Raw genomic sequence first — 116846 nt, 5'->3', positions numbered from 1 at the left:
CTGCCAAAACCAAGGCCAAGGGCTTTTACATGTCACCTTGTGCAAGGCTGAATTAACCCAGCTAATGACTTTGTCAAAAAACTAAGACGGCTGCAGACAAGATTAAGTACAAATTAAATAAATGAGCTGTGAAATGTTCAGTATTATTAACTTAAGATTTATTCAGATCATTAATTCACAATGTCTAAATCAAACAAACAATACAGGATGCTGATGAATAAACGTGCTTTGAAATGCATAATTTTCATCTTATTTTAGTATCACAAACTACTGGAAACGCAGGGTTTCAAACATGATGCCATTTTGATCATCATTAGACGATAAAAACAGTGTTTAGAATATTAATTTTCATATAAAATATATTTGCAAAAAAAAGCACAAGATTCGGATAAAGGTTACAGTACATAAAAGACATGCAGTCAGCATAAAAGGGCTAAAACTTGGTAGTACAGCACTGCTTCAAAACACAGCATCTAAATGCTGCAGCATGCCACAGATGAGAATGTTAGCAAAACCTGGTCAAATTACACTGTAACTACTACACAAAGAGAAATGAAGAACTTTAAGAATCGTTCCTTTCTTCAGCAAAAACATGAGATGAACCTTGGCTTTTAGCATTGAACTACACATCTTCCACAATGATACCATGCCATCAATTTAAAAAATATTGCTAGTGGATTAACGGTCTTATAAAAATGCATATAGTATCTAACTTTTACCACAGCCAAAGTAAGTTATTCCACTTCAAGTAAATAAAAACAACACGTCTTTGAAAAACATGTAAACGTGTATTGCTACTGTATTTGTAAAAAAAAAAAGAAACAACGAATAAAACCCTTGAACATGAGAGCAAATGATAGCCAACGAAACCAACATAAAAAAAAAAATTCCTGGTATTTGTCACTAAACACATTCTGGAAAATATCTAACATTTTGTGCAAACAGATTTCAGTATTTGTTGAACATTTTCAAGACGTTTCCTGATTGCACAAAAAATGTACATCATTGGTTCAAAATATACAACATTTAAATGTCAAACAGATTGTTCATGGATTACTAATAAGTGGTAAAACACCTTTCTTTAGACCAGTATTTTGCAAGATTTGCAGCTTTTTCTACAAGAAAGAAAATATTAATAATATAAATAAAATAAAAAGTTTTCTGCTGGAGCAAATTTATTCCATACTAGTTTCAGGCTTTCTCTCTTACAATCAGTTTAAAGTCAGCCAGTTCTTAGAGATTGAGCAAAAAAGAAACTGTAATGTTTTCAGGGTCGGTGGAGGTTTGGGATTGTATAGGGGAGGCATGTGCAGGGCATCTGCAAGGACTCTGGGACATGAAACAAGCACCTTCGGGGATTCCAAGCTCCTCAATGGGGCTACTACCAGTGCTAAGAGTAAGCCTAAAGCTTGCACCTCTGTACTGGAACACTTTGAAGCTTCAGTCTTTCCTGGGCCTCCCTGGCCCGGTTTGTAATGTACCACACTCTGCTTTGGCTCCTGGAGGCAGTCCCTCGAAACAGGGTCTTATCACCTTGCTCTTCTGGGAATTCTTTAGACCCGTGAAGCGAAATCTCCAGCAGTCAGGGGCTCCACATCAGTCAGCTTCCGTAAGTGTTCTGTAAAGTGACTGGCTGAGTTCTGTGGGCTGCCATTTGGGAATTGGTCTTTGGTTTGCCTAACAGTGAAACTGCAGATGATGCTGTGGTACTTACTATCAAAGTTGCACCATATGTCATCAGAGGTCAGATCTCCAAGGCTTTTTGGACAAAGAAGCTGTAGCTGTTGTGGATGTAGCTGGAGGTGATGAAGATTGCTTCAGTTCCTCTATGAAGATCTGGCTCCAGGTGTGGCTCCTTTGACTCACTCTGCTGGCTCACTCTACCAGTGGTTCTGCAGAAGACAGAGATTAAGCTGATCTTTGGGGCACTCATTTTGCTAAAGATTGAGGTTTGACTTGCTCTTGCATCGTTGCAGACAAACGCTGGGTGACAGCAGCTGGCCCAGGAAGCGTCACAGGTATTGCTGGCTGTAGATAGACTGTTGAGACTCTTTCTGGCCAGGTTAGAGAGATTTCAATGGCAGTGTCACTTGAACAGATACTAGAGGAGGATGATATGCTGCCGTGGTGGTTGCCTGCCTCCAGTTTCCTCCAAAAACAATCATTCACGGTAGCATCTGCACAGATCTCTGGTACTGCTGACTGAGCCAACCTAGTTGAGGTTACATCTCCTCGAGCATGGCCCTCACTTTTTGTTCTTCTTATTGGAATGTGAGATGGCACTTGGCTAAAAGAAGCTCTCCTAATCTGAGCTGGAGGGACTGCAGGAGTTCTAGCCGACACGGTTGCATGAGGAGGTAGCTCTGCTTGGTCATCAGACTTTAACTCTTGAATCACTTTTTGTTTCTGCTGTAGTGTCCTGGTTTGGTTTGATTTGTGCTCCATGTAAAAATAAGTGTTTTTGTTGGTTTTGGGGTCTTTACTGTATCCTGATAGTAACATTTTCTCAACAGGGTTTGCCAGGAAGAGGGATGTGGTTTTGGAAACTGTAGAAGGTTTCATAGCATCTCCATTCACCACAATAGGACTGTGTACCATCCCATTTGAAGGAATGGTGTGCTGTGTTGAATGTACTGATGTAAATGAGGAGCGATGTGAATATTCTTCCTGAGTGGAGGCAGGATGAACAGAACGAATGCTCTCGGTGTCTTCTGGGGTTTAGTGCAAAAAATGGAAGAGGGGCATCTGGTCTGTGTACTGTAGAACAATCTGTCGAAAAAAAGAAGGAACTCTATAAGCTTGATCACAATACTGACCTAGTGGCGATAAAACCTAATCAATTTGAAAACTGGAGATCTTTTGATCTGATGTATTTGGTATCAGCTTGGATATTGACATGCTAATGATTTGTATATTGCATAATTTAATATTGGCTAAAATAAATGCTTTTGAAATCATACATAAGTCAGTACCATGAAGCTGATGAAATAATCTGGCATGCTACTCATTTCTGAGCAGAAATGAGTAGCATGCCCTAAAGCACTAAAGTTGTCAAACAACAATAACCAGGCAGTTGTATCTTAGCTGTGTGGCACAATGGCTTATTCTCAATGTTGCCAGTAAAATGACAGAAAGCTAAAGTTACAATCTCAGTATTAGCTAACACTAGCAAGAATAATGGCGTCCCAGTGTAAGACCTGAATTTTTGCACTGTTCTTTTGCCTGCTCCCTTTACGGTTCACCACAGTGGCTCCATCTCATTATGTCACTAGCATCATCTTCTGTCAAACAAACTCTCTGCATGACATTTGCCACTACACCCATGAACCTTGTCTGAGGTCTTCTTCTTTTCCTCCCCCCTGGCAGCCTGATATACAACATAATTTGGCCAAAGTATCTGCTATCCTTCTGCTGCACATGTCCAAACCATCTCAACCTGTCCTCTCCAACTTGGTCAACCTAAGCTATCCCTTTGATGTACTCATTCTTATTCCTGATCATTCTGCTTCCTCTAGCTCTGCCTCCTGTCTTGTTGTTAGTGCTATTGCTGTGGTGGCAGGATTGGTGTATGGCTTAACTGCAGGGGAGGGGCAGTGAGGTGGGTTCAGGGGCATTGCCAGGGAAGGCTGGGAGACGCTTCTGTCAGTAGTTGCCAAACCATGTCTCTCATATTTATACAATAGTAGAGACGATGTGTGGGACTACTATGCAGTAGAAGAAATGGAACTGGCAGAAGAGGAGAGTGACCACAGCTGGCGGGCAGTGATGTAAAGCAAACAGTACAAAATAAATTGTGTGAAAATAAAAGAGAAAACACTGAACAAAGACACAGTGTGTGATGGTGCAGCTCCTGTAGCAGCAATTTGCTAAATTGGCACCCAACTTTCCCCCACGTGAAGATGTTGGACCGACAGCCCGTGCAGCTGGTGCACACATTGGTTCAGGTGGTGGTAGAACTGGCTTCAATACACCGACAGTAGGAGGCAGTGCAGCTTAAGCAGCTGGAGAACCTGCAGGTCCAGGCCAAGTGTGAAACTCAGGTTCTGGACAACCTGGTGGCTTGATATGGGTCCACCCTCACAGCTCCCCACAGCACAAGCTATCATGCTGGACAAGATGGGAGACAGATTATCTGCATTCCTGGACATCTTCAATGCCACAGCAGAATCATGTAGGTGTCTGGAGACTGATTGGCCAGTGCGGCAAACACTGGTGCGCTGAATTATTGGGCATTAAGTCTATTCAGACAAGCATCTATCATCCCAGGACTCCACAAGATGTTATTCCTTTAAACTATTTGGCAGGGAGCCAGGGGGAGTGTTGGACCTAATTAAGAAAGGGTGAGTTTCTCATTCTGAAACTCACCCTGGCATGACGATGTGTTCACTGCCCTACAAATTACCTACAAACAAAGGCAAATACTTCAGAAGGAATTGGCTGATATGCTGGAGATGGGAGTAATATAAGAGCCATACAGTGGATGGTATGACCTCTTGGTTCTTGTGGTGAAAAGAGGATTCTGTAGAGTTCTGTGTAGACTAGCACAAGGTAAATGTGGTGTCACAGTTTGATGCGTATCCCATACTCCAGGTTGACAAACTGCTCAATTTTCCACAATACTTGATTTGACCAAGCACCACTGGCAGATTCCCTTGTCTCCAGAGTCTAAGGAAAAAACAGCCTTCTCTACTCCATATGGTTGTATATGGAGCCATGGCCACATTCCAGTTCTTCTTGGCCCAGGTGATGCAGCAACACACTGCATAAGCTGCCGCCTACCTGGATGATGTTATCATTCACAGTAACATCTGTGCAGAGCATGTGCAGCAGGTGGCTGCAGTCATGTAGTCTCTGCTGAGGTGGGGGTTCGGGGTTCATGGCCAACCTGAAAATGTTTGCAGTTGTATGAGGGTTACCACCTGAGAGGCAGACAGGTGCGCCCTCAGATGGCGAGGCCAGCAGTCATTGCATCCTGTCTGTAACAAAACCAAAACGGAGGTGAGGCAGTTTTGGGGCTGGCTGGTTCGTCCCGAACTTTGGGGAGCAGACCAGTCCCTTAACAGACCTCACCCAGAAAGTTGCCCCCGATTTGGTCCTGTGGATGCAGCAATGCCAGGTGGTGTTTCATGTGAAACCCTGCTCCAGACCTAACTTCTTCCCTCCCGTTTATTCTGAGGACTGACACTTTGCACACAGGGCTGGGGGTAGTTTTGTCGCAGCAGGAAAAAGGGCTGATCACCCTGTGGTGTATTTCAGCTGAAAACTGTGAGTGTTAGACTTACTGTAGCACACCTGAAAAAGAGCGCTTGGCTCTGGGGTGGTGGTCTCTCTTTATTCCTACGTCCTGGGGTGCTCATGGACCCTTTGCTCAAATCACGCCACAATGCAGTGACTCTATTGCATTAAATATTCCAATCCCAGACCACCATTGGTATCTAGGTCTTACAGCCATATAAGTTCAACGTGATCCATAGGAGAGATATGATGATCACCTCTCCTCTTAACCTAGCTTCAATAGCACTTTCCCATAGCTTGATGTTAATGCTCATCAACTTCACTATAACCTTAAAAGCTCCAGGAAATATATAAGGACTTTCAAATATTTTAGCCACTTTTTTTTTTTAAATGATAATTACAGACCAACTTAAATTTTAATTTTTTTAAGGGTTTTTTGTACTACATCATGCAGGTCCTGTGACATTAGTTTAATGAATTGTCTTTTCCACTTGTCCACACCAAGTCTCTATTTAAACCCCTAAACACAGATGAAGCTGAATTGGTGCATTGGTGAGGTACAGTATTTTTGAGAACAGGATGAGAACAAACAACTATGGTGGGAAAGAGAAAAGTTGGTGATGGATGAATTTAAGAGGCTGCATGCATTTAACAAAGTTTACCTGACTTTGGTCATCCTCTCAATTCTGCACTAGGATGGAAAGAGAGCATGCAAAAAGGGACACAGAGGGAAAAGGGTAATTTAGACAAACTGAGAAGAGAAAGACTGTAAGCAAGGAAACAGCTTTTTGGACAGAAGAAAAAACATCCTCACAAAAACTGGTCTCCATATCAGAACAAATCTCTCTCCATGTTAGACTGAAAAGAAAGATAATAGATAACGCTGCTAGAAAGGATTTATCTGCCAGCATCATATGACTTAACAGATGTCAGCTTGTAATCAGGCCAGAAAACTTGTAATTCAGCTCCCTATACAAACTTGCTTCCCCCATAAGGTTCATCAAACAGCAATGGCAATCACATGATGAACTGCAAAGGGCTCAAGGGGAGTCAGTTTAGGTAGAACAGCTGGTGTTTATAAGGAAGTCAACTCCTCTAAAAAATGTAATGTGTGGCTCAAAGGGGGATTGTGTGGACATAACTCAGACACCAGTACCTCGTGACTCGCAGGACTCAGCGGTTGTCAATTAAGTACCTAAAATATTCTCGGTTTCAGGACTCAAGCTGAATATATGTTGATTGCTATTAAATGCAATGGTGAAGTAAAGGGTTTTATAAGATTCAATGCAAAATCCAGAATCCGAAACAAATACCCATGAAACATTCCATGGATAGTTGTTCTGGTGGCAAATTCTTTGTATTTCTATATTTTAAATAGAAGAACACATCTCTGAAGCACCAGATGTCCTTGAACAACATTTTCTAAGATGGATGTGGGCAATCCTTGCCCGATCAAAAAATTATTTCTTTCGCATCCACACAAACCATATTTTTCAGACCATAACGTGCACTGGATTATAAGGTGCATTAAATGAAACAAAACAGTCAGTTAAGTCAAACTTTACTCATCTCATTCTTCTTGCTTCCTTCACTTCCGTATCATTGATTCATTAATGTTGAATTCTCTGGCAGCTGCTCTATTCCCATGTTGTTGCAGTATATTAATCACCAACCTCGTATTGTGGATGGATTATCTCAGTTGTTCTCCTGACTGAAGTTTGGTTTATTTGGTTTATTTACAGCATCCTGCCATGCGATTGCATTTGTCCCTAACCATCAGGAACCCTCACGTTAACTTTCATCGATTGGAAAAAAGTTCACGTTCATCCTCCAGCTTCACTGTCTTTATGTTATGCTAACATAGCTGTGTCGCTAGCGATCACGTAGCACATCATTATATACCACCTAGCCCAACTTCAGTAACTCTACAAACGTCACTGCTGTTTAGTTTTCTGTCTTCATTTATGTTGGAAGTGATAACAGAGCTGTACGTTTTAATTTGTTTCAGAAATCGCTCAGTCAGAACATGCTATATCATGTTTAGGTGGAGGCTAGCGAGCTAACTTCCTGCTAACTTCTAACTCTGTTAAATTTCATAAATGTAATAAATTCTGTTTTCATGGATGCCTGGATGTTAAACTTAATTGTTACACCTGGTAAAGCAGCAACGCTGATCATTTTATTAAAGATGAAAGATTTTAGACAGTTTTTAACTATCAGTGATTGACTTTGGGACCTGAGGCTGACGGCGTTTAGGACCCAGATTACTCCGCGAGGCTGAACGACCCATTGACCCACCCATTGAACAGAATTTGGTGGTGAAAAATGTTTCTTATGTTAACCCAAGAGCTGTTAAAACTGACCGGGAACACTAAAGTAAGGGGTGGGGGTGAACGTAACCGGAGGGTTAAGCGGTGCGGCTTCGTAGCTTACCAAAGTCGAGTTTTGAGCACCGTGTAGCACATAAAATCGGTTCTAGGTCAGTAAGCACAACCAGAATTCATACATAAGGTGCACCGGATTATAAGGAGCACTGTCAATTTTTGTGAAAATTAAAGGCTTTAAAGTGCGCCTTTTAGTGCAAAAAATACAGTAGTTGAAAATCATGAAAAGTGATCTTTTTAAACTTTTATGAAGACTTTGCTAAAGCTAACCTTTCAAACATTAACCAAAGCATCCTACAGAGCAATTTTATGTAATTAATAGATCTACTACCACATTTTGCCTTATCTTTAGAAATGTTTTGAACTGAACTAAATGCTTTAATACCCCTGAATTATTCTCTAAAAACAGTTTAGGACAAGCACCTGCTTGACAAATTAAAAGAGTCTAGTTTGAGTTTTTTTGTACTTTGTTCAAATTGAATGATTACTATTGTTTCTAGACAAAAACTTACCATTTTTCTCATCTGTCAAGCATGTGGGTAAAGTAAGAGGATTTTAACGACATAAGCAAATTTGAAACAATTTCAATCATGAGGCTTTGATGAAAGCTACTGAACTCTAAGAAACGATTGATAGGGTTGGATTTGACTTCATTTTATCGGAGGCATGTTGCACAACACAGATCTAACTAACGGCAAAAGGGAAAGCTGACAGCACGTGCTACTAATACTGCTACAGCACACCATCTACCTGGTGAGTTCTACATCTGCCTCAGATACATCTTACCAGCAAAGAACATTGGAGACTTATGGCGCAACTCTTCCATTTTCTGAGCAAACAGGGCATTCATCTCTCTTTGAAGGGTACCCACAGCCCTCTTCCGGGTGTCAAGAATAGAACAAGGGGGCAGCGTAGGAACAGACTCCAAACTGCTCAGACTGCCAAAGCTCTGGCAGCTACTACTGTCACTGAGCAAGAGACCTGAATTCATGTCACTGTATGTCAGTTTAGTGAGTACAGAGCCATAAACAGCACCATAGTTGGGTGGTGTCGCCTGCTGCCAACAGTGAGTGCTCCTGCAGTCTGGTGCGAGGCTTGGTGCTGGTGTAACAGCATTGGAGGATCGTCTGCGGGGAATGCTGCAGGAACGGGTGTACCTCTGTGACGTACCAGGTCGATTGTGGATATACTGGGCACCAAGTGTTTGTCTGAACTTAGATCTGGGGAATGGCATGGGCGAGTACTGAAATTGGGCCTCCATACAAGTCTTGGGTGTGGGAGGAACCTGCTGTACGTTGGGCTGGGCACCTAGGGACCGGGGCATGGCATCAGGTTCTGACTGGACTTGTCTCTTTGATGAGGAAGAGTGGTTACTTTTCTTTGGTCTCTCCCCATCTGTCACCTTGGACTTTTGCTCAACCTGACCCTCTCTTTCAGCCTCTGGGCTCCCCCTTGAGCCAGTCACACATGTGATGCAGTTGGAGGACATCCCCACACTGCCCGAGCTGCTAACAGCGAAACGTGCAAACACATTTGGCTTCGTGTCCAGCGGATCATGAATGCGGAGCCGAATGGCGCGCTTGAGAGGTTCACTCATTGGTCGTCGCTGAGTGTAGAACGAGCGCTTACCTTTACCTTCCTCGGGATGAAAATTTGTGTCGGAATGGTTCCACGGTCCCTTGGTTTGTTGGGGTGCCAGTGAATCCCCATTGTGGTGCTGAGAGGTAGCAGCAGAAGCCTTTTCTCCCTCCCCGGACTCTCGTTCCTCACTAGCTCCCTCTGAGCTGTAGTCTTTGGTGTCAATTGCAATGTCTGGTAAACCTTTCTTGATTTTGGGTTGACCTTTGGTAGGTGCACTGGCCGTGCGGCGCAGGAGGTGGGCCCCAAACGGGTTCTTACGGCTGTGCTGTACAGCAGTGTGACTGTCCAGGGAAGCCTGCTTTGGGTTTCTGTGAAACAACCCTTTTATGCCGCTGGCTGCTCTTGCCTGACAAAAACACAACAGGACATCATTGCCAAACACAATTCCCAAATAAGTTGAAGATATTGAAAACAATCTGCCATATTACACTAAATTCATTGCACCCAATGAATTTACTGCAGTAGTACATACATAGGATTAGTATAATGAGCATGCTTAAAATAAGGAAAGTAAATTAAATCCACATTTCCTACAGAAACGCACATGTGTGACTGATCTCTCATAGATCACACTGACATGATCATCCAGCTGCAACCATGCTGACTAGCTTTGAAATCCACTTGGATTCAAAGTGTTAGACATTTTAAGCAACCAGCTGAAGATCCTGTAGCAAAATATCAGTTACATGTACACATGCTTGAAGGTAACTGGCAAAGTTGAACAAAAACCTTCTCAACACTGCATGGATGTTTTCACTAAAACAGAAGGTCAAAGGTTACAATGACTGGAACAAAAGAAGGACACTGTGGCCGTGATGATTGTGAAACTCAGTGTCTTGGGGTCTTAACTGACTAAACTAACTAAAATTAACTTCCATCAAGATGGCTGTAAATTCAAAAACAGTCCCAGCCTAGAGATCATAATTTGTGAAGATCATTTGTAGACCACGGATTTGCTGACTAGTCAAATTACTAGGACAGTACTGTATAACCAAAGGAACAAAGACCATGTCAGCAGGCTAACTCACCTCATCTTTTCGGGATCTTGACTATTGTAGAAAGAGTTCTTGGCAAAGCAATTCATTCTTAGAGAACTTGGAAAGAAAGCAACTGGGCTTCTTTAAGTTTCTGGAATGTCTAGTACATAGACACCTATACTGAAAGAATTTCACTGCCTAGACCAAAAACTGCAGAGGCTGGGGAAAAAAAAGTGGGACCAGAACAATCGCATTCTACCACCTTACAATTTTCAGTACTTTAATTTAATGGACAGTTGAACAATTTGAGGGGGTGTGCACTGAGGAGAATGATGCAGGGTATGTGGCTCATGCAAGATTCTGACTGGATCTCACTACACCCAAGTTTTGAGTGGCAGCTTCAGGACTCCTAAACATTGTCTGCTTCTATGTTGAGCATTTCATAAAAGAGAGGTCCACTGCAATCACAAACAGACATGGGGAGAGAGTGGAAATGAGAAAGGAGAATGATAAAAGGAGAAAAAAATAGGTGGGCTGTGGCTTCAAACAGGAGTCACACAGCAACTCGAAGAAAGGCAACTTCAAAACAAGGACAATGTGGACAACAAAGTGGTCATTTACTAAATAGCTACTGATAGCTGAGGGCATCGAAAATATGGGCTGAATGAGGAATAACACTGAAGCTAGTGTGATCTGCAAAAACAGGTGCAGTCAGTATATTCTTATGAACAGAAAACTGAAATTTACACTGAAGTTTAAAAGCATAACAATAATAATAATAACAATAATAATGTATATATTTTACATGTCTGAATATGGTCTAGGTTACATAGTTCAGTTTTTGCTGAAATAACCACAAAGCAATAAACAAAAGGAGGCAAGGACGAGTGGCTAAGATTGGAGTGGATATTCTGCTATTAGAAAGTCTCCTAATCATAAGTACTGACAAGTTTTGTTTTGTTTCTAGGATTTTTGTATTTTCAAACAATATTTCAAAAAGAAAATGAAAAGAAGTTTTTGTAGAAAAACAGTTTAATAACAATTTAAATTATTATTATTATTATTATTATTATTATTATTATTATTATTATTATTATTATTATTATTATTAGTAGTAGTAGTAGTAGTAGTAGTAGTAGTAGTAGTAATAATAATAATAATAATAATAATACCAAAACACAGATTTTGGTATTATTATTTGGTTTTTGGTGAAATAACCTAAGGTAAAGTTTATTGTATATTCATTACTGAATACTGTACTGTATATTCATTATTGTATATTCATTTTATTCATTCATTATTCATATATATTCATTCATTTTATTCTATTCTGTACAGTTGTGTACTGTATTTATTCTTATTGTATTCTAATTTTTGCTTCATAACTTTTGCACTGTCCACTTCCTGCTGTGACAAAACAAATTTCCCACGTGTGGGACTAATAAAGGTTATCTTATCTTATTACAAGAACATCTGTAAAAGCTGTCAGTGCACAACGCTTTCATGAACATTTCTGTTTGAGAGCAAAGTGAGCAAGACTTTAAGCTGGTTTCTGCAGTAATACCCACCTTACCAGTGACGTCATTAACAGCTACATGAACAAAGATGGAAGCTTCCTCCATTCCTTCCAAGTACACATGGCGATAGCCTGCATACAAAAATGTCAGAGACAGCTGCCTTATCAGGGACTCAAATATAACAGCCACAAAGGAATAGCTGTAGCCAAATACCCAATAAATACCAGCTCAACCAGCAGCAAAACTATCAATTGACATGATGTTAGCAGAGACTCGGAATCAAGAGCACCAAATTAGTTATATATAGTAGATGTATAGTGAGTTTGTACAGTGAGTTTCCGGTTTGAGTTCCTTGTTTAAGTATATAATCACTAAAACACAGCAGAAAACCTTGAACGAGTGTTAGTGCCATCCAAAAGCAGCACCATGTCTTACCTGGCATCATGCTGTTAAAGGCAATGGTACGCTGGCCAATGAAGTCCTGGCCAATTGGGTCATGATCCCACACAAGGAAACGAATCAGGGCCAGCTCGGGCATGTGAACCATGAACACCAAAGTCTCCTCCCACATCGGGTTGAAACCTACAGAACCATCCCAAATAGGGATGCAGAAGGGATGGGATAGGGGAGATATGTGTGGGAGGTGAGTGCAAAGGAAGAGCAGATAGGAGAAATAATATGATAGATAGCACAATAAGAGTAAGGCAGATAATAATAATAATAATAATAATAATGGATACTTTATTGATCCCCATGGAGAAATTACTTGTTTTTTCTCTGCATTTGACCCATTCACTCAGTGAAGCAGTGGGCAGCCCACTAAGCAGGCGCCCGGGGAGCAGTGTGTAGGGACGGTACCTTGCTCAGGGGTACCTCAGGGTAGCCGTTAAGTGGATTCGAACCGCCGACCTTCCGATCATGGGGCGACCACTTTACCTACTGAGCTATCCCTGCCAGAGGACAGCATTTTGGCAAACGGGCATATAAAAGAGTAATAGAGACAGGGCAGCAAATTATCTTTGCACTCATCAATTATTCAGGGTGTGTTTGAGAGAGAGAGTTTTTGGTGCTGCCTGTGCATGTCTCGTCTTGCTGGGCTCCTCAAGTATATATCAGAAAGCTGTCAAACTATATACACAGATTCACCATATTATATTATATTATATTATATATGTACAAAGCACAACAACAAACCACAGATGTCTACATGCAAACACCTGGACATTGACGTGACTGCGAGTGTCCACAGAAAACTCTCGACTACTTTTAGAAGCTGCAAGAAGCGTCTGCTTCACAGGAATTGCAAGGTTGAACTTGCAGTAAGCTTCATTTGCACGGTGCTTTCAGCTGACATGTTTAGTTGAATTTCCTGACATTACTCCTACAAGTTCACCCTGACATGGCTTTGCACACCACTAGAGGTCAGCAAAAACTAGTTAGCTGTTCCAAAAGAACAAACAAAAAAAACCAGCATCTATTAGCAAGAAACTACATCACTGATAGCAAAGCTCCTCTGTTGTTTTTTATATATATAATTTTTGCCTGTGTGCGTCACAAAAGCAATCTTGAGCACCATTAACTGTCTAATGAGATCCCCATTCAGCTTTCTGAACGTGTTCCTGTAATTATTTCAGGTGGTGATATTGTATTTTCAAACTGCTGTATGAATGAGTTCATTCAGTTTAATATGGCTGAACTGCAGTTACCTTTACACCCACGGTGATGTCTTTCAAAGCACATAAACCTTTCAATACTGAGGCTAAGGTCACTCTTTCAAAATGAATTCAATCCCATCTTTAAAACACAGGTAACTGTTAAAGAGCTGGGCCCCAAATGTTAACATTTCTGTTTAGCAATGCTGGGACACAGGTCTGACCTTTATCAGATTTAAACCAAACACTTAACTATGTACTGCATTTATGGCATCAAAGGATCAGGAAGCAGAAAATTCTGCAGAGTGAAAATAAAATAAACAATAAAAGGTGAATCAAATGGACCATTATGGCAAGGCTGGGATGGTCAATTTGGTAAAGTAAATCCGTTGGATTCATCTTTCTTTGCCTTTAGACAACAATTCTGATGGCAAAAGAGCCAAATGGGACAGGCAAACAAAAAAAAAATTCTGCAGAGTTTAAAAGGTAAAAACAGTTGGAGTCCATAAACAGCTTCATGTTGGGATGTCATGTGGAAACTTGTTTTTATCTAAAATCCAACAGATGGAAACAGCTGTGGTTGCAAAAAGACTTCCAGTCATGACCTAACCTCTTTAAACACTTCTTCTTGGCTGAGTTTATAGGCTGAGCCACTCGTTCTGACTCATACTAAATGAGAAAACACTGTTTTTTTACCATGTTTAAGATGGATGATTACCTGTAGTATGAAACCACACACTCATTGGCTAACGACTTGTCAATCATCAGTCATCAGCTAATAAGCTTGCAGTCTGTTTCTCAGTCAGATCCGCCCCTTGGCAGAAGTGCTGAAGTCAAGACTTCAGAAATCAATGGACGGCATCAATCTAGCTGTATATATTTATATGTATTTTATCTCTTTGTAAAGTTTATTTTATCTGTTTTCATTGTAAACCTACATCGGTTTTTATGTCGTTTTCTTCTGTGTGTCAAGCACATTGAGTTTGAGAAATTGAAATGCACCATTTAAATACAATTGACATTTCATGACTAAATGGAGACCCACCATTATCATCCACCACTCTAGTCTGTTCCTTGCAGCAATCCACTGGGAGGCCAATGATCTCCACTTCCACAAAGGGATCAATGATCTGTCAGAAAGACATTGCACAGTTTTAAGACATCTACAATTTTGACCATTCTTTCAGCAGTCAGAGGTCAGGCCTAACTTGCAGTCTCTGATTTAATTAAAGGTTTTTATCAGGTTGAGGTCAAGACTGTGCAGGTCCACGAAGTTCTTCGACCCCAAACTCTCTCATACATATCTTTGTGCAGTCATGTTGGAACAGGAGGGAGCCATCCCCAAATTGCTACCACAAAGTTGGGACCATGAAATCTCATTTCTGCTGTTCAATACCTAAGAAACTTTAACTTTTACAAATGATTGCTCAGCTGTGTCTGTAATCAAACATCTCTAACTTTGCTCTGCTTCACTTCAGCAGCTTCAGGTAATGTTCAGATGCTGATTCATGGTTTTCTTCAGTTTTGATCTACTGCAGAATAATTTAGGTTATCTGCTATAAAATGTCAGGCCAGGAAAATCTCCTTCATGCTTTTCTGTTTTTATCCACAGTTACTTTGACACAAAGGCATCTGCTGTGATCCTCACACCTCTGATGAAGTCTCACAGTGTCAGCTTTGTTTTTATACATTGATAGTTTACACTGAGTTTGTAATTGCAGAAAAAACAGTCAAATTGTTTAAAATTTAACATTTTTAATTGTTATGACCCGTCTCAAAAGCCGCAACATAAATAAGGAGACAAACACCAGATTGTAGGTGAGAAGAGGTTTTAATCCTAAAATGCATAGCAGGTTGGCTAACATGGCTGGTACCACCAAGGCAAGGCTAGTGAGGCTTCCTGAAAGCCTGCCTCAGGTATCCTTTTGTCCACACCTGGTCAGGTGTGGTCAATTAGCAACAGCTCAACCCACTGAAGAGATTAGGGGCTGCAGAGGGACGTAACATTAATTTAGAAGTACATATAAAAGATAAATGATCAGGATTATAAATCGAATCGAAACCTTGTGAATTTGAATCAGTTGTAGAAATCAGTGGTGATACCCAGCCCTACAAATACCCATAGAACAGCAAATAGCTTACATTGGCCTGCCCATAAATCATTCAGACTAAAAGTAAGGCGCCTTCTCTGCAAAAATACATTTTGAGGAGGTGCTGCTTGTAAGGATGATTACAGATTTATCCCATATTCATTCAGTTCAACGTGGAACTTCAATCCTATAAATCTAGTCTGTGGTCCTACCTCTCCTCGGTCTCCCAGCATTGAGTCTTTGGGTTTGGGCAGCTGTTGTCCACTAATGACCTTTAACACCAGCTGTTTCTTCATCTGACCAGGAATGGGGTCTTCCACGTTGGGGTTAAAGGCATCTGCAGTGGGTAAAATGATTACACTCTACTTGTGATTTTTCACTTATTGTAATAAAATGACAAATGTCAACCACTTCAACTATGAATTTTTTAAACTTTATTTTGTGATATTATAAAAAGCAGGACACACACATCCAGTCTGAGCCTACCTGGTTCTCTACACAAAACACTGGAAAACTCAAGTGAACTAAAGAACAGTAGAGGAGAGGGAGAGCATTAAATAAACTAAATACTGAAAAATTAGAAGCAGTTAGGGACCTGCTCAGTTAAAAACAAACAAACAAACAAACATGGAAAGATGCACAGCCTCTTTAATTCTTCTTCTTGCTACATGTCCTGTACAGTTATGGATGATATCTCTTTCTCCATCTTCCTCCACTCTCACATTAACCAAAAATAAGCATCAAAACTAATGAAAGGCAATGAAACTGATAACACACTGAAAAATGACAAACTAGTGAAATACCTTCGCTCATGAAGGCCGGTTTGAGGATGTAGCCACAGTTGCCATTGCTATAGAATTTGGCTCTGTTGAGTTGGAGGACCCGGCCTTCAGACTGGTAGTTGAGTGCAACTGAAATCAAAGCATTTCACTTCATTGTTCATAGATTGGAAACCTTTAATATGCTAGGTAACAACCACTGAGGGAAAACCAATTGGCATGAGCACCACCTACATTAGTTTAGTCATGACAAACTGAAAGCATCCCTCATAATCTGCTATTACACTAAATGTTTGGCCATACTGAATATAGTTTCAACATTCATACCAAGCTGGCACCCAGCATTCCAGAAGGGCTGAGGGTTGAAGTTGGAGGAGTCCACACGGTACGAGGAAGGATAGATGCGGGACAGCTGCCGCTGGTTGAACTGAATGAAGGACGATGCTTTTTGCTGCATCACCTGGTGGGCTTTAGTCTCACTCAGAGATGACACCTGCCAGCCACAGTTAGCTGCCAAGGATAGCACAGTTTTCTTCCTGAGGCTCATAAACTTTCCAAGTAAAGAAAATGCAGTAGTAGGTACATTGCACTTATAGTTAGGGATGGGAAACTGAGAACTGGTTTTTGTAGAGAACCAGTGGTTCAGTTCCTTGGAATTGTTAGACTGCTTGCCTTTTGATCTCAGTTCCACTTACACTTCAGTTCATGTGCAGGAAGAGGAAAATCACAACATGGTGCACCGAGTGCATACGGACATTTATTTTATTTTTACTGCGCAAAGGATGCGAGTGCATAGAGCACAGAAGAAACTGCATTATGCTGCTAATATAACTTTGGCTAAGCTAGCCAAGAACCAAGAGTGATGTTAAAGCTGCCGATCACAGCCCAGCAGCCAGACCTTCAACTTCAACTGGTAAAACCAGCAGTGATGAGCAGTTAGGCTGCAGCCTCAGTTGCTACCTGTTCATGTTTCTACTGTAGAATCACTTTGCCCTGGTTTTCATTTCTGCATCATGCTATCAACAAAATAGCATTAGGATAGAGATTTGTGTCGGTGTGTGGGACTGTAGCGTATAGCTTTATACTGTTAAATAGTAATGAAGAGTTTCACAGGAAAGTAATGTATTGAGTAGTGTAATAAGTTACTTTTCTCTGGGAGCAATTAAGTAACATGCTGCATTACTTTTAAGAAAGGTGTTCTGTGTAATGCATTCATTTTTTGAGTAAGGACCAACAACAGAGTGGAACTACCTCCAACATGCACAGATATTTGACCTCACAGCAAGCAATGAATTTATACAAATGTAATCCCTTTGACATGATGCTTAGCAATGGTTGACTCTCAAAGCAGAGCCAACAAGAATCGATAAGAGAACTGATAAATAATCAAATCGATAGCTGATAATGATCAATTCCCCATCCCTACTTATAGGGCACTGTCACCATAAACTAAGCTTTGTGCAGTGAAAATACATTTGCTAACCTTGTGCTTCGATGTCATAGAGACCCACAGACCGCGTGTATTTGACTAGATCTGACAGAGCTCTGGACAGCTTCATGGTTTTCTTCTTTCTGTAGAATAGACAAAAGACAAAAGGTGACACATGTGTGGAAACAGCTGGCAAGATAAGGAAAAAACATCACACAGAGTTGATTTTGAGTCTCCAAGTCTCAGGGGATGTGGCTGATTCAAGTGTTGGTGAACGTGTCAGCAAAACACAGTTGTTCATTTGAGCTGAAACCTTTTAGTGGGCGCTCAGGTCCTCCAGGCGATGCACTGCCACCCTGACCACTCCCATCAGGATAGAAATGTTTCATCATAGGATAGAGCTGAACAGGGTTCAAACCTAAAGTGTGTTTCTGTAGTTTCATTCATTTATTTTTTGGACCTCTGTCCATGTGTGTAAATAATGACTGTTCTTGCTCACGGTCTGTTTAGATCCACACAAAGATGTAATATCCCAAAAGGCTAGTATTAGGCATTGTATTGAAAAAGTAAAAAGTGTGGTGTACACCCCTCTCTACACCCTTTCTTATGATATTTTACTCGATATAGTTTCTTTTTTTGAGTTAAACTTTGAACACGGGCACCAGCCATGACAGTCAGAGTCAAACGCTTAGCCAACCAAGGTGTTCGTGTCCCTCGAGGCCTGGTATATGTTTTGAACAATCCATAAAAAATTGTCAGTAACGTAAAGTTCTTTTTACATTGGGTATGACCTTGACCTGATTTTCAACAAAATTACATCAGCTCAAGCTGTTTTTGATCTAACATCACACAAAATGTGAAAATTCTATCTAGAAAATTGTGGATATTGGACCACTAAAAAGAAAGACAAAGGGAACCAGTTAGACACACCTCACACAGACTGAGTGGCTTTTGCTTCTGCACACTTACACTACAATCAGCTGATTTCAGCTCATATGCAGGAGCAGGAAAATGGTGGTACAGCATTACAGATTTTCAGGACTTTTCCTTATAAAGTGTTTGATCTTCTCAACAAAATAACCTCTCGTCTACATAATCAGACGATTCAATTATTTTTTTTAACTGGAAGCAAACACGCAGAGACCAGTACCTAACTCTTTGACTCCCACCAACCTCTGGAACACAAAATCATCAGAACCCTGAACATAGGGGAAAAACTGTTCCCTCAGTCAGAAAGAGCTAGAAGGGAAATAAAAGGAACACACACATGTAAAGAAAGCTCTTAAAACATTGGGCTTAATTGGGTTTTCATCAAATTAGTACAGTGGTGGGAAAGAAGCAACTAGGGAGAAACAGTACGACACACAGAACAATGACAAACAGCCACACACTCAGACACAAACTGGTTCATCCCAAAGACAAAACTCCCAAACACAAAGTAAACAACACAGTGTGTGCTGTGCAGCGAGGAGTGCTCAGACCTCTACACTGGAGAAACCAAACAGCTACTCTATAAACACATAGCACAACACAGAAGAGCCACCTCAACAGGACAAAACTCAGCTGTCCATCTGCATCTAAAGGTCAAAGGAATCCAATGTTCACATTTTGGACAGAGAAGACTGAAAGAGGAGTGAAAGAAGCATCTATGTCCACTGTGGATGACCATCCTTGAACAGCTTATGACACCAACTGTCTGCCATCTATAATCCAGTTTTGAAATCCTTCCCAGACGCCTTAACGCCCACTCACACCTTGCGTCAGGTGATCTCAATAGGTCACATGACAGGGTGAGGCAAAGTCTCACAATGGTTTCACATGAAGCTTATATTTCTGGTGATTTAGCATTCGTCAAAATAACCTGATGAGACTAGAGACTGGCGGCACTGCTGTGTTGCAGTGGGTATGCCTGTATGTGATCAGCACAGTGAAGCATTCTGAAAATGTTCAGACCCTTTGAAAGCTGCCACATTTGGTAAGTTTCAGATTTGTCTGATAATCAGATTTTTCCACAATACCCACAGTTACAAAATAAATATGATCTGAATATATAACAGACTCAAAAGTTCCGTCTGAACTTTTTACTGACAGCACTTCTTTGTTAACCTTTCTGCATGGAGACTGTGTGTCTGAATGAAACACTGGTGCGTTGGTGTGTCATACTTGTTGTGATGCAGCGGGGCACGTGAAGCACTACTTGTGCTTTCTTGGTCTGTGTCTGTGTCTTCAAAGCTTGAGACCTTCTTCAGCTTGGATGCCTTTTTCTGTGAGGAGTGAGGAAGCACACGAGACTGTTCAAAGTTTTTCTTTCATTTTGAAAAGACAAGAAGATGACATTTTAAACCATCATGGACGCTTTTGATTAAATGTATAATAACAGACATAAACTTAATTTTAAAGAAGTCTTTTAGTCATCACAACAAAGGATGCAAATAAATGAATGCAGGTTAACCATCTTTTGTAAGAGTGGCAGTCTAGTCAATATCAAATACATAAAGATGACATTAATAGATTAATTGAATCCTACTTTAACTAACAAAAAGCAACTCTCTTAATTAGTGTGCTTATATTTAAATATGCTTAAATATGCTGTCTTCACCTGAACCAAGCAATAACTCATAATAATGCAAACTCTGTGTCAACAGGTCAGTTCTACAGTGTCAGTGTTTGTCGTCCTCACAGAAGCAGAAAACTGAATGAGACAACAGGAGAGTTTACCTTGCGTTTAGAGAAGCTCTCTATGAAGGAGCGGCCTGAGCGCTTGTTGCTGCTTGGAAAGGCCTCATCTGCTGTGTCCATCGCATCCTTACGTTTACCCTGACAAGAGAGGAGTAATGTATGTTTTAAAGAAATAAAGAAAATAAAGGTATCACTAGCTACATTTCCACCTCATACTGGAAGGCAAATACTTAAATGTGGAACACAATCTCAACTTTAAAGAGATGAAAAAAATCCATCAAAACTGTGGCTCACGATAGATATGGAGAGATAATTTAGGTGCATCTCAAAGATTCTAAAGGAAGAAAACATGAATTATTACATATATGCCAGTGAAGTCGGAGAGCACTGATTTCTCCCACAGTGGTGCCCAACCTCACACGCAAACTACAGGAAACACAGAAAAATAAAAGCTATGTGTAATCAAACTTAATGTCAATCATGACTTTATACTTGGAGATCATTTTGATTTAGCCTTCTTATTTTAACAAACATGAAATTATTGTTCTCTTGCCTCGGAATTTGTTTCCCACAAAGTTTCAACCCTATTGGAAGGTGTTACACGGTTCGACGTTGTACTCTTCCTACTCGTCTCATTTGGACTTCCAGATCAGCAGAAAACATGAGACACAGTGAAATTATTAGTTGTTTGGTGTATCCACTTTTTTGTTGTACTCACTGGTCTGTGGGTCCATAAATTCAATAGATTTTTAAAATTTGAGTGCAATTCATACACAGATTATTGTCCCATATGCACTAAATAACTTGTTTTTAGTGCATATGAGTCACATGATCGTTGGTGTTTTCTCTGTATTATTGTAAGGGGTTTACCTTACAGTATAAAGAGTCTTGAGGTGACTCCTGTTGTAATTTGGCGCTGTATAAATAAAATTGCATTGAATATAATCTTTCCAGTGTGTCCTGGGTCTGCCCCGGGCTTCTCCTGGTGGGATGGTGCCCAGCACGCATCCTTGTCAGATGCCCAAACCACCTCAACTGGCTCCTTTCGTTCTAGTCTGAGCCCCTCCCGGACAGCATACCTCCTCACCCTCTCTCTAAGGGAGGGGCCAGTCACCCTTTGGATTGACCAGTAAATCGAGAGCTTTGCTTTTACACTCAGCTCTCTTTTCACCAGAACAGACGAGTGCAACGACTACATCACTGCCACTGCAGCCCCAATCTGTCTGTCAATGTCCCACTCACCCTCACTCACAAGACCCCAAGATACTTAAACCACCCTTTTCTGGTTTAGGACCATGGCCTGCGACTTGGAGGTGATGATTCTCTTCCCATCGCTTCACACTCAGCTGTGAACCACACCAGTGAAAACTGGAGGCCACCTGATGAAGTTGTTCAACTGCCTCAGTGACTTCGCCCCCAGTGATGGATGAGTCTGTTTCTCTAAAGAAGACATGTCAATGGGATTAAGGAGGTCCTGTGGTCCTGTGACCTAAGGTGTCCTGGTGCCACGAGGACTTATGTACACTCTTATGTTCGAGCATGGTGTTCGTTATGAACAGTTTGGATTGCCAAGAAGGGCGTTCCCCCAATTGTGCCCCACTCATGTGAGAGCTAAAATATTTGAGTAGGACAACAGAGTCTTCATGTGGAGCACCCTCGAGCACCCCCACCCAGGGACTCCAAGAAAGCCGGTTATTCTGCACATAAGTACAGAGAACAGTCAGTACCCGTTCCCTGACCCAAAAGCGCAGTGAGCGAACCTTATTGGACACTGGCAAAAACTCCAATCTTGGTATCCCACCCCAGTCGCTGCCTCTCATCGAGGGCAAACCCAGACTGGGACAGAGTCCAGCCCCTCTCCACAATGCTGGTTCCAGAACCCAAGCCAATATCTAGGCGTTACGTCTCAACCTCACAAACAGCTCGGTTCAGGCTCAGTCTCTTTCCCCACCAGAGAGGTGACGTTCCATGTCCCAGTCGCTAGACTTGGAAGCTAGTAATCAGTCTGCCGGGGCCTCTGCCTTTGGCCGCCACCAAGCACAAACTTCACCCGACCCCTATGGCGCCCTCTGTGGGTGGTTGAAATGGATACTGAGACAAAATATTTGCTCTCTGTGTTTACCTTACTGCCAGTTTTATCCATGGTCTTCCCAGCAGGAGGGAGGGCTGTGATGGTAAAGCTGTCTGGATCCTCTCTGTCTCGGATCTTGGATTCCTTCATCAAGTTGTCAAGCTTCTTCTTGGCCATGTTCTCTATTTGGTTTCTGTCAGCTGACATCTGGAGGAGGAGTTAAACAGATTCATTTCAGCTGTGACACAACAGGTGAAAAAGTCAGCAACTCTAAAACTGTCTTATTGAGATAGATTTATATCATCTGTAATGAATTACAGGATATGTAATGTGGACATTAATTTATTTTGTGACACTTTCCCAGAGGACCTCAAAGTACACAGGTCTGGGATGATATTTTTAAGGTCACTCTTTTTGTTGCTGTTTGCGCTCTTGTTTTTATGTATCATTTTCTTCCCTGTCACAACCTTTAAGCATCATGGTATCAGTAATATTGGTAACACAGTAACACATCAGTATCATTAACACTGCTCACTTTGAAAACAGTTCTGGTGTTCTACTGAATTTAGGTCAGCCGAACATGCTGGCTGTTAAACGCCCATTCAATTCCTTCGTCCACCAGGAACTGTCTGCATACTCTCAACACACGAGGATGTTCATGCACCCGGGGCCACTGCACCAATGTAGGGTCTAACAGGTCCCAGGATTTCATCTTAGTGACAAGCAGGGTGTCGTTGCCCAGCCTATACAGGTCTGTGGGCCCCTCCATTGGATATGCCTCCCCAGACCACCACTGACCCACTATCAAACTGATCATGCTGAATGATGTCACAGGCAGCATAATGTTCTCCACAGCTTCTCCAGACCCTTTCATATCTGTCACATGTACAAAGCACAGGACACCAGCAGTGGACCTGCCACCACAAGACAATGCCAATCATTTTCCACAGTGCCGAGCAGTGAGCACAGGGCGCACTAGAGGACGGTGTGTTGTCAGAGACATTCCCACCAGCAGCTTGCTGGAGTCAGTTTGTAGCTCTTGGAGTGCTGATCCTGTGACTCCTTGCATAAAGGAGCAGATTCTGTTCCTGCTGAGGGTTAAGGACCCTGTCCAAGTGCCTCGAGTAGCTGCCTGTCTCCTGGAATCTCCTCCATGGTCTTGAGACTGTGCTGGCAGATAAAGGAAAACTTCTGGGAATGGCACATGCTGAAGTTCTATCTTGGAGGAGTCGGACTACCTGTGCTACCTCTGTACGGTCCAGGTACTGCCTCATGTTACCAGTATTGATACTGACCCTAGCCAAATGCAAAGGTAGTGAAAAACGTTCAGAACAGACGAAGAGAATGAATGTGAGTGGCCTCCACCTGTGCATCCATTCCTGTTTAGAGGGTAGTCTCATTGTTGCTCCTCTAATGAAACTAACCTGCTGTTAATTCCATCAGCACATGCTGAAACTTGTTAACAACCCAGGCTGCTACTTAACTGATTAAATCAACATCCTAGAGTTGTGAGATTATTATACTATCTTATGCCACCTTATACTTCTAATCATATAGACCACATTATGCCTTGGATTAAAGATTGTGAAATCATTACACTGTTTTATGATGCATTATACTGCTGATTTATAAGAAATACTGTTTTCAGAGAATCATGGCCTTATTTGTCTGATTAGAAAGAACAGGAAGCGAAAGCACAGCAGCATTCCTCCAGAGGCCGTCCAAAGGTCAGGTTTCATCATGTTACATAACACAGAGCACAACTGTGTCAGTGATATAACCCATTCCAGATGTGGTGTAAAATGTCATTCTTATATACTGTCTTTAACCTCCTAGGACCTGGCGTCCACATATGTGGACATCACATTTTGGGTTATTTAGACCAAAATACTAAATTTTGCTCTACAAGGGCCTGATAGCCACTTTCAAGGACATTATACTGCTACTGTTCTATCGAAATTTTAAACAAATATCCTCATATGTGGCTCTCATTGTTCTTAGAAACAAAAATCAGGTAAAAAAAAAGAAAAAGAAAAATCTGGTAATTCTTTGTTTTTCCATTCATCAGGTCCCAATCAGCTCAAATATCAAAGATAAATTAAAAATGCATGCCATGAAAGAGTTCAGGTCTTAGGAGGTAACGACAGGATTATATTATGAGTGTTCATTGAGGTTGACAGGCATTATGTCATTTGTAAGAATACTTTGATAACGATAACCAGGTCTGAGCAGACGGGGGGAAAAAACCCATCATGCAGAAACCCATATTTCAAACAAGGAGCAAAGATGCAGCGACACATAACATTACATAATTCATGTTAGTGATGTAACACATTTCAGATGTGGGAGTAAGACTCTGCATAATAATATGAATTATACATATAGTCAGATCAGAATCTGGATATCATTAAGGAACCAGTGCAAAATGGGAGAGGGACATGAAGCATTAGCAACAAGAAATACAAGCATACCTCACATTTCATCAGCTGGACAAAAGGACGCAAATTGTTTTGCTAGACTGAACAAATAGATACCAGATAGGTACATACATCCCCATTGATCAGCTTACAGTCATCCTCCATTTCATCAGCACTGTCCTCGTCAGACACATCTCCCTCCTCTGCATTCTCGTCTATGTTGGGAGGAAGTTTCTTTCCCTGTCAGAGTGGACAAAATAAATCACACGAGATTCTTATATTCTAACACAGAAGAGATATTCACCATATAGTATGATCACAATGTGCATGTCAATGTAGTATACACATCGATGGTGGTTTTAATGTAGAGCACTGGGTTGGAGGTTAATTGGATATTGTGGCTAAAACGTGCCTAATTCAAAGTAAGTTAAAGTAACATTAAATTAACCTAGTTAATTAATTAATTAACCTAAATAACTTCAGTACTGCCTCATGTTACCAGACAGAGCAGCACGGTGGCACGGTGGTTAGCACTGTTGCCGCAGAGCAAGAAGGTCCTGAGTTCAATTCCACCATCAGGCCGGGGTCTTTCTGTGTGGAGTTTGCATGTTCTCCCCATGTTTGCGTGGGTTCCCTCCGGGTACTCCGGCTTCCTCCCACCGTCCAAAGACATGCAGCTTGTGGGGATAGGTTAATTGGATAATCCAAATTGCCACTAGGTGTGAATGTGCGAGTGAATGTGAGTGTGAATGGTTGTCTGTCCCTGTGTGTTAGCCCTGCGACAGACTGGCGACCTGTCCAGGGTGTACCCCGCCTTTCGCCCTATGACAGCTGGGATAGGCTCCAGCGCCCCCCGCAACCCTGAAAAGGATAAGCGGAAGCGGATGGATGGATGGAACTTCAGACAGGTGGAGTACGTGTTCTGAAAAGGACTGCCCCAAAATTTGGTTTTTGTCTGAAAAGCAGAAAAATTGGTTTTCAGCTGCGTCAGTGTAGAGCGCTCTCCGGGACATGACCATCCCACCACAGTGGGACGACCTCAGTGAGTTTCACTGCAGGTTTACCAATCCGCCCCAGGGGTGTGTCCTCTCTCCTCTGCTCTTCTCCCTGTACACAGTACAGTTTGCAGATCACATGACAGCATTTAGACTCATCTAGGACGGCAGTGAGTGTGGCTCTGTGGTGCAGTCAGAGTAACCTCGAGGTGAATACGCTCAGAACTGTAGGAATGACCGTGGCCTTCAGGAGGAACCCCTCTCCATGCACAGCAGCACAGTGTCTGCTATGGAAACCTCCAGGTGTCTGGGATCCACGGTCTCCCAGGATCTGAAGTGGTCCCCCAATAGAGACACAATCATCAGAAAAGGCCTGGCAGAGCATCCACTTCCTCTGCCAGCTCAGGAAGTTCAACCAGTCTTAGAAGCTGTTGAAACATTTGTGCTCTGCAATAACACAGTCAGTTCTTTGCTCATCCATCACTGTATGGTTTGGATCAGCCACCAAACAGGACAAGGACAGACTATAGAGGACAGTGAGGACAGCAGAAAAAAAAAATCACTGCTGCCAAATTCATTCAGTACAAATCAAGAGTCGAGAAACGAACAGACATCAGCTCTGCAAACCATCACACCATGGTCACAACCTGTTCCTGCCGCTCCCTCTGATACATGCTCCAGATCAAAGCATGCAGTATATACTGTATACTGTTTTGTTTTGGTGTATATATGAAATAAGTATTGAACTATTTCTAAAGGGGCTCATTAACCAGGTGTCTAACAAGAAACATCTCATGATGGGTAAAACCAGTGAGCTCTCTCAAGATCTTTACAACCTTATTTTTGCAAAACATACTGATAATAATTTCTAAACTGTTCCAGGTTCCAGTGAAAACTGTTGGGGCAATAATCCAGAAGAAGAGGAAAAAACATAATTTCACTATAAACCCGCCACGACCACATGCCCCCTGCAAGATTCAGACAGAGGAGTGAATAATCAGAGGAGCACTTGTGGACAGCTACAGAAAGACCTGGAATCAGCAGGCACATTTGTCTCAAAGAAAACAATAAGTATGGCCTGTATGCATCACACAAGACTCCACTGCTGAAGAAAAAGCTGGCTCTGAAGGCTACTGCAGTTTCTGTGTATCTACTCTATTAAGGGTTGTAAGGGCGCTGCAATCCATCTCAGCTGTCATAAATTACATTTAATCTGATAATAAATGAGGGAAACACATCTCTATCAACATTTCATCCCTCAGAGCTTTCAGAGATCTGAATGTAGCTCATGACCCAGAAGTGCACCTGCAACCAGTTATCTGCAGAGTCTGCACTTAAGATATTTTTGTACAATAACAAAAACACCCAGATAATAATCCAGCTACCATCTAGTGTTCTCACACACACACACACACACACACACACACACACACACACACACACACACACACACACACACAAATAGTCCAAAGTGATTTTTGTTTTCTTTCTATTGGCTTCATATGTCACTCTCTGCTTCTGTCTCACTACTTTGATCACCCCATTATATCATATACCTTTGAAGTTACTCTGTGAGTTTCAGACTCTGGATAATAAAAGCAGTAAGATGAGATAATTGCCGGAGGACTGCTTCCTCACACCAAAGAAAATCTGTCACTTTCAAACATCCATATTGGGATTTTACCTTCACAAGGATCTTGCCCCTGAGTGCTTCTGGGGATGGCAGCTGCCCAGATTCCTCAGCTTTGATGTTGGAGACATCCAGCTTGTCCCCCAGGATCTCAATCAGGTACTGAGCCATCTTCTTTTGCTGGGGAACACTGCAGTGGTTCTCTATAGACAGGATCACTGGGTAGCTAGCAGACAATCACACAGGTTGGAGAAAGAGGGCTGTGTCAGCTGGTTGTTACAGCACAGCTTAATTATTTCAGACTTTTCACACTTTGAGTTTTCTTGATTTTACCGTCAGTACAGGTGGAAGAATACTGTAAATTACAGTAATGGCAAAGCATTGGCACATACATGGCTGTGTAACAGTGTTGTTCACTGTTTGACGATGCCTGTTTGTTTTTGTTTACACTACTCTCTGTATCCGGTTTGGAGTATTTGTTGTGTTACTGAGGTTTAATTTTGGATTACAGCTGGTGGACTAATACCAACCCCATTTTAACACTACTTAGTTTAAATTATTAGTCCTCACAATATTTTGTAAGCAGGATACTAGTTGGCAAACTAGCTGGCAGGTTTCCAGGGTAACACTACAAGAGCGCAGTAAGGTGATGGTATTAAAAAGCCACAGAGTTGACAGAGGAGATCACTACGGTCACACTGCAGCAGAAAGCCACTCTGGGCCTGGTGGAGGAACTGAGAACATTTTTATACATGGACCATAACATTCTTTATGGGAGGATACAGGCCCAGAGAAGAATTTCTTCAACATCAGCAACAACTGGTGCTACTACAGTGATGAACAGTAATCACACCACAAAAATGTACAACAAATTATTCATCAATTTTAACAGCAGAAGTCTGTATGCTAATTGATAGGAGATAAACTGGAAGTCTAATACATTATAGTTCAATACTGAGAGTAAAGCAAAAAATATTCTGGACAACAATGTGATTTCACATTGTTTCTTGATTTCACAATTTGTGTTTCTTAGTTATAACAGTTCTTGTTGGCAATAAACCTTACACCACTGGAAAGCCTGTTTATTTCCCCTTCATTGGTGCTACATTTGCAAGGAAAGTGGATTTAGCAGTGGGTGGGTTGAGCAGCAAAGTTGAGTATGTGGGTTGCGCCCATGAAAAACTTGCCAAATCTTCTCCATCAGTGCCAGACAGCTTCTTCTGCTATTGACTTGTTTGGTGTCGTTTCCTGGATTGGATGACTGAAGTCTGAAGAAACAAGACATATTGGTAGCATGTGGAAGAACCATAGACAACCATAAGAGCCTGGCAGTTTCTCCTCATACTGGTCACCAGCTGGGTCACCCACTGCCATGGGATGGCATCACTTTATTCAACCAGCATTTGTTGTGAGTTAGCCAGTATGGTTCTGTTATGTATTAGCAGAACTGGAGGCAGGCCATTCCATCCTCTCCACTTCCAAACTCTGAAGGTAGTGTCTAATAAACCCCGCTCTGCGGAGCCAAACATTGTCATCTTGGAGAGTAACATTTGGTCCCGGACTGTGGAAATATGGGCCACTGTTTGCAGAGTCTCATCTCCATATCTCCATTTGAAACATTTTTTCCGGCCAGGACTGAAATCGGATGTTGTTCAATACTGCCATGTATGCCAAATAACTGCCAAGCCAACTGAAATAATTCCTCCAGCTCCCCTTTGTCCTATCCCAGTAGTAGAGGAGCCATTTCAAAAAGTGATTGTTGACTGTGTGGGGCCTTTACCTAAATCTAAAACTGGAAACCAGTTTCTGTTGACGGTTATGTGTGTTTCAACTAGGTTTCTGAGGCAATCCCACTACAGAGGATTACAGCTCAGATTGTTGCCAAACCTCTGGCAGACCAAATGTTGAAAAGAATCTCACCAATGGTTGTGCAAACAGATCAAGGCACCAACTTTAAGTCGAGAGTATTCGACCAAGCCCTTGAAACATTAGGCATCGAACACATAACCTCTAGTCCTTACCATCCTGAGAGTCAGGGGGCACCAGAGAGGTTTCATTAGACTTTGAATAATGATAATAATAATGGATTGCATTAACATAGCGCTTTTCTAGGCACCAAAGTCCTGGTGAACTGGGGTTTGGGCGTAAGATGAGGGGTCCTTTAAAGGTTTTTAAAGAGAGGCTGGCTAATCCGGTTGACAACACCAAGAGCCTTCTGGAGTATGTCAGAACACTAAATGACAGGGAATAAGCCCTCTTTAACCTAACAAGGAATGCACTAGCCGCTTCACAAGCAAAGATGAAGAGACACTTTGAGCAGAGGGCAGTCGACCGTTTATTCCAGCCAGGTGACAAAGTGCTCCTTCTCCTGCCTTATCCTGGCTCAGCTCGTTCTGTTAAATTGTCTGGTCCTTATGTTGTAGAGAAAAACCTCAGCAAGACCAACGACATTATTCAGACCCCAAACCTAGACGTCCTACTAGAATGTGTCACGTCAACATGATGAAGCTGTACAGCTCTTGTGAACCTTCACAAAAAGGTGGCCCAAGAACAAGTGGCTACATTCCCAATGGCTTCTGTTTCCAAGGTGGACGCTACTCAAGATGAAGAAGGGTTGGTGTTACGGGGTGCTGAGCCTCAAAGTGCTCGACTAGGCAATTCCCTGATATTGTCAACACTATCACAATACCTGTCCCACCTTCCTGATGAACAGAGCAATGATATCATAACACTCATGTTGGGATTCCCATCTCTGTTCAATGACGTCCCATCTCAAACCACTGTTATAAAACGCGTTGCTGACTAAACCTACACCAATCAAACAGCGCGCTTATTGGGTTAGCCCAGCAAAGAGGGAAATCATAAAACAGGAAGTTGAGTATATTCTTCAGAATGGCTTTGCAGTGCCAAGCTCCAGCTCTTGGAGTTCACCATGTCTCTTAGACACAAAGTCAGATGGAACTCCAAGATTCTGCACTGACTTTCGAAAGGTAAACTCCTCCAGCTTTTGTAACTCCTGACCACTTCCTGCAGTACACAGTTATGCCTTTTGTAATGCTCCTGCAACCTTTCAGAGACTGGTCAACAAAGTTTTGGGAAACATCCCCAATTGTAGAGCATACCTAGATGATATAGTTGTGTATAGTAGTGACTGGGCAACCCCCACGGCTACATTGAAAGAAGTCTTCACTAGCCTAGAAAATGCATCCCTCGCTTTGAACCTTGCCAAGTGCAACTTAGCTAGAGGCAGTGTCCTCTACCTTGGCCAGCAGGTTGGTCTACAAAATGTGTGCCCTGCAGATGCCAAAGTCTCTGCAATTAAGGAGTTCCCCAACCAACCACTAGGAGGGAACTGCGCTGTTTCGTTGGGATAACAGGATATTACTGGCGATTTTGTAAAAATCTTTCCTCTGTTGTTGCCCCTCTCACTGACTTAATCAGTCCCTCAGAGCCTTTTGTTTGATCTGAGGGTTGCCAACAAGCTTTTGAAAGCCTTAAAGGCCTACTTTGTTGCACTCCTGTCTTGTCTACTCCTAACTTCTCTTTCCCATTCAAACTGGAAATAGATGCCAGCGCAGTTGGGGCAGGAGAAGTGCTTCTCCAGGAGGATACCCAGGGCATTGACCATCCTGCGAGTTACTTCTCTCGCAAGTTTGATGAACATCAGCTCAGGTATTCTACCATTTAAAAGGAGACACTTGCTTTGTTGTGGGCGTTGCAACATTTTGAAGTTTATATAGAGTCAAGTCAGAGTTCACAGATCACCACCCTTTGGTTTTCCTCTCTAGGATATATAATCACAACCAGCGTCCTATGCGTTGGTCACTGATTATTCAGAACTATGTTCTCGTCACAAAAAAGGTTCGGAAAACTTTGAAGCACACTCTGCGGTGCTATTTACATATGTCACCAAACCCCAAGTTTGGTTCTTAATGGGTGGGGGTGTTACATGCCAAGAGGTGTGGCTTTGTTTTTATGTTGCAAAAGCTGTTACACTATCAGTGCAGCAATCAGCATAGCAGTCTCCACGTCTTCTACTTAACTCTACAGTCCAACTGCCATAGCCAGAATCTGGACTCATTGCTGAGCATAAGGTTCCTCCACATCTCCAGGTTCAAATGTACACATTGCCAGCACCAGTGCAATCAGGCCCCGATGGAGAAGGGCAGTCATGGCAGGCCTCTCTATCGGACTGAAAAGGCTTTGTGCAGTCTGTTCCAGATTGTCAGGGTAGAGAGCACGAGTACTGATGAGGAAACTCTTTTTGTGCTGTCGTCCTCTTGCGTTGCCAACTTCATGGTCTGTCTTTGAAATCCATCATTGTATGGAACTTAGCCTTCAATGTGGAGATGGTAATAGTTGCAAGTTGGTTTTGCAGAACACCATTTTGAAGTTGCTGTATAGCACAGGCCCTATCCAGATCAATTGAACATGGCATGCACCATCTGACTGCTTTAGCAGGGTCCATGCTAACAGGTGCTGCTAATAAGGTACCAAACAGTCTCCAGATAATCAGAACCTGAGGTACCAGACTCTCAAAACAAGAGTCAATAGCAGCAGAAGGTGTTTGGCATTAGCAGAGAAGATTTGGCAATTTTTTCACTGGCACAACCCGGTCGTCAGTGCAAGTCAGTTAAAAAGGATAACTATGGAAGCATGAATGAGAGCAAACATACTCATTCTTGACAAAGGCGTACTTGTTGATTGTCTCAATGACATCTCTGAAGAGGATCTTGGAGGTTAGGGTGTAGCCATGATGGACAATGGGCTCACCGTCCTGACCGTCCCAACAATCAACTGTGGACAGCAAAGAAGAGACAAAGCTGGCACTGAAATGTGCAAAACTTACAAAAGCAAGACAATGATGGGATAGAGTTTAAAAGACAACGTGTTCCCTAATTACCATTTATTCGTTTATATGACAAAACTAAGATAAGTGAAGCCTGCAGGCAAGTTCACACACAGCACCCTGAATGTGAGTTTACACTACACACTAATATAATCTTATATAACTAAGAAGACTGTATCAGTAACCTTTTATTAACAGAGCTGACCCAGATGACTAATGACTAACTAAAAAATAAAAAATAAAAAAATACTACAAAAACCCAAAGTCTCTGACACGTAATACACAGCAAGTGTAACCACTCCAATAAAAGCATTAGTTTTGGTAGTTTGCTGGTCTGGAGCTTTGAGGGGTGTGTCAACACAATGCCCCAGCCGTAAAGGTCAAGACAGTGCAATACTCAGGCTAAATTAAGAACACAGCTTGTTACATTATTGGTGTTACAGTGTTGTCTGAGTCAGATTCTGTAAACTGTTGAATTAAACAAACAAGGCAATGCAAAAATTGGGACCACTGCCTGCCTTTAAGAGTATGACACTATTTAAGTTGTACCTGTGTACTGTGAGTGTATGTATGAGTCCATGCTAACCTTCCACACAGCGACAGCCAGACTGCAGCACCCAGGCATACATATCCACCCTGGACTGTGACATTAACTGATCACCCATCAGGTAAGTGTTGTGTGATGAGGCGATGAAGTAGTTGCACAGGGGCTGGGTCATGTCCTGGTTCACGCTGTAGTGATCTGGGTTGAAGATGTCCCCTGCTGGGCTGCGCATATAATTTGTAAAACCTGGAACGAAGTTGGACAAAGAATTTTCCTACAGGGTTCGTCTAACCATTTATCCAATCATTTGGTCTCAGGTCTAGTCTGAAGTGTAGGTTCAACTATATTGGAAGTTGTTAAATCTTAGTACTTTAATGTAGTAGTATGTTCTGAACAGGTATAGCTCTGAGTTTGGAAACATGGAAATATGTTAACTTTAAAGACTCAGATTCTATATGTCATTCACAATGCTTAATTAAAACATAAAATATAGAAATTAGTAAATGCAATATTTTATCAAGACATATAATACAGATAAATATTATAAAACTTTCGTTCCTTTATTTAAAAGAAAATGAGAACAAAAGTGAAAAAAATCACAACATTAAGAGAACAAAAATACTTTTCAGTATTAGACAAAAGATGCTGACATAGCTGGATTATACTGCGTGTAGTTTTACAATATATTAGCAAAACATTGGGCCATTTCCTTCATATTACTATGATGATAAAAAAAATATGGTTTTACACTAAAGTTTTAAACTAAATATTTCTATTGCAAAAAATCACTTCTATTGTTCGCCCATGCTTGCTGCTTCTTAGTGTTTCATCTTTAACTTTATGCTTCTTGGAGATCAGCTGGTCTTTTGCTGATGTAGACCTTTAGCTGACACATGATTGGGCAAAATGGCAAAATGACCAAAATCAAATTTCAGAAGCATTTCCTAAAACCAGTGTTGGGCAAGTTACGTTTAAAAAGTAATTCATTATAGTTACTAGTTACTTCTTCAAAAAAAGTAACTGAGTTAGTAACTGAGTTACAAGATTCTAAAAGTAATTAATTACTTGAAAAGAAACTATTTTGTTACTTTAGTTTAATTGGCCATTTTTAACTACTTTTGATGTTTCCTCTACATTTCACATTAAAAACTATTTACTTTGCCTTGTTTGGTAACATTCTTTTCAGCACAACCTCACGTGTCTGAATTTGCAGTTATGTTTTCATTTTGACATACTGTATTAACACAATTGATCTAAAATCAGACAAAAAACATAAAATCCGAGAAGAAAAAGTTATATTTTTTACTGTAACAACCACAAACATGTTTAATGAATCATATTTCATAACTTTAAATGTAAATATAAATTGTCAATTTTAAAATCCTATGCACAGGTTTTGCAAACAAAGTTATTTGCAGCCATTTACCTTTTACCTTGATTTTTTTAAATAACCATTTCAAACTATTTACATAACAATCAGCTGTTCTGCATTCAATAAGATGCCACACAAATTATTTGTGCCACTCCAAATATTCCTGTCCACTATAAAGGAGAACATCACAGCCTGATACCTGCAGGTCTGACAGCAGCAGGTGTATCACTCATCCTGTTTTCATTCAGCAGTCACCTCATTGTTCTGACACACAACACAAAACTATCCACAACACTACACACTAACTACACAAGACAACACATTAACTACACACTCCAAACACGCTAAACGTCACAAATCTCTCACATTTCAAAACTCTCTCTCTCTCTCTCGCGGTCACTCCTAAACTTCCCCCTCTTCCTAAACAACCAAATGTAATATTACCATATCATTTTTGATTGGTCGACATGGTGCATTTTTCCACCAACACCAATGGGCTGTTTCTGTTTAGTTTTTTTTTTATTTTTTGGTCATAAGCAGAGAGTGCTTGCTAGCGCTGTCCTTAGACAGTAAACGTGACGAAACTATTCAGGAAAAAACACAGCGTATATATTGTTTATCATGAAGTGTCATCTTGGCTTACCACGACTACTTTATTGTTCCTCAGTCAAACAGCAGCACTCATGCGATTGTTTTGCCCCCTTAGCTCCAGGTGTTGTGTCAAAAAGTGATCGTCGGCCAGAAAGTGAGCAGAGTGAAGCTGACCCCCCCCACCCACTTGAAACATAAAGGCAAATAGGCGGAGTGGTTAGTGCTACGTTTGTGTAGATTTGTGCAGGTAAAATTAGTGTTTGTGCTGCTACGGTTTCTGAGATATAACGATTTTAATTCTTACAGCCTATGCTGTTTAACAACAGTGTCTGTGGCAGTGAGTTTCAGCAGCTGTGGAGTGGACCACTTTTATAGAAGACTGTCCACTTCTTTTAGGCTTGCTGCATATTAAGTTTTATTATTATTTTTTTAGTAAACCAATTTAGTCAGTGGAAAGGTTGATATTTCTTTTGTTACCAGTGCAGAAACGTACACATGGTAGGCTAAAGTTTTTATTTTTTTCTGTGGAAAACTGTGAGTTACATGTGAAGTGATTCATGTATACCTAAATTATTATTTTTTCACGTACCCAGTTTGTCTCTATGATTCTATTTTGAATTATATATGTTCATTATTATTATTGTAGCTGTCTCAGAAAAAATTAAGTGCTTGGTTTCATAGGTTGTCACCTACATGTAGAAAATTGAATATTCCACAGCACCTCGGCCAGGGATCTTCAACCTGCGGCTCTAAAGCCACATGTGGCTCTCTGGCCCCTCCACTAAGACCAAGTAAGTTCTGTTTTATTATAAAGACAACAAGAAAGGGTTCTGTTAGCAGTTTGTTTTTTATGAAATATCTGCATTGACTATTCACAGAATGTACAAGGCTTTTAAAAGTGATTTAATGTTTCTTAGCTTCAAAACTATTTACTGTAAATCTCAGGTTGGTTTCCCATCTTTCCTAATTTTCAATTTTTATGGAAAGGACTCACTTAGCTGGCTTCATTTTAACAAATACTTTTCCCGTTGTAAAGGTTAGATGACTCATTTTCTTCTAAAATCTAAAGATAAACATTTTCATTTACATTTCCATAGCTTTCACTAGGGCTGTTCGATATAACCATATATATCGGATGACGATATAAAAACGTCTATCGTTTCATTTTACGCTATCGTTTGTTTCGTGGTGTCGCAAAATAAACTCTTTACGGCAATATTTTTTCATCGTTTTGATGGTCACTGTATTAATTTCTTAAAGTTCTCTCTTTCTCTTATATTTAATATAACCACACTACGGACGGACAAGCGCCTGTTTTTATGCGTTGTTGTTAGCAACAACGACGGTAAAACCATCGCATGTCCGCTTGTTTATATTCCACATAAACCTTTCACAATAAAGCTCAAGATCCTGTTGAGACTTTTCAAAATAAACTGAATCACGTGAAAGAGCAGATTATTTACGGATGAGAAGTAAAAAAGAGCCGCCAGATGCTAAAAAATAAACCTTAGACTCAAACGTTAGAACAGGCTTTTCCCTGCAGCACGCCGTGTAATAAATACTCACAAAGAAAACAACTTATGTCTAAAAATTTATCGTTTCATGCATCGGTTAAAACGTTATCGGAACGATGAGATTTTGGTCATATCGCACAGCCCTAGCTTTCACGATACAACAACTAATTTTCTAGATATTTATAAGCGCTTTCTTTTTTTTAGGCTCTAGACATGTTTTGTAGCAGCAGGGAAAAAACTGAACTGAAAAGAATGCTGACCCCTGACCTAAGCCATGAGGTCAACACAAAACAAATACAGAAAAATTATTGACAGAAAAATGGAACGGTTACTTTCAAGAGGCTACAGGTGAAGATGAATGGGTGTGTAAAAGCAAATATACATCAGACTGACAAAGAAAAGAGCGTTAAAAGATTTTTACTTTTGAACTTTAACTTTATATGCAAAACTGAACTTACAGATAACACACACACTAGCCATATTGAACACATGCAACTGTAATGAACCAAATAAAACAGAAAAATGCAGGCAACACTCATTATACTGTGTATAACAGTATAACTGTGAGTAACTGTCCCTGCACAGAGCTCATTTGCTGTGGTGCTGTCTTCTGTTTTGAATTCTGATGGACACAGAGATGGATTGGAGAGTGGCCTGAGGCAGGTAGACTCAGGTAGGCCATGCTCCTGCTTCCACAGCAGTGCCAAGATGAACTATAGCAGACTCTTTGAGGACAGAGATGGCAGGAGAAACAAATGGCACTTCCCTTGTCATTCCTTTGCTGAGGTAGCAGTGCTGTGAAGAGCAGCGTTTTGTAAAATAAACACTTAATATGTTCCTCACTGTCTTAGTAATTACAGCGGAGATATTGCACTGAGCATCGATTTGGATCGCACCAGACCTCAACTGGTCAGCTTCGAACATTGCACTAAGCAGCTCTGCCCTCCTGTACGTTTGATGGGTCACACCATCTGTGGCAATGGCTTTCACCAGCTGCAAGACTGGGTTTTCACTGTCTTTCAGAACAGCATTTTAAAATGTGGAGCTGTCACAGAAGGCACAACATAAGCACTGAAAAAAATGCATCAAATGCACAGGTACTGAGCACAGAGATTGTTGATTCCTCTAATCTAATAGGCTGATGAAGGTTTCCATTTTTTAATAATCCCACCTTCACTCTTTTGGCCCAAAAAGATTCATCTGCATGGAGCCATTCGGTACATGGAGAGAGGTAGGAAGTCCTCTTCCTTTTTTTGGGTGGAACAGCTAGGCCCCTCCAGTTCTCAGCTGCATCTTCATCAGCTGGAGGAATGTTTGTGGCAGCATCAGATCCCACAAACAGGTGAGCATCCATTTTTTATTTTGTCTTCTGCACTGTGAGTTGTCATGGATCCAGAATTGGCATCTGTGACTTCCAGTGATCCCACTGTTGCCTCATCTTTGGTCTTTTCTTTTGCAGAACAAATCCGCATATTTCCCTTGATGAAGGAAAGATGACGAGCAATAAAGCGATCGACTCGAACAGGCAAGTTTTCATGTCTGAAAAGGCCATGTTTTATCTTTTTGAACTCAGCTTCAACAGTGGCTGACCTTGCTGTGATGCTGGTGCTTTGGAAGAGAGGGACCATTATTCCTGTCCAGAGTGGCAAGTAACTTGCCACTCTTATTATATGAGGAATAATCTCAAGGAGAAAGTGAATATTATCTCTATCTCCGTTTGCTGCAGCAAGTGACCTGCTCTCCTCACATATTTCTGTTACCCATTGTCGTAGGTCAGTCTGGATCTCATCCACCGAATCCACTCTCTCACTTTCCTCGGTCTGTTCATCTGGAATGATGATGGAGTCTTGAGCAATTTGGGCTTTCAGGGCGCAACATCAACCCTGATAAAACAAGGGAGGAGTTTGGCAGACTGGGTTCCAAGAAGGACATGAAAGCATTCATTAAGGTAGGACTTCAGATCAGGATGAGGAGTGAAAACCTTGACCAGAGCTCCCAGAATTGCCAGACGAAAGTCACTCACAGCTTCCTTTGGTACAGGTACACCTACATGAATCCATTCTGTCAACCAGTTTGCGATGGCATTAACATCATGTTTCTCTTCATGTTTCCTTTTTTCTTTCTCAGCAGGTGATCCAGGTGATTGATATATGCATTTTTTATTTCTTTTTTTTTTCTGCTCATTCTGTTGGTTTTTGTTTTTTGCCCTTCTCCCCCGTCCCTCTTCTCAGCTGTTTCTCTTTCCCTCTTTCTTTCTCCCCTTCTTTCCCCCAGTCAAGTCTGTCCCGTATTCAGTAAGTGAAAATAAAACAAACAATAAAAGGTGAATCAAATGGACCATTACGGCAAGGCTGGGATGGTCAATTTGGTAAAGTAAATCCGTTGGGCATCTTTCTTTGCCTTTAGACAACAATTCTGATGGCAAAAGAGCCAAACGGGACAGGCAAAAAAAAACCAAAAAACCCCAAAAAAACATCATGTTTCTCTGATAGCATTTGCACCACTGGGACACCGGGGCAATTGTTTTCTGTCAGGATACCTTGATAAAGGAAGATAAGGCCAGATTTGCCATTTGGTCTCAGCAGTTTTTTCACAACTAAACCGGTTGCATCAAAACACACAGTTGGGGGAGATTTTTTTGACAATGTCTTGTACACATGGATCTGAGTTTGACTCTAGTAGTTACAGAAAAACCTGTCCAGTCCAATATCTCGGATGCTACCACTGTGAGGAACACTATATTTTAATAATTGCAGAGATGCAATGGGGTCCTTATCTCCTAATTCCAAGTCTTTTCTCTCTTGTTTGACCTTTCGCAGAGTGGCCAAATTTGGAAGGTGGCTTGGCTCAGGATCTCCAACAGCCATCAAATCTGCTGCCTTCGCTGAATTCCATACAGCTGGTTCCATTCTGCCCTCACACAGCTCTTTAGCGATCTGTTCACGCAGGTTTCCAGACATGAACCGCTTGGAGTGGCCAGTGTGCAGGGAGAGATCTGTATTTCTCATGAAACCATTGGACTATTAATTGCTGGCTGTCTGTCACATGACATTTCTAACTGGCCATGACACTCCTTACAGTTGCCTCTAATGTCCAGATAATTATTGGTGACAGCTGGATGGACCTTTGCTCTTCGGAACACAAGTGTACATGTATTTTAGATTTTCTTCCATACAAGGTCATTGATGATATGAGTCCAAGTGCCAGGCTTCAAAATTGTGTATTCCCTTTTTTGAGAAGGAGAAAACTTGTCATTGTATTTAACCTTTTCAGGAATAAATTTAACCCAGTCCTCAAAAGGTACTTCAAGTTCAAAAGCTTGACAGTTTTCTTGTCCAGGAGAAATGCAACGTGAATCTAACTCTCCTTCACTATTACTTTCCAGATTACTTTCCTGATCAGTGATTTCCAAAGCTGACCAGATGTGTCTATTTAGCTTCACAAAAGTGTACAGGGCCTTTGCTGACATCTTGTTTTCTAGCTGCTGACTCAGCTCTTTCCAGACTGGGGCAGCTGGAGTGGCTATTTTGCCATTTTGGACTATGGCCTCTTTTGAATTGCAAAGAATTGGAAAAATGGAAACCTTGTCTACAGATGGCGTTCGAACCATCTAAATAAATTTTTAAAAAACCACAAAAAAACCCCACACTATGTTTAGGATGGAGCAAAAGATGACTTCTGACCTATATATTAAGCAAGGAGAAACCCCTCCCCCAAGTTCTCCACGAATCTACACTTTCATATTTTGTCGAATTCTTGTTTTTAAGATGGAGCTATTTAATTTGTGAGTTTTATTGACTTGAGTCTGAGTGTTTAACCCATTAACATGTACTGTACAGCACTTAGGTCCAGTGTACCAGATGTTTTTAAAGTGCTTTAGAAACATAATTTCTTTTTTAAAAGTTTTCTTGGATTTGCACATTTGTAATTGCTGTATTTTTGAAAATGTTTAACATTGAAAAAAAATCACTTTGATCCAGCCATATCATGTATTAACTCCGTAACTAAAACCTTTAAATGTAAGCTTACCTTGTTCAGAAATCAGATTTAACACGCTGTTGTAAGAATCCTTCAGAAATAGTCATGCCAAATAATACTTTTTTCTGCCAAATATAGGGTTTTTTTAATCCACTCTAAAAACAATAAATCCTCAAGCATTTGCATCATAGTTTTAGGAATGAAAAGTGATTGAAGTAAAGAAATTGAAGTAAAAAAAAACAAAAAACAAAAAAACTACATTCTACAAATTTAGCTGATTAAATACATTAAGAAAAGTTTATTTTAACAGAAATTTATTGAACAAATGAACATACAAAGCGAAAAGTCATTTGAAAAAAACATTTTCATACCATAACAGCACATCTCAGAAACCGTGGCAGCACAAATGATAATTTTACCTGCACAAATCAGCACAAACGTAGCACTAAAAAAGTAGACCATTTTGGTCCTTTTCGAGGCAGTCTTGAGGGATGATGACCTTTGAGAGTGACCTATAAAATAAAGTTTAATATCTCAAGGAACCGTAGCAGCACAAACGCTAATTTTACTTGCACAAATCTGCACAAACGTAGCACTACAAAAGGAGACCATTTTGGTCCGATTTGGAAGAGTCTGGGGGGATGGTGACGTCATCAGCCAAAAATATAACTTAATATTTCAGAAACCGTGGCAGCACAAACAATAATTTTACTTGCACAAATCTGCACAAACGTAGCACTAAAAAAGTAGACCACTTTGGTCTGCTTTGGAGCAGTCTGGGGGGATGGTGACCTTTGAATGACCTATAAAATAAAGTTTAATATCTGAAAAACCATAGCAGCACAAACGATAATTTTACCTGCACAAATTTGCACAAACGTAGCACTAACCGCTCCGCCTATTTGCCTTTACGTTTCAAGTGGGTGAGGGGTCAGCTTCACTCTGCTCAGAAAGTGATTGCTGTCCACGGGAGCGCGCGTGCAGCTGCTTAAAGCTGTAGCGCCCAGATTACTTACAGCTACTTCCGTCCAACTGATATAAGGTGCGGTAAACTAAACACAGCTTCAACCGTCTATTTGTTGAAAAATAGTAACGCGACCGCATCGCATTTTCTTGTTAGTAATGGTAACGGCTAGACCTCTTCGTGGGGACGTAACAATGTGGGGGCTCGTCCAGGATATGAATGGAAGGTACAGCGATTAGTAAGTTTAATAAGTTTTGGTGTGTTGTTTGCCAGTCGTTTGATTAGTTGTATTGTATCTGCTACGCTCTCTCCAGTTAGCATAGGGGAGTGTGTGTAGCTGAGCATAAGCTCCTTCTTCAGGCACTCATTTTTTATTTTGCCTTTTTTGTTTTTGGAGTAATCCTGGGTGGGGATTTGTCCAGTTGGAAAGGAAGGATCAGGAGAGGGAGGTCCAGCTGAAGAAGGAGTTGGAACTTAAGCGTTTAGAGGCAGGGCTTGCCAGAGCCAGGGAGGTTGAATTGAAAAAGGTGGAGGCGGAGACAACTGTCAAGTTGCGACATTTGGTACTCCAGCAGGCTTCCCTTCCTGCGACTGCCTCCATTCGGCAGGCAGACGCACCGTTTGACGTGGGGAAAAACAGTTGTCTGGTTCCGGTGTTCCGCGACACTGAGGTTGACAGTTACTTCGAGTCATTTCAGCGAATAGCCACAGCCTTGCACTGGCCAAGGGATTCGTGGGCCATTTTGCTACAATGTAGGCTGGCAGGTAAGGCTCATGAAGTTTGTTCCTCGTTGTCAGCTGAGGACAGCCTGGACTATGACAAGCTGAAAAGGGCTATCCTGCTGGCTTATGAGCTGGTCCCAGAAGCTTATAGGCAGTGTTTCTGGAGGTTGAAAAGGGGACAGGGTCAGTCCTATCTGGATTTTGCCAGGGAAAAAAGTGTCCTTTTCGATCGGTGGTGTGTGGCCTGCAAAGCTACTGACCTGGCTTCGATATGTGAACTAATGCTCATAGAGGAATTTAAGAACTGCATTGCTGAGCGCATTGCAATATATATTAATGAACATAAGGTTTCCTCGCCAAAGGAGGATGCAACGCTGGCTGATGAGTTCGTGCTTGTCCATAAAACTAGTGTCAGTAGGTATGACCGATGCGATGCCCCAGTGAAGGCTAGCGAGGTGCCAGCTGTGCAGTACCCGAAGAGTGAGGTACTTGTGTCTCGTCCCAAGGCAGACCGAAAGTGTTTTTTCTGTTTTAAGTCTGGCCACTTGATCGCAGATTGTGAAGCTTATAAACGGAAACAATCAGTCTCAACTTCACGTGGGGCTGATTAAAACCATGCCTCCTGTCAGTAGGCCCCCCTCCCCTGACACCCCAGATAAATGTTTTAAGCCTTTCATTTTTAAGGGGACAGTTTCGCTGTCTGGTAAGCCCGGGGACGAGCGTGAAGTGCTCATTCTGCGTGATACTGGTGGCTCACAGTCCCTCATACTAGCTAGTGTGCTTGAATTTGATGAGAAGTCTGACTGTGATGCTAGCATCATCGTAAGAGGTGTTGGGATGAGTTTTGTGCCTGCTCCCCTTCATTGTATTTGGGTACAAAGTGAGCTGGCGGGTTTTTTTCAGTGGCTGTGCAGCCTTGTTTTCCAATTAATGGGCTGGATTTTATAATGGTAAATGACATAGCGGGTGGGAAAGTTTATCCTACCCCTGAGGTGACCAACAATCCTGTTGTAGAGCCTGTTTTAGATGCCCTGAGCCAGCAGCACCCAGATGTGTTCCCTGTGAATGTTCTTACTTGTTCTCGTGCCCAGCAACAAGGTGGGGGGGTTGATTTGTCAGGATCAGTGATTGCCTCTATTCTAGAGAAGGATGTGATGCCCTGTACTGATGAAAGAGATAATGGAGCCTTAGAGTCGGCTCAAAGTGTGGTTGAGCCAGCTCCTGAGTCTGAAGCTCCTTTTCTGCTCACTTGGGAAGCACTTGTGGAGGCTAGTAAAGAGGACCCTTCATTAGTCAAGTGCAGCTCAGGATGATGGGGGTGAGGGGATCAAGAAGCAGACATTTTTCATTTGGGAAGGTTTATTGATGCGCAAATGGACCCAAAGGCCTGGAGAAGACTGGAGTACAGTGTGGCAGATAGCGGTTCCGACAAGTCTGCGGCAGCATGTGCTACAGTTAGACCATGGTCAGGTCATTTGGGTGTCACTAAAACATATGACCGTATACTGCAGCATTTCTTTTGGCCGGCAATGAAAGCAAATGTAGTGCAGTTTTGTAACACCTGTCACATTTGCCAGCTTGTGGGTAAACCGAAGAAGGTGGTGCCCCCCGCCCCTCAACGTCTTATCCCTGCTGTCGGTGAACCATTTGAGCATGTCCAGGTAGACTGTGTTGGCCCCTTACCAAAGACGCGGGCAGGGAATCAGTTCTTGTTGGGCAATCATGGCTCAAGAGTTGGCAGTTTGTCTTGTAATCGGAAGGTTGTCGGTTCGAGCCCGGCTCTGACAGTCTCGGACGTTGTGTCCTTGGGCAAGACACTTCACCCGTTGCTTACTGGTGGTGGTCAAAGGGCCCAGTGGCACCAGTGTCCGGCAGCCTCGCCTCTGTCAGTGTGCCCCAGGGCGGCTGTGGCTACAATGTAGCTTGCCATCACCAGTGTGTGAATGGGTGGATGACTGAATGTGTAAAGCATTTTGGGGTCCTTAGGGACTAGTAAAGCACTATACAAATACAGGCCATTTATCATTTATTTACCATTTAACCATAATGTGTAACCAAAAAGCTGTGATGAAGGTGTCACTTTTGTATTGTTCGCTATACGTGATGTGAAGCAGGAGTCTTTGGGGTTCAGCCCAGCTACCCTGTTGTTTGGCCATGATGTGTGGGGTCCACTAAAAGTGCTGAAGGAGAGTTTTCTCAGCGGTTGCATGCCTAAAACTAATGTGGTGGAGTTTGTGAAAACATGCAAGGACAGGTGGCAATGGGCTGCTTTGTTAGCAAAAGAGGCTCTCTGTGTATCCCAGGCCAATATGAAGAGACGGTTTGATCAGAAGGCAGTGGAAAGACAATTTCAGCCTGTTGCTTGTGTTGCTGCGCGCGCCTAATTCTGCCCTCATGGCTCATTTATCAGGCCCCTATGTAATAGTGAAGAAAGTGTCTGACACCAACTATTTTTCTCAACACCCCAGAACGCAGGAGGAAGACTCGCCTATGCCATGTTAACATGCTGAAACCATACCGCACCACAGAAACCAGCATGACAGAACAGGCAGACACCGCTGGGATCGCTGTCCCTGGTTCAGTCCCTGCTTCCCTGCTAAGTGTAGAAGTCAAGGGCGTTGATGATCTGGGTACCCTTTCCGAGGGACAGCAATGTGGGCGGTTGTCAAATTCTTTTTTTTTTTTTAGCCAAGGACGAGACCCACCTGTCTCATCTTCCTCCGTCTCAGTGTAGGGATGTACTTGACTTGTTGCACTCCTATCAGTCTCTCTTTAGTGATGTGCCCTCCCGCACCAATGTTTGTGAGCATGACATTGACGTTGGCGACGCAGCCCCAATCAAGCAGCATGCATACCGCTGCCCCGTCGCCAAACATGAGGTGATGAAAAAGGAAGTTGAGTACCTAGTAGAAAACGGCTTGGCACAACCTAGTTGTAGCCCCTAGGAAGAAAGCTTTAGCTCTTCGCCGGTGACCGTGTTCACAGATCACAATCCCCTCGTTTTTCTGAACCGGATGTGCAACCACACACCACTGACAATATCGTAGCTGATGCACTCTCATGCAGCTCACAATGAAGTGTTTTTGTTGTTTTGGTAGAGCTTGAATATAAGGGGGGAATGTTACATCCTATGAGGCTTTGGGAGTGTGTGGGTAGGGTGTTTGCCCGCTCTCTCCACCTCCTCCTCTCTTGCCACTCCTACCCCCTCTGTCTCTCTCACTCTTCTCTCTCCTCAGGACACAGCTGTTTTTGATTAGCCTCGTTTGCCACCAGGGCCCAGTTAACAATCACCTCTGAGCAGTGTTGGGCAAGTTACTTTGAAAAAGTAATTATAGTTACTAGAGATGGCACGATACCACTTTTTTATGTCCGATACCGATATCATAAATTTGGATATCTGCCGATACCGATATGAATCCGATATAGTGTTTTTTAATCAACAAAACTGTTTTTTAAATATCTTGCTGCATTTTGTATAAGTTCATACTCAAGTTTAAAACAACAACTACACTAAAGCTATTCTGTTATACCCCTATGCAAAAAAATATATTTCATAGTTCAGCAATACTGATCAATCTAATAAACTTAAACCTACACCATCCTCCCTATTCTGGTATTTTAAAGAGTACTTAGCATAAATATTAAGCAACCTAACTAATAGGGTTCCAACTCCCAGCAACAACAAAAATAAATAAATAAAAAATAGGGAACCACCCCTCACGCTCCACCTCATGATGCTTAATCGACGTAATCAACCTTAATTTGATGAAGTGTGAAAAAAAATGCACAGAAATCAATTATTTTTCAAGAAATATTAAATAGATTCAACATCTTTCTTCAACAAAATTGCAGACTGCACAGATGGTACCTTCCCAAAGGAAAAAGTACTATAGCTTACTAGGGTATATATATTAGACTTAATAGTTACTATATACAGTAATTGACTTCTATTCATTTTACATCAAATTAAAACTTTGGGTGTCAGATAATTATTTATTAAAAGCTCGACATTTTAAATGAGAATAAGAAAGAAAAGTATGTCTTTGTGCCCCCTTTTCCCTGTTAATGCCCTATCGGCCCCCCTGGCTAAACTTTGCTAGATCCGCCCCTGCACAGTTACCAGCGTCAGCTACGTAGAAAAAGATCCTGGTGTAGAAAGTAATATTAAATAAATTCTAACAACAGCTGATCAAGCTTAAACGTGCTGCTGTTGTTCAGCCGCTGGTTTCCTCTTTCTGGTGCAAAGTGGGCCAAAAGCAAACAAGAGAGATGGACTCGCGACAGAAAAGTCGATCAGCTGATCGTTAAGCAGTTTCATGATTGAAGTAGCAGCAGGAGAGGCAGTCGCTTGTTAAGCTTAACGCAGGAATGCTTTACAAACATTCAGAGATGGACTTACACACTTGCTTTACTTCTCTCGGGATAACTTTGTTGGAGATGAAATGCCGGGTTGCTAGCGAAGCTCCAAATGCTATCCAGACCACCGACAGGTCCTACATGCCACAGCCGCTCTATCACGTGATGCATACTGCTCCGACGTGCTAACATTCTGAGGTGAGTTACGGCGTGTTGCAAGTTTTGTGAGGTGCTTTCGTGATATTTAATGGATCGGATTACATTTTTTTATTTTTCTCCGATATCCGATCCAGTAATTTAGGTCAGTATCGGACCGATACCGATACGTAATATCGGATCGGTCCATCTCTAATAGTTACTAGTTACTTCTTCAAAAAAGTAACTGAGTTAGTAACCGAGTTAGTAACTAAGTTACAAGATTCTAAAAGTAATTAATTACTTGAAAAGTAACTATTGCGTTACTTTAAAAAAAAAAATAGTTTAACCCTCTGGGGTCCAGGGTATAATTGGCCATTTTTAACTACTTTTGATTTTCTCTCTACATTTCACCTTAAAAACTATTTATTTTGGCTTGTTTGGTATCATTCTTTTCAGCACAACCTCACGTGTCTGAATTTACAGTTATGTTTTCATTTTGACATACTGTATTAACACAATTGATCTAAGAAAAAAAAAAGGGGGTTCCTTTGAGGGGTCCTGAAAAAGCGCTATATAAATGCAATCCATTATTATTATTATTAATAATAATAAAAAACATAAAATCCGAGTAGAAAGTTATTTTTTACTGTAACAACCAAACATGTTTAATGAATCATATTTCATAACTTTAAATGCAAATATAAATTGTCAATTTTTTAAATCTTATGCACAAGTTTTGCAAACAAAGTTTTCAGAGAGGTAGTGTTCAGTTAATGTTTGAAGAGATTTTACAAAAGAGTATGGGTGAGACAATGATGTTCAGATTTTTAAATGTCACGGGGATTTTCTTAAGAAAATATCCAGGCCTTAAAACCGTCATCGTCCACGTGGGGGACTGTAGCTCAGGTGGTAGAGCAGGTCATCTACTGATCGGAAGGTTGGTGTTTCGATTCCTGGCTTCCCCTAGTACTAACCCCAAATTGCTCTCCGATGCATCCATCGGAGTATGAATGTGTGGGTCTTAGAAAGATGTGCTTGTGCGAATGGGTGAATGTGAATGTGAATGCACAAGTTGTGTAAAGCGCTTTGAGTGCTCAGATGAGTAGAAAAGCGCTATATAAGAATCAGTCCATTTACCATTTACCACTCCAGCCCAGCAGGTGGCCTTTAAATTAGCGGCAGAAGAAGAAGCAGCACCTAAACACGGGATGTCAACAAACGTCTAGAAACTAACTCCTCACAGCGCTTCGTTACATGTATTACCCTGACAGTGCTCGCTGGACTATATGAGTGACCTTCGTTGAAATATTGAATGCAGTACTGTAGGGTGTCTCTCTCTCTCTCTCTCTCTACCAACAACCAAATGTCATGTTACCATATCATTTTTGATTGGTCAACATGGGGCATTTTTCCACCAACACGAAAGGGCTGTTTTTTGGTTTGTTTTTTTAATTTTTTGGTCATAAGCAGAGAGTGCTTGCTAGCGCTGTCCTTAGACAGTAAACGTGATGAAACTATTGAGGAAAAACACACGTATATTGTTTATCATGACTCTGGTTTTACGTAGCCTATCAACACAACTTAACAACTGGTATATATCACCTTGTTGCTTTGTCATCTTGAAATGGTCGTGTGATTGGCTTACCACGACTACTTTATTGTTCCTCAGTCAAACAGCAGCACCCATGCGATTGTTTTGCCCCCTTAGCTCCAGGTGTTGTGTCAAAAAGTGATCGTCGGCCAGAAAGTGATTACCGCCCGCGGGAGCGCGCGCAGCTACTTAAAGCTGTAGTGCCCAGATTACTTACATAGACAGCTACTTCCGTGCAACTGATATAAGATGCGGTAAGCTGAAGACAGCTTCGATGTCTGCTTGTTAAAAAATAGTAACGCGACCGCACCGCATTTTCTTGTTAGTAATGGTAACGGCATTGTAACGATAGAAATAGTAATAGTTAGATTACTCGTTACTGAAAAAAGGAACGGCGTTACAAGGGGCGTTACAAGTAACGGCGTTATTTCCATCACTGCCTCTGAGGTTATATAAGCTGGGGATGAACTGTGAGTGAGGTGGTTTTTTCCCTCTGTGGCTCTACACGTTTTTCCGCTAGGTTTTGGACAGACAGCCTCCTTGCGAGTAGTGAGTAGGCGGGCTTGTGGGCCCCAGAAGTGTCTCCCCTTGGTGAGGAGTTAAGGAAGAAGTGTGGGAAGTGCCTCCCTTATTTGTTAAAGCCGGTGTTGCCGGCTCTTTAAGTTAAGGTTATTTGTAATAAAGCCATATTGTTTGTAATAAAACGATATTATTATAGAACACCTCTGTCTGTTTTCCTTTTCATTCTATTTCTAGACCCATTTGTTACTGGTCCCCACACTCACACCCCTAGACCCCTTCGTGGGGACGTAACAGGCATTGTAACGATAGAAATAGTAATTAGTTAGATTACTCGTTACTGAAAAAAGTAATGCCGTTACTTGTAACGCCATTATTCCCATCACTGCCTAAAACCAGAAGCGATGTAAGCACTGAATGAAAAGAAGCTGCTAGAATCTGAAGATGAAAGTCTTTAACACATCAACCACAGCCTGGTTCTTCACTATAAGACTGCACTTCAAAAAGCAGTATAATGCAACAGGGAAGCCATTTACTAGAAGAAAACTAAGAGTATTCAAAAATTCAAGAGGAACTTACCATCAATTCCCAAAACATCGTGCTTTTGGTTCTCAGAGCACGGCTCAAATTTGCGGATGATGTCCAGGCAGTGGTCTTTACTCACCTTGGCCATCTATAAAATGTAAAAAATTCATGTCACAAATACCTCTTTGATCCAATTGGTGATCTGGCTGCACGTTTTTATTTTCATCTTGGCTTCAGGAATCAGCTGTTTGGCACCTGTCCTCATTGGTCAATCAGATTTCGACCTGACATTTTTACAATGTCTTGACACTGTTAGCTTGTTAAAGGTGTCTTTAAACAAAAGTCCAAAAATAAGACAAAGTTGAACTGAAAAATTGGAAATTGGAAACAACAACAAGTAAAGAAAAATCTTACATTAAACAGGACATCAAGCATTTTTGTGTGTATATATGTTCATAGAGGGACTAATAATTCTGTTTTCCTCTGTATGTTGTCCTGTAATCACAGCTCAGAAACACTAGCTGTGGTATTGCTGTGTTCAGCTTTTTTATGTCATTTCATATAAAAATAAAAATGTCAACAGAAAAAGAGTTAGAACAAATGCAGAATGTACTTACTTTCATTTCAGTTTATTCCACTCCAATCAAATGTTATCTATATAGCCCCAAATCAGGTCACAGCTGGCTCAAGTTGATGTGTAATAAAATAAAAAAATAAAAAAGAACTCTCTCAGACTATCAGGCAGCTGCACTGAAAGATAACTGACTCCATGTTGTTAGATCAGGGGTCTCAAACTCCAGTCCTCGAGGGCTGCTGTCCTGAAACCTTTCCATGTGTCCCTGTTGCACACACCTGAATACAATTAGTAGCTCATTAGCAAGAGTATAGAACTGGAACTATAGAACTTGGTTCAACCCCTAACATTCATTCCCTCATGAGCTGCTGTAACATGAATCAAATGGCTGAATTGCCTCCTCAGCATCCAGTCAAGTTCTAGAGTCTTGCTAATGACATACTAATTGTAGGTGTGTTGCAACAGGGACACATGGAAAAGTTTCAGGACAGCGGCTCTCGAGGACTGAAGTACAAGACTCCTGTTGTACATGGTGTAACAGTGGTAAGCAATGTTGCCTCACAGCAAGGAAGTCTTGAATTCGACTCCACCATCTGGCCGGGACCTTTACGTTTGGAGTCTGCATCGACGGAAATTCTATGCACAACAACCCATAACGTCAAAGCTAAGAAAAACAGCTCCATCAGGTTTGAGGTGTGGGCCTTTTCCAAATCGTGTTCGATTAACTGAAATTACTACAGCTGGACTCCAATCACGTTCTAGAAACATCCGACTGATGATCAGTGGAAACAGGATGAACCTGAGCTCAGTCTTGACTGTTATGGCAAAGGCTGTGAATACTTATGTACACACTTTACTGTTGCTTTTTATTTTAATACATCTTCAATAATTTCAAGCAAACTTTTCTTACTTTGTCATTAATGTGTATTGTGTGTAGACGTTTGAGGTGATAATTTGTAGCTAGACTCACAGAGATGTGCCCACCTGCTGTAGTGCAGGATATGGGATTTAAAGCACAATCAGCAACATCTTAGTTTGGCTCTGATCAGCAGTAAACTGACTGGTGCAACTCTATTTTCTAAGTCTGCAGATCAGTAGCATTGTGGGTTTTCACAGTAAAGAACACCACGAGAAATAATTTAAAACAAAACAAAACAAATTTAAAAAAAGAGCCGCTTCAATAAGCAAAGTAACTTTGAGTCCCATTAGAACCAGTTTGTACCTTTTGCTCAGTCTCCAGGAAGCGGGCCAGGTCATCAGTGTTGAGATGGTCCTTGTGGTTGCTGTAGCTAAGCATGAGGAGGTACAGATCCCTGCGGGTCGACATCATCTTGTAGAAGGAACAAAACTCCTCAAAGCCCAGAGTTCCCTGGGTGTCATCTGTGTCTGCCTCCTACACATCAGGTACGAGACAAATTTCCAGTGTTAGAAAACTGTCTTAATACTGTAATACTGCAATACTTAATACTCTTTATAGTGCTTCAAGCAGGACTACAGAGTTTCCTTGTTTGCCTACTAGATAATAATAAAAGATCAGAATTGATTATTGTGATATTTACAGCTGATTTTGTCTTTTGTCTGCAGAGCAGCTTCATGCACACTGGGCTCACAACATTAGAGACTTATACACATGCTTCTATGGCAGGGGTGGGCAACTCCAGGCCTCGAGGACCAGTGTCCTGCAGGTTTTAGATGTGTCCTTGAGCCAACACAGCTGATTTAAATGGCTAAATGACCTCTTCAACGTGTCTTGAAGTTCTCCAGAGGCCTGGTAATGAACTAATACTTTGATTCAGGTGTGTAGACCAAGGGTGAGATCTAAAACCTGCAGGACACCGGGCCTCAAGGCCTGGGTTGTTGCTGCCACATTTTTCAAATCAGTTTGTACCAAATATCTTAAGTGATGTAAATTCAAGACTTTTATCCAAATAATATGTTCAGACTCAATGTACCGAGCCTCCGTTAGAGTCCCATCCAAGTTGTGCTGGCAGTGGGAGCTAAACATCTTATGGACTGGGGCCTCTGCCAAGCCAGCTCTGCATCTTTAATCTCCAAATGATCCAACTCACCACCGATGATACAATTATTAAAACCTGTAATAATGATAATAATATTACTATCATTATTATTATTATTATTATTATTATTTTAAAAATAACACCTTCCCTGACCCAAAGGCGCTATAGATCAGCGGTCCCCAACCCCCGGGCCTCGGACCGGTACCGGTTCGTGAGTCGTTTGGTACCGGGCTGCGAGAGTTGAGGCTCAGGGCCCTGTTTCAGGAAGCCGGTTTAGTGGAAAAACTGAGTAAGTATACCCTGAGTTAACGAAAACTCTGGGTTTTCGGTTTCACAAAGCGAGTTCAGCTGAAGCCTGAGTGAGTCACTATGACGACACACGCCGTGAAGCTAACCTGCCCCCTAGCAGGTTTACTACAACTAACCCTGACTGTCCCCGCCTCTTTGTCGGAAACCTGACAGTAGGAAGTGTCGGACATGGCGTGCCACTTCCTTGAAGAGCCAGTAGATCGTGAAGCCCAAATTCTCCGCAGAGCTCACCGCCGGGAGAGAGTGATCAGAGCGCGTTTGGACATTTTATCATTTCCTGATGATTTTCTGTGTGAACGTTACCGTTTCTCAGCACAATCTCTAAGTTATGTGAATAACATCCTCAGGCCATATATTACGCATGTGACACATCGCGGACATGCTCTCAGTTCTGTACATATTATCTGTATTGCACTTCGGTTTCTTGCAAACGGGAGCTTTCTGTATAATATTGGTGAAGCTGAGCACGTTTCCAAGGCTACAGTCTATCGGGCAGTCAGGAATGTTACAGTTGCACTGAAACGTCTCCTGTACTGGTTTGTGTTCCCCGGTCATAGACCCACAAGATTTATCAAAGAGGGATGCCACAAAATTGCAGGTATCAGGATGACCAAAACTTAATTTATGATGTGGTGATACTTGAACTACTACTTAAATTTTACATTTATTTTCACGGTTCCCAGGCGTGATTGGCTGTACAGATGGCACTCACATTCCAATCATTGCTCCTTCAGTAAATGAAGGAGACTATGTGAACAGGAAGTCTTTCCACAGCATTAATGTACAGGTACATAGTTCCCTGTAGCATTTCAAACTAACAAATCATTTCATTATAGTAATGGATGCTAATTTGTGTTCTCTGCACTGTGAAGATCATATGTGATGCTGCCAACATTATCACAAATGTGGAAGCCAAGCGGCCAGACTCTGTCCATGACTCACAAATATTCCGTGAATGTACACTGAGCACAAAATTTGGACATGGTGAGTTGAGAATACTTTAAAATATATAAAGACCAATTGCTTCAGGGACATTTGAACTGAAGTGTATCCTTCTGTCTTAGGAGAGTTCACTGGCTACTTGCTTGGTGATAGGGGGTATCCATGTTTACCCTATTTGCTTACCCCTTACCCTGACCCTGAACCGGGCCCACAGCAGCGATATAATCTGGCTAATTGCAGGACAAGAGCCAGAATTGAAATGACTATCGGAATGCTTAAGGCCCGGTTCCAGTGCCTGCAAAGACTCAGGGTCACCCCAGAAAGGGCATGTGACATTATTGTGGCATGTGTGATTCTTCACAACATTGCCACAATTAGAGGAGAACACTGTCCTTCTGAACCAGACATCAGCAGTGATCCAAACCATGAACATCCTGACCCTCCCACGGACATACAAGATGGAAGAGCAGTCAGAGACACCATATGTCACAATCATTTCTTTTGACCCATCACCTCAACATGTTGAAAGAGGAATAAACAGATTTTTTGTTCAACTGGCTTTATTGGTCGCCTGTGTTTCCTGTACACAAAGTATTAAAAGATGTAAACCTCATAAAGTGTCTCTGTTGCTTCCTCCTCTGTAACAGCTGTCAATGTTTCTTCATTATTTTCCTGTAGTAAAGAAATAGACAACATTGCTGTTCTACTGTAAACTCATATAATCTGTGGAGTATTACTCACAACTGCATGTTGGTCTGGCTCAACAGGAGGCTGCACCAGATGCAGTACACCACCACCATCAACTGATAGAATATGAGGTTTATACAGGTCACTTATAACTTACAAGGGACCAAATGGCAATTAACAAACATACCAATCACCTTACACTTCATTGTCATTATGCTCTCAAAGACAACCAAGACTGAGGGAAGGCAAAATCAGTAGGAAAATAACTTCACTACAAAATAATCCATTATGGTAAAGAGTTTATCAAATGAATGAGCAGCACTGCAAAGGTGACTGTGAAGAAAGGATGTATGCACATCATGTATTATTTTGAATTTACCCCCTATGTAGGCACTTGTGTCTTGCGGGGTTATTGACTCAGAGGATGTCCCCGCAGAGATGCCTTCGGCCACAGGGCGCCCACTGTTTTGGCTGAGGGCCAACTGCTCAGCCTCTGTGAGTGGTGGTGGTGGAGGACCCCCACCTGTTTTTCGGGCCTCCGCTTTTTTTCTGTTGGCTATAACGGGTCACATTTGAGCATACAGAGTAAGCAAATATGTACTTGTAATGTGCTCAGATAATTTCAATAATTTCAATAATTTCAATAATTACAGAAAGAAAATTAATGTAGCCTCTAACTGCAATTGATTTACATCGCACAAACAGACCAAGCACTATGGCTCATAATACAATTACACCTCACCTGTTTGGACTATATTTTTATATTTCATTTTTACTTGCTGCCAGGAACGTTTGGGGCCTGTTGGGTTGCACCTGCGCTCACATCACATCACAAAATAAAATGTATAAAATAACAAATAAAATAACATATGATAAAATAACGTGTTAAATGGGTGGAAATCCCTAGATCAATGTTTATATTAACACTCACGCATTGACTCTGTCGGCTATGTTTTGCCATGCATGCTCCCTTTGTTTTGCAGCTGAGGCTGTGTTACTTTTTTTCTGAGAAATTTGCATGTTATCGGCATATGCTGCCATCAGAATTTCGGCCTCAAGCGCTGTGAAATACATTGACCGTGCCTTCTTTCCCTCCGTCTCCATGGTGACTCGCTTAATCTGTGCCCCACTGATCAGGGCTTTATGTATCCTCGTCCGCGCGCTTCACTTGGGGTTAAAGCAACTCCGCGTTGATTGAACTAATTGTTATCAGCCTTTCTGAAACCGAATATTCCGAGTTGGACAGTTCAGGGTTACTCAACCCTGAGTATCGTTTTTCACTCTGAGTTTTCTAAACCGGCTTCCTGAAATAGGGCCCAGGTGTGAAATGTATGGTTTTCAGGGTTTTTATCGGTTTTCAGCGTTATTTTGTTGTCGTTTACTCGGTTTTCCTTGGTCTTTTCACATGTTTTATGAATAAATTTTCTTTTTTTCGGTACCGGTACTAGTTTTATTTTGTTGTATTTATCCGCGACACCTTAAAGGCCGGTCCATGAAAATATTGTCGGCCTTAAACCGGTCCGTGGCGAAAAAAAGGTTGGGGACCGCTGCTGTAGATGATATAAAACAAAACTGAATTATGTTGAAATTGAATTTTTTTAGGATACAGTGGTGTGAAAAAGTCTTTGCATGTTTCCTGATTTCCTATTTTTTTATATGTTTGTCACACTTGAATGTTTCAGATCATGACACACATTTAAATATTAAAAAGAAATATTACGACTGTGGTTTGCTGGAGTCAGCTTTATAACCTCAATTAGTTTCTCACTTGTTCCTGAATATTCCACTTGATCAGGCAAGCCCTATTTGGGTAACTGAGAGCAAGTGTGACAGTAACCAGGCCTGGGTGTGGCTTTCCAAAGATGTGACACAACACAGTTCATTTATGTTATAACTAAGGGCAATCACTTTTCCCACACAGGGCCACGTAGGGTTTTATTCTAATTCACCTTTCCTTCAGTCTGTTGTACTGCTGTAACAAGTTAATTTATGGGATTATATAAAATCTGTCTAATAAATGAATTTAGGTCCAGCATTTAAAGTAAGTCTGTCACGTGTGATGCAGTAAATTAAATAATATTTGTGTTGTTCTTTGTAAACAGTGAAAACAGCACGTAAGGGAAATGCAGCTTAAAGGCATCATCATCATTCTAGCCTTACTGACTCCCATTTCTTATTTATGAACCAATATACTCGACAGCTAATATCCACTAATTCACCAATCAGTCCAGCCGCTTCTTGTTCCTACAAAGCTTGCACCCCACATGCACATGTGCAAGACTCCACTGTGATTAATCAGTGAGCAAATCCCCTGCTGAAGAGCCGTGCTTCTTTACATTTTATTTAGTACAATAACACCTCCAGCTGTTACATCCAACCTGTGTCAATAACGATGTAGCTCTGCTTTGTCACTACAAATGTATACAGGTCTCCATTTCCTGGAACAAATACACAACAAGGCTAGATCAGATGGTACCATGCGAGGGACGCCTGTTGCAGCAGCTTTTTGTATGGTTGTCAATGAATCTTGTATTTTTCAGGCTTGCTGACTGTGGCTCAGCTACATAAACCATGTGTGTTCAATTTTATTTATATAACGTCAAATCACAACTGCTCACTGCCCGTTATATTGTAAGGTTAAGACCCTACAGCAATACAGAGAAAACCCTCTGGCAATCACTTGGTGACAGCAGGAACGAGAAGATTCCCCCTTTAAACAGCGAGAAACGTCCAGCAGAACCAGGCTCGGGGAGGAGCAGCTATCTGCCACAACTGGTTGGGGTGAAAAGAAGAAGACAGGACAAAAGACACATCAGGGCTTTATGAGAATGATGTTTTTGGATTTTTCCGGTGCCATTAATCCTTTGGGGTCCAGGATGAATTTGGCAGTTTTTCACTAATTTAACTTCACATTTATTTTTCGGTTTTAAAAACAGTTTACCTTCTTTGGCATCATTTTTTTCAGCACAACCTCATATCTGGCTGTACAGTTAGTTTTCATGTTATTGATCCATGAAACCGGATAAAACAAACCAATTAGTTAAACTGTGGGAATGTTTTTAAAGACAAAGGCCTGGATGACCTCTAATTTTCTGCTTTGAAATTCAGATAAAACCCAGCCCGAAAAATCGTAGGTAATGCTATCCAGAAAAAACAAAAACAACTTACTCTGGATGGCATTACCTTGGCCTCCAGTAACACTGTGAGGAACCTTGGAGTCATTTTGACCAGGACATGTCCTTCACATATTAAACAAATATGTAAGACTGCTTTCTTCCATTTGTGCAACATCTCTAAAATTAGAAATATCCTGTCTCAGAGTGATGCTGAAAAACTAGTTCATGCATTTATTACCAGCACAGAGAATGTGCTGGTATTGTCTTACCAGGTCCGTGAGATCTTCGACTCCCACCTCCAGCAAAACATCAACAGCATTCTGAAATGGCTGGGGACATTAAGTCCAAATGGACCACATTCTGCACCTCTATTGTTGAGGCTGCTACAAGGAGCCCAAAAAGGTGAAGGGAGAAGGGAGCCATCAAACTGAAGGAGGAGTCCTACTGGGCTTGGTTACCTAGTGGGACTTTGGACACAGCAGATCAGCAGACCAAGCTGAATGCTTGAAGAGAAGAACGTTTTAGGAGTGACAATGGTGAGAGAGCAAGTGATAACGAGTTTTGAGATGTGAGGCCGGCAGGTTTCAGCCCTGCGATGTGTTCCTCTGTCTTGTGGTGGACAGAAACTATTTTTAGAGTGGCACAAATAAATTGCGTCGCATCTTAATTGTTCTGTAATTTTAGCGGTAGGAATATTTTTAAATGGTTGTCCAAAAAAAAAAAAAAAAAGAAAAAAGAAAAAAAAAAAAAAAAGGCTTGAGGTATTGGCTTACTTTATGCAGAAGTTTTTTAATTTACAAATTACAGTTGCATTTCAAGTTATGAAGATGATTCAATAAACATCTTTGTGGTTTTTACAGTAAAAGAAAAATCTAACCATTTCCTACTCAGGTTTTTTGTTTTTTATGTGGTTTAGATCAGTTCTCTACAGTATGTATATGTAACTATAAATTTAGACATGTGAGGATGTGGTGAAAAGAATGATATCAAATAAGGCGAGCGAAATAGTTTTTAAAGGTAAAATCAAAAGTAGTGAAAAAATTGCCCCACTGGGTAAATAAACGCTGTCTTTAAGGACAAGAGCTTATTCATTTGTAACCCGGGCATCCATGGTGTTCGTATGGAAAAAGTTAATTGGATGCACACCCACCTGCCCTGTTCCACAGTGGTTCACTGCAACTTTTTCCCTCTAACAAGTTTTACTGAAAATTCACTTGCTAGTTTCCCAAGTAGAGAAAAGTAATGTTGTCTGATACAATACTACTAATACATCCATGGAAATGTTTAGTTATTTATGGTTAGATTTGATGATGAAGTCTGTGGTGCACTGGTCTACCCTCATTTACATGACTGCACTGCTTTATCTGTTCTCTCTGTGTGCCTTTTACTGTTCATTCTTGGTGTGGTAAAGTATATTCACTAACGTGTGGAATGTGATCATATGTAGTATCGCTACACACTGAGAAAGAGGTAAGGACACTATTATTTATCTTCATTGTAAGTAGATTAAACCAAAGAATGAGTTTAGAGATCATTAACACACAAATCCTCATCAGTGTCAGAACACACCTGCAATACGCCAGAGGCCATCTGTGTCCCAGCAGCACCATATGGCTGACTGTCAATAGATCGTTTGACTTAGTGACAGGAATCCGGCTAAAAGGGCCAAATCAACCTTCAGCACACTAATCCTTTAGCCAACATCTATATTAGTCACAGTCTGTTCCCTGCTCACTCACACACTGCTGTCTCATGTGACCTAGTAACACCTTTCTTGACCTGGATTGACAGTGGATCATATTTTACACATTTTACAAGCTGCATTAGCCTTTGCACTAGCAAGCTTAGTAAGTCATGGATCACATCCACTTGTAGATGCTGTTGCATTGCTGTAAGTAAATTAACCAACAGCCTCTGGAGTGAGGTTTCTTTAAAGGAATACTACAACCGTTCACTTTATACATGGGAATTAATTTGTACCAAATAATATCAAATGTGGACATTTTAATTTAAAAGCATAATCTCCCCCCTAGCTCTCAGCCTCATATCCAATGCATTGAATAATTTACCTAATCCTATAAAGCTGGCCAGTGCAGGGAGATCGAGGTTGGATATGGATACAAGTGGAATATTTTTGCATCAGAAGACGCGAAAGCAGGCATGAGTGCAGCAGAAGATGATGGTGGTGCTTGTTAGCAATTTCAAGCTGTTAGCTGCACCTTGACCCTGCCCTCGGGGTGGCTGTAGCTCAGGAGGTAGAGCAGGTCAACTGCTAATCGCAAGGTTGGTGGTTCGACCCCTGGCCTCTCCAGTCTGCATGCCAAATATCCAAATATATGCAGGTTGTTCCCCGATGCATTAGACATGTGAATGCCAGAAAGCATAGGTGGGGAATAAACAGTCCATTTAGAATTTTTTACTTGAATTTTCCCCACAGGCAGAACTATGAGTCTCTGTATTTTAAATTGTGACAAAACACAGGCCAAAGCTCAGATGGGTTTTACAGACCGTCACTCACAGGACAGATCTGGTGTAGTAGTAGCTCCACTACACCAGTGCTGGGCTTGATAGGTTCAGGGTAATTGTAAACAGGTGACCATTTAAAACAATGAAATGTAGAGTTTCCAAACTTTCTTAGCAGTGTTAACAACATCTTTGACCAAAAAACACTATCTGTCTGATGACTGTGCAAATGCACATGTAACCCAGATCATTGTTTGAGTATGGGATTTCTGATTATTTGTGGTCACTGAACGCACCACTGTGCCGTGCGCATAGCCACTCTCTAGTCCAGCTACAGAGTTTTTCCTTCCGTTCGTCCGATGAGGCGCATGCTGCTCTCGTGCCCTCTACGAGCTGGAAATTCGGGAAAAAGTCTTGTAGCAGTTACAAACGTGAAGCGGAGCTGAGTCCGACAGCATTCGCCATTACACGAACTCCTCTGGCTGGTTTGTTTGCCCTTTTGGTGCCCTGGATCCTACTGGATGAACTGCCTTGTGGAAGTCCTCATCTGATGACTCTGCCGAACCGTCCTGGCAAATAGATGGTCGTTGCTGCTTGCTGGATGCTATTATTGGATGCTACACCGTTCCAACAGAGCGGTAGGAACAATTCAAAGGGCCCCAACGATGCGCTTTATTTTTCCCTGAGCTCAGGTGATTTTCTTTTGGCCAAAGGACCTTAAAGGATACATATTTGTTTTTATTTATTTATTTTATTTTTCTTATGACACTGAGTGGAAAGACACTACAAAAAAAAAGGGGTTTATTATTTAAAATTGTGTCTAATAAATGTGTTTATGTTAAGTAAGTGTGGTGTCCATTGTGTGCTGGAAGCCTTATTGTTCCTGTGGTGGAGCAGCTACTACCAATCTCCTTTACGAAACTAGCTTCTGACAGGATATAGATATTTGGGATACATTTGATTTCTTGTAACCTATTTTTAGAGAAACTGTGATTCTGGGTTAAACATCGGGGTGAAATTGATGACACCGACACCTAGTGAACTGCCCAAGGTCAACAGTCCTGATTTCCACGCATTAAAGGTTTGGCGTAAGTACAGATTGCGTTACACAAAGAAAGAACACATTGCAGTATCAGATGGTTTATAACAGTCATAGTCACCGCAATTAGTGTCCATAGATGTCAATATGATGTCACTCCCTGCCATACATACCTGCTCATTATTACTTAATACTCAGCAGTAATGGAGCACAGATATCTTGGGCCACATAGGAAGCCATATTATTTGTCAGTTACTTGCATTAAAATGCTCCAACAGGAACCAGCAGCACAAAGAGATTTGGAGAAGTGCCTCAAAAGAGTTATATATGATCCACAGGCGTAAACCAAGATGTAGAACCCCAAACTAAGATGCAGTGGAAGCTCAGATGTCCCAGTTTTACACTGGAAATTGAATGTATCTTACATTTGTGGATCGGTGAGAAGATGGCAGCATTAAATTTGTCTCAAAACAGATGGTGGACACTGTGCGTATCAGGCGATTCGTCCACACATATTTAAGGTTTTGTAAGTGACCGAGAGAGAGCTGCATGTAGTTTTACACATTTGTACAGTTTTCAGAAGGTAAAATGATCAGATTTATGAGCTGAACTAATAAATCGTACGTACACGATCAGTATTTATTGTTTGGCTGTACACATTTTTAAAATTGCTTTTGCAATTTTGCGTAAAGATTTGTGTAAAGATTTCTTTCCATGAGTCCAGTTCAGTGACTGAGGGAGGTGAGGCCCAGCCACAGGGTTAGCACATGACGACTGTAGCTCTGACTGTGAGAAAGATTGATTTCAGCAGCTGCTGACAGAAGACACGTTTTCCATTCACAGTGCTACGATAAATCAAAGTGCTATTGGTCTTTAAACACCTCACTAAACCATGTGCCCACACATGCCTTTGTGTCCCGTACGGTCCTCCTGAGTCTGGAGGTCACGCAGGTTAATTTGCTCTGTACCTTGAACATCTGTTTGACCTTCTGTCGGGGCAGGTTGACATTGAGTTTGTGCAGGAGCTGGAGAACTTCGCTGATGCTTAAGCTGCCATCGCCATTCTTATCAGCCTCTGTGAAGGTCTGCTTTAGCCATGTGGTGACACTCTGGTTAAGGAAAGTCACCACAACAGTTCAGCACATTTATCGTTTATAACCAGAGCAGTGTAACGTCAGTGCAATGGGTCAGTTCAGCCTGTCAATGCTTTAAATTGCCCTCTATTAATGTTTTGAAATTCTATAGTATGTAACATATGCAGTTACACGATACAGGTGAAGAGGCTGAAAGTAAACAGTACAATGAAAAGGATATTGGTCACGGGTGCGCTGCCTCTTAGCAAGGCTGTCCTCATCACTGATCCCAGCCACCAGGTACTTGAGGCCTGTGATCCAAGTGCGTGCCTCCTCACCAGTCGTGGACACCAGGTCCAGGGACTCCATGTGTTCTCCATAGTAGAGGCTGAAGCAACAGTTTGGGTCAAAGCTGCCCTCTGCATAGCGCTGGAAGATCTCAGACTGCTTACCCTCACACACCTCCCGGATGGAGTCGATGGAAACTGTTGGAGGACACAACAAGTCGGTGAGTTAGCGTTATAAGGTAACTTTAACACAGTATGGGAGTAAACAGACCATGAGGTATAATAATAATATTCATAATAATAATAATAATTTGATGTACTCTGGCTGTTGAGTCATTTGTTCTTGTGTATCGTTTTTCTAACTTTATTTTGAGCCTTACTCTTGCTGGGTTGTGTATGCTGCCATCTGGTTGTTAGTGTTCTTTGCATACCTCGCAGGGGGAGTTACTATAATAAATTCAAGTTCTTCTTATTGCTATAATTTTATAAATTATGCACAAGCGTAAACTGTGTTCAGAGTGTTGAGCACTAGGAGAACGTCTGGAATCACTGTCTGTTGCTGATGATGGCGATGATAACGTCAGTTGTCCTCCTCCTCCAAGGACCGGACAAGTCACAACTTTTCCATTTATACGCTTGTACAGCAGGCTGTATTTCACCTACAGTTCAGCATTTTAACAGCTCAGGATTGGTTTAAACTCCAAAACAAATAAAGTTCAGTTAAGTGCCTGCGCTCTCTGATAGAACAGGCACTTAATTACTGATAACATTCAAGTTTTAAACAAATGATGCTTAGTTCTGACCACATCACAGACAGAATCTCTGTCCTCAGGTCGTCACACTGCTGCTTCGTAAAACAACAACAATCTGTAGTAGATGCTCTGATGCAGAAATAGGAGCATCAGAGCATTACATGACTTCAGTTTCCTGATGGAAGGAACCACTTATTTTCTCTTCTCCTGTAATTTTGTCTGCTGCATTTCTTTGTTTTCTTAATTCTGGTTTGTTCTGAGGTTAACTGCTAACTTAATTGTAAGCATATTCTCATGTTTTTGCCACTCAGACACTGAATTTGTGTGGCTTGTTCACTTTTTGCAAGAGAAACGTCTTTGCTGGGAACATCCATTGGGGCTAATGACATCTTCTTTGTCCACTATTGTGCAACTTTAGTGACACAGTATAAAGTAAGTATAGGAAATGTAAGCAGAAATGTAGCCTTAGTAGTGTTTACCTTGGAAATGTGAAGTACAACACGACTGCTTAAATGTTTAGTTTATAAATAACAGCAAGTTAACCTCGTACGTTGTTAGGAGCCTGCACAGTATCCTCACATAAATAAAACTTTTCTACGTGGGGTGGGGCTTTTTTTTACCACTTACTTCAACCCATCTCTTCTGCCATGCAGCCACATCAGTAACTTCTATGAAGCATTTGCACTTCCTGTAATATAGAGAGCAGCAATCCTCAGCTGAGTGTTGAGTGGCTGCACTTGTAATTGTTTATGCCACTAGTGTTGAAACAAGTCTGGTGTTTTTACTCTCAGCAGGAACAGCTTCCTGGCATATTTTAAGCAGTATTGTGCTTTGGTGGAGGCCCGATCTCTTGTAGCTCTGGTCATCACAGGCTGACAGGTGGCTCTTGCTCTGAGCCATGTTTGGGCTAATGACACGCTGACACCATGTAATCGACTGATTTTTCAGTAAAAATGAATACAAGGACGGTATGATACAGCATGACACATCCCCATAATCAGTTACAGAAGATGCTTAAAGTTAGTGGTACTTTACATGTTGCTGCTACTCCTGTTAGCCTAACAGTCTGCTGATTGGCTTCAGCATGTGACACTGAACCAGTGGGTGTGTCTGTGGGCAAGTCACTGCTGTAGACCACAGCAAGGCTCGCAAAATTTCAAAATCTCTGGTAGCCCGTCGGGCAGGCATTCTTCAGTTTTTGGTAGCCCACAATAAATTTAAGGAGCCCGAATAAAAAAGAAAGCAATTTTTTAATGTTTTGTTTCCATTACAATATTATACATTAAAGTATAATATTGTAATGGAAACAAAAATTCATCAAAAAAATTGTTCAAATAAAAATCACAACAACTGTATACAAATTACAATCATCAACTCAAATACTTGGTTCAAATTGAACAGAAATTTCTATGAACTTGTAAGAACTGTGTAAAAAAAAATTTGCTTTTTGAAGTTTGCAAAGACTGCTAAATTTTGCCAATGGTAGTTCACTTTTTGCAATATAGCACACTGTTCTAAACAGCTTTTTCAGGAGTTCTTGTTGTGCTTGGTTTATTTTTAGTATGTTTTTTGCAATTGCTGTTTGTTCCTGGAAAGATACTGCAGACTGGGCAATAATGCATTTCTTGCATTTCTCATGGGTTCTGATGCGGTCTTTCTTAAAACTACTAGTCCCAGTAACAAAGGCGCTTGTCGACTCAGAAATCAAATGAAACTCACAACACACCTGGCAGAACATCATGTTATTTAGCTTGTCATATTCCAGCCACAGAAATTCTTTTGTCCATGAAACCAAAAAAGCTGCACTTTCTTTTTGCCTCATAGTCTGATTTGTCATAACTTTTCCGTTTTGTGGTAAGCTTTTCTTTGGCTGTCACTTCTTCACCCTGACCTGTCTTATTTGGCTGAGCAGAACTAAAATACCAGCGTAAATCCTGCTGCTTTTACACACGCACACACATAACGGTCAGCGATTCTTTGCGCACTCAACCTCTCACATGTTTAAGCTTGCTGCGAGAGATTTCACTTGTCGCGTTTGAACAGTAAGCTAATGAGTGATAAGACGAAGTCAGAGGAAATGGTGCGCAATTAGTCGTCACTCACCAATCAGTGCTGCTGCTCTCTACAAACCATTCACGCGATTGCAAAATGAAAGTGAAAGCAAAAAAACAAGCGCAAATTCAAACGCGATTTCAATATGTCACATATTGACAGTGGCTCATCGATGCCAATGACATAATTACTCAGCTACATTGGCGAAAGAATGCAAAAGCATAGACATATTTTCCTTCCTATGATAGCCTGACGGGCAGGGCTGAGTTAGATTTTGGTAGCCCACTGGAAAAATCGCTAGCCCCGGGACGTCGGGCTAGCGATTTTGCGAGCCCTGCACAGAGCAGAGCTCTGCACCCGAGCTGAATCAATGAAAAACTGCCTAATTTAATTTGAAAACGTTTTTTTTTTTTTTTTTTTTTAGAAAGGATGTTCTCCCACCACCACAACCCCCTCCAAAAAAAAACCTAATAAATAAATAAAGCTCTAATTGTTTTTAACTTTCAAGGGAGCATGTGTGTTATTTTGTGTGTAGGACACTGCGGGCAGATTAAAGCTGATGAATAATTAAGTTGACTTAAGAAGCTCATTAAATCCAGGGATGGAGCAGGCAGAGCAACAGGGAACCGAGTCCCTAAGCTGCTATGAGACCTCATTTCTACTGAGAGCTACTGCTGAAAATCCCCTTTGATTCTTTTCTAAAACACTCAAATCTTTTTTGTCGTTGTTGTTTTCTTTTGGATTGGAAGTGTTTCAGGCCATTGGGGAAATTTATTGGAGCAAGAGTTAAACCTATAAGACCTTTAAAGCCTGAAACAGTGAAAGGTAAACAGGGGAACAATGTGCACTTAACCATGAATCTGTCAAAGATCTTTGGAGATGATCTGCTGTTTCTAGCTGAGCAGTTAAACTGAAGCAGATCTGAGACGCTGAGCATGTATAAAAGGTAACCTCATATATTACTATTGTGACTCGTACCTTTCTGACCCCAACTGGTCATGGAGGAAGCAAAACAATTACCAGAAGGTCTCAGAAGCACATGATAATACTATTGTGCCAAAAATTAAAAGAAACATATGGAACAATAGTCCATAACTGGCTTCTTATTAACAGGCAAAGCTTTTTTAATGGGCCGATCCATTATGCTGTTCGACCAGCTTTGCAAAGCTTGCCCATCCTCCTCCTTAGTCTTCAGTCTCAAAGGCTGTCATTCTCCACTTTTCATGTAACTTATATAGAAGCTTTACTGAGGGGACTGTGCACTTCTCAAGCATAAGTAGTCAATGCTTTACAAGCTGCTGACTCAATCTGAGGCCATTTGAATGCTTTATACTCTTCAAACACTTTATCCTTGCACTGGATTCTGCAATGACAAGCTACTCTGTTTTAGCTTTCAGCTGTTTAGCATGTAATATCTTCCTCCTTGTTTACTTCAGACTTAGCTAAGAAATAATATTATGAATCTTATTCACTTTTTTATACTTAATACTCATTGATTGTGCTGTTGACATCCACTTTTCTGTATTTTCTATAAACTCTGGTATTGCTGCTAATTTGGGCCTCCTCCAGTTACATTGATCTGCTTATCCTTAGGTCTCTTTTGTTATCCACCTGAAATCAGTTCTTATTTCTTCTTTCAACTTAGTTTGTGTCTATTGTGCTAGCAGTATTGTTGCTACTACTAAGCCGGTCTGTGTTCAGCTTTCAGAATGACATGCAGGAATAAATCTTCTCATATATTCTTTTAACATATTTGCTTAAAGTTACATTTGGTCAAAGTGCTGGTATTGTATAAAAGACTGTACACTGCCACTCAGACTATAAATATATGATCTTTCAGAATATAATTCTTTGTCTGTATTGCCCGGCCTTATGTTGTATCCTTCACTGAAGATGTAGCTCACACTCAGGACGATTGAGCTGAGATATCTTTGCAAGGACAACATGTAGAAATAGCTCTGAAATTTCAATAAAGCCTCACCTCTCACTAAAAATATGGTTCCGGTAGCTTCAGGCACAACATTAAGGCCACCTGCCAATATTATGTTGGTCCATAGTTTGCTGTCACTACACCCCTAAAGGTGTGCTCAAACATACCTTTGTGGGCCCTCCACAGATTGTTCAGGACATCCTACAGATGCTCAGCTGGACTGAGATGATGGAATTTGATTTGAAGGCCAAGTCAGCACCTTGAACTTCTCGTTGTTCTCCTCAAACCATTCTGAGAACGTGGACGGCACAACCCAAGGTTCCCCAGCAGAAAATTGCCCAAAGCATCACGATGTACGCCCTCTTTACTGTAATACTTCCTGGTCCCATGTGTTCCCAGGTAATACACACATGACGTTAAGTCAAGTCCTGATAATCACATGCCCATTGCAGGCGTTTCCTGTCTGCAGCTATGCAACCCCACGTGCAAACCACGATGGACTGTGTATTCTGACAGCTTTCTATCAGAACCAGCAGTGAGCCTTGGCCACCCATGACTCTGTCAACTATGGTTGCTCTATTGGACCATTTTTGATACTGACAATGGCAGAATGTGAATACCCCACAACAGCTTCAGAGATGTTCACACCCTGTCATCTAGCCATCACTATTTAGCTTGTGCCAAACTCATCCAAATCCTTATGCCTCCCCATTTTTCCTGCTTCTAACATGAACTTTGATAATTTATTCAGTTTCTTGCTGGTGCCGTGATGAAAAGATGATCAGTGTTATTCACCTTACCTGTCAGTGATCATAATGTTACGCTTGATCAGTGTATATTTAAAGTCCCAGAGTAGCGACACACAGCTTTCTTACTGTGCCTTTAAGAAGACAACACTCACTCTTGGCCTTTTCATTCTTGCGTGACGGCCTCCAGCGGATGCAGGACTTGTGTTCGTCCAAATAGAAGAACCGCACGAGTCCCTTGGAGCTGCCGCGGAGCTTCAACATCTGGGTCCCCATCTGCATGGAGCTCATGCATTTCTCCACTGCAGGCAAGAAAACACAAAACAAAACAGACAGACGAAAACACGGAATATTGTCAAAAGGGAAACTGCTGGAATGTGCACTGAAATTCACAGGAAAGCATGAAACAGAAATGTACATACAGTGCATGTTTTCATTCAAGAAGTATGTATGTGCACATGAATATATATATGTGTAGTTCATCAAAATCCATCAGAATTGTAAAGCAAAGCAATTGCTCCCTCCAAAGCAAGTGAATGGTGTGGTAATCACAGTAGAGCCACACTAGATGGTGTGGGAACCACATGTCCCTGTGCCGTGGTTACACCCCGCCTGACCACATCAGTTTCATTTTTCTGTAGCATCCACTGTTTTCACAGCAGCATGCAGGAAACTAGGCCACATCCGCATTCACACATCCACACCATGTTAGGACACCTAACATGCCTGTTGCATTAGTAATGCTGCATTGAAGGTAATGTGAGGCAGGCAAACTGTTTTTATTAAGAAAGTGGGAATCTGTCCTTAAAAGTGTTCGTGCTATAAATTCTCACCAAAAATATGCAGATAGTGTTTGTACAGCAGAAACGGAGCTGTGGACATACAGACGACCCGCTGTGATCATGGAAACTAATGCACTGGATAATCTTGTGTGGCAGAGAAGAAGTGAGCGGCCTCTTGGCTTTAAGCGAACACAAGTTTTATTTTTTTGAAGAATCAATAGTGAAGCCACAACAATGTCCACAGACCAATGCTTCATCACAGCATGCCTATTGAGCTGCACCACTCACACATTTTTTACACCGTACACCAGAAACAGCATTGATTTCTGTTTTTCTGATGAAAGATTTTTGTTACAATTTAGATACAAATTTTGAATGTCTGTTTTACAGTAACAGTCAAGTCATTCTAATGCTCTGTGTTGTCAATAAGTCTAAGTGTCAAGTGTAAAACATTTTCAATTGTTCAAAAAAAACAAAAAAAAAAAACCCAAAAAACCCCCACCTGACTCGAGCCATATCAAGCTAGCAAATTGCTCCCGTAACATAATCAAGCTGTGAGATTTTTACTGTACTCCACATGGCAGAGCTACATAAAACCCTTACAGTAGTACTTACAGTAACACTAGCACAGTTGTGTGCTATGTGTGCTGTGTGTAAGCCCGCTGGTATGCTGCAGCAGTATGCTGTGATGTGTTTTTTCTTTCCCCCTATGACATATTGCAACATATTGAGCAGACGTCACAGATTTGGGATGAATGCATGAATTAAAGAAATGTTACAGCAAATCAAAGCATGTGCATATAGTGTTTCAGGACAACGTTAACTACTCAAAGAAAGTGTACACATTTTGCATGTTGTTGAAATTTTAAAATAATGTTTTATGGCTCTGAGTTGGCCTGAATGTGTGCACTGTGCTTTCATGAGCTTGAGGCATCACAGCAGGATAAAATCATATAAGGTAGGTCATATTTTAGTCCATTCTTATAATGCCCATCTTAGACTTCTGTAGAGAACCTTTGGAGAGCTTAGGACATAACATCCATTACATGTTAATTGTCGTGTGGCCGTGTCATGAAGTTTCATATGCAATGGCAGCTGGTAGAGAAATATAAAATCCAGGTGCTGAACCTGCCAATCACAGCAGTTGTGGGCTGCATCGACCAAGCATAAATTGGGTATAAGTGACTAAAGGCAGCCAAACTCCAGTACAAATTTCTTAGTGCCTAGTAGCTGTAACAGAGCTGGGGATCTTCACTCTTCTAGCCAAACAGAGGGCAGTTATCCATGAAATGATCTGTTGTCACAGCATCCAGACTCTCACGGCAGACTGTCACACTGCTGAAAACAATGCCTTGAAACCCATCGAAAGCCTCATCTTCAACCCTTTGTCAAGTCTGAAATAAATCCACTCTAGCAGTCATCGCTGCATACATCGAGAGTTCTACAGTCAGCTCTTCACTGATTTTAGAGGGAAACTGTCAGGATGTCTATAAGGTGAAGAGCAAGCAGACTGTCCATTTTGTGAGCATGTTTCATTTCAACACATCTAATCAAACTGTTTTCAAAGAGACCCATTTCAAGATGGAACACACTCAGCTTTATGGTTGGCTTAAACACAATTAAATCACATATGAGGGCGCAGCAAAGGAAAGCATGCTCTGCTCACCCTCCCCTGCAGGTCAGCTAAAAGAACAATATGTTTGCTGACATCCTGTAGCTGGCCAATGTTGGAAAATCCCTTGGGAAGTTTAGTATTTGAAATTTCTTCCTGGTGTAGTTAGCTAAAGAGTGCTCACAGACAAGTAGCATAGCTTGGAAAGTTACAGGTTTCCAAATTAAATGTTACTTTTCAACACTGTAGCCTGTGGCTACAGCCTGCTAGTAAAATCATGAATCAACCAGTTTGAATCATGCATTTAAATAATGTACAAATGTAGCATGACACCAATAAATCCTCAAATCATGTAAGAAAATAATAACAGAGACCTCACAGGACAGAGATGAAGGAATACATCTGTCTGTTGGTAACACAGCCTGTGGGAGGCTGACTGAGCCCGGGTAACACAAGCTGCTGTAATCAACACAGCATCAGTCTGTTGGCTTAGTTTGAACAGTTCACAATTGGAGTCTAAGCTCCAGTAAGTCCACAGATCAGATGACAGGGAAACTGTGCCTACATGAAGGTACACAGCTGTTCTTGTTGGTTGTTTTTATGCATTAAAACTCAAAATACCACAAAGAGCTCAGTGCTTTCACACCAGTAGAAATCGAGGTTTTCTTCGTGCAGTTGAAAAACTCAACCCCACTCGTCTATCATTCTGTATGCAGATGGACAATGGTCCATTAGAATTTGAGAAAATGATCCTGCCACTGATCCTGGCACGTTATCAATCCCATTATCAGCTGATCAAAAACACCATCATTATTAAAAATGCCCTTTATGCTCCGCTCTGTTGTTTTCTCACTCCAACCAGGTGGTGTTACTGATCTGCCCTCAACTACAGCTCAACATGTAACTGCTCTAACAGTAACGACATGTTTACAGAGCTGCCTGATCCTGCTCAGAACCACGACAATCGCATCCTAAACATGAACAACAGCTTTTAGACACAAAACTAGAGCATGAGTCACACAGAAAAGCTGTACAGTCGACACCACTGGGTGTCTGGGCTTGTTGCCATGGTTACAACCTCACACTTAAAGTGCTGGAATTTCAAATGGATAAAAAAAAAAAAAGAAAAAAAAAGAAACAGGCTCAGACTCTGAATGTATGATTAATGACACTACAGAAGTCCTAAGAAGAGAACTTTTCTTTATCCAGCTATAATGGTGAAAAGAAAAAGAGCATCACTGAGATGCAGCACAATAATCGTTTTACCTGATTACCTTAAAAAAAACAAACAAAAAAAAAAAAAACAGCAATCTCAGCTGAAGATTATTAAAACGTTAAATGCACAAATGTTACCATTATGAAGAATAAATAGAAAAAGCAAACACAGCAGCTTTTTTTCCTTCCTTCCTTGGTCCACATTTTATATTGTTTTACGTTATGGTGACACCCGGTGAGATCGTGTAGATCAGCCATTATTTTTGGTTTAATTTTATTATCTTTATTAAGTTTTTATCTTTATGTAATGTTCACATATATTGTTAATTAAACATACAATTGTTAAAAACTGCATCTTTTTGCAGGCATTTTACTTTAATTAAATTTTAGCTTATGAGAAGCAAAAACAAATGGCTGTCCAGTCGGGAGTTTGACCAACATGGACTTAATCTGGAGAGGGGACCTGCTTGTCCCTGCTGTCCTGCAGCCTGAACAGTGGGATACAGAAGAAACTCGGGTGGCATTCCAATATGTGCATCAGTAAAACCACACAACAGCCATGGAGGTGCTGTTAATCTCTGTCTCTCTTCCACAGCGTGTTTGCTGTCCTGCCATCCTTGCCTCATCCCCAACCAGTCGCAGCAGATGGCCCCGCCCCTCCCTGAGCCTGGTTCTGCCGGAGGTTTCTTCCTGTTAAAAGGGAGTTTTTCCTTCCAATTGTCACCAAGTGGTTGCTCATAGGGGGTCATATGCTTGTTGGGGGTTTTGTCTTTATCTTATAATATAAAGCAGCTTGAGGCCACTGTTGTTGCAGTTTGCTGCTATATAAATAAAACTGAACTGAACAGGCATTAGTGGTCCTTGTGAGTTAAATCAGTAACCAGACAACAGGTGGCAATGGAAGTAAAGTTGAGGCCTGGATCTCAGTGACGTGGCAGGATGACCTGAATGTGGCCACTGACCTGCTGCAACAGTCACAATGTGGGCCGAGGAGATGGACTTGGCTATTCTCCTCAGTCAGGTCACTGGGTTAAGCCCAGAGCGAACCATCTGTAGATGGGCCAACTGAGGCAACAGACATAATGAAGACTGACAAAGTCACTGTGTCAGTGAATTAGAGACTACAGTAAACCTATGATTAGCAAAGGGATCTCGTTTGAACAGCACCTACATGTTAAATATTGGGAACCAGTTTTCTTATAAAGAATGTTGCTGCAGCATCATCTGTTGTTAGAGTTGGGGTTATTTCCACTCTACAGTTTAAACTTCCTGTTGGTACAAAGTTTAAGATGCATTTTATAGCAGTTAATAAACAGCACATTACTGGTCACTGGTTATGAGAATATGAAGGACGACTGTAGGAGAGAGTGGTTAATTTAGCTTTTGAATTGCCAAACCCACTAACCAAATCCTACAGTTCTGTGATTGGTCTTGTTTGCTTCCACAACATATTCTGTAGATGAAGCTCTTCTTCAGCCTGGTCATTGGTCCACACCAAAGTTTGACTCTGAACTTTCCCACAATAAAAGAATCAGCCTGGGTTCATTAAAACAGACCCAACCCACTCAGCTGTGGAAACACTACCTCTGTGCAACATACATGTGATTAAGCTTACCCATGTAGCCCAGTCTCCACTTGGAAAAGGCCACAATGCTGCTGCCTATCCAGAAGAATTCCTCCACCACATGTGTCAGAAAGACCTGCTGCTGGCTGTTATTGGGAACAACATCTTTGTTTTTGTCCTCTTCTGTGATAAAAGCCCCTTTAGCCAAAAGTCCAGGCTTGTCCCCAGTCGCTGCAGCAGCGGTGGTACACACGAGGGCTGAAGACAGCGGGCTGACGCTGAAGATGCTGTTCATCTCGGATTTGCTCACTTATAACAGAGATTGGTTTTGATGCTGCCTCGAAGTTGCAGAAATGTTCCCACAGACAGTTAATCTGAATCAATGTGGATAATCTTTGGGTCAATTAAGTTTGCAAAAAAAAGAAGTCACAACTTCTTTAAAGTGAACGTTCTTTACGGGTAAACCATCCAACTCCACTAACCACAAGAACAAAAGGATTATTATCAGTAATATCAGGGGCTGCTTTCATGTTTAGCTTCAAAACAGATGCAAAGAAAAAAGCACACGTAAAAAAAAAAAAAAAAAAAAAAAAAAATCACTCTCTGAACACTTAAAACAGTTTATCAATAATCTTCAAATGTTATTGCATCAGCAAACCTGCTCATCTCAAAACCATCTCAATATTGTTCCATTTCAGAGCAAAAAGATGCAGCTTTGGTGCCGTGTCGTTGTTTCCTTAGTCCCCAGGATACACTCAGCCAAAACGGCTGGCTTCTCATGAAAGACAGAGAGAATGCAGCAATGGACAGCAGAACAGACATGAAAGCACAACTCACAAAGGTAACTGTGCAACATGTGTTGGGCAGGCAGAAATCCTAAATCCCTAGCAAGCTGTAATCCCAGTCCAGGAGATTTGCTAAATGTGTGAACTGAAATGCAACAACCAACAGGAAGAGAGTGAGAAAAGTCAGCAAGGCTTAACAAGGTCATAATAAAAATGTTCCAAAACCAATTAAAAAGTCTGTTTAATATGAGTCGTGTCAACGGACATTTCTTCTGAAAGAGAGGTGTCAGGTACCCCCACCCATCTGCAGATATCGCATAGTCCCAGCTAAATCAAAGCACCTAGCTGCCGTCTTACTGGGGCTCAGATATCGGTACATATGAGGAGTTTACCATTATCTTGCACCAGATTAATAAATTCATCATAAAACAGGTCAAATTCCAGGCTCGTGACTGTGTGATGCAGCAGTGTGAGCATACTGAGTCAAAATAATGTCAGAGGCTTGGATTGAAATCCCTGAGCTTGACAAACAGATACCAGATACTGAAGACAGAACAGCTTAATGTAGAAAAATGACAAAACCATATGAAACTACAACCAAGATTACATTGATAATATTTGGAATTTTTATTTCTATGTTCAGATTGCATAAAAACTAAACGTATGATGCAGTTTGACTTTTCCTCTTTTTCTGGTACCACAGGTAATGTAGGCAGCACATGTACCACAGCTGCAACTCTTATGGAGGTGATGGTGGCAGCACACGCCTTATACCACATGAAAAAATAAGGATGCCCACAAGCACAGGAAATGCTACACATGGTGATGCCATAACAGCTCTGCTCTCTAAAAGGCACCAGGTATCAGGTAACATGCAGATATCACGTGTTCCCATTCACCATTCAAGAGAACTGGACCCAGTTGATTTACATGCGAAATGACTGTACAAATGTGTTTGCGTATTTTAGGAATTTAAAGGCAGAATGAGCTGAGGCCACAGCAGATGGCCCCGCCTCCCTGAGCCTGATTCTGCCAGAGGTTTCTTCCTGTTAAAAGGGAGTTTTTCCTTCCCACTGTCGCCAAAGTGCTTGCTCATAGGGGGTCATATGATTGTTGGGTTTTCTCTGTATGTATTATTGTAGGGTCTACCTTACAATATAAAGCGCCTTGAGGCGACTGTTGTTGTTGTGATTTGGTGCTGTGTAAATAAAATTGAGTTGAATTGAATTGAAAATTTCCAGCATGAAATCCTATGTTCTATTTAGCTAAACAAACAGGTGGCCACTCCATCTCTGATAAACCCCACTGTTTGGTCTCAGACTGTTGAGACATGGGATTGTCACTGTTTGCACAGTCTTAGCTCAATATCTCTCTGCACTGAGCCCACGTTGATAACAAGCCTCGTCATTATGACACAAGATATGCACTGACCAGCCACTTTATTAGGTACAACTTGGTACCAGGATGGACCCCCCTATTGCCTTCAGAACTTTCAGAACTCTAAATTTTTTGCAGCATAGTTTTACCAAGGTGCAGGAAACATCTAAGATTTGTCATCATGTCATTGCTTCAAATTTGTCAGCTGCACATCAACCATGCAAATCTCTTATTCTCATCCCAAATGTCCTCTAGTAGATTGAGACTTGCTGGAAGCCATTTGAGTACAAGAAACTAGTACAACAGATGTCAAACTCATTTTACACGGTGTCCTACATATGGACCGGGAAAATTCCCCTGTAAGTGTAAAGATGTAAACTGCATATTTAATCCGTGCGATATCTTCAGCTCAATACATGTCTCAGTTTTTCTACACGATAAAGAAAAGCTGCTGGAATAAATGACAGAAATCTGTCAGCGCTTTTAGTCTGTACTGGGGGTTTAATCTTGTCCCATCTTTCCAATATGCCAGTATATTTGTCCATGTTTGAAATTGGTCTGATGTTTTCAACATCGCCTCTTTCAAGTGAACAAGTTCAAAACCAGATTGGAAAACTCTGGGTCGACTTGAAGTTAGAAAACACTCTTTGGCAACAGCCTAGCCTGATCGCTGACCTAGTTAGCTGACCTAACGAACAAATACAGGCGGAGCTTCTACAACCAACCCTTCTTTGAACACCGTTAACTTCATTCCATACACATATTAATATTATTATTACTACTACATGGCAAAATGTTACCCAAGAACTCAAAACCTGCCCTGATGTCTTATTATTATTAACATATAATACAATCCTGCCAAGTGAGTAATTTACTAATAACAACAGACATAAAAATTTACATAATTAGTGATGGAGTGTGGTATGTAGTCTGAGCAGATTAAGAAAACTGGAGTACAAATAACGGTCGATCACTCACCATGACCTCGGCGTTTGGCCTTGACGATTCTGCCAGGCAGACATTTTGAAACACTGTTTTCAGACAGCAAATTGGGTTTATAATATACTCGTTTGCGCACGTTGGCCCGAGTGGCATAAACATGAAACTTAGGGAACTCATCCCTGAGATACCAAAGACATGCCGAATGGTGGAAGGACGCAATTTGTGGCATAACAGCTTTTGGATATTATTAAATAAGACTAAAAAGAGACCGTCCACTTCCGGGCTTGCCGGTCTTTTTCACTTTCAATATTATGAAAGCCTTAAAAACAGAAAGAAGATGCGACGAAAGCGGCTTAATAATTTGTCGTATTCATATCCACAGATGGTCAAATCGCAGAACAACATTATGCCGGATGTCATTTTGCAGCCGGGTCCTGCACGTGTATGCGCATGTCGCATTGAGGCACACTTTAGAATATCGGAAATATAAACTCTATAACACAACATTTGTGTACAATGTGAATATTAAATGTTAAAGCATGTGTTTAGAGTATTTCCTATTAAAAAAAAATACAAAATACACACTCTTGTCCCAGTTTTACAAACGTTTATTAGTCTAATCCTTTCATTTTACTAAAGGGATGTTTGATTTCATATATCACACCTTGACACACTGACATCACTTTAATGGAATTATTAGTGTAAAGGATGGTATTCCTCTTTGGAATTCTGAGTTGTGGATATATTTTCTAATCTGTCAGATGCAGAAAGTCTCTGATGAATAGTGAAAAGTACATTTCCAGCTTTCAGTTTAGTTTTCTAAAGTGTTTCTCTCTAAAAACACCACTTTATGCTGGTATTAGACCTTAAAAAATAAGTCAACTAGATGTAATGTTGATGTTTTATAGGTAGTCCAGAGAAAAGTAGGACAAAACCCAGGTGACTAATTTTACCAGGTGAAACGTCTCCTTCGACTGTGTTGTTTAATCGTGCTAGAATCTGATTTTAGAGACTCTGAGAGGGTGCAGACTCTTGTCTATTGCAGCGGACACATTAGTGGCCCTCTGAGTCTGATGATTGATGACAAGCAGTGGGAAAGCTCCCTGTGGGCAGAGTGGGGGAGTGGAAAATCAGTAGTTTGTCATTTAAATACTATCACCTCACAGAAATATGTTTGCTGTGTGTGAGCCTGTGCACTAAGTGTGGAGTTCACTGACTGTGGTGCTAAAAACCTCCAGCAGCACTAAACCTGTACTATGGGACAGAAAAACTGAAAAAAATACCATCCAAGATTTTGCATCAGCTGCTGTTTCATGTACTTGTTGCTTGGCCTGCTGGTGCCCATCCATAGGATAACCAAGCTGTAGAGGAAACCTTCTTCAGCTTGATGGCTCCAAGGGCTGGGCCATACCCTACCGTTCACTTTTTTTTTTTTTTTTTTTATTGAAAGAAATTTTCATATACAAAACAAGTCAAGGAAACAGACCAGAATTGTAACAATTTACATTATAAAGATGGTGCAGCAAGTCATCATAACTTTACAGGGAGAAAATAAAAGTTTCTAGGGTCGAGTAATAAGGAACAAAGACCTTTTGACATAGGAAGGAAAATTAGAATAGCAAGTATTTTGTGATTTTACAGTATAGTACAGCAGTTTTTTTTGTTCATATTTGAAATAAGCTTAAGTCACTTAAAATATTGACAAAAGTAATTCAAGGAGACAGTAAACATAGGAGAGGCATTCTTCCACTTACATAAATGAATAAAAAACTTACATAGTACTATTACAAAATTGACAACATCTGAGATTTCAGAATCCAGATTGTCCATAAAGTAAAGAATATCCTTAGATGTGAAGGAAGGTATATTGGAAATTCTGAGTGAAACCCAACAGTGTATTTCAAACCAAAAAGCATTAACATACTGACAAGTAAAAAATAGATGCTCTAGTGTTTCTGGATCGGAAGAACAGAAAGAACAAGAGTCGGCCTCAAAATTAAACCTTTTATACAGGAATTCTCCAACTGGATAAATGCCGGATATGATTCTGAAGTGTGTTTCTTTCATTTTAGGCGCAAGTGGGTATTTTAGGTAAAAAGAAAATGACTTTTCTTTCAACATGCTATCAAGGTCATGTCTGACATTGACATTGTAGTTGCAGAATACCATTTGCTTAAAGGTATTAGAGATTAACTTATTATTAAATTGTTTGTCCTTTATTGAGGTATTACCTATCGTCAGTGAAGGTAAGCATGTTCTTATTAGTGAATACTTTAAAGTATTTACGATAAGATTTAACAACGGTGTGGGTAGTGCTTTACAAATCTTATTATAATTATTAAATGAAATGTCTATTTTATACTTATCAATAAATTCTTCATAAGATAGCAAGTTTCCATTTTTATCAAGCAGATCAACAACAAAACATACACCGCTATCATACCAGTCTGATTTAAATAAGGACTTCTTATTGATGACTATAACCCTATTATTCCACAACACAGAAGTGTGAGGTGAAAAATTGTGGGTGAAAATTAGTTTCCCAAAATTCAAAGCTTGCTTATAGAAACTAGACAACTTAAGAGGAATCTTAGACATTTCTTTATCACATCTGAGCAGAAAATCCAACCCCCCGACCTTATTAAAGAGTTTGTTTGGAATATGGTACCACATAGATTGAGGATAGGAAATGCAGTCTTTTATCCATCTGAGCCTGAATGCAGCAATAATGGATTCAAAGTCTAAAGCTTTCAAGCCCCCATTTTCATAGTCTTTAACTAATTGTGATTTGCGTATATAATGTGTTTTATTCTTCCAGATAAAGCTGAATATAATAGAATTGGACAGCTTAACCATTTTAGGAGATGTAAAAATTGAATAACAGGGGTATATGAGTCTTGCTTTAGACAGTAAGATACGACCTAATATGGATAAATCACGTGTTAACCAATGATTAAATATTTTTTTAACTACATTTAATCTAGGAGTTATGTTATTATTCTCTCGATCATTAGTATTTTTACTGATTATTAAACCAAGGTATTTTACCTCCTCTTTACTGGAATATTGTTAATAGTACTGTGATTACAGCTGTGTACAGCTAAGATTTCACATTTTTTAAGGTTTAGTGTTAAGCCGGATGCTTTTGAGAATGAAAGAATTTTATTAATTGCAGTAGAGACCATATTTACATTCCTCAGAAATAAGCCAGTGTCATCAGCAAATTGACTAATTTTAAATTCTTTATCAAGAATGTTTATGCCTTCCAGATCTGAAGAGAGTTTGATATAAATGGCAAGCATTTCTGCTGCAACAATAAACAATAACGGGCTAATAGGGCATCCCTGACGAATACCACGATTATTTTTAAAACTATTAGAAAACCCTTGATTGAGTGCAATACTACTTGTCATATCTCTGTACAACATTTTCACTACACTAACAAATCCGGGACCAAAACCCACAGCCTCCAGAGCTTTAAATAAAAAATTATGCTCCAAAGAATCAAAAGCTTTAAAGAAATCAAGAAATAAAATAAGGCTATCATGAGGAATTAAATGATTGTAATCCAACATATCTAATACTAAACGGGTATGATGATGGATATGACGTCCTTTTATAAAGGCTGACTGTGTCTCATCTATTATTTGAGTTATTCCTGTTTTTAATCTGTTGGCATAGACATGAGCTAACAATTTGTAATCACAGCAAAGAAGTGTGATAGGTCTCCAGTTATCTAAAAGAATAGAGTCCTTGTTTGGTTTAGGAAGTAAAGAAATTATTCCTCGTTTCAGTTGGAGATAGCATCTGATTATTTACACATTCATTAAACACCTCTAGTAATAGATCTTTAATGTCACTCCAGAAATATCTGTAAAATTCAATCGTGATTCCGTCGGGACCTGGTGATTTACCACTCGCCATTTGGGAAACAGCAGTATCCAATTCAGTTAAAGTGATTTCAGACTCATTGAGATTTTTAAAGTGTGTGTCAATTTGAGGAATTTTTCCATGGATAGAGCTAAAAAAAGAATAAGTCTCCGAACTGGAATAATTTGTAGTGTAGAGGGCTGAAAAGAACTCGGTAATATAGTTGTTTAGAGTCTGTTGGTCTTCAGTCAGGGTATTATTAATTTGTAACTTCATTATAGTTTTTTTTTGTTTGTCTAGTTTTCTCCAGGTTAAAGAAATAAGAAGAATTATTTTCCCCCTCCTCAATCTATTTAGCCCTTGAACGAATGAAGGCACCTTTTGCTTTGTCTGTATAAAGTTCATCTAGTTTGTACTGCAACTGGTTTAGTTCTATAGAGTTTTCCTCTGTCAGATGTGATAAATTGCACAATGAACTTATTTTTGCGGTGATTTCAGCCTGTTTCTGTCTCCTTTTATTAGCCATTAATTTTCCTTCTTCACTGGCAATTTTTCTGACATTAAACTTCAACCATTCCCATTTACTAGTAGAAGAAAAATCCTCCATTGCTTTTACCTCTCCTATTAAGAATTTAATTTTTATACAAAAAGATGAGCTTCTTAAGAGGTTACTGTTAAACTTCGAGTGAGAATTCTTCGGTTCTGATAATCTATTATCCGGGGAGATTGAAAGTGTTATGGCACAATGGTCAGTAACAGGGGAGTGAAGAATCTTACAGTTGGATGATAGGGGGAAGAGACTACCAGTTATTAAGCAATAATCCAGTCTTGAGCATTGAGAGCGCTCAGAATTACTCCAGGTGTAATGCAGTTTTTCTGGGTTTAAGTTACGCCAGATATCGATTAGGTTGAGGGTGCAGGAGAAATCCATTATTATTTGGTTAAAATGAGAAGAGTTATATTTAGTTGGAAATCTATCCAGTTTTTCATCTGGTACCATATTAAAGTCACCTGCAACAACGACTTTTTCAATTGAATAAATGATCTTCCATTTTTCTATCATTTTTTTCAAATCAGAAATTAATTTCCGGTTTTTAGCTCTATTGTTGAACCCATAAACATTTACTAAAATGTACTTAGTATCATCCAACTCTATGTTAACCATTAACCAATGACCTTCCTCATCACCTTTATGATCAATAACTCTTCCATTAAAACGATGTAGAAAAATAGCCACTCCTGCTGAATGAGAGGTACCATGAGATAAATAAATATCACCGCTTCCCCACTGCTTTCTCCAAAATATATGATCATCTTTACTACTGTGTGTCTCTTGAAATAAAAAACAATTTGTGTTAGGCTGTTCCTTTATGTTACTTCTTAAACCTCGAACATTTAAAGAAAATATTGAAAGAACCATTGAATATAGCTTGAAAGTGCTGTAATAACTAGAGTAGGGCAATGGAACGTTTTACCTCCTATTAACTAATAAACCCAGTGAAAGTTAAGGACCATTGAGCAAGTTACCGGCTTAAATTTAGTTGAACAGTTATACCTTCTTATCTAGGTCGTTATAAAGTTCTTTCATTCTTTGATTTGACGACCATCGATGACAGCATATCCGTCCTTCAGGAAAGCTTTGAGCCCTCTGCTCCTTGCCTCCTCCACCCTCGGCCACAGACGTTTGCGGGCTTTGTCTGTCTTCCTTACAAAAGTCCTCTCTAAACCGAATCTTCTTCTCCTTGCAGAACTGCGCCTCCTTGGACATCTTCCACACTAGGTCTCGAACAGTTCTCATGGCAAACTGTATGACAATCAGCCTGGGTTTGTCACCAACTCGTCCCTTCTGACCCAGCCGGTGCACTGTATCCACTGTGTTGTATAGCTGCTCGGCGTTCGCAGAAATGATCTTGGTCAGAATTCTGATTATTTCTTCTCTCATGCTTTCCCCCTCCTTTTCAGGAACGCCAGTTAGCAGCAAAGACCATCTCCGTTTGTATCTAGCATGCTCCAGACACATTTCCCGAAGAGCCTCGTTCTCTTTTTTCAGCGTCGCCATCTGCGTTTTAATACGTTTCACATCTTCCACCACAGATTTAATAGCTTCCGTATTAGCATCCACAGACTCCTTTACTTTTCTTACAGCGTCTGTGTTTTCTTGCAGCTGGAATTCATAATTCTTTAAATGTTCACTTTGGGTGTCGAATTTACATACCAGTTTTTGGATAGCGTTGAGGAGAACTGTGTTTGAAACTTCGTTTTGCGTCTGTGATTCGTTAGCCTTCATTTTCTTAGGATTTGGACTGTGAGATTATTCTGTTATCATATGTTATCTTATATTTGTAGTTAAAATAGTTGAATTATGGTAACTGCTGTAGGTCATATAATATCCTTTCGTCTAGATTGTGTGCTGTGTATGTAGCTTAGTTTCCATTATATTTTTGGGTTAAAAGAATGTGACCATTTTTGGATTTGTTAGACAGGTGTACATTACCCTGTACCCTTGATCTACTGTGAATGTGTTACACTGTTTCTTGACATTTCAAGAAACAGTGTAAGCATTCTCTAAATCATGAAGAGAATGTTGTGTGTAGAGGACCTTGTGCCGATAATAGAAGAAACAGACCACATTCCATACCCCCACCTTTACAGAGAGCAGAAAGACAGGGAGCCGAGGTCATAACTTAGGCGCCATAACAGAGAAAGAATGTGAATGTTTAGGCTCTTACGACTAGGTGGGGGCCACTAGAGGCTATAAGAAGCTGAGTAACCAGTCACCATTTTGAGATTTGCTGTGACCCTCTGCATGCATGTCTCCCCATCCGGATGGTTTATGCTCATTGTATGGAAATAAATGATTGTTGATTGAGCATTTATACACCGAGTATTGTCCTTCCTTCAGCCCAAAGATTCAAAGAATTTGGAGATCTTAACAGGACTTTTAACCGGTGTGTGGTGTCGATCAGCTTGCGGTCTGTCTTGTGATAAGTCGTGCTGCTGATCCATCCATTCAATATCTTCTTCGTCGCACGCCTGTCGAAGAGCCGCTAGGTGGTAGCCATGATCTTTGTTAATGTTAGCCATTTCGCCGCTTCGGAGAAGGTGGCCGAGAATGACGGAGAGAAACACAGGGAGGACGTTTTTGAGTTTTAGAGATGAAGTATAACTAGTCTGCTTCTAATTCCGGTTTACTTGATTGCGGTCAAGACATAAAGGAGGTTCTTTTCAGGAAAAGCCTCGGAGCCCACTCAAGTTGAACCGCTCACTCCGCCATCTTCCCAGAATATCCTACTGTTCACAGTAATATCGGTATAATGTTGGGCAATGATAGGAAAATGAAATATCGCGATAGAATATGGGTAAAACGCGCATGCGCAGTGCCTTTGTTTTCATACGCACATGGCGGAAAAAGCATGACGGCAACGGAGAATGTGAAGGGCGAACGTGGATCGTTGAATGAAACGGATGATCAACTGGTCTCTGAATGCTATTGACACCCTTTTCTCTCTTTTTTTTTTTTTTTTTCTTTTTTTTAAATGGAGAGCCTGAGTGCCCTGGAGGGACTTTCCCTGCCGGATACACGATGGACGGGTGGCAGAACTGGAGGATCATGTGCCTGGCGGGACTGTTGATCGAGGACGCTGAAGATATCTACCTATTCGGAACCATGATAACAGGGTTCATGCTGATCGGAGTTGGCTTAGCCCTGGTTTATCGGAGAAATAAGAGAGCGGAACCGGCTGTTCAAACCCCCCCCAAGGCTGCCCGCTGGAATTGAAATGGAACGAGGCGCAACCTCTCACAACGAACGTAATATGGTCAACACCTTGGAGACGCTTGCAGCTGCTGTGAAGGCTCAAAACAACACCATTGAGCGTATGAGGGGAAACATCAGAGAGAGGCCTGCTCAAAATGAGACCCTTGAGCGACAGTTGGAAAACATCGCGGAACGGATCACTGCAGTTGTGAGGTCTCGGAATCAAAAGAACGATAACACCATGGAACAGAAGTTTGATACCATCATGGGGAGGCTCGCGGCTCTCCAACGGGAGATCGAGAGGCCAGTGTCGGAGTGTTAAAGAGCAGCCTGAAAAATTCTCCTGGGCTGCTCGCATGGAAATGAACAAAACCAACATAAACATTGCGGATCCCCATCACGGCGCCAGCTGCAGGCCCAAGGCTGGAGCCGAACAATCACTCCCTGATAATGACTGTGTTACGGCTATTCTTCCCACCCCATGCAAGGACACCTGGATTGGCTGGAGGACTGTTTACTTAGCCTGATAGGCCGAAGGACACTGTCTCAGCTAAACTATGGACACGCACACACATACACTTACACTGATAAGCACTCACTCATCCCCCCTCCCTTTCCAACGCCTTCAATGCTTGTGCCCTACCGGGGAAGATAGCAGTCAACTGGACCAGCACAGATGCTGCAGGACCGGATGCGCTGTCTACACCGGCTCTCTCTCACCCTTTACCCGCCCCTGTTGCTTGTCTTGTGTTTCTATGGTGTATTGATAGTCATGTGCTTTTGTGCTGAGGTGTTTTTTCTGTTATCAAACTGTTCTCCCACTAGGAGCTCAGTCTGAGTGGAGTTTTTTTTCTCCTCCTCTTACCTCATGTAGTGTATTTTCGTTGTTTTTTCCTATCAGCCTACCTTTCTGACATGTCTGCCCAATGTGATGTTTGTGTAAAGTTGGTCAGAAGGTTCCTTTGTAAGTGCGCATGCGCCATTAGCGTGCTGCTCGCTGTAACCCTAATTTCCCTCGGGATGAATAAAGTATTCTGATTCTGATTCTGATGAACCAGAATTGGCTTGTAAAATTGCTGCAACTTCAGTGTGGAACTGGTTTGGCTTTCATCCGTCAGATACACAACAAAGCACTATTTTTGGTAGAGCATGCTAGCGGGCTGTTGTTATTACCGTGTTTTTTGGAAAATACGGCACACTTAAAGTCAATCCTTTGATTTTTCTGAAAGTCGACAGTGCCCCTTATAATCCCGTGTGCCTTATGTATGAACTCTGGTTGTGTTTACTGACCTCGAAACGATTTTATGTACACGGCGCTCGAAAATCTGTCAAATGTTTTAGTACGACTTTGCTAAGCTACGAACCCGCACCGCTAGATGGATTGTCGGAGCATTACAGCTACCGTAGGCAGGAGCCTCGCGGAGTGATACGTACTGTGCTTCAACATAATATTACCATTGTGTGTGTGTATAACCTCTTTTTAAGTTTTGTGGATATTATACATGGTTATGCTGAGGCTATATCGGCCAATTTCCACTGGAAATGCCTTTTGGGTAAACTGTCAGCAAGGAATTTGCATTTGCACTGTTAAATTTTATATAACTTTAATGCACATAAAATACAGCTGTTTGTTTAAGTGAAAATACATAGATGTTTTTTTGTTTGCACTAATAAAATTGTGATGTTGTAAAGTATTTTGTCTAGTGTCAATTATATCATCAGTTATATCGTTATCGCAAATTTTCAAATGTATATCGTGATAAATATTTTTAGTCATATCGCCCTGCTCTAATGGCTCCCCTCACCTCTGGTGTCCACCATTTGCTTGGTGCCTGTCTATGATGTACTGTAAGGGACATTATTATTGAAACGCTCTCACACACAATACATGAGCACGGACACACTCTGGATCTTCCCATATCGAAAAAAAATAGAAAAACTTAAAAGACTTGCATAAGATTTGGCTTACTTCATCTAGTGAATCATATAAGGCTTATATGATTTACTCATGAAAGTGGCCACTTTCATATATTGTTTTAGTAAGTATCCAAAACATACAAGTTTCATTTATATACATTTCCAAGGGCTCTTATATCTGTTTTCACTCTTGTATGCTTTTCATACAAGTTTCACACAAGACAGATACAAACTTTATAAGATTTATATATATCTTTTCCATATGGGTTGTCCTGTCATATGATCTGCCCGTCACTAACCTGGAGATTTGTGAGTGTGCACTTTCAGATCATATGCCTGTGTTATTCAACGTTGTTTTTAAACATACTGCAGTTAAATCTGGCAATTCTGCTCGGCGCTGTCGGGTTATTAATCCCTCCACTGCCGCACAATTTTCTGTTGCTTTTAATCAGCTCGGTGGCCCGTCTCCTCTGACACAGAAGAGCCTAATTCCTGGTTTTATACTTGCTGTCAAACAATCATAGTCTATGTAGCTCCTTTAAAAACCAGGCAGCCCAAGGCTAAACCCGAGCCTTGGTTTAATGAGAGCACTGGTGCTGTTAAGAGGGAATATCATCGAGCAGAATGGAGGTGGGAAAAGGATTAACTGCAGGTGTCAGCTCCTGACTCTGACCCCTCTGTCTCTGTCCCTTGCACTGCCGTTTTTACTCAGTTTGATTTTGTGACACTCTCCACTTTAGAGGATGTGGTTTGCCGTATAAGGCCCGCAGGTTCCCCACAGGATCCTTTCCCTCCAGAATTCTTTAAAGAAATTTTTCCTAGTATAGGACAGTATGTCCTTGACATTATTAACAGCAGTGTGTCTTCTAGTGTGGTTCCTGCAAATTTCAAACATGCAGTAGTGCAGCCATTGCTTAATAAACCTGGCCTTGATCACACAGTTTTAGCCAATTATAAGCTGCCTTTACTTTCCAAGGTTTTAGAGAAAATTGTTTTTAGTCAACTGAAAGATTTTCTAGATGATAATGGCATCCTTGAGGTTTTTCAGTCAGGTTTTTAAACCCTTTATAGCACAGAATCAGGATTATTAAGGGTTTTTAATGACATCCTTCTGGCATGTGATTCTGGTAACCATGTTGTTCTGGTCTTGCTTGACCTAGCTGCTGCCTTTGACACAGTAGACCACAATATTCTAATTTCTCGATTAAATGATCCTGTGGGTATTGGTGGCACTGCACTTAATTGGCTTAGGTCTTATTTGGCCAAGAGAACTGTCTCTGCCAGCCTTCTCGGTTCCGAATCATCTTCTGTTTCTCTGTCATGCGGCGTCCCACAGGGCTCAGTTTTAGGGCCACTGCTGTTTTTACTGTATTTATTGCCTCTGGGTTCCATCCTTAGAAGACATGGGATCTCTTTTCATTGTTATGCCAATGACTGCCAAATTTTTTTGCCACTAAAGCAGAAGGATGACATCTCCATAAACCCTATCTTGACATGTCTACATGACATTAAAGCCTGGTTGGCTCTAAACATTTTACATTTTAATAAAAATAAAACAGAGGTGTTGGTGTTTGGACCCAGTGGTCCCTCTGACTTCTCCTCTGTAGATTTGGAAGTCTATTTTAAACCTGTTGTTACCGACCTGGGTTTTAAAATGGACAGTGATTTTAAACGTGAAACGCTCTCACACACACTACTGAAACGGTCTCACACACATTACTGAAATGCTCTCACACACATTACTGAAACGCTCTAACACAAATTACTGAAATGCAGTTACACACATTACTGAAACGCTCTCACACACATTACTGAAGCACTGTCACACACATTACTGAAACGCTCTAACACAAATTACTGAAATGCAGTTACACACATTACTGAAACGCTCTCACACATATTTCTGAAACACTCTCACACATACATTACGGAAACGCTCTCACACACATTACTGAAACGCTTTTACACACATTACTGAAACGCTCTCACACACACAATACTGAAACGGTCTCACACACACAATTGAAACGCTCTCATACACAATACTGAAACGCTGTCACACACACTGCTTAAACGCTCTCACGCACAATACAGAAACGCTCTCACACACATTACTGAAACGCTGTCACAAACATTACACATTACGCAGTCATACACACACACAAAAGGAAATTCATGTGACGAAAAAATAAACAGAGTAGATACAAAATGGCTCTGGGAGTTTTAGTGCTCGAACCCTAATAAATTTATTCTATATCTACTTGAAAGTTTCTTTAAAAAAAAGAAACTTTCATGTCTGCACATTTATTAGGAAATGTGCACAGGAGACAGAGCCGGTAGGAAAAACAATACAAGTGTGAGTGTGAGGGTGTTCCATTCAGTCATGATCAATGCAATCCATGAGAGAACTATAAAAACGAGGACAACAGTCAAAGCAACATCAGCATCATCACCAATAACCACAATAATGCCAACAATAATGGCAATATCCACGACCACTGACCCACCATGAACAACCACAATGACTACTGTTTACTTTGGATGACGTGACAAAGATGTGTAATTCCACTTTTTTTCCAGGAGGAAACCTCGGTAAGTGTTAGGAGATATAGGGATAATCATACAATTTCAGACCCAGAAGGATGAGTTATAATTATTCATATCCCAGTGGAAAAGTCATTTTTAACAATAGTTCATTTGCACCTTGAGGCGACTGTTGTTGTGTTTGGCGCTGTATAAATCAAACTGAATTGAATTTAACATGAAAGTTTCTAATGAGGTCGTCTCATTCTTCTGACAGTCTAAACCTTCAGTTTTCACAGTGTCAGATCACCTGGTTTGAAACCGTTTGCTGTCTGATGATCTTGTAGAGATGTTGATAAGGATAAGATGTTTTTTCACTTTTTAATAATGATAACACTGCAGACAGAAATCCTGACAACTGGTATGAGGATTTCTCTAGAAAGCTCAAGATATAAGGGTGGAAGCAGGTAATGACAGTTTACTGAGATGTCAATGCAAGATGAAAGTCTGCCTGAGAAATGTGACATTGTTCAGATTAGACGTACCTTTAAAAGAGAAAGCTTGTAGCTGAAGTTTGTTGTTCTCTGAGAATAAGTGTGTGTGTGTGTGTGTGTGTGTGTGTGTGTGTGTGTGTGTGTGTGTGTGTGTGTGTGTGTGTGTGTGTGTGTGTGATAGAGAGAGTGTGAAACAGAGTACTGAACTCCCTCTTGGCAGCTATAAATAACAGGAACAGGATATTACATCAACAGCTGCAGGAGCACACGACATATTAAGACCAGCGTCACTTTGCATGGTTTGTAATGCCCTTGTGCACTTTAGCATCATTATTACTTTTTATTGCAGGGGAGGGTTCAGTGTGCAGAATATGCATGTGTTTCACAGTTAAAGCCCCAAACACAGTGATGTATAATGTGATGACACTGAAATCTTCAGATGTGCTCCTGCAGTTTTAAAAGAAACCACAGCCGACCAGCGTGTGAGCAGACAGAACCTACGCTGTGGTTCTCTTTCATAGCATTCGTTTCGTGTCTCACTATGGGGAACGCCTCCTGCGTGACCTCATCAGAAGCTCAAATACCATTACGCCAGCCCTTACAGGCTGGCTAGGTGACGCCCATGTCAGGAGGGGCCAGTGCCTCCCTATATAATAGGCTGACATAGCGTCAGATGTCATTCAAAAACCTCTTCTCGCTTCTCACAGAAGCCTGTAGACAACTGTGCTATTGGGTGCTAAAGCTAAACTGTCCACAGATTCGAGTGAACAACTCGGTCGCCGGGCGCTTTGTTCCCAGCTTTTCAGTTGTCCACTAGCATACAAGCAGTAGCAATACTGTTCTGTAGCTAGTGCTGGTGCCAAGTAGCAATACTTTCACCCAGGGAAGTAGCAATATTTCCCGAAAGCGAAGTAGCAACACTTTGCTAATAAAGGTACCCTAGCTTCACCATCAGGTAGCGATACCCTTCGACGCTAGCGGTTTTACACATTAGGTAGCAATACCTGTAGAAAAGTAGCAACACTTTTCACCCCACGTTAGCGAGGAATAGCAATATTCTCCGCACTCAGTGTCAGTCTCGCTAACGTGTGCGGCCCTCTAGCTAACCATGGCTACGACGGCCAACGAAGTTGCAAAACTTTGTCCTTGCGGCAAGAAGATTTCTGCCTGGGATACACACCCCGTGTGTGCGGCATGCCTGGGTTTATCTCACGCTCAGGCTGCCTTGACACCCGCACAAGACTGTATCCACTGCGCAGCTTTCCCACGCAAACTACTCCGCCGCAGGTTAGCTCGCCAGGCTAACCTGTCGGCTGGCGACCCTTTGCTGTGTGAGGCTGCTGCGGCGCAAGGAGAAATTGAGATGGCCGATGATTTGGCCGCAACGCCAGGGCCGAGCTGGGCAGAGGCAGACCCTCGGCCCATCGCGACCGCTTTCCCGTCGCTGGAAGCACACGGAGATCGTGTGTTTTTCCCCGATGCTGGAGTCACCTGGGGAGGAGATGCTAACGAGGACGGAGATGAGTCGGCGGACTCGGACCTCCTGCTGTCTGACGACGGCGAGGAGGAAGATTCCACCTCCTTGGCTAGCATCAGCTGGGCTGCAAAGCCCTCGGCTACCGGCGAGGTTGAAAAACCGACACCGCCGTCTCCCCTGGATCTCGACATGCAGGACATGTGCAAGCGCGCAGCCGCTAGGCTCAACATCCCGTGGCCCGCCATACAAATAGAGGTTGTAAAGTCTCGTTTTGACGGTAAGAAATTGCCGAAGGCAAAAAAGACGGGGAAGCATGTGTTGCCTGTTTTTCCCGAGCTACTCGATGAGATAGCGGTGACGTGGAAAGCAAAACCTTACAGCGAGAAACACCCCATCGCGGGGAGCTCCCTGTTGGATTGTGAGGGGATGGAGTCTGTCGGCCTCCGCCAGATGCCACAAGTGGAGCCGTTGGTAGCGAGCCATCTTCACCCGAAGACGTCTCTGTCCTCATCGGCCCCGTCTCTCCCCTCCAAAGCAGACCGCTTCCAGTCTAGCCTTACAGATAAGTGCTACAAGGCAGCGGCTCTGTCAGTAAGAGCCCACAACGCCTCCTCTATGCTAATGGCTTACCAAGCTGAGCTAGAAGAGGACATGACAGCTAACACAGATACCACAGTGTGGGAAGAAATCTGCGTTATAACTGACCACGTCCTTCGCCTCCACAAGGTAGCCATACAGGCTACTGGGAGAGCCATGGGCCTCATGGTTCTTCAGGAGCGAGCACGCTGGCTCGGGCTCACCAACCTGACCACCAAGGAGAAAGAGGAACTCCTCGACACCCCTGTCGTCCCTCAAGGTCTCTTCGGTGCGGCTGTTACATCCATGCAGAAGAGATGTGAGGAGAAAAAGAGAGATGATGAGGCTCTGAAACTCTGCCTGCCGAGGAGGGCCCAGCACGCCACCCCAGCAGCGCCGCGCCAGTCATTCGCGCAGGCAGCGTCTCGCCCGGTCCCCGCTTTCAGGATTCCCAAAGTGCCTAAGACGCAGGCAGCCCCCGAGGCTGCCGGGGCCCCTAAGAATCCATGGACTCGGAAGCAGTCTCCCCAGGCCAGACCTCAAGCGGCCCCTCCTCCTCCCCCCGCTGCCGCGATCGTGAGGAGGAAGAAGCGGCCGGCCTGACAGCCTCTCCTCTAGGCGGGAGCGAACCCAGTTTCCCCCCTTCATGGGCCGCCCTGCCGCCTCCCAGCTCCGTTCCAGAGCGAGTTCAACACAGAGTGCTTAACTCGGGCCGGCGTTCCTGTCACCGGACCCGCCAGAGGGAAAGAGAGCCAAAGTTCACAGTATTGTTTCACTAGCACTTATTTCGTGCATTCTGTATTAAAAAGCCCCGACACGCGCATCCAGGCAGTTTGCCGAGGGCGCTGTCGAGTGTTGCAAAACACATTAAAAAAAAAAATAAAAAAAGTTGAAAAACAAGAGCAACGTCTGCCATAACGCAGCCCGTGGAGACTCGCGTTTCCACGGCTGTGATGACGCAGATGAGCCCGTCACCTCGCTCGCCTGTGACAGAGGTGACGGGACACCGAAATGGCGTATGGTTCGCGCTGCGACCACAAGGGGGCGCCAAAACGCCATCTTCGGTGGAGTGGCCAGTGAGCCCTCTGTCTCTTCGCATGAAGAGCTGGGCCACCTGTGCTCAGTTAGCATGGGTGTTGAAGACACTGGAATAGGGCTACAGGCTGCAATTCAATGTCGCTCCACCACATTTCAAAGAAATCATTTACTCTCATGCTCTGGGCGTCAGTTTTCTCTTGGAGGAAATTTCCACCTTGAGAGACAAAAGAGCTATAGGAGTTGTCCCTCCCAAGGAAATGCACAGCGGATTTTATTCAAGGTATTTCCTTGTGCCAAAGAAAGGGAGGAGGGGGATGAGAGCCATTCTGGATCTCCGTGCCCTGAACCGGCATTGAAGGACATACAAGTTCAGGATGTTGATGCATGCCTCGCTGCTACGGTTTGTACAAGCAGGCGTCTCGTTCACATCGATCGACCTGAGGGATGCTTATTTCCACATCCCCATATATCCCCCACGCCGAAAGTATCTAAGATTTGCTTTCCAGGGGATAGCATAAGAGTGTGTAGCCCTGCCTTTTGGTCTCTCACTGAGCCCGAGGGTGTGTGACGTGCACCGAGGCAGCAGTGGCCCCGCTCATGGAAAAAGAGCACATTGACGCCAACTCAATGCATTACTTTCATAGGGCTCAGCCCAGACTCCCTCCGGGTGAGGGGGGGGGCACCCACGAGGGCAGGACAGTGAATGGGGAATGGGGCCCTCACACGCGCTCCACCCACATAAACTGTCTGGAACTGCTGGTGGTTCACCTGTCGCTAAAACACTTTCTCCCTTGGCTGTGAGGTCATCATGTTTTAGTGAGGTTGGACAATTCCACTGTTGTGGCCTACATCAACAGACAGCAGGGTCTGGGGTCCCCCCAAGTTACACACACTGGCACACAGACTGATAGTCTGGAGCAGTGTCCACCTGCTGTCACTGAGAGCAGCTCACGTGCCGGGGGTCTTGAACTTTGGAGCAGATCTTCTCTCCAGGGGCAACCCACTGTATGGGGACTGGAAGCTTCACCCAGAGGTGGTGAAGCAGATCTGGCTGCGATTCGGTCAGGCGACCGTGGACGTTTATGCATCCAGGGAGAATGCTCAGTGTCCCCTGTTTTACTCGCTGCACGATCAGAGAGCTCCACTCGGGGTGGATGCCCTAGCTCACGAGTGGCCGAGAACCCTCCTCTATGCTTTTCCCAGTGGCCCTCATTTCTCCAACTCTGGCCAGAGTGAGGGGGAGAAGTCACTATATGATCCTGATAGCCCCGCACTGGCCAGGGAAGCACTGGCTGGCGGTGATTTTTCAGCAGCTGTGCTTGGCCGTTACCACTACGCAGAGACCTCCTGTCTCAGACACAGGGGGGAATATTCCACCCCCACCCAGAGAGGCTAGCTCTATGGGCTTGGCCCGTGGGTGGTTTAACCTGAACACGGTGGGGCTCCCTCATAGTGTTATCGACACTATTCAGTGTTCTGGGGCATCGTCTACTAGGACGCTATATGAGCACAAGTGGCGTGTGTTTGAAAGCTGGTGCTTAGAATCACAGGCCATCCCTTTTCAGTGCTCTGTGGCTGTGATTCTTCAGGCCCTGATTAATAGGGGTAAAGCCTTCTCCACCATCAAGGTGTATTTGGCAGCAATTTCAGCCTGCCATATTGGTTTTGAGGGAAAGACTGTTGGCCAGCATCCCTTAATATGCCGTTTCATGAAGGGTGCACGGCGTAAATTGCCTACGTCTAGGCTGTTGGCTCCATCGTGGGACCTTCCCACAGTGTTGGCTGCGCTCTCCTGTTGCCAATTTGAACCCCTGGAACAGGTTGGGTTAAAATTTCTGTCCTTGAAGACGGCTCTATTAATTGCTTTAGCTTCTGCTAAACGTGTGGGAAAGATCCACGCTCTCTCAGTGCATCAGTCATGCATTCAGTTCTCCTCGGATAATACGAGGGTCAGTATGCGGCTCACCCTGCCTTTGTCCCGAAGGTTGTCGGCACATGTTCACCAATAGAACTGCCGGCCTTTTGCCCACCGCCTTTCTCCTCAGAGGAGCAACAGCGGCTGCATACCTTATGTCCAGTCCGTGCTCTGCGCATTTACATGGACCGAACCCAGAGTGTCAGACAAAGTGACCAGCTGTTCGTGTCCTGGGCTAAACCACATATGGAAAAGCCTGTGTCTAAACAGCGCCTCTCCCATTGGATTGTAGGAGCAATTGCCCTGGCCTATACTAGCAGGGGCCTTCAGCCCCCTGCTGGCTTACGTGCACATTCCACTAGAGGTCTGGCGACCTCATGGGCTCTCTTTAGGGGAGTTTCTATTCAGGAGGTGTGTGCAGCTGCATGCTAGACTTCACCTCATACATTTGCTAGGTTTTACAGGTTAGATGTGACAGCACCTAACCTAGCGCGTTCAGTCCTCCGTGCAGGTTCTTCCCGGGTGGGGGCCTCTCCCCTGTGAAGTGCTGTTGGGGACAGTTGTCTTCTTAACAGGCATGTCTGGCAATCCGGGAGTCAGTATTTCTCCCATAGTGAGACACGAAACGAATGCTATGAAAGAGAACTTAAGGTTATGTATATAACCCCGGTTCTCTGAGTAGCATGAGTGAGTGTCTCACCAGACCGCCCTCCTTGCTATGGAAGCGAGGAAGAGGTGGGCTTGTTTTGAATGACATCTGACGCTATGTCAGCCTATTATATAGGGAGGCACTGGCCCCTCCTGACATGGGCGTTACCTAGCCAGCCTGTAAGGGCTGGCGTAATGGTATTTGAGCTTCTGATGAGGTCACGCAGGAGGCGTTCCCCATAGTGAGACACTCACTCATGCTACTCAGAGAACCGGGGTTATATACATAACCTTAAGTTTTTACTAGTATTTGCCTGACAACTTAGATTAGATTAAAACATTCTGACATGCAAATGAAGAGCTTCTGTGATATTGTGTAATATTATGTTACATGTTAAAACATGACATATATTATTAAAATACAATATTACTGGGGGTCTTTGGTCTGATGTTCTTACCCGTATTTACACACTGTAAGTGTATATGTATGTGTATGTTTGTATGTGTATATGTGTGTGTATGCATATATAACTATGCATATCTGTTGGAGGGTTACTGAGTTACAAAACCTTACTAATACTTAACTAATGCTTAACAGTGTGAAATGGTTGTAAAGTGCTACCAAATAAAGCCCAACTGTCACTATCAAAGCCTTTAGGGCTCATTCTTTCAGTTTAGCCAGTGGCTTCTACATACAGAGCTGATGGAACAGTAACTAAATAAACTCAATAATCACTGTCAGATGCCAAGTTAACACTAAGTTAAAAACTTGTTATACATTGATTCTAAATGTATGGATTCACTAATCCCTTAAAATATTATTCTCACTCTCAGATCACGTGCTAATTCACACACCAGAATGTGCACAGGACTCCAAATGCGTACATGTCATGATCCCCCGGTCTGTGAATAGGACTGAGGGACCGTGAATATATGTCTGCCTGTCGAGTATGTGCCCAAGACCAGAGGAGAGGAAGAACAGAGCTCATATTAAAGGTAGTAGTACTTAATAAACTTCAAATTTAAAAATTACATGTAATGTTATCATTTTCATTCACATAGTCGATCTCTATAGAAGGTGTTTTGATTACATCTCAAGTATTGTATTAAATTATAATGTTTAAATGTTCTATATAAATTATACATTTTCACATTGTGAAGTCTCCTGCAAACTGACGTAGACTAACTTTGTTAATCAGTCATGAAAACACTCCGTAGCTTTGTGCTGGATAAACAGGTTAGCTTGCAGTATTATGCACATATGTATGTATATTCTCATTTATGTATTCTAATCTTATTCCCGTATTATTTTATTATTATATTCATATAACACAAAGTTGAATTACACTCTGATGGCTTTATCAGAGTGTAACTTAGGGTCGGTATCTTGCCCATGCAGACTGGAGTAGCTAACGATTGCACCACCGACCTTAGTAGATAACAGATCTACCTGCTGAGCTACAGTCACACAGCATGTAAAAAACATTAACTGCTAACACAGACACCGTTTTCTGCATCTCAGCAGCAGCAGGCCCTTCCTAACCCAGTTTGTCTCGTGTGACGTGTTGACAGTCTCGGTGCTCCCTGACACTGATCCTGCTGGAGGAGTGGAACCTCACACTTGCCATAGATATTCCCTCATTTGGTGTTCTGATGATGACAATGCTGTGCACATCAGTCCACAATATTCAAAGGGTGTTAATTTTGGAAGAGACCAGTCCCATAGCCAGATGAGTTTTATATTGAAAAGCAGTGAAAATGAATGAAAAAAGCAAAACTAACTACCACATTCCCATGCTGAAGGGTCTAGAGTTGATATTTGTTATATAATTTGTCACACATCTATATGTTACCCTAGATCTAGATTGGCCTTGGCTGTCCTGTGAGGATAGAGTGTTTATACTTAGATCCTCTTGCTTTCTAATTGGACTGGCAACTAAATATAAGTATCTTATACTTAAGATACTTACTAAACTCTGCACCTTTTCTGTGCACTTTGAATTTACATGTGCTAGTGGTGTTGCCAAATCCACAAGCTGCATTTGTGTAATGGATGTGATTGCAAGCCAACTTCATTCTGGTTGATGGCAAATCAACAGGACAGAGCAGGAGGTTGTTGAAGCTTGAGTGAACATACACACTGCTCAATGAATGCATTCAGGCCCACTTTACAGCTGTAACAAACAGGAAAAGGTCTCTCTCTTAATTTCATAAAATGCAATTTCATTGCATGTGACTGTTTTATGGATGTCAGTTTATCTTTGAAATTCAAACATTTCCTAAAATCTGATTAAAAAGGAGATGTATATGGGGAAAAGGCCTGGGTTGCAGTTCTGCTCTTATTCAGCCCAAAGCTGTTCTATCTGGTTCAAGGGGCCAGTCAAGTTGACATCCATGTCTTTACGGACCTTGGTTTGTGCACTGGTCCACAGTTATGTCTGAACAGAAAAGGGCTATCCACAAACTGTTCCCACAAAGCTGGGAGCATGAAACTGTCTAAAATGTCTTGGAATGCTGAAGAATGAAGGGTTCCTGTCACTGGAACAGAGGGGCCAACTCCTGAAGCACAGCTCCACACCATAAACCCCCCTCCACCAACCTTTACACTTGGGTAGAGTGTACACTTGCAGTTACACTTGCAGTTAGACACATACTGGCAACTGCTAAACCCAGACTTGTCCATCAGGAGAAGCGTATCATTCCAGACCTGCCACTTCATGACTGAGTTGCCCTTTTCCCTGTTGGCCCAGGGAAAAGGGTAACACTACCTGGGTCTGGGTGCAGTTTCCCCCTCCAGGGGCAAGGGTACCTAGACCTGGGGTATAGAGTACGCTTGGGGAGTGTGATTGTGTGTACAGTGTCTCTTTATGTCTGTCTCCACAATGGGTGAGTGTTGAGTAATTGCATATGAGAGCATGAGGGTGGGAATGGATGTTTGTATCTGTGTGTGCCTGTATGTCTGTGTCTATATGTCAGGTTGGGTATCAGACGCCACATCTCTAGGGACATCTCAGGCCCTCCAAGGTATGGAGGCCTATCTCCCCCCACCACTTCCCCTGCCGGTGGCAGACGCCCTCAGACATCGGTGAGTTGGTGGTTCTTTGTGTCTGGGGATGGGCATCCAGGTACACACCGGCTCACTCCTTCGTGGCTGCTTGTCGGGGCCTGGAGCCTGGGGCTCGCTCGGGGTGGGCTGCCCTCAGCCTCTTGGCCTGGGGCTCGGTCACTCTGGCACAGCTGGCTGCCGGCGGAGCTCACGGGCACGTCACTGCAACCCACCCTGGCTTCTGCTCCGCGGCTGCTGAGTGACCCCTCATCTGGGGCTCTCCTCAGCTCTTTCTGGGATAGTGGCGTGGCTGCCCCTCTGTTGGTCTTCCTTGGTCTCTTGTGTTCTGAGGGCCTCTGGATGTCTGGAGTTTTGATCTCCTCCATACCTGCTTCATGCCCTGGAGGACGGGGCTGTGGCTCCCCACCTCTAGCAGATCATTACATGAAGGAACCTTTTAAATAGAAGCGCGCTTATGCTCACAGGTGTACACACGGGTGCTCACACACACAAACTACACCTCAAAGCACACTGTGCGCTGTCGATCTTATGTGCTACACAATAATGTTTAATATTTAGTATTTACTGTTATATTCCCATAGATCATCGTGATGTTGTTTATTATGTCGCTCTTTTTTTTCTTCTTCTGCTTGTTTTCTCTTTTTTCTTTCTCAACAGGTGATCCAGGTGATTGATATATGTATTTTTTGTCTGCTTATTTTGTTGGTTTTTGTTTTTTGCCCTTTATCCCCATCCCTCTTCCCCACTGTTTTTCTTTCCCTCTTTCTTTCTCCCTTTTCTTTTCTCCAGTCAAGTCTGTTCCGTATTTAGCAAGTGAAAATAAAATAAAATAAACAATAAAAGGTGAATCAAATAGACCGTTACGGCAAGGCTGGGATGGTCCATTTGGTAAAGCAAATCCATTGGGCATCTTTCTTCGCCTTAAGACAATAATTCTGATGGCAAAAGAGCCAAATGGGACAGGGGAAAGAAAGAAAGAAAAAAAAAGACAATGGTTTACAGCCAATCAGAACGCAGAACACAATGTGCTGTAAAAAAAAAAAGAAAAGAAAGAAAAAGAATGCAAAGGCCACAAAAGGTGATCCGCGTTATCGCGAGGGACCACTGTATTTTGATTCTGCATTCTAGAAATAGATTAAAAATGCATAGTTTACAAGGTGCAAATCACTGAGTACACTCAGGACCAGGAAGGTCAGACTAGGGAGAAAACATATAAAATACCTGAAATAAAACTGAATAACATCTTTAGATAGATGAAATGTTGTATCAAAAAGAATGGCTCATGATTCAAAGCATGCCACATAATCTGTCTAACATAGAGCCCACAGTAGAGCGGGCCCACTACTGTTTGTTGTGACAGCTGATAGAAGCAACTGGATGAATTCTGACATGTTCAGGACTACAGTCTATCAGCCAAAACTGCTCACACTGTGCTTCACAGTGCAAATGGATAATGACCCAAAGCATACTTCAAGAGCATCTCAGGAAATAGGATATTCTTCCACGGACATGTCAGTTAACTGATCTCAAGCCAAAAGAGTCTGTTTTTACAAAACTGAATGCAGAAAGAACCACAAACAGGTGTGCTGGAGCAACACAAGAGACAAAACCAGAGGTCACAAAAGTACACACATTACTGTGGAGGAAATGCAAAGGTGCTGGTCTTAAACAGTTTTAGCCATCCTGTCCTGCACACTGGCCTCTCCCTAAAGGACAGCTGCTTTCATAAATGGGCTCAATGGTCTCTACATAGTCTGCAGAATGGAACGCTCAGCAGGTGTGAGCCTGTTTGAAAAAATATGAAAGAAATGAATAAGAACAGAAAATGTCAGACATGATCTAACCCATAACTGGGCAGCTACTGCCAAAACTGTCTGACTCTAAAAGAAAACCTGTCATGGTCTGACCAGCCCTGCTGGGCGACCTGATTGTTTATGTTTGTTTTTATTTTGATGGAGCCGCGCTTCCCCGGAGGCGGGTCCGCCGGTCCTGTTGTAGCTCAGTTCGGAGTTTCTGCACACCGGCGATTGCACTTGCTAGGGAGTTAGAGATCCCATTAATTGCACTACAGGAACCTTCAAGAGTTTCAGCCTTGAATGGGAAATTACTAGCCGAAGTGACACACCGTACTCAGGAGATCCAATTGATACTCTCCGGCAACCATGTTGAGAAGATCGGTCTGCTTTTATTCAAAGCCCCTGGAACTCCTCTGGTATTAGGTTATCCATGGCTACAGCAGCACAACCCCCAGATTGACTGGCTGCGTGACAGGATGGAGTGTTAAATGCCACGAGCAATGTTTAAAGTCGTGTGGATGAGTGGAAGACAGCATTCAACACTCACCTGGGGCATTTTGAGTATCTCGTTATGCCATTTGGCCTCATCAACGTTCCAGCTGTGTTCCAGGCCATGGTGAATGATGTCCTTCGGGACTTCATTAACCACTTTGGTTTTGTCTATCTAGACGACATCCTCATTTTCTCAAAAACCCGTGCAGAACACATTAAACACGTGCGTCTGGTGCTGTAGCGGCTACTAGAGAATTGACTGTTTGAAGGGAGAAAAATGTGAGTTCCATGTGCAGCCTGTCTCTTTTTTGGGCTTTATTGTGGAACAGGAGCAGCTGAGGGCGGATCCTGCAAAGGTTAAGGCGGTGGTGGAGTGGCCGGAACGGCAAAGCGGTCCAGAAGTTCCTGGGGTTTGCTAACTTTTACCGACGGTTTATCCGCAATTTCAGTAAAGTGGTGTCCCCTTTAACTCACCTCACCTCTCCCAAACAGCAGTTCCTGTGGTCACCGGCGGCGCAGCAGGCCTTCGACCAGCTGAAACGCCTGTTTTTTTCTGCGCCTGTTCTCATCCAGGCGGACCTTACTCAACCATTCGTGGTGGAGGTGGATGCCTCGGACTCTGGTGTGGGGGCGGTCCTCTCACAGCGATTGGAAGGTAAATTACATCCGTGTGCCTTCTTCTCACGTCGTCAGTCTCAGGCCGAGCGAAACTATGATGTGGGGGATCGAGAGCTGTTTGCTATCAAACTGGCCCTTGAGGAGTGGCGTCACTGGCTGGAGGGGAGCGAGCACCCACTTCTCGTTTGGACAGATCACAAGAACCTGGCCTACCTTCAAGTGGCTAAATGCCTCAACGCCAGACAAGCCAGGTGGGCCTTGTTTTTCACCCGTTTCAACCTTGTGATCACTTACAGGCCAGGCTCACGCAACACGTAACCCGATGCCCTCTCACATCAATTTTCATCGGTGAAGGATGTAGAGAACAAGGACAAACCCATCCTTCCTGCTTCCTGTACCGTCGGGGCAGTCACCTGGGAGATTGAGAGGCTGATCAGAAACGCCCTGCAGCAGAATCCTGACCCTGGGTCAGGCCCGGCTGGCCGACAGTATGTCCCTGCGGCCGTTCGGGGCAAGGTGATCCATTAGGCACATACGGCAAAGTTCTCCTGCCATCCAGGTGTATATCGCACCCTTAGCTTCCTCCAGCGTCTGTTTTGGTGGCCCTCCCTCGCCAAGAACGTCCGGGAATATGTGGCAACCTGCCCTATTTGTGCTCAAAACAAGGTGCCAAGCTCCCCACCGTCGGGCCACCTGCGACCGCTCCCCGTCTCTAAACGCCCATGGTCGCACATTGATTTCGTCACTGGACTGCCGCCGTCAGCAGGTAATACTACCATACTCACCATCATTGACCACTTCTCCAAGGCAGCGCATTTTGTGGCCTTGCCCAAACTTCCCTCTGCCTTGGAGACGGCTCAGCTGCTCACACAGCATGTGTTCCGGCTACATGGCATTCCTCAAGATGTTGTCTCTGATCGGGGTCCCCAGTTCACCTCCCAGGTGTGGAGGGAATTTTGTTCTGAGCTGGGGGCCCGAGTCAGTTTGTCGTCTGGTTTTCACCCTCAGACTAATGGCCTGGCAGAAAGGGCCAACCAAAAGCTGGAAGCCATGTTGCGGTGCGTTGCCTCCTCCAACCAGTTCTGGAGCAAGCAGTTGGCCTGGGTGGAGTATGCCCACAACGCTAGCACCTCGACGGCCACGGGGGTGTCTCCCTTCGAGGCGTCCTTGGAATACCAACCCCCGCTCCTTTCCATCACTGAGGGTGAGTTGGCAGTTCCATCAGTGACATCAGCAACATCACATGCGGCGTTGCCGGCAGGCATGGCAGACTACCAGGGCAGCATTGCTCAGGACAGTGGAGCAGAATAAGAAGCTGACAGACCGTCGTCGCGTTCCGGCTCCCGTTTACCATGTCGGGCAGCAGGTATGTCTCTCCTCTAAATACATCCCGCTGCGGACTGAGTCTAAGAAGCTAGCTCCTAGATTCGTCGGTCCGTTTCCTGTGCAAGAAGTCCTTAATCCTGTGACTGTGCATTTAACCCTCCCTCGCAATATGCGTATTCACAATGTGTTTCATGTGTCTCAGGTGAAACCGGTCCAGACCAGCCCATTATGCCCACCCTCCAGGGCCCCACCATCTCCCCGGATTATCGACGGCGCACCAGCTTATTCCATAACACATATTATGGATACAAGGCGTCCCTGTAGGGACTTTCAATTTTTGGTGGATTGGGAAGGGTATGGTCCGGGAGAGCGCTCTTGGGTGCCGCGGTTTGTGATTCTTGATGATGGCATGGTGAAAGTTTGACAAGACAAGACAAGTTTGGTAGGTCACTGGGAGGCTCCCGTTAAGGGGGGGATACTGTCATGGTCTGACCAGCCCTGCTGGGCGACCTGCTCATTTATGTTTGTTATTTTGATGGAGCCAAAATAACAAACTGGGAACTCCTGGGAAGCGCGGCTTCCCAGGAGGCGGGTCTGCCAACCCGGAAGTAGCTCCGTTCGGAGTTTCTGCACACCGGCGATTAATCAACACTCACCAGCTGCCGTGAATTATACGCCGTCAGACCCCGATGTATTTAACGCTGTGACCAGGCTTCAGTCAGCTCTGGATCATTAGACTAAGCTCGTTAGTGTTTAGATCGTGTGCTCTTTCAAATGCCCTTTCAGATTGCTTCTCACTCTTTTTTTTGCTTCTCACTTTTTGTCTTTCGTACCAGGAGGTGGAGAGGAGAACACTGGAGTTGAATCACGAGTGGGGAATTAACACACGGAGTGTCGCCTTTTTGCCATCGCGAGCCGGGTGAATTGACTACGGGGAGCCACGGCCGCAGGATTTCACACTGAACTGTTATTATTTCACACTAAATAAATTCACTGTCTCATTGCAAAAGGAGATCTGTGTTCGAGTCCGCTCCATCCACACACCACGACAAAACTACTCTAGATGTCATTTCCTGTTTATAAGTAACAAATATATTCACAATTATTAAAACTGTATTATAATGCACTTTTGGCACACAGGACATTAATTACTCATAAATAATAAAGATCAAAATTTGCCCTTAAGATATATTAATATATATGACCATCTTTTATTGCTGTAACTTTGAAAATAAATCTGTAGGTACATATACGGTTATTTTCACTGCTTCCTCCTCGTTGGTCTTTCACGATTCTTATAATCATCTCCACAGCCAGGAAAAAGAATTCCACCTTGTCTCATTTGGCCTCATCTGCCCTTCTCTCAGTGGTTGTGGGGGATTTTTAGACAAAAGAACTCACTTTTGTGTTTGGTAACAAAAACCTGCAATTAATGTTTGAATGAAATAATGAATTGTATGACAAATATTTCCTAGCTGTATATCAGTTATAATGCCTGATGTGGAAAGTGTTTCATCCTACAGGGGTTTTTACCCATATTTAAGAGAAAGCTAAAAACACTGTCAGGAGGCCATAAAGGCCCCGTGGGGTCTTCTGTGCTATGAAAACTGTTATTGGTGTTTCACTGCAGAATAAATGCCTCCTGTTTGTGACGTTTGCCAACATTCAAATTACTGGACAAACCATTTTGATTAAACGTAACAACTTTAAAACTATTGGTAGTTTTAACATAAAAAATAGTATTTTACTTTTAAATTGCTATAATATAATTACCATTGTAATTGTTTTTTTCAGTTTCATTACAGGGTTAGCCTTAGCTTAACCTTGCTAACATGCTTTGAAGACACTCTGAGTATTACAAACACTGCAAACCTATGAAAGGAGAACATAAGATAACTCATAACAATAAAAAAATGACTCCTCTTACAGCAAATGGGGATTTCTTGAATGTCAGCAGTTACTGTATTATCTGTGTACTCACACTGCATTCTCCAGGAGTACTGTACTATTCACTGTGACAGACATGTCTTATGCCATACTCCTGCTTGTGCTTTGCATCTTTCGTCTCTGCATCGTCTGCGTCACACCATCAGTCGTGGTATGGTTCCCTCTGTTCAGATTCAAATTGTGGTTTGAAGATCGGAAGTGACGCAAAATAATAAATGTCTTAAACCAAAAGTAACCAGAAAGTAGAAAGTACTACATTTATGTAAATAATTGTGTAAAAATGGAGGGAGTAAAAGTAAAAAGTTGTCCTAAAAATAAGTACTCAAGTAACGTGCAGATACCTGAAAAAAAAGTTAAGTATACTAATGAAGTATTTGTACTTTGTTACTTCCGACCTCTGGGAGAAACACAGTATTTGGTGATGCCTGTGGGTTCATACTGTGCTTTTCTAATGAAACTATTGAAAAATGTTTCTAAAATCTCTTGAAATAAAGTCTCAGTTTCAATCACATATTGTTGGATTTACAGTTCACTGTGGTGGTGTGTTGAAGCAAAACTCCAAGATCTGCATATTTGTCCCCCAAATTTTACAGCGCACTGTATTTGGGTATGACAGAGAGGTACTTATGTAGCACTCAGTGTGCTTTCAACCTCATTCACCCCCATTCATACGAGCACATTTTCTGTGCTTTCTATCTAACAGTCATCCATACTCTAGTGCATGCATTGGAGAGCAACTTGGGATTAGCATCTTGCCTGAGGCTCTTTGGCACGCAGACTGGAGTATACAGGGATCCAAAGTCCAACATTCCAGTTAGTAAGTGACCTTAACTTCCTCCTAAACCACAATGTGTTTATTCTATTCAGCCAAATCAGACTAAAGGTCACATGGTATAAAGAAAAGCAGCAGCTGGGTTCAAAACCGGTACTTTATACTTTCAGATATTATCATATAATCATATTTTCCCATGCATTAAATTGTTCATGTATTCCATGATATAAATAAATGCATAAACATTAAATTATGATGACCACTGGAAAATAAATACGTCCATATTACACCCTTATTGATGCCAGTGCTAGCAGCCAACCTTAGGTCAAAGAGCCTAATGAGGGTTAGGAAGCAGCAACTGTCAGAGACACAACAAGTATTTCGTTGTATTTCATTTAATTGTCATTGTTCAGAAATTACATTGATTAATTAAAAATCAAACAAACAAACAGATTTCTTATCAGCTTAGGTTTCAAAACTTGTTTTTGGTGTCTGAGATGCACAAGAATAATTCAGCTACAGAAATTGTTGCTAATTGGGTTTTCATTTTGAAGTTTTTCATTATTGTGTGCTCAAATCAGAGACCTTGCAGAAGTGCTGGAGTTTTTTCATGTTTAAACTAACCAATACTCAGACACTGTTTGATGTATTTGTCTGAGATGATGATTCAATTTGATTACACCCTTATTGTTGAAAGTCATTGGTGAAAACGTCAGGCTTTTATCTTTAAAAATATCTTTGAGATATTTTTGTTCAAACGTTGTTTCGGACTTCAGTCGGTTTTTGGTTCCAAACATTTTTTATGCAAATTGGCGATGGCCTAGCAGAAATGTTGTGCATTACATGCCTTGGTTTTACGCAAGTAAACCAAGGTATTAATCATTTTTTAAACACACACACAAACAAACAAACAAAAAGCCCTAACCTGATCATTTGTGCAAGTGGCTATCACAACTATGTCTTGAGTAATAACCAGGACAATAACCAACATAAGATCACTTCTCACCCCAACCGGTGGCAGCAGATGGCCCCGCCCCTCCCTGAGCCTAGTTCTGCCGGAGGTTTCTTCCTGTTAAAAGGGAGTTTTTCCTTCCCGCTGTCGTCAAAGTGCTTGCTCATAGGGGGTCATATGATTGTTGGGTTTTTCTCTGTTGTATTATTGCATGATCTACTGTGCAATATAAAGCTCCTTGAGGCGACTGTTGTTGTGATTTAGCGCTATATAAATAAAATTGAATTGAATCACCAGAGTCACATATTAATAATAATGAATAGTGTTCACGTCTAACTACCAATACTGAGTCATCATTCAGAATATTATGCAGGAAGATCTGAATAATAAGAAGTTTGCATACTTCCTTTTCCACATGCTCAGAAATAGATTTCATTTACAGTGTCAGGTATTTTAAATCCACACAGCACAATCCCAAAGAGTCATTATCATTCATAGAATATAGAATTGCATTTATGCCTGAGGGAACAGCCACTCACTGACAAATAGTTTATTACGTGTCTTTATTTTTATTATCTTTATTTCTAGAACACAGTGTATAAATGGCACTGTGATCTTGAAACATCCTCTACAGCTTCCTGTTATGGCGTCAGAGATATTCAGTAATATCAGTGACGAGTGGAGTGGACGGGTCCTGAGATAAACTTTGACATGAGTGACTGAAGTGTAAAAAACACAGTTGGTTATTTAAAAAGAGAAAACGCACTAAATATGGCGTTATTTTTATGCCACTTTTCTGAGCGCACGTAAAAGAAAATTGCAGGTGCAAGTGTTGCTTTTTGAGGAGAATTTTATTTTGAGCAAAGAAAAGCTAAATTTGAGTGGACAAAATTCATTGCTGCGTGCAAAAAATGTATTTCAGTGTTTGCTATTATCCATACATACACACACAATAGCAGCCCCTCTCGCTCAGTTTTTGCATTTGCGCTCGCGCTCTCAACATTTCTGCCTGTGCGCGTTCAACTCTTTCTGTACACCATTATATTCGTGCCACACAACCAGCCAATCACAGACTTGGATGCAAAAAAATCTGATTGGCTGTTTTGGTCTCCAATCAGCTCGTAATGACGAAATGCAATATCCCAGAATCCATTTGTCCAAAACTCAAACGAGGCAGTGGCGGAGGAACACAGAGTGGCGGAGTTTGAAATATTTGGTCTTTCTGGGTCACAAAATAAACTTTTAAGATATTTTCATGCCATAATGTAGCTGCGTAAACTTCAAATATCTGCTCGATTTATCAAGACATCACATATTTGCACAAGTGCTCTAACGTTTTCAGAGATGCCTGTTTCTTGTCAATTTATTGAATATTTATTTATGATCCCCTCTGTTAATCCTTGATATTTATAATTTAGTTATCTGTATATATTAGTGCTATTTCTTAAATGTGTCAAATCTGTAACATAATGTATGTTTGGAGTTTAGTCTGTTACTGTTACTATTTTTACTATTTCTTCTTGGAGCAACTGTACCCCACATAATTTCCTTAGGGATTAATAAAGTATTCTGATTCGGATTGTTTCAGGATACATGACCTGCCATTATCCAACGACACATCTGCTCACCTGTATCTTTTGCTCGTTTCTCCTCCTCTTCTTTTCTCTTTTTTCTAAACTCAGCACCTGATGGCTTTGAACTTTTCTTGTCCATCTTCCATTGGTTTTAATTTTGCACTACAGTATGAACACAAATCCACCAACTCGAGGATCACCACAACATAACCTAATAGACCTACACCTTAGTTCACAGATTCACTTTGTCTAGGGTTTATTTCTGGGATTTCGCACAACCCAGGATTCAGATCATGAATACATAACTTGGATTTACAACATTTTGAATGAAATGCTCTATTTGGAAGCAGCCCCCCCCCCTCCCCTTTCGACGGGTTGTGTGTGAGACTTTAAATCATCAAACTGTAAATTATAAATTTTAAATTGTTATTGATCCCTTTGCCACGAGTCCTAAAGTGTATATTTATTTTCTTACTCTTCTTATATTTATTGTTTCCTTGCACTGCTGTAACTGGAGCCTTGTCGTCTCGTCTCTCTATATACTGGACGGTAGCGGAGATGACAATAAAGTTTACTTCAGCAGCGAGCAGGTGCACCGAAGGCTCTCGTGCTCACTTTTCGCATATAGAATTTCGAAAAAACATCGGTGCAAATTATAAGTCTGTATCATAATGTCTGGTGTTTTCATGTTTGTTGGTTTATTTTTATTTTGTTTTATTTTGCGAGTTGGTTGTTAGACGCTGGTCCAGCCAGCCAGAGAATCCCCCGCCGTCCCGCCCTCTCCTCCCTGTGCCGCAAGCAGCAGGCGCACCTCGCCAACGAAGGGCGCCCTTACTGCCAGCAAATGGGCAATAGAAAACCGATTGGTGCCTATGCCATTCCCAATATGCGCTGGCATGATGTCGGGGCAGCATGAGTACGAGTAAAAAAAAATTTTTTGCCGATGCCCGTGATGCCGCCCCCCACCACGATGCCGCCCTGGGCAACCGCACATTATACCTATAGGAGCTATGAAACCCTATGCCATCAGCACAAAAAGTGTTTCTGTGCTGATGCTGATACCACAGGAGATTTGTGGCTTTTCTGCTCAGCACTCAGTGACTCCATCTTTAACATAAAGTGGTAAGCCACAACAACTGCTGTGCTTCCTATGTGCTTTTACCTTCCAGAAATACCAGTAAAAGTTGATCCTGAAATTCACATTCAGGCTTTCAAAAACTGGTCAGTATACTCCTAACGTCGGTGCCAAGCCAGGATAAATAGGGACGACTGAATCAGAAACAAGCATAAAGAATTAAATAATACGAACACAAAGTTGTGAATTATTAAAAACCCTTTGAAAAGCAACCATAGATGAACCATAGATGTTCTTTCAAAAAAAGAAACTGTAGGTGTTAATTGTAGTCGTACAAAGTAGTGGACCAGGCCAGATCAGGGTCGAGCTGTCCCTGCTACATGCCTGCACACCCCAGCATGGAGATGTGGGGTAGGGATTATAGCTGCACCTCATGGCTTTGTGAAATTCTCATTATAGTGTTTGGTTGGTCTTTAGGTTGCCCTGCTTCTGAGAGCCAAGGTGATCCAACACTAATGAGTTGTTCTATGGTTACTGGGGCTTAAGGGAATGCTAGCAAGAGCAGGAGAAGAGGAGAGAAAGGAGAAAAGGGGAAGGAGGAGGCGGGAAGCAGTAATGAGGAGTTGTCAAAGATAAAGGATTTCATCTGCTCGCATCTCCTCCCTCATCTCTCTGTCTGCCCTCATCCTCACTCAGGTTCGAGCGAGGATCTCAAAGGTTCCTAAACCTCACAAAAAGGGAAAGCATTCGATTTCACAGCCTCATCCAATCAAGCTGAGAAAGAAACGAGTATTTATAAGGCCAGGTGTTTAGAGTGACAAAGTCAAGAAGGTGATATGTCTGACAAAACCAGACACATGCTGAAGTCACATGTTGTGTTTTCACCAGAAGTGAGCAGGATGAGTCAGTGGGTTAAATGTGAGGAGAAACTCTCTGTCACGCCTCCTTCTCTTTAACCCCTCATGCACGAGGCGCTCTTCATCCTGGAAGATTACTTCTTCAAAGCTGGTGCATGCAAAGAAAGTATGAATCTGGGACTGTTTGCGTATCTTACCTTTCTCTGGGCACAGGTTGCGAATATTGCTGGATTCGTCCATTGATGTAATCCCAAAAGAGGCCAAGCTCCATGTGTTGCTAAACCCGGGACAGACGGGCTGGTTTCATCCTGATGCCATCTGGAGGGTTGCTACTGCTGCGGACATGCCTCACCCCATGGGGGCTGTCATTTGAGGTGTGACAGAAAACACTTTGGGGGCAACTTACTTACCCTCCCCAATTTCTATTCTGCCTTTGTTGTACAGTGTTTCCTCTCTCCTCGCTTTTTCTCTTTATGAAAGCTCATCCCTCCTGTCTCTATATGCTAATGTGGTGGGTAGCAGCAAAGACAACAGCGTGCTCTTGCACACTTCTTCTGCTTCTTCTGCCTGTACTGTACAGACTGAAAGGATGGGGGGAGGTGTTGCCTAGAGCGCTTTGGGAGCGTGCTCAGCGCAGTCAACCACTCACAGTTCGAGCATGAGAGGGGGAATTGCTTGGTTCAATGCCGATTACCTGGGAAAGCAAGCGTTATTAGATGGAGGAGGGAAGAAGCAGGGAGTAGAAAAGAGAGAGAAACAAGGGGAAGGGAAACTCACTGAGGAGGAGGAGCAGGAGGAGAGAGGAGACAGCAAATGAACTGAGATACATCTGCTAAGAAAAAGAAGGGAGAATAAATTTGCAAGCAGCATAGAGCAGCAGCATGAGGTGCACATGTTTTATTCAACAGGGAGGTGCTGAGAGAGGCAACCAGTCAAACAGGGATCTGTTTGTCCCAGCAGTACACAAAGACAGGAAGTGACATACGGAGGGAGATAAGAGAAAGAAGACACAATAAGATGAACTTCCCATCCATGATTTAGATCTGAGGTACCCTTCAAATTCTCATAGAAAGTGCAGCCTTCCAGTAAATTAACATTTCATGATGTTATCTGAATTCTCAAGTTCTGATCTGCTTAAATAAATAGCAGAATGTTGTGGATTATGTTTATTTTTATTTTCTTTCATTAAATTCAGAAAAATATGATTTTGTTCAATTCCCTTGAAAGTGAGCTCTACCCCTCCACTGGGAAACACTCCTGTTAAAGATCACACCGTCAGCAGCTCTTCTCCGGAACTACTCTGTATTGATTTGTGTTGGCTGAACCGTAAACTCATGTTGTGGCAACTTTACAAACACATGATGAACACCTAATGAAACGGAGATATAACAGGAGAGCTACTAAATTCCAAAGGGAATTTATGAATGCACCATGCAATATTTTTACTGTGTTGCTAGTGAGGAATCGAACAACAACACTCTGCTCTTGCATGACATTTCCAGTTTGATCCTTAAACCCACACTCCTGAATCCCAGAACTGCAACGTTTAATTTTGCGTGCCCGAGTAGTGTGTCATGGTCATGGGTCATTGGACCCAGCATTTTGAGTTTTTTGTATGTTTGTGATTCTTTGAGTTGTACTGGTTTAGCTTTCTACAGTTTAGTTTATTTGTAATATCTGGTTCATGTTTTCTTGTCTGTCTCATCCCTGTGTCCCCTGTGAGAGTCTGTCATGTCCTCTGTGTATGTTTCCTCAGTCATGTCTGAGTTTGGTTTCCCTCCATGTCTCTTGCTTCCTCGTTCTCCAGGTGTTAGTCATGTCCGTGTGTTTCGTCTCCTTTTTTTCCGTTCCCATGTTCCCCTCCTTGTGTTTTATTCCTTGTGTCCCCCGTGTGTCATGTGCATCCATGTGTGTTCTCCCCAGCCCCTCACGTCTCTTGCCCTCTCGGTGTCCCTCGCTCTCTCACCCTCTCTCTGTTCTGTCTGTCTGTTTCTTTCCTCTGACCTGTGTCAAGCCGTGTGTCTTAGTCTGCATTTCACTGTTTTCTGTTTTATTTTGACAGTCTCTCATCCTGTGTTCGGTGTGTTTAGTTTTGCTTCCCCCATATCGTTATATCTGTTCCGAGAGTGTTCCCCGAGAGTGTTCCCTCTGTGTTTCCATATCCCTCGTCACCCCTCTGTGTATATATTGTGTGAATTTCCCTTTGTTCATTGTCAGGATGTCTGCTTATGATGGATCCATGAATCCAGGTTTTCATGTTCTGTGTTCAGTTTTAGTGTTAGTTAGTTTTGGTCAGTTTTAGTTTTCCCAGTCTGGGTTATTGTTTAGTTTGGTCTTAGTTCTCTTTTGCTCTTTTGTTTTGCATGTTTTCTTCAGCCTCAATAAATGGCTCATTTGTTTTGTTCAGTCCATTTCTTGCCTTGAAATTTGGAAATATTTTACAAAGCTAACACAAACGACATCTTTAAGCTTTTGTTTTAGGCAACCAGGCTTATGAATAGTCAGTTACGGAAGCCTTGGTCCATTATAATGACTGTCTGCCACACTGCACTGTATGTCTACATTTAACATATCTTTATATGTTGTTCTGATCAGAATAGACAAACTATGTCTGTCCTGCTAGTAAATTATCTATAGCAGAATATCATCTCTTAGTTTGTGATCTTGCTCTAAACTGTGCAGCTCTTGGTCTATTGGACATTACATTGAAATGAACTGACTGTTCCTGTGTTTAGAAAACAGCCCAATCTTGGTAACCACATGTATCAGCTCTATATGGGGATTGTGCTCACATGCTATTATGCTCCACTTACTAAATCTTGAACACAGTGTATTGAATGAACTCCCATCATGCCCTAGATCTAACCTTGGACAGCCTAATGTGCCTTCTTCTCTAACCCTCTTCCTCTAGAGTCAACATGCTTAAACAACCATTTTTTAATCTAATAGCCCTCCATGTGGAATAACTCCTGTGTCTGCAACATCAGCACAAACCCAACCAGTGCTATGAAGGCAAGCATCAGCTAACACGCCTTGTTATAGAGCAGCCTGTGTTTCTCTAGATATTGCTTCAGTGACATGTCATACAGATCTCCTGTGCCCTCGTTTATTTGCCTTTATCAGCTCTTGTAACTCAGTTGAAGAATGTCAGAAAACTGCTGTAACTAGGGCTGGGCCATATCATACCTTTCACGGTAATACCGGTATAATATTGGGCAACGATAGGAAAATGAAATATCGCGATAGAATATGGCTAAAACGCACATGCGCAGTGCCTTTGTTTTCATACGCACATGGCGGAAAAAGCATGGCGGCGACGGAGAATGAGAAGGGTGAAAGCGGATTGTTGAATGAAACGGATGAACCAGAATTGGTTTTTAAAATTGCTGCAACTTCAGTGGTGTGGAACTGGTTTGGCTTTTGTCCGTCAGATACACAACAAAGCACTATTTTTGGTAGAGCATGCTAGCGGGCCGTCGTTATTACCTTTTTTTTTGGAAAATGCGGCACACTTAAAATCAATCCTTTGATTTTTCTGAAAATCGACAGTGCCCCTTATAATCCCGTGTGCCTTATGTTTGAATTCTGGTTGTGTTTACTGACCTCGAAACGATTTTATGTCGTACACGGCGCTCGAAAATCTATCAAATGTTTTACTACGACTTTGCTAAGCTACGAAGCCGCACCGCTTGATGGATTGTCGGAGCATTACAGCTATTGTAGGCTGGAGCCTGGCGGAGTGATACGTACTGTGCTTCAACATAATATTACTGTATTGTGTGTGTATAACCTCTTTTAAAGTTTGTGGATATTATACATGGTTATGCTGAGGATATGTCGGCCAATTTCCACTGGAAATGCCTTTTGGGTAAACTGTCAGCAAGGAATTTGCATTTGCACTGCTAAATTTTATATAACTTTAATGCACATAAAAACAGCTGCTTGTTTAAGTGAAAATACATTGGTTTTTTTGGTTTTTTTGCACTAATAAAGTTGTGGAGTTGTAAAGTATTTTGTCTCACATCAATTATATCGTCAGATATATCGCTATCGCAAATCTTCAAATGTATATCGTGATAAATATTTTTGGTCATATCGCCCTGCTCTAGCTGTAACAAAAAGAAATGAAAACTGTTACAATAGTCGAGTGGCTGCCTGCTGCCTTACAACTGTACTAATATTTTGAAATCCCCACTTGTAGCATGAAATTAAGTCATAGTGTTATAAACCAGGTTCTTTGACACTAAAGCTGCAACAATCATTATTCATATATACTTAAAGAATAAATGGAGTTTTGCTTACATCCATTAGGTTTTTATGGTGCTTTAGACATTTGTTGTTGTTGTTTTCCAGCCTTCGTAACCTACTGTTATCACTCACACCACCTGGCTTCATGTTGAGATTATGTTGGCCAAGTATTCAATAATGGTATTGTGTTGGAAAAAGTGGAATATGAGCAAAATCTTAAGGGGTCAATACATCAATATGTCATGGTCTAGAGTGTTTATGTTTAAGTTTATTATTATTCTGTGGTTTTGTTTATGTGGGTTGTTTTTTATGGTTATCCCTTGCGTTTTGTGTCCTTTGTACTCTCGTGTTCCACTTTTCATGTTCCTATGTTCTGTCTCCCCAGTCTGTGCTAAGTTTACGTGTGTTTTTCCTGTTTTATTTTGAAGGTCGGTGTCTCTTGTCAGTGTTTCTAGTTTTGCTTCCGCTTGTCTCGTTATGTCCAATTAATTCCAGCCGTGTCTCCCTCCTGTCTACCATTCCCTGATTGTATTTAAGCCCTGTGTTTTCTTGTGTGCATTGCTGATTCATCTGTGTATGTCCCTGCGTTGTTCTGCATCTTTTTCTGTGTCTCCCTGTATCTCTGTTTCAGGTTTGTTTTTGCGTCGTTTTCCCAGTTTAGGTTTTCTCAGTTCTGTTTTTGCCACCCTCGCCTTTGTTGTATGTTCACGCTCCATAAATAAAGCTCCCTCACATCAGTAGTGCCTGCATCTTGGGTCCTTTAATAATTCCACATGGTTTTCCCTGATAACTGTGACACAATATTCAGACACTCAAACAAAAATATACCTGTGTAAACAACTGGAATGAATAAATTAGAATACAAGTGACTGGCAATCTGATTTTTCTGTGTTTGCTAAATCTGTGTCATAACTGTGGGTCTTTGCCCTAGTGTCTTGAGTTTTTGTACTGGCCTCTTTATTCATTCATTTGGGTTTAAGAAATATTTAAGTTAAAGCTCTGTATTAGTTAGTCTTGAGTTTTGTATTACCTAGTCTAAATCCTCTACACAGAATAAAGTGAATTATGGAGTTCCACAGGGTTCCATGCTGGGACCAATTCTGTTTTATTAGAAGGCACAGTATCATGTCTTACAGACATAAAGACCTGAATGGCCGCTAACTTTCTGCTTCTTAATTCAGATCAAACTGAGGTTATTGTACTCGGCCCTGAAAATCTTAGATAGAATATGGTATCTAACCAGCTTCTTACCCTGGATGGCATTACCTTGGCCTCCAGTAACACTGTGAGGAACCTTGGAGTCATTTTTGACCAGGACATGTCCTTCAATGCACATATTAAACAAATATGTAGGACTGCTTTCTTCCATTTGCACAACATCTCTAAAATTAGAAACATCATCTCTCTGCGACCAGGCCCATCAGCATCATCGGTGATGAGGTGGAAGCAGTAATAACTCCTCATTCTAGGACAGGTGAACACACACAGGCATAAGACATAATATTTTTTTAGATTTATAGTGTATGTATTATTTATTTATGCTTTTTGCACTTCTCTCTTACACAATGTCAGTTTTCCTTTTACTGTTTTTTTTATGTTTTTAGCACTGTTGTACATTTATAAATTACTGCACTATCTCATACTAAAAGGCACTTTTATTTTAACTTTGTTGTTTATTTATTTATTTATTTTATTGTAGACTGCACTATCCTTACTCTTTAAAATGCTATTGTGACCTCCAAAAAATTCCCTTCTGGGATGAATATCTAACTACTGTAATTCATTATTATCAGGATGTCCTAGAAACTCCCTGAAAAGTCTTCAGTTGATCTAAAATGCTGCAGAGAGAATAGAGACACAGAGTTAAATATAGAATCCTGCTCCTCACATATAAGGTCTTGAATAATTCGGCCCTGACTTATCTTGACGATCTCATAGTACCATATCACCTCAATAGAGCACTTCAACTTCAACTGCTGGTTTACTTGTGAGGATGTTCACAGTTAATGGGAGGCAGAGCCTTAAGCCTTCACACCCCTCTTCTGTGGAACCATCCTATACTTTGGATTTTCGAAAAAGACACTTCCAGGATAAGGACTTCCTCTGTGACATATACTGGCATATACTGTGGATGAAGTGACCCTGAATCCTCCCTTACTTATGCTGCCGTAGGCGTAGGCTGCTGGGGACTTCACTCACCTTTATTTACTCACTATAGGTTTCTGTAGCACTCTGCATTTAATCATAAGCTATTATTAATCTCTGGCTCTCTTCCACAGCGTGTCTTTCGTCCTGTTTTCCTCCCCACCCCCAACTGGTCACAGCAGATAACTGCCCCTCCCTAAGCCTGGTTCTGCCAGTGGGTTCTTCCTGTTGCTCATCGGGGGTCATCTGATTGTTGGAGTTTACTCTGTGTTACTATAAGGTATATTGTCACTGGGAAAAGCTGTAAAACTTCTGAAAATACAGTTGAAAGTCCAACATTTCTTCTTGTGGCTGTTTTTGATGAGCAGCAGATGAAACAGTTTAAGTATTATTAATGGTGTCAAAGGCACATTTAGGCCTGTGAGACTCATTTAAACATGTCTGCATCTCTGCCATTCAAAGATACTTTGTATGTAGTTTATGTAATATTTAGTACTGAACTGTAACTGTAGTCTTTTGTAGAAGCAATGTTTTATTCAGTGTTTTGTTTTGTTTTGTTTTCAATTTTAGTGTATTTACTACTACTGGGGAGAACACACATGAGGCCTGAACAAGTTTATAACCAGGGGTGCACATAAGTGGAGTTTCCGCTGTCGAAATAAAAGACGCGCACCAGATAAGAAGTTGCAACGCGCGTTTGCACTGTTTTTGTCCGCTAGAGTGGGATTTTCATGGCATATTCTGCACCACATCTCTATGTGTTCATCATTTGTTTGAAGCCAGTTTACCTCCTGCAACCACTTTCCCGAGAATATGCGCTTCTTTTGCGGTTCAGACTCCTTCTGAAATTTCATTGTAGGTGGAGGAACACGAAAGTAATTGCTTAAAGGAGCTTGCTTCTTTAACAACTTTAAGAATTCTTAACAAGCGTCTGTCCTCCTCCAAAAACTCTTATGTACTCAAACGCACGTTGCAACTTCTTATCGGGTGCACGTCTTTTATTTTGACAGCGAATGTGCACCTGCGGACCACTTATGTGCACCCCTGTTTATAACCTTTTGTCCTCCACGTTGGAAAATGTCTGAAAATAAAATGGGCATCACTTTGGCCAGCTCCTCATTTTATCTTTGCAGTCTCCACTATCATTAAAATGCAGCCAGATTCTGCTCATTTTACATTTTCGTCGTTTCTTTACTTTTTCCAGACATGCATGCATTTAAATCCAGCTCCCGGTCTCTCTGTGTACCTGGCCTGTACCACTCCACTTGCTGTCTTTGGAATGTCAACTAGACTTCCTTCTTTCACATAATGGTATGATCCCAGTCTATCTTTGCATTTGATTGGCCACATTATAATCCCCTCTGTTAATCCTTGATATTTATAATTGAGTTATCTATTTATATTAGTGCTATTTCTTAAATGTGTCAAATCTGTAACATAATGTATTGTTTGTTTGTTGTTTAGTCTGTTACTGTTACTATTTTTACCATTTTTTCTTGGACCAACTGTACCCCACATAATTTCGTTAGGGATTAATAAAGTATTCTGATTCTGATTGTTTCAGGATGACCTGCCATTATCCAATAACACATCTGCTTACCTGTATCTTTTGCTCGCTTCTCCTCCTCTTCTTTTCTCTTTTTTCTAAACTCAGCACCTGATGGCTTTGAACTTTTCTTGTCCATCTTCCATTGGTTTTAATTTTGCACTACAATATGAACACAAATCCACCAACTCGAGGATCACCACAACATAACCTAACAGACCTACACCTTAGTTCACAGATTCGCTTTCTGGGATTTCACACAACCCAGGATTCAGATCATGAATACATAATGGAATTGGATTTACATCATTATGAATGAAATGTGCTCTATTTGGAAGCAGCCAGCCCCTCCCATTTCGATGGGTTGTGTGTGAAACTTTAAATCATCAAACTGTAAATTTTAAATTGTTATTGATCCCTTCACCCCAGTCCTAAAGTGTATATATTTTCTTACTGTTCTTATATTTATTGTTTGCTTTCTTGCACTGCTGTAACTGAAGCCTCATCATCTCGTGTCTCTATATACTGGACTGTATGTAGCGGAGATGACAATAAAGTTTACTTTGACTTCAGCAGCAAGCAGGCGCACTCACTTTTCGCATATAGAATTTCAAAAAAACATCGGTGCAAATTATAAGTCTGTATCATAATGTCTGGTGTTTTCATGTTTGTTGGTTTGTTTTTATTTAGTTTTATTTTCCGAGCTGGTTATTAGATGCTGCTCCAGCCACCAGTGAATCCCCCGCCGCCCCGCCCTTTCCTCCCTGTGCAGCAAGCAGCAGGCGCACCTC

General features: G+C 41.8%; 1 protein-coding gene and 1 pseudogene across 1 annotated transcript; one reads left to right on the top strand and one right to left on the bottom strand.

The window, feature by feature from the left end:
- Positions 1–2669: 2669 nt before the first annotated feature.
- On the bottom strand, positions 2670–73131 carry plch2a (phospholipase C, eta 2a). Its single transcript, XM_076878073.1, has 23 exons — positions 72373–73131; positions 67304–67450; positions 61623–61866; positions 61277–61406; positions 50957–51127; positions 49215–49308; positions 32932–33135; positions 32173–32293; positions 27551–27722; positions 25004–25111; positions 22506–22661; positions 20423–20521; positions 19868–19968; positions 17759–17847; positions 16603–16785; positions 16300–16407; positions 15709–15833; positions 14452–14536; positions 12190–12336; positions 11806–11885; positions 8132–9606; positions 5898–5926; positions 2670–2769 (listed from the first exon to the last, which is right to left on the bottom strand). The coding sequence occupies exons 1-21, from the start codon at positions 72614–72616 to the stop codon at positions 8380–8382; spliced, it is 4035 nt and encodes a 1344-aa protein (XP_076734188.1). The 5' UTR covers positions 72617–73131; the 3' UTR covers positions 2670–2769; positions 5898–5926; positions 8132–8379.
- An 18543-nt stretch (positions 73132–91674) lies between these two features.
- LOC143414297 (uncharacterized) lies at positions 91675–92508 on the top strand (annotated as a pseudogene).
- The last annotated feature ends 24338 nt before the right edge of the window (positions 92509–116846 follow it).

This window comes from Maylandia zebra, linkage group LG20 (assembly GCF_041146795.1).
Source record: "Maylandia zebra isolate NMK-2024a linkage group LG20, Mzebra_GT3a, whole genome shotgun sequence".
NCBI lineage: Eukaryota > Metazoa > Chordata > Actinopteri > Cichliformes > Cichlidae > Maylandia > Maylandia zebra.
The sequence above is the reverse complement of the archived record's forward strand: the minus strand, read 5'-3'. Positions and strand labels throughout refer to the sequence as shown.

Excerpts from the sequence above, each read along its gene's own strand:
- plch2a (XM_076878073.1), bottom strand. The coding sequence starts at position 72,616 with ATGAACAGCATCTTCAGCGTCAGCCCGCTGTCTTCAGCCCTCGTGTGT. Across the intron at positions 33,136-49,214 it reads CGATGTTTTGGGAATTGATG|GTTTTACAAATTATATGCGC; the intron begins GTAAGTTCCTCT and ends ACTTCGTTCCAG. Across the intron at positions 15,834-16,299 it reads ACCGGCCTTCATGAGCGAAG|ATGCCTTTAACCCCAACGTG; the intron begins GTATTTCACTAG and ends TACCCACTGCAG.